At 39.8% G+C, this 103,333-nt stretch overlaps 5 protein-coding genes across 6 annotated transcripts; 1 reads left to right on the plus strand and 4 right to left on the minus strand.

Moving 5' to 3' along the window:
• Positions 1 to 2,178: 2,178 nt before the first annotated feature.
• Positions 2,179 to 20,859, minus strand: xpo1a (exportin 1 (CRM1 homolog, yeast) a). Of its 2 annotated transcripts, XM_063475714.1 has the most exons (25): positions 20,258 to 20,859; positions 19,581 to 19,713; positions 19,304 to 19,405; positions 17,112 to 17,184; positions 16,933 to 16,994; positions 15,953 to 15,997; positions 15,677 to 15,858; positions 13,839 to 13,887; positions 13,625 to 13,744; positions 12,897 to 13,025; positions 11,449 to 11,607; positions 9,903 to 10,085; positions 9,501 to 9,639; positions 8,908 to 9,089; positions 8,619 to 8,775; positions 8,295 to 8,458; positions 7,965 to 8,099; positions 7,670 to 7,853; positions 7,247 to 7,353; positions 5,402 to 5,596; positions 5,128 to 5,296; positions 4,445 to 4,579; positions 4,112 to 4,271; positions 3,378 to 3,474; positions 2,179 to 3,020 (listed from the first exon to the last, which is right to left on the minus strand). In XM_063475714.1, the coding sequence occupies exons 2-25, from the start codon at positions 19,704 to 19,706 to the stop codon at positions 2,874 to 2,876; spliced, it is 3,201 nt and encodes a 1,066-aa protein (XP_063331784.1). In that variant the 5' UTR covers positions 19,707 to 19,713; positions 20,258 to 20,859; the 3' UTR covers positions 2,179 to 2,873. The 2 variants fall into 2 exon arrangements, with proteins under 2 accessions (XP_063331784.1, XP_063331785.1); XM_063475715.1 differs by lacking the exons at positions 19,304 to 19,405; positions 19,581 to 19,713; positions 20,258 to 20,859 and adding an exon at positions 17,288 to 17,381.
• Positions 20,860 to 21,126: 267 nt separating this feature from the next.
• fam161a (FAM161 centrosomal protein A) lies at positions 21,127 to 29,102 on the minus strand. Its single transcript, XM_063475716.1, has 7 exons — positions 28,815 to 29,102; positions 26,853 to 27,121; positions 25,191 to 26,420; positions 24,785 to 24,952; positions 24,483 to 24,582; positions 22,275 to 22,414; positions 21,127 to 22,154 (listed from the first exon to the last, which is right to left on the minus strand). The coding sequence occupies exons 1-7, from the start codon at positions 28,968 to 28,970 to the stop codon at positions 21,872 to 21,874; spliced, it is 2,346 nt and encodes a 781-aa protein (XP_063331786.1). The 5' UTR covers positions 28,971 to 29,102; the 3' UTR covers positions 21,127 to 21,871.
• Positions 29,103 to 29,672: 570 nt separating this feature from the next.
• On the minus strand, positions 29,673 to 34,700 carry cct4 (chaperonin containing TCP1, subunit 4 (delta)). The gene is made up of 13 exons (XM_063475078.1): positions 34,401 to 34,700; positions 33,616 to 33,668; positions 33,437 to 33,526; positions 33,166 to 33,274; positions 32,515 to 32,779; positions 32,283 to 32,415; positions 31,876 to 32,015; positions 31,672 to 31,768; positions 31,331 to 31,441; positions 31,070 to 31,200; positions 30,442 to 30,676; positions 30,001 to 30,114; positions 29,673 to 29,836 (listed from the first exon to the last, which is right to left on the minus strand). Exons 1-13 carry the CDS (start codon positions 34,516 to 34,518, stop codon positions 29,822 to 29,824), a joined length of 1,611 nt encoding a protein of 536 aa, XP_063331148.1. The 5' UTR covers positions 34,519 to 34,700; the 3' UTR covers positions 29,673 to 29,821.
• Positions 34,701 to 34,929: 229 nt separating this feature from the next.
• On the plus strand, positions 34,930 to 44,269 carry pus10 (pseudouridine synthase 10). The gene is made up of 17 exons (XM_063475717.1): positions 34,930 to 35,019; positions 37,695 to 37,822; positions 38,080 to 38,367; positions 38,454 to 38,540; positions 39,836 to 39,870; positions 39,959 to 40,138; positions 40,418 to 40,463; positions 40,791 to 40,855; positions 40,945 to 41,030; positions 41,126 to 41,251; positions 41,529 to 41,585; positions 41,681 to 41,757; positions 42,812 to 42,867; positions 42,983 to 43,100; positions 43,195 to 43,337; positions 43,562 to 43,661; positions 43,810 to 44,269. The coding sequence occupies exons 2-17, from the start codon at positions 37,697 to 37,699 to the stop codon at positions 43,846 to 43,848; spliced, it is 1,629 nt and encodes a 542-aa protein (XP_063331787.1). The 5' UTR covers positions 34,930 to 35,019; positions 37,695 to 37,696; the 3' UTR covers positions 43,849 to 44,269.
• Positions 44,270 to 49,568: 5,299 nt separating this feature from the next.
• Positions 49,569 to 72,177, minus strand: akt3b (v-akt murine thymoma viral oncogene homolog 3b). Its single transcript, XM_063475718.1, has 14 exons — positions 71,826 to 72,177; positions 64,781 to 65,247; positions 58,007 to 58,132; positions 57,814 to 57,925; positions 55,763 to 55,907; positions 54,970 to 55,101; positions 54,631 to 54,696; positions 54,311 to 54,379; positions 53,620 to 53,742; positions 53,372 to 53,500; positions 52,602 to 52,816; positions 51,363 to 51,450; positions 50,404 to 50,506; positions 49,569 to 50,153 (listed from the first exon to the last, which is right to left on the minus strand). Exons 2-14 carry the CDS (start codon positions 64,824 to 64,826, stop codon positions 50,068 to 50,070), a joined length of 1,440 nt encoding a protein of 479 aa, XP_063331788.1. The 5' UTR covers positions 64,827 to 65,247; positions 71,826 to 72,177; the 3' UTR covers positions 49,569 to 50,067.
• Positions 72,178 to 103,333: the final 31,156 nt, after the last annotated feature.

Raw genomic sequence — 103,333 nt, forward strand, 5'->3', positions numbered from 1 at the left:
CAGAAAAGCACGTTTATTGTTGTTTTCTTTATAATGACATTAAATGGATCCGAAATATTCTAAATTATTAATGTAATCATTAATCATCAATCATTCATGACTTGTAATGGAATATATATGTATATATAGGTTTACAAAGAACCATTTTCAGCATCAATGCTGCGTTCCAAAGGCACATTATGTTTATCATGTTAAAAGCTAACTGATCACTGGAAAAAATCTTTTCTGGCATGTCTGCACATGGTCAACTATCCAAAGAAGTGGTGAAAAGGGAAGACCAGGCAGGGTGGAGTGGGTGGAGATGAGTATCGGGGTAATTTGTGACAAAAATATAGCAGCAGGACCTGCTATGATGTATGGTTTCGAGACAGTGGTACCAACAAAAAGACAGGAGGCCGAGTTGGAGGTGGTCGAGTTAAAAATGTACAGATTTTCATTGGGAGCGAACAGGATAGACAGGATTAAAAATTAGTACATCATCCGACTAGGCAAGGCTGAAATGGTTTCAGCATGTGCAGAACTGGGATAGTGGATATTTGGGGGGAAAGATAGTAAATACAGAGCTGTCAGATAGGTGGAAAAGGGGAGGGAGGACCTCACATGTCTTTGTTGGGTTGGTGTGACAGAAGAGGATTATAGGGATAAGCTGAGATGGAAGGAGATTTTAGTTGGTCTCAGCTGTGTCCACCCCAAAAGGAAGCAGCTGGAAAAAGGAAGGTGATAATCTTGCTAACCCAAACCTTGATACTTTTGCAGCACAACTTTTATAGCAGAACCTATTATGCTCATCTCCAGCAATATATTTGTATGTGTGACCCTACTATAGTAGCTTTGCATTGATTCACAGCTAAAAAAAAAAATCCTTATTTATATTGTACTGGGCCTTGGGGCAGCTGTTTTAACTTCCTTCCACCTCCGTTTAATCCAACTTTCTTCAGATTGGTTGACCATCCAAACACCTGCTACAGCCAGAGATGTATATTTTAGATGAACATATAAGGATTTCCCCCTGTATACAAATCCAAAAGTAGAAGAAAAAACAACCTGAAACAGAGAACTTGTTTTTAAAAAAGAACTTGGGTGAGCAAGGCCATGTGGCCAGAATGCAGTAGGCCTGGGTTTGAGTCTGACCCGTGGCCCTTTAATACATGTCTCCCCCCTCTCTTTCCCCAATTTCCTGTCTATCATCACTGTCTCTACCAATAAAAAAAATCTTTTAAAAAAAGAACAAACTTGTACATAGGCTGACCAAATTATTTAACAAGAATATTAGAGCAGCACTTAGCAAACACAGCCAATCTCATTGGAAAATCTTTTATACCTACACTGATATGGAGTGAGTAATGCGCTAAGAACAAAAAAATGCTACATCGTTTGATGAAAATGATCAATCTACAAAGTGCTGCTTCAAAGACACCTACAAAATCAAAGTGAAAAAGTATGTGGGTAGCTGGTCCATTTTGCAGAAATTTCATTGCGGCAACTCAAAGTAATGCTCTGCAGTTTGTATGCCTGCCATGAAAACATTGGAGAATGTGCCCATCTGCTCCCTGAGGAGCTCCTGGACAGTCTTGAGGTGCAGCCTGGTGGCATCATATGTGTGTATGGAAACATAACATCCCACATGTGTTGTATAGAATTTAGATCAGGCGTGTGTGGGGCCCAGTCATGCTAGGATGCCAGAGTTGACTCAGTGTTGCTCCTGCTGTTAATTTCATTAACAGCAAAGCAACTGAAACTGATCATCAACCCCCTCTGCTACCTAACTGACCAGATCAATATTTTAAAAAAAAATGAATTTAGTTAATTTGGTGCTATACTCAATTAAAAAGTGGTCCTTTTTTGCGCAGTGTATATCACAGGAGTCAAGTATAATTTATCCATTTTAAAATGTATAACAAAACTTGTTATTACTCATTCTGTAGTATCAAAGAAGTGCTATATTTGGATAAATGTGCAAGTAGATTTAGTTCAACATCTTCAATGTTTCATCTATGCGTGCTGCAAATAACTGACTGGGGAACCACAGTGGCTTTTTAAGTCTAGTGATTATTCACTTAAAAACTGCATCTCATCTGACATATCAGTAGCACCTCAAGCTTATCTAAACTTTTAGGTCCTTAAGGTTAGGCTTACAGAAAGAAGAGAATCATACAGAATGTTTTGTAAAAATAGCCAACTTTATATTTTCAGAGTACTAAGACAGCTTTACAAACAGGATGATATGCACGCACTCATCCAAAAGCAGAGGAACCGAAGCCCTGAATTTATCAGAAAGCCAAAACAAAAGAAAAAAAGAAACAAAAAACAACCACACTCAAAAACCAAAACAACAAACACAGGAAGCAAAGGAGTACAAATGGACCCCTTGAACATCACATTCGTTCTGCACAGTGCACATGGCACTTGTGAAACTGGAGCAATCTGTCACATAACCATTGCAAGTGTTTCAACATTATATATATATTACATATTAACAAGTGGGAAGGAAGTTGAAATAAGCATGTAGAAGGTTCAAAAATAACCATTACTTCTTACAACTTCATGCAGGTTTAAATGAATGCATGGCCAAACAAAGCTTTGATAGCAAGAAGGTAACAAAAGATGGCATGTTACATAAACAATGTATATAAAAGAAGCTGGTGGTGGGGAGGAATCTGTGCCAGAATTGGGGGTAGTAATAAGGGGCGATTCTCATTTACATATTGACAGAATTTGGTCGACATACAACCGAGTGCCGGGGTCCCCCCCCTCCAATTCTCTTCAACACACACTTGCACACAACCACACTTGGAAGGAAAACAATAGGAAATGTCTTTGCTCCCTGTTGAACTTTCTCCCTTCAGAGTTGGTCCGTAGGGGCTATGGTCACTTTAGTCGCACATCTCCTCTGGCAACTCATGGGGGTTGAGGATGCCGGGCACAGACATCTGGAGCTTGTGTTTTTCTTCCTGGGCTTGGCGCAGAGCTGTCTCTCTCTCCTCCAGGAAGAGGTCTGATGTGTCCTCACCAGCAAACTCCTGCAAGACCACACAAGTAGACGGTTTGGAAATTTGGATTCATTTGGATGTGTTGTGCTCCTTAAACCATACAGTTTGAACACCAATGCTTTTAAATTCAACTCTTCTACTCTTAAATTCTATTCTTCTACTAAGAAGCAGGTGTCTACAGTGTTTTCATTGATGAATAATATCTTTATGCTCATGTAAATTTGAGCACAAAGGTTGGTATACTTTGGATCCAAGCTAAGAATCATTGCTCATTGGCTCAGATGAAACTGTTTTGTGTTGGCAAAGAATATAATCATCTTCATTTTTGCACTTATACCTTTCTTGGTCAGTTTCTAGCTGGCAAGTTTTTTTTGGCCATTTTCTCACCTTGATCTGCACAAGGAAGTCCCTTAGGTGCTCCTTAAAGGCTGGGATATCCTGATTGAGGCTGAATAGACCCGTTACAAACACCTTCACCTGGGCACTGTAGATAAAACATTCAATGAGCCTCAAGTCTTGAAAGTGCAACTTGTAAAACTGTGGTCAAAAATAACATCTGTTGTAATTCTGCAACAGTTTAATTTTTTGGCCTCATAGGGGGGGGGGGGGTAATAAAAAAAAAGCGCCTTTCAAAACACTCAAGGACACTTTACAGAACAAATAAGATAAGCATAAAAACAGGAAATGAACACAATAATAAAACAAAGTTTAAGAGCATGGAGTAGTTATACAGAGTAGGCTATCTTGAACAGGTGGGTTTTGAGGGTGGACAAAAAGGGTGAAAGAACTGATGTTTCTGAGGTCAGGGGGTAAGGAATTCCAAAGTCGAGGGGCAGAGCAACTAAAAGCCCTGCCCCCCATGGTAATAAAACGAAATGAAGGAACAGAAAGAAGAAGAGAAGAGGAGGATCTGAGGCACCGGGATGGGATGGAGATCTGTACCAAGTCAGAGAGATATGGTGGGGGGAGAGAGAATGAATAGCCTTAAATGTGTAGAGGAGTATTTTGAAATTAATACGGAGTTGAACCGGGAGCCAGTGAAGCTGCTTCAGGATAGGGGTGATGGTGAGTAGAGGGAGTCCTAGTAATAATACGGGCAGCAGAGTTCAAAGCTGACTTACTCTTGGAGGTGGGGGAAGGCTGTCTTGAGCAGGTTGGCGATGTACTCCTGGACATGTCCCTGATTGTTGGCTGGGTTTGCAGCACTCAGAGCAACACTAACTTTCCCCTCTTCCACCAGGTTAAACATATAGGCCAAGATGGTGGCATGCATCGTTAATCCTAGACAAAGGGCAGAACAACACGCTGGTTATTTAGTTACTGGCTGGTCTTATAAAAAACTGGCTCCTGACTACACTGAAAATGGAGTGCTGCATCATTATTGTATTTATATAAAGGTCAAACTGAGAAGCCTTTAGAATTGTGTGATGATACATCTTTCATAATCTCTTTACCTGCAGTGTGAGATGTATCCGTGACCACAGAAAAGATGTGCTGCAGAATGTCACAGAAGTACGTCTGGTAGAAGCTCTGCGCTGCTGCTTCCTCTGCAGAAACATTCTGCAGGAGAGTATATAGGATCTGCAAGCCTGCAAAAGAGGATGCGACATCCTTTAGATCAGCAGAGATTTGAGAACAATCTGCACTACATACCTACATGTGATTAAGGTCAGTTTTAAATTTTGCGTATTACTTGATATTGTATTGTGTGGTATATTATTTTTATTTTGAACTGTTGTGCTCCATATTTCTATTCCAGCACTGTACTAGAATAAAAACACTAACTGTGCATCATATCTTCAGCTGTTCAAAATTTTTTATCCCATCCTTATTTATCTTATACATAGCCTCACTTCATTTGTTGAAAAAGTTTAGATTCTCTCTCTTTTAGGCATTTTTATACCTATTGGCTGCCTCTTGTTAAAAAAAAACAAAAAAACAACCCCCCCCCCAAAAAACAAAACAAAACCAGGAACAGCTTGTGAACAGCTTATGGCTCCTATGATCAGTCTCAGAGCTGATCACATTAGGGATACCCAATCTCAACAACATCACATCGAATCAAAAGCAGAAAAAAAAAGCATCTCCCTCTGTGCTGTCTGAACAATCTAACAGGGTTAGTGTTTTCAGTTCAGACCTGTGTCAGCCACATTTCTCATCGTATGCTTAAAAGCCCAGATGATGGAGTCCAGGATCAGTTTGAACTGAGCTGGGGCAATAGATAGGAAGGCTGGGAAGCACTGGGAGGTGGCAGCCTGAAGGAGGTAGAAGAAATGGGTTCTGTGTTCTGGAAATTCTTCAAAATCCTGAAGGCATAAATGGAAAATAAGGAGTTAAGAAGGGTTATAAACTGTTCAACTTTAAATTTTTATTCTATTCTATCAGATACAGTTAAATCAACTCAGTTAAACCTTGTTTATCATGTTCAGAGTGCACTCGAAGACAGCATCAAAGATCATGGGAATTTCTCCGGTGATATGGACTCCCAACTTGTTCACAATGGTTGCCATGGTGCTGAGGACCTCAGGCTCCCGGGCAGCTGGAACATTCCTCTGGTAGTCTATGAGCACAGCTTCCAGCAGGGGAGGCACAAAGTTCTCTGCCACCTGAACCAAAGGAACAGCAGCAATTATGATGGGTGTTTCACACCTTCATATTAAAAGATCTTGAATAACTCTTTAGTATAACACATCATTAACTACTGGAGCCTTAAAAATATAATTAGAAGATAAAAACTGACAACTCCTTTTACAATAATTTACTACATTTAAGCATTTCTCAGCCCAGACATTTGACTTTAACCATGACAGATTTTAGTTAAGCGTTTCATTAACACCATTTTAACATTATTAATTTGCACTCTAGCTTCAAAATAATAATAGTGCCCTAGAGCTGGGCGATAGAATGATAACGATATATATTGCGAAATAACTTTTTCTCGATAGAAAAATTAAACTATTGCGATAGGCCTCATCTCTCTTGTCCTCTTAAAAAAAAAAAAAAAGAAAGAAAAAAAAAAGAACAGCCAATCCAAATTAAGTAGCGCAGAGCCAAACCAATCACAGCCGCAGCGTCACGTCACGTGACTTGTTACGTACAGCACAAGTGCCAAGGCGCACATGTGTATTTGTTTTTGCAGCCGGGCCGCCCGGGTAATGAAGGAAATGAGTTTGCCAACTAGAGAAAAATCAACCGAGAGCGTGAGCGAAGGTTACCGAAGAAAAAACCGATGATGGTTCCAATGCCGGAGAGATTGTTGAACGGAAGGGCCATAGAAGTTCCGTAGTGTGAAGGTATTTCGGCTATTTCAAGTCTGACAAAAAACAGAGTAGCGCGCACTGTAAATTGTGCCGAAAGCAAGTCTGGAAATACAATAAACCGGTGCATGCTCAATCTCTGGCTGAAAGCGCTAATTCGTCATTCGGCTTTTGTCAGACTAAAGTCACTGTTAAAACTGTTTGAAAAGCTAAGCTGTACAACAAGGAGAGATTGAGAATTTCCTTTTAGTTCTCAGTTTATTTGATATTGACAAAAGTTAGTCAATTTTGTCTGTTCTTCTGTAAAACAAACTAAGATTTATTTTTAGAATTAATATTTTGTTTCTAAGTGGAATTGACAATTTAGTAGTCTGTTTTGTTTGTTCTATTTTGAAACTTAAACGCTTTAGCGGCTGCCTTTTGTGTAGTTTGCAATATTTGCCTTTATTTATCTGAAACTGAAGTCTCATGTTCCTTAAGTACATCTACCCTGTTAAACTTATTATGGGAAATAAATATTTAAATTAAAACAAGCTGCTAATTATTTCACATTTTACTTGTGTGCAACGGCACATTTAAATCTTACAAATATAGTTATTTGGCTTATATCGTGATATATATCGTTATCGCCTGAAATGAAAAAAACATATCGTGATATGAAAAAATCTTATATCGCCCAGCTCTATAGTGCCCATTTTCCAGAGACAGTGAAGGTTTGAAAGAACATGCTTTGGTCATACTTAGGGTTATAGCAGGAAAAAAAAAAATCTAATTTAAGCTTTTCATTGTTTCTGAGGGGAAAAGAAACCCATGCTTACATGCAAAGCAGTTATTACAATTTTCAGTTTGTTACCTGCACCATTTATTTCTTCATTGCTAAATAAATGCAGGAGGGGTTTTATATGAATCACTGCTCGAAACAGAAGTCTCCATAAACACAGATTTGAATCTGTTTCATTAGAGAACAGACTAGAGGAAACAAAACAAGGCCAGGCTCACCATCTGAGGGTCATTGGAGCGACTGACCCAGCCAGATATCAATTTTAGCGTCTCTCTCTTTACGGTCCTCATACTCCTAATCAGAGGCTGCTTAGTCACCATCTCACCTGTACAATGAGAAAAACCAACAAGTTTAAGTGGCTGACGTCTCCAACGAGCACATACTCAGGATGAAAAAACATTCAAGGGTTTCATCAAAAAACTTTGCAATAAGTTTTTGCACATTATTTTTTTGGTCTTAAAGGACAATTATTACTGTGATTTACTGGTTATATTGTCACAACAGTGATGCTGTGTGCTTGAATTCCCATTTCTTTACTACTGTAGGTTTAATATGGTAAGCAGTCTAACAGTACTTTATTGATAAGGCTCAAACATTAGTCTGGTTAATAAGATAAATTGAGGGAGAGGCCATAAACTTACCATTGCTTTGGACGGCTGAGGAGATGTTTTCACTTAGACATTTGTAGACGTTGAGCATGTCCAGGTAGATGCGTCCTAGCTGGACAACAAAGGGATGGCCAACAGCTTTGCAGGCTCTGACGTTTGTCTTGAGGATGCTGCCCAGCTGACGCACCGTCTCTGCATCCTTCAGGATATCCACATTCTGTAGCACAAGTCCATGTTAAAGATTAAGCACACACCAACAAAACAGAAGTGGGCTGCAGGCTGCCTTATTGACAATGTAACAGCACTGGGACATTACAAGGTTCCTCACCTTAGTGGCTTGCTGGATGATGCTGTCCCACACCTGATTAGGCAGCAGCATGTATTTCTCTATCAGAAGTTCTTGAACAGCCTGGTCTGTCTGAGCTCCAATCATGTACCCCACTGCCTCATAAAATGTATGAACCTGCAGGAATGGGACTGGGCTTAATTCTAACATAGACCTTTGTCAACATGTAGGTTTGGAACTTAGCAAACGAAAAGTTCTACTGCAAAACACAATTTCCATCCCGTGAAAGTCTGACAGACGCACTTAAACCTATTTAACAGCAGAACTATAACAAAACCACGTGAATAAGTCCAGACACTGGGCAGGGCTCACCTGCTGAGGCTGCAGGTCACAAATGATGGTGTTGATGTTGTTCAGAATCTCATCTATAAAGGGCATCACCTCTCCCACCTGAACCTGCACAAAATGACGGCGGCACTTTTGGGCTATCTTGATGAAAGTATCACATGCCATGTCCTGAACGCCATCATGTGTCTCTGTGCAAGGAAAAAGAGAATAAGCCAAACAAAATCACAATAAGCCTTATTCATTGACAGCAGCCAATGAGATTTAGTGTAACAATGGTTTGCATCGTTTCAACATTCTCCTAACACCAAGCATCAGAAATACACAAACATTCAGCACAAAATATCTCACCATGCATAAACTCAAACAGCTTGTTGACGACCGTCTTGAGGAACTTCCAGTGGGCTCGCAGGAAACGAGGATACTGACCCACAATATACATGATGTTTGATGCTATTATGGCCTTGTTGTCTTTGCCTCTTTTCTGCTCACACAAGCCAAGCAGGTCCTGCGAATGTAACACACCTAATCAATTTATATTGTTTGGTGTTACAGAGACTGACAAAATCTAAACATATTTTTCAGCCATACTGATGCCATACTGTGTTAATGACATGTGCTACAACAATGTATGTTTCACCTTGATGACAGTCACAAGGAACCTCTTTTCATCCTCCTCATGCATCGCTCCGCTGATGGAACCAATGGCCCAGCACAGCATGTTCAGGTTTCTCCACGACCACTCGGTGCCATTCACCTGGTTGTGAAGCTTCTCTGTCATGATGCGTTCAGTATCAGCATAGTCCAGATGAGTCAGATACACTGTGCACAAACAGAGAGTTATGTGAGCTAATTAATACAAAGTGCCAACATAACCAGTAGCCAGTAAGTGCTGCTGACCATACCATTTTAATAGCAAGATGCCAGATCTTTTAATAAACCCATTTTTGGTTTTCATAAATTTGAAGAAAAAAAATCTAATCCTCTTTGAGACCCTGCAGGAGCAGCATACATTACTGAAAGCTAAAATTACAACTGAAAGGTCTTAAATGTTGAATAACAGCCTGGTACATACAGGACATAACTTGACAGTGAGAAAACCCCCTGAAAACTGCACAATTAAAACATTTTATAAATATAAATAAGTAATGTTATAAATAAAATATTTTATAAATAAATAATATTATAAATATAATATTTTATAGTTAGTCACAAGGACCGTTAACAACTTACCAAGAGTCTCTCTCATGTTCTTGTAAAGGTTGATTGCATCTGTGTCCTTCATAAACTCCCTGACCACTTCGCCCTGATCATTCTCCACCACAAGCACTTCCTCTGGTTTGGCCATACGGCTCACCATCAGTAGACGCACCTGAAAGAAGACAGGGATATAGAGTCAGTTAGACACATCAGTTTTGTAAGAACAGTGTAAAAAATGAAAGAATTTTGTTTTAGATGTTTGCAAGCATTTTATGCCATTAAAAAAAAATATGACCAATAAATAATCATAAGAATATGATTGTAATGCTGTTTAATATAATCATAAGTTGCATTTGGGACAAGAGTGTGACCTCTTAATCCATTGACATTTTGAGGATACAATCTCTGTGTGTGCGTGCGTAATAGCAGCCCAACCTGGGAGAGCACAGGTAGGTAAAGGTGTCTGCGTGGTGGGACATCAGAAAGCAGTGGAGTGCTGGAAGTGGAGAAGGGACTCTCTCTGTAGAGTTCAGCTGCCAGGTGGTTCCAGTATTCCAAACAGATCTTAAAGATCTCCGTCTCCTCCACTTCTGACACCAGCAGCATGTAGTGCAGCGCCTGCAGACAGGACAAAGTGTGGTGAGGTTGGACAACTTTAAATGTTTCAAGTTAACTGATGAAACAAAGGGATGTATGTCATTATTCAAACTTCTATTCTTTTTTTAACGTGGGGGTTATTATGTCATGACTCTTCTGGTCAGTCACAGACTAGTTAAACGATCCTGTTGTAGGCAAAACTGAAAGTATTAAGCAGAATATAAACTAATATGCGGTTTCTGTGGATTATGTTTGAGAATGTGGTGGTCATCCAAAATTACATAACACTGTAAATGGGTTCTCCAACATCAGACGAAAATAAAGAACCAGCCAGTCAAGAATCACAGCTCTCACAGATGAGAAGCTCAAAAGAAGCTGAAAGAAGAAAATCAGCTGTCAAAGAAAAGATTCTGGCATCTTCATGGACTCACTGGAAAAAGTCTGACTGAAACAAAACACTTTACAGTGGTTTTATAAATTTTGATTTCTTGTGTGTAAAAGTGATAAGGATTCCATTTCTTGGAATCAACATAATCTCAGGCGCATTTATAAAGATGTTTCCTATCCTTAAAATCTTTGTGCTTCAGAACAGATATAGGAAAACTAGGTCTTCTCAGGTCAGTTATTCGTTCAGTATGGATGTACTCAGTGCTTTAGTACTGACATTTGCAAGACAGAAAACTTTTATAACATGATCAGATGCAATACACTTCTATATAGTGAGCTTTTTAAAGTCAAAAGATCTCAGGATATTCCTCACTTTCTTTAACCAAATGTGTGACATAGTATGCCCTGAATTTGTTGGTTTCAAGCATAATCAAGTAGTCTTCATTGGCTGTCCTATAAATATAGAATGAAGATAATATAATGGTACAGTTTGTAATTTAAATAATCTCCCTTTTACTTTTTAAGCAACTTTTTGATTTCCTGGTCCACTTGTCCTTAGCGTTTTATATTTCATAAAACAAACAGACAAGTTATGTTTACATAATCAAAATTAATAAGCCTTTTTGTGGTTAAATTGCAGTACAGATTACTGATATTTCCTGTGCTACTCTCATTCTTCACAGTTCCCAGAACAATTAACTATCTATACTTATTTAAGTGGAAAAGAGAAAGGTCGACCACCCCAGTGTAATAGCTCCAAAATGTATACCATTGCAAAAGTGTAATAAGGACAAAATTCATGAGGAGAAAAAGAAAATCTGGCAGTCACCTGATACAGAAAGGGATGCTAATACAGACAAAATGACTGTAAGCCACAACATGAGAGTTCAGGGTCCACATGATGTAAAACAAACAAACAAACAAAAAAAAAAAAAAAAAAAAAAAAAAGGTAAACAGTGAAAATGTTCTCGTTTGTGTTGCTGTGTTGTCCACCTACCTCCATGAGTGTCTCGCGTAGGTTGGGCCTTTTCTCAATGAGCTGGCCATGTTCTTTGAGGAAAGTGCAGAGGAACAAGCTCAGGTTCTGAATAAAGTTTTGTTCGTCATCCTTCCCATTGGCGTAGGCCACTCTGATGTTTGTGTTTAAAGGCAGCATCTAGCCAAACAGCAAAAAAAATAAAATACAATTTTTTTACTGCAAAGCCTCATAATTATTAATTTATCTTCAAACTTGCTTTCATTGAATCCATTTGGGGTTTTGTTTGTGGACATTGCATTTTCTGTAATCAAGTTTTATCTTATACTCAACTATGAGACCACTCAAGATTCGAGCTTAATCTAAAACTAGAATATAAACCACAAAGTTATACCAGAAACATTGCCTGTTAAGGAATACTGGGAGATAACGTTTAGTAAAGTTTCATTTAAGGAAAGTTTTAATGAATATCATGTAAAGTAAGGACCAGGTTTACTTATAACTTTAGAAATGTAAAATTTTCTGGTAACTAAAGACACCCTGATCTTATATTCATTACATTTTATAATCTTCTGTTCAGATAATTTGTCAGGCCTCACTCACAGCTACGCAGAAAACTTCTCCATCTCATGCACCAGCATCATTTTGTTCTTAGATAGTCAGAGTGGAGCCTAAAGTACTAAAGTACATAGTAAAGTACTTAGTACAGAGACTCTGGAGAGAATAAACGATGACTTATCAAGTAAGAGTTTAAATGTTTGATAAAGTACAGTTTACCTATTGATAGACACTGATGTACAACATAAAATGGGATACAACGAAACAGTTCTACAGTACAAATAAAGCCTATGACCTGACTTGCTATAGCACCATATGTCAGTCTGCTCAATGTTACAGACGACATAATATTCTTGTGTGTGAAACACAGCTGTGATTATTACATGATTCATTCAGAAAAGCCTGAGCTCATGCAATGGTCTTAGAAAGGATTAAACTCTTCACTTTAGCCTAAGGCACTCTGTACAAGCACATTCACAATATACAGCACAGTGAAAGTAGTTGGTTTTAAGGTGACTAAAAACTTTGTTTGTATTTTAATCTGTGAACAGAAAGTACTAAACTATCCACTGGTTCCTCTCATGCTTTATGTATTTGGGCAGTTTTTGAAACTTATCTGCTGCTGTAAACAGAGCAACTCAGCAAAACTGTTGAAATCGCACATACACACAGTGAAAAACATTTATGCCCATTTCTGAATGGACTAAGGAAAATTTCTTACTTAATCTACATTTATTTTGGGTCTTTCTTTTACTGAGAGATTGACAGCCTGTGCTGCCTGTTGACCTTTTGTTGAGGTGGAAGGTTGGAGATTTGTGTGTAATAACTCAAACGGTATTTGTAAGCACGTTGTAACACTGAGTGCAATTAATGCAAGAGGCACTCAATACTAATTCGGTCTGAGTGCATACCTGTTTGAGCTGGGACATGGTGAGGGTAAAGAGGTTGACAAACTGCTCCTCATACTGGTTGACGCTCACACCAGCAATCTCAGTCAGACATTTCAGAGTCACATTGCGAAACATGGGTACGTTCAAGAACTGCAAAAGAAAACACAGCAGGTCAGTGCTGACATGCCTATTTTTTATTGCTCCTATAATTTGTGATGAAGGAATGCATTTCTTACATGCATACAAGTTAGCTGGTTAACAGCCTTGACTCAACAACTATGATAGTGACAGAGACTCACATTTAGTCAGCTGTAACCAGTTCAGATCAATTTGATGATTTTATGATCATTATCTAGCACCAACTGCTTTATATGCATGTAATAGATGTGACCGATTCCTGACCAAACCAACGACACAACGAGTTCTGGATTAATGGCAATATTTCCACAAAATTGTTATGCATCTTTAGGATGAACCACCATAGTTCAGACGGTGGGATCCCTTTGAACTGATTAAGTTGTTAAAATTTAAGGTTAAAACCTTTTCGAAGTTTCTACTTGTAATTGATTCCATGTGCAAATCTGAGCATTTGTTCTTAGACACTTTGCGTGACAACATTAATTTAACTGGCCTTACCATGCCATGTCAGTGTTTTTCAGTATAACCAGACCCACAGACATACTGTATCCCGCTGTATTAGAGTTAATTATTTCAAGTTTTATTTAATGAAAGAGTATCATCTGGTTTACCTTGTAGACCAACGTGCTGATGAGTTTCGTCTCAAAGATGTAACCTAAAGGAATCCAATTCAAGAAGCGGAGTAAAGTCTCCAGGGTAGCGTGGACCAGTGGGGCATTTTGGGAATTTTCCTATGGAGAAGAATTATACACATCAGTTTTTGAGGTATTGAGACTTGCACAAAATGTTTTGAAAACAACTGTGAAAAAAAATTGTTTGTCTTACCATTACAAACTGGCACAGCTGGAATATTTGGGAGAACTCGTTGCACATGCTGACAGGGAAAAGAGAGCGGAGTGTAAGTACTCATCATCTTGATTTTTTTTTTTTTAGCTCTCACCCTTTTCCCCAAGTCTAGCGGAGTCTACCGTGGCACCCAATGAGCCAAATGACCAACAATCTGGCTTTGCGTTGGGATCCCTAGTAAATTTTACATGCTGCTGCTAAAACCAATTAAAGTGGAGTCTCACTCAGGATGTCAGACTTCACGATCTTCCCAGCCTTCTTCTGGGATAATTGCTACATTTTGTTAACAAAAGGTGCAATCTTACATCTATACAACTTTTTTTGGGGAATCATCAGTATACAAATGCATACAAATTACAATATAACCTGCAGGTTTTGGAATGCAGTATGATTGATCGAAATATGCAATGGAAACGCAAGAATGGACAACATCAAAAAAATATGATATCTCTAACTAGAGCTGGGCGATATAAGATGTATTTCATATCACGATATGTTTTTTTCATTTCAGGCGATAACGATATATATCACGATATAAGCCAAATAACTATATTTGTAAGATTTAAATGTGCCGTTGCTCACAAGTAAAATGTGAAATAATCAGCAGCTTGTCTTGATTTTAATATTTATTTCCCATAATAAGTTCAACAGGGTAGATGTACTTAAGGAACATGAGACTTTTTCAGATAAATAAAGGCAAATATTGCAAACTACACAAAAGGCAGCCGCTAAAGTGTTTAAGTTTCAAAATAGAACAAACAAAACAGACTACTAAATTGCCAATTCCACTTAGAAACAAAATATTAATTCTAAAAATAAATCTTAGTTTGTTTTACAGAAGAACAGACAAAATTGACTAACTTTTGTCAATATCAAATAAACTGAGAACTAAAAGGAAATTCTCAATCTCTCCTTGTTGTATAGCTTTCTGAACTTTCTGAATCCTTTATCATCTGCAACTGAAAATAGTTGTGGATGATTACTATACCTTTCTAATGTGACGTTGTTGTCCCTGGCTCTCTTTCTCTCCCTCCCGCTCTGTTCCTGTGCTACTGCGAGTGTAACTACCGCCCCTCCCCCCTCTTCCCAGCGCAAAGCACAAGGCTCGCGTGCAGAGTGAAGCGGAAAAAAAGTCCGAGAGAGAGGGTGAGAGGAAGAAAAAAAAACCCACGGCTCGCAATAAGGAGCCGGCTCGCGTCGTTCACGTCAAAAATCCGGCTCTAAGAGCCATTTCGTTCGCGACCGACACATCACTACGAAATACCTTTGCACTATGGAACTTCTATGGCCCTTCCGTTCGACAATCTCTCCGGAATTGGAACCATCATCTCTTTTCTCTTCGGTAACCTGGTCACCCACGCTCTCGGTTGATTTTTCTCTAGTCGGCACACTCATTTCCTCCATTACCTGGGCAGCCCGGCTGGCTGCTTCCCAAACAACTACACATGTGCGGCTTGGCACTTGTGCTGTACGTAACAAGTCACGTGACGTGACGGTGCGGCTGTGATTGGTTCGGCTCTGCGCTACTTAATTTGGATTGGCTGTTCTTTTCTTTTTTTTCTTTTTTTTTAAAGAGAGCAAGGTCTATCGCAATAGTTTATTTTTTCTATCGAGAAAAAGTTATTTCGCAATACATATCGTTATCGTTTTATCGCCCAGCTCTAGTCTCTAACTGTACCTGATTAGACTGAAAATAAAAGACTCAAAATCAACAATGAACCAATATTTCTCCTTCTTTCAGTATTCAGTACTCAAATGTAAGACCTGACGTCCACTATTTGCTCGACATAAGTTATACAGTATATCAGATCAGTTACCTGTCTTTGAGATGCTTGGCCTTCACCTGGGTCATCTGGCCACTGGAGAAGTCAAACACCTCTTCACTGAGCAGTTTGAGGATGATCATGTTGTTCTGACAGAGGCTCTCACTGGTCCGACTTGCACCCACAATATCACTTATAAAAGTGGGCCAGTGTTTGGGCCATTCCTGCTTCAGGATCTAAAAGTCCAGAAATAGAGCTCATCATCAGCATCATTGCTTTATGTCAAACAATAATAATGTACACTATGTCAAACATTAAATGCCTATTTACCTGTACAAGGATCATGTTGAGTTTTGAAATGTATACCCCCTCTTTCTGCAAATAAACATAAAAATGGTTACATGTTATGTTAGCTGTTAACTATTAGCAACTACCCAATCGCCACATTAGCCATTTTTAATCAGTCACGTAACAGCTAGCAGACTATAGATAGAAAAAAGATTAATAAATGGTGCAGGGCTGACTGGGTCATGGATAGAATATTGAGCAGTAACAGACTGGATTACGGACACATGGGAAACTAGATGGATTGCTGGCTGTGCAGAGCAGCAGGGGAACAGTAGCTGAACAGTAGAGAGTGCAGTGACAAACTACTCTGAGCAATTTTTGGAGGTGAAGTGAAGAGCTGCAGAGTGAGGCAGGACAGAGTGAACACTGGATGAGTAAGAGGTTGCAGATCCGGTGAAGAGAAGGCAGATGTGTACAAGATGATATACTTTTCTACTTTTGGAATAATTTATCCATGTGTTAATTATGCATTTCTTATTTTGTTGTTGCCAGCCATAACTTCAGTTTTAAAGTGCAACCAATCAGTGAGTGATTAGTTCAATCTGCTTCACAGTGAACACTCTTGGTTTTTTATCGGCTTTATATTAGCATAAATACATTATTATTTGTAGTTTTTCTATAATCCTCTTTGTCTTCAATGATTAAAAAATATATCTTGATATGTTAGGTATTCTGCAGATGTACCCTTTATCTATTGATATGTTTTAAAATATATTTTAACTTCAGTCTATAATGAAATCTAAATCATTTGTAAAATTAACACGTCAAGTTTTTCAAGAAATGATGTCTTTGCCATTACTTCTGTTGTTGCACAATGTGGTCAAACTTCCCTGTGGTATCAAAAATTGTGTCAAGTATTCTCCTGAATATCAGAACAGAGTTTGAAATTCTAATATCGGGACAACCCAATACAATGACACGAATACTCGTTTAAGTGCACCATATCACACAGGACACCTTACCTCCATGTTTGCAGGATCAGAAGAAGTCTTGATAATCAGTCCAACAACATACTTCTTGATTCCTGAAAACACAGACATGTGTTGTTCAGAGAAAACTGATAACACCTTTCAGACAAATAACATATCTGAGGAAGAAAACACACAGATATCCTGATTAATGTCATTAGGGTGATTTTTACCTTCACACTGATTTCTTGGAAGAATCTTCCAGCGTGTTTTGATGACTGTCTCCAGAATCTGAAGAGCATAATACTATTTGGGAGGGGAAAAAAGAAAAAAAAGAAAAGATGAGTTAGAGCTCTGAAAAAGACTCAATCCTTTCATCAAGATTTAACAAGCAAAAACAAGAGCTAACCTCAGTAGAGTCTTTGCACTGTCATGTCTCCACGGTGACCCCATGTGGACAGCTTTGTGCAGCCCAAAATTGATGACCCATGGTCTTTAGACATAGATATTACTGGGGCTGTCAACGAATATTCTAAATTCAATTATGTAATGGAATTCACAAAGTAATTAGACATTTAATTGTGCAAATTATTTGACTGTGGAAGGAGAACCCAGCAATGGCTGCGAAGGTGCAGCTCTGGCTGCGTCAGTTTAGATACACAGCTACTGGTGCGAGTGAGAAGTGACCTAATGTAATTAGTAAACGTAAGTGGATAAATATCAGATACCAAAGATAAACACTATTAAGTCATAATATGCTTAATAGAAAAACCTTTAGCTTAAATGAATCTTTCAAGATATTTATACAGGTGTATTAACATAGTTATCAGTAGCAGGCTAAGGCCTAATTTAGACTTTTTCGGTGCATCCTACAACATAACCTACGTAAGTGGCCAATTGTGCATGGTATAATATGTGTTAATTATCATATGGTTATATCCTGCTGTTTTATATATGGTGCTAGTAGATAAAAACAAAAAGCTGGGATTTCCCCCCTCATCATTTTAAAGTCCTTATTGATGCTTTGATCATTAATCCTTATATTGAGATGATGACTGCTCTCTCACTGATAAACTCAAAAACTGCAGTGAAGAAGTTCAAAGGAATTCACATGATGAATCAATGGTACTGAACAGGCCTTTCACAATAGCTGTGGGCTGCATTAATGCAACTTGTAGTTACATCTTTAGGGAGATGCATTTCAGGTTACATTGTAATGTTTAAGAGATATTTGTGCTCATGACAGACTTCCCACTTAAGCTTTAATCCCCAGTTAGTTTAGATGTAGTAGTTCGTTTTTAAAATACACAAAGTTAGCTCAAACTTGGTTTTACCTTTAATTTTTTGAAAAGCACCACGTGGTAATGACTGCAGAGAATTCACAAGCTAATTCTGCAGCAGAGTGACTTTACACCCACACTCTTCGGGGAAATTTCTGATTTTGGTCAACTGATTGCAAAACAGTGGAACCTTAAATTTGCTGACTGAATCCTGATTTGGCTATTGAGAAAGCTTCAGGCAGCACCGGTCCCTGATGGTTTGATTATGTCCTGTTATATGTTCAAAAAGATCATCGCTGTTCAGCACATTGAATGTTTATTCTATATAACTTATAACTAATAATTTTATTTGGTTATTTTGTAATGTGCATTTATGTAACTTTCTGTTTAAATACATATACCAGAATGTATGTCTCTCACTGTACTACTTTGCCTTTTTCTGAGTGTGCAATATTCAAATAGTTGGAACGTGTGTGTCTCTCTCTTTTTTCTTTTAAAACAATAATCATACATGACATTTGGTCAGTGTTGACAGGTAAAAAACTAATTGTAGACTTCAGCCGCATCTTTAGTCACTGTTCTTACACAAAATATATACAAGTGTGGAATTGGCATTGTTATAATAATTGAACTGTTATAAATGGACACATTAACCTTCAATACTTGCACCTCTCAAGCCCTACGAGTTAAGCATTTAACTCTCTTGCAACAGCAGCTGTGTGTACCTTAGACCAAAGACAAATAAGTGTGCATACTAAGCACAGTCTCAGAGCCATTATATGCACAAATGGAGACAGTAGCAATGCCAAAAGAAGCCCAAAACAAACATTCTGACAGCACTGACAACTGAAGATAGCATCACAAGAGTCTTTAAATCTGTGATCTAGCAAAAAAGGCACAGCATGTAAGGCTGTCGAAAACTACTTATTTAAAGACAGTGAATGACCCATTGACTGCACAAGATATCCAGTAAACACTAGGTCAATCATAATGATTTCTCACACCTCACCTCCCTTAAAGCCTAAGTCTTATGTGGATAAAGCAATAAGCTTCAGCTTACATTAATACACTGGTCCTCAACAGTGTAATAATGTAGCTCGTCTAAGGCCCTAGCATTCCTTAATACATGCTTGTTATGCTCACACCTTAGTTTTCATGTTCTGAGAGAACTCCAGGATGGTGTCGACTCTCGTCCATGCATCAGGGTGGTCCTTCAAGTTTGTGAGCACTTCCTGGGCTACTCGTTGCTAGAAAAGAGCAACATAGTAGCAGTGGGTTTAGAGCAACTTAAAGTATACTTCAATTTAACATACACTTAAATTGTAATTACACAACTGTATTTGCTACAAGACAAGCTCCCAAACCCATTAGGGACTTGATAGTAGCACTGCTTTGACTGAAGGTGAAACACATAAAACACACCTGGGATCCAATGTCATGATACATGGAGTTGACAACATTGTCCAACAGATTTATGTCCAATTTCTGGCTGAAGTCCAGCAGCTGTCTGGCTGGGTGATCTGCCAACATTGTCATTTCTGCTGGCATAGAGATTCTGACAGGGGAAACGAAGAAACAGAAACCTTAACCCCAACAGCATCCCTTGGGGGAAAAGTAACAAAAGAACTACCAAACACAAAAGAACTGCATCTGTGATTAAAATCTGCAGTACAAGTGCTAAAAACTAAGCCTTTTAGTGTTGAAAATTTACACTGTAAATACTAACACATACTAGATAAGTGGAACGTAAAAAAACATGGAATCGACAACCTATATTCTGGAGAAAAAATAAGTCAGAAACAGGTTATTCCGGTTTTGCCAGCCCCTCGTGGTAAAGTTATGACAGTCACTGAAACAAACCATAAACTGGCGAAACACGAAACAGCGCCGCCAACACGCAAATACTGCATTCAACACACGTCCACTCAGATCCGTTTGCTACTATTTGGCGCAATTAAAGGTACCAGTTCACCAAGTACAATAACTTGTATGACGTCTGAGTTCTATAACCGGTTATTATTACCAATGGTGGTTAGTTTCAAAACCGATAAACCCTGACGTTAGCCTTAATAACTTAATGGTGATCAGACGCGACTTACCTGATAGTTGGTGTCCGCTCGTCGAAAACTAGTGATGGTTTTAATAATGTGAGCTGTAACAGAAGACCTAAATATGAAACCGCTAAATACGCTACAAACTAATTCGCAGCGTTATCTCATGGCACACGTTTACGTTACGCTGCCCTTAAAAGTCGTTAGCCAAAAGCTAATAGTAGCTTTCCTCGATTACACCAACAGTCGTAATTTAAAAATGCTGTTAAGCTGGATATTCATCGATTTATTTAGCGATATATTAAAGAATATCCGACGTTTCTTATCTTTAGCCACTCTGAAACATAATTGGTAGGCTACCAGTTACATCCGACCAGGCTAATAGCAACTTAGCGTGCTAATGGAAAAGTCAATGATTTAGGTCCGCTGGCTAATGTAACATCAAGCTAAGCTAACACCAGAGTTTCACGTAGTCAGACTTGGAGTCGTATTCCGGGTCACAAAGTAAAATAATCTCGTTTTATTTCTGGTTCTGTTCGCACACACTGTTGGGAAGCAAAGATGTTTAAGTGCGTGCAAGTGTGCTCTTCCTCTAAGCTCACGCTTCCAACCACGGACCGGTTAAAACCGGTTGAGACCGGGATATTCATTCTCGGTGTTTCGACCCGCCGAGCGCCGCGTAAAATTTGGACTAAGCACCCGCCTACTGAGCATCTAATTGGTTCAGCCATTGATTTCGTCATGCTTTATCATGGGCTATTTGAAGCTGTCAATCTGGCTCATCTCCCGCCCCCTGTTTATCTTCCACTCTGACCTCTGCCGAAGGCCCAAAGCAACAAATACTGAATTACTTAAATGCTTAACCAAATTACACCATTTTTAGTTCTTTAATGAGTGGCTTTTTTTTCTACACGAGTCGTCATGATATAACCGAGGCCATGTGTCCAGGAATGCCAGTCAATGAAATATTTCACATAACTAGAAATCTTTTATTCTAAGCCAATACAAAAAAGGACAGCTATTGATTAAGATTTTTTATATAACACATTTTGACGTGCTAAAAGAAAACATGCACATTTAATAATTAAATAATATAACTATCTGAGAATATACTCCAAACATTCAAGTTACATTTTGCTGTTTCTTTATTAAGTTTATTTTCAGTGATAGTTTGATTTAGTTGAATTTAGACACTGCTTAAAAAGTGGGAAAATGTTAAGAACTAAAGCAGTACATCACAACAACAAATATGAACTATTAGTACTAATTCAGGACGCATTCTGATCATGGAGTGCTAGAAAAGACCAGTGAAACACAAGGTTCTCCTAACAGGGCAAGTCAAAGTGTGTGTTGTGACAATGGCTTGTGGCTGTGTCTGAAGTTACTTCCTCAAGCATGAAATTTCTGTTAGTGTTATGCTTTCTAGTAAGTAAAATAAAGTCGTTATCTTAAATGTATGGTAATGAAATCACATAATGCAATCATTCACATCTGTCACAGCCATGACACAAAAATGATAGAAAACTAGAAAAAATAGTGAGTTGGTAAACAACAGCCAGCCTGTTTCATCCCTTGAAAGTCCTATAATAAAGAAACATTAACCTTTCACAATTTGGTCAGGTTTGTCGCTCAGAGAAAGAACACATGATGATATTTAAAATATCAGTCCTCTGCCTCCTGCTCCTTAGTGTCAGCAGCATGTTCACTGTCTTCTGAGTAATTCTCGTGATCGTCTGAGTATTGGTAACTTTCATCAGAATAATGGCAATCATCCCCAAGACAATCCTTCTCTGTGTGGTGACTGTCTTGGTAATTTGACGAGACCTCATCGCTCTCCTCGTCTGCTCTTCCTCCCTCCTTCTCGGCTGGATCATCCACATCATCATCCAGGAAGACTTTCCTATAGTGAACTGGTTCATAACCCAGGTCTGCTTCCTCAAGGTCACTAATTATTAAAAGAACATAATGAGTAGTGTACCAACCACTTATTAACAGAGATATTTTCACAATTAGGCAAAAATATAGAATACTGAGTTTAGTAAGTTTGTAAGCGTCACAGATTTACCTCTGCTTGCTCTCGCTGGATGGAGACGATTTGGGTGAAGATCCTAATTTGCCTGCTTTACTGCTGATAAACTCCTCTGTCACATCACATCCATGCAGGGTGTTGGTGTAGTGTTTATCTGCAGCCTGTTTGGCATTCCTCTGTTACAGCAGGATAAATTCAAACTATTAGAATAATTAAAGATGTACTGCAAAGAAGGAATACGTTCTACTTAAAGAACATATTACATTTAATTACTTAAGAAGTAATAAAGAAAGTAATATAAGTTAATGGCAGTCACAATTTTCATAAATATCATAAAATCATGATAAATTATGATATTTATGATATAACTCGGTAATAAGCAATAGTCATATGAACAAAAAATATATGATCATGAAAATATGGTGATGGAATAGGATGATGAATAAGTTGTTTGAGATAGAAATTCAAACTGTGGAATAATTCATATTTTTGTGCTGCTGTCATTTTAAGCAAAAAGTTTACTTTTTTGACAAAAAAATGCCACCTTGGCAGGACCCTGTTTTTGGGTACCTATGTATGTGTGTGTGTTAAAATGTGTTAAACCAGGCCGGGTTTAACCTGATTGCTGTGAAACAGCTGTTTCACCCTCGTTCAACCCCAGTGACTTTGAGTGACCAGAAGTTCTCGCCTGCCTGACTTTCACCTACCGGAAATAGCCCCCTGACTGTAACCCCTAGCCATGATCTTGAACTCCTCCCAGACCCATCAATAAAGTCATTTCAGAGAGCCAGGCTCTCGCTTCAGCCACTAAGAGACCGTGGGACGGTTTTGATCTGACTAATGAGCTGAATTTATGGCCTTCTGACGAGTTAAGTATGCAGAGTTTTTGAAATCAACCAAGACAGCTTTGCAGAAATACACAAGTCCTTACCAGCTGTTCCACAACTCAGTGTTGCTGGTCCCCTCACCACATTCAGGCGTATTCCCACTTACAACATTGCTCTTTCAGATTTTTTTTTAATGAAATGCCAAAGAGCCATTTTTAACCTCCAGTAAAGAAGACTTTGCATTTATTTGGTCCCCCAAATAAGGGTCCAAGGTGGCATTTTTTGTCAAAAAAGTAAACCTTTTGGTTTAAAATGATAGCAGCACAAAAATATAAATTATTCCACAGTTTGAATTTCTATTCTAACCTCCTAAGACCCGAACTCTTCCACGGCATGCATTTTTGATTTCTCTTTGATATTTGGGCATATTGGGACCCAATGAATGTAAAAACAAAGAATGACCAGATTTTTTTTCCTGATTTTTGTTTCTAAGAAAAAATGAGAGCCACATATGAGGATATTTGTTTAAAATTTTAATAGAACAGTAGCAGTATAATGTCCTCGTAAGTGGATATCAGGCCCTTGTAGAGCAAAATTGAGTATTTTGGTCTAAATAACCCAAAATGTGATGTCCACATATGTGGACGCCAGGTCCTAGGAGGTTAAACAGCCTATTCATCATCCTATTCCATCACCATATTTTCATGATCATACATTTTTTGTTCATATGATTATTCATTATTACCGAGTTATGAAATATCATAATTTTATTATAGTCATAAAAATTATGACTGCCATTAACTTTTATTACTTCTTTTATTACTTCCTAACTCATAAATCGTGGACATAAATCACTGATTTGACATAAAGTACCAAAACCAGCAAAGAGAGAGAGAAAGTATCATAGTGATTGTCATAGTGTGATATTATTTTGTTGTTGGATACAATGTTTGTGTGTGATTATCAGTAGAATGAAGGAGTGAGGAGAATAGTGGGAGGGAGAGAGAGAGCGAGAGGACACACGGATTGTACAAGAGTGTGATGAGATAAGATAAGATAAAGACTTCATTTATCCAAAGGGAAATTCTTTTGTGAAGTTAGCTGGAAAAACAATAGTTATATTTCACCAAAAAAGTTGAAATGCATTTAATGGATGCTTTGTGTGCTTTCCAGCATGAAAAGATTTCTGCTAACATTTTGCATATGAATATATACTGCTTGGCTTTTTTGTAATTGTTGTTTCATCAAATTTAAAGCTATTTCTAAAAGTCATTTCCCTCACATTTTTAAATCTTTAGAGGCACATATATCGTCATGTTAAAACCCAAATGGTGTAGTAAAAGATGAAAGACAGCAGGTTTGTCATGCAGGTGATGATGTGATATATGATGTGGCTATGTAGTGGTTACACAATCACCTGTGCAACTTGCTCCAACAACAGTGGCCTTCCCTTCACTCTCTCCTGCATTTCTTTGATCTCCTGCTTGTATTCCTTCCTGCGCTGAAGATCCTGTTTCCTATAAACATAAGAGTGCAGTGGATCATCTTTCTCATTAAAGAACATGGAAAAAGAAAAAAAAAGTGCATTTCCTTACTTAAAGACAAATATAAAACTCAACTTGAATGTACTGCATGACCATAGGAACTTGCAACCAAGTGTTTCTTGCAAAAACATGCTCATCAAAGCTTAGAGTGAAAGTAGCGCTGTTTTCAGCATACCTGAACTCTTTGAGCTTGTTTGGATGGGTCTGTGAAAGAGCTAGGTGGGGGTCATTGGCCTGGGCACGTTTCAGAACTAGCCCCTGCAGCCTCTTCTCCCTTTGCCTCTGCCTTTCCCTCCACCGCTCCTCCTCCTCCTCAGCCTTCTTCCTCTGCTGCAGCACCTTCCTATTCAGGTAGAAAATTTGGTCATGGATGTAGGAATGTTTACAGGTAGTGCAGGTAATTAAGCTTATGGGTGCCAAAACAAGCTATATAAGTGTATTTGGTTATAAGGGTTGCAGGGGAAGCTGGGAGGAGCCCTTCTTTTTAATCACGGAAGACAACTGGTGAGGTCTTTGTCTAAATGGGACAATTCACTGTCTCTACTAAAATGATGGAAGCTTTTGGTGCCCTAAGATGGTACCTCACGGCCTCATGGCGCTTTTTTGTGGCATCTGTGACTTTGGCAGGGAGGACCTCCAGGCTACCTGAGAGGGATGAACAGAGGCTTGAGTTTGGCGTCCGGGTTGGCCCAGGGCTGATATATGGCCAGCGCAGTGTTCGAGGGCTACTCTGCTCCTTCTCGATATCAGTCAGGATCCGTTCCCGGTGTGAGGAAATCTGTGATGTCCTCAGCTCAAATGGTTCACACGCAGTCGTAGGCTTTATCTCTTTTCGTTTCTCCAGATGCTTCTGGAAGCGCCTATAACTGGCATTGAAATCTGGTACCTCTTTGTTTATCTGCGGCCTGTGTGAAAAGCCGTCACCCCCCCCGACTCCAGCTTTGATATCTTTGCAATTCTTCCGTTCACTGAGCCGTCGTGTGAGCATGCTCGGAGGCATGGAAGCATTGTGAAGCATCTCCTGAGCCCTCATCTGTATCTTGATAGACCGATACAGCTGCTCCTCTTTCATCTGCTCCCCTGATGCTGCTATGTAGACAGACTTTGGCACAGGCTTGGCCTTGAAGGGTTTCACTTTCTCCTGATCAGATGGTTGCAGGTGACGTAGTTGTCTCTCCTCCTTCTTCAGCCGCTCCCGCTCTAGGAAGCTGAATGGCTTCTGTATGGTCCGGAGATGCTGCTCTTCTCGCTCTCGCATGGCTCGCCGTCGTTCCTCGTTGCGCTCTTGTAGCTCATCATAAAGTGGGAGGTGAATGTGTGCAGGTACGGGGCTGGCACGGAACTTCCTCTGACACTCTGTCAGTTCTTCCAGTTGCCGTCGCAGCTCTATGTTTTCCAGTTCAATCTCTGAGCGTGTCTTTATGCCTCGCTTTCGCTGCTCAGCCTCACGTAGCGTCATCTGGAAAGGTTTTGGGACGGTTACTCTATCTCTCCGGTGCTCCCGCTCTCTATCTTTATTCCTCTGTTTCTTGTGTCCTGTTCTCTTTTGTGGTTTATTTTGGTCACTTGTTAGACTGCGCAGCGAAGCAGAGGACAGGTGGGCATGATAAGGGGACAGATTAAAGTCCTTCCACATATTCTTGATGTGCTCTTTGGGGGAAAACAGTAGGCCTTTCTCGACATTGTTGCTGGCAGTTTGATCTTCATCTGAGGAGTCTGAATGCCCAGAGACCCATCTGAGTTCAACAGCAGAGTGAGACTTCCTCAAATGACAGTGTGAAGCTGTAGCAGTAGCATTAACCCACGGCAGTCTAAAAAAAAAAAAATAGAAGAAGAAAAAACAAACTTGAATAAAAGTCATCAATAAAAATACCAATTATTCAATTTATTAGTTTTGTTTATGAAAATGCTGTGAAAAATGTCAATCACAATTTCTCAAAGCTTATTTTGTCCAGTCAGCAGCCTAGAATCTAAACAAATAAATTACAACTATATAAAAGCCTCATAAAGTTCTTAAAATTGTCAAAAGTGTCAATATCACTGGTTTATTGTTGGGTACAAAAGTTGTGTGCTTTTCTCTAATCAGAAAAGGACTATGGTCACAGGTTCACATTTGCATAGCTTCACTATATGTTTTGTGGGTTTTTTTGTCTGTTTAGTGCTGTTCCAAAAATTCTTTACATATAGAAAGACAATGAACAAGTGTTTAGTTCCTTACATAATATTGAACAAAATCCACCCACCTCTGCCTTCCATCCATCACTGTCATATCTAATGGCTCCATGGACTTGAGCTGCAGCTTTTGGCGATACATGCTCTCCAGCTCTGCCATGGTGTGCAGGTGGGCCTTCTTTAGTTCCTCCAGCTTGCTGTAGTACTCCTCATTGGAGAAGAAGATTTGACTGAGGTCGAGACGATCTCCTGCTGCTCTATAGCTGTTTATCATGAAAGGGCCTCCTGTCCCAGTGCAGTCCTCATCACAGTAATCAGAGCCTGAGTCCTCATACTCCATCTGAAATAGTCACAACAATCTCATACTGCAATCAGCAGCCATTTTATATCTAAATATAATAAGTGACCGAAATACACTGCACTTATACACTGCCCTGCGACAGACTGGTGACCTGTCCAGGGTGTACCACGCCTCTCGCCCTATGGCAACATGGATAGGCTCCAGCCTCCCTGCAACCTTGCATAGGTGGAGGAAGATGGATGGATATGCTGTTCCAGTGTTGGATGCTTATATTAAATATGATCAAAGTTAATAATGAGTCATAATAACAATAATGAGGTCAGGTAATGTACAAGTAACCTCTGTGAGCCACATGAGATGTTTCCATTCTCGTTTTGTTTTTGGCTCTGTATGATGTCAGTGATAGGGGATATCCTTATCTTACCAACACTTTTACTGTGGGTTCAGATGCTTCTTCCAGCTGCTGTTTATCTCTTCAATTTGCAAACGGCAGCAAATCATGAGAAAGTTTGCTGGCTTATTAGGGAGAGGAGATAAAACAGCTTGTTTCAGACAGAGGATGGACTGAGGGGCTATATCAAGTCCCAGTATAAGATGAATAGGTAATATCTGAGTGTGAATCATGCAAAGCTATTCTAGAAGAGTCCAAGAGGCAAAATACAGAGGTGGAAATGACCAGAATAGGTCATCATTAGATAACTTTTGTGAACAATATATGTTTGGATTCAGTATATTAAATGTAGCATGGAATAAATATACTAATTGTGAAGCTGTCACGTTGATCCATTTCATGTTCCTACATCTTCAAACATAATGGCTTAACCACCACTCATTGAACACTCCTCCAGGACTAAGCCTATTATGCTGTCACAGCAGCGACACTGACCATATGTTGAGGCACGACAGGCAGACACACAATCTACATCAGGTGTCTGCCTTCACAGCTTTTTACTAAATTATCAAGGGCTTTACTAAAACAACTGCAACAAGATCCTTGATGGAAGAACAGCAGAAGATGAGTGATTTTAGGATTATACACTAAATGTGACATCTGATAATGTAGCTGAGATGGAAGTCCACAAATAGTATGCTAAACAAATTAAACAGATCAAATCCCTTCCACCACACAGGCTGACCTTAAACTGTCAACAGCCTGTTGGAACCAGATCAGAAACAGTGTGTGGCTTACTTCACAAAGTAAAGTCTGGATAATAATGGAGAAAAAAAACCTTTAAATACAAACAGCCGATTCTACTCTGTTCAGACAGACAGTTTAAACTTAATATTTAAAATACAATGTCTCAAATTGTAATATGTCAAAGATCCCAGTAACAATAAATGTAAAGGTCTGTATAGAATGACCGGGGGTCTATCTATGTTAAATTACTATTACTAAATTATTATTATTATTATTATTATTAAAAATAAATTTTAACAATTGTCGGAACAATAAATTACTTTTTTTTTGCAGGATTAAAGTATTTACAGTGACTTAGTCTGCAATTTTTTCTCCAGCATGTAAGTAATTCACTTTCTGTGTGGATTTTCCTCCACCATTGAGGAAAAGGAAACATCTAAATTAACTAACTGTAAATTAACCAGAAAGCTACGGTTCATGTGTCAGTAAAAGGGGGCTGGCAGGCTGATTATTAGGGGATTTTTAAACAAAAGGCAGGTGTTGTAATTGATATTCGGAATCTGTACACCACCATTAAAACTCAGTAAAAATTACCTCTTTCTCGTAGTCCCGGTTGTCGACGTGACCTGTAACCGTGCACGGCAGGACTCTCTCGCGTTCATACGAAGCTAACGGCGCTTTGGTGTGCGGGTCTACCGGCGTTTTCAAACATGAAGTAACCAAAACGTTTTTCCGGTGGGCATTTGCCATGTTTTTGTAAATGTTGCTTTTTTAAAAAAAATTTTAAGTTGAGTCACAAAATCACTTGTAGTAAGAGTACTCAGTCGAGATGACAAGCTCGCTCTCTATCCACATCCAGGCAGCAAGTGAAGTCCTTAGCAACAGAGAAGCTTGGTTGGGAGGGAAGTGACGGAGAGTGGCAGGAAATGAAAAGCCTTGGGCTCCATACAAATTAAAAGCACCAGAATTTGTGAAACGAATAGTTGAACAAAAAAATAATGTTGTAATTGCCTTAATGTATTGATTAATACTATGACATAAGTTATGGATGTGGAAAAATGAATCCTCCATTTTACTCACACAATTGCAGTACCCCAAAATAAATTTTAAGTCTAAAGATATGGTTAAATCTTAAGTACTTTGCATCTGTGATGCAGATTACTTATACAAATCAGCTAGAACACTACATGATTATTTTTGAGACTTATATGTTCTTGTCTGCTTTGCGTGATGGATATTTAAAAATAATGCCTTTTATTTGATTCAGTGGTGAAATTTAGCAGTTATTGTTATTCTTAACTGTAATCTTCAGTGTGCAAGTTTGCTACTTAGACATATGACAGGTACAGGTATCTTGCATGCTCTGATTATACAGATTAACAGACACAAGACAAAAGGCCAAGATGTAAAGGTTCAACTTGCTTTAAAAGATATAATCACACAGACAGGGAATGAATGTCAACAAAAAAAAACAAGTTTTTTTTTTTATTAAATTATGCAACGTAACAACTACAGTGGAAACCTGAACAGAATGGTGTTAACAGAGTCCTCTGATCCCTTGCAGTGTGAGCAGGCTTAGTGACAAAACTCAATGGACAGACCTATCGGGTGTTCACCTGCAACAAGAAAACACATTTCCACTGATTTGAACTGTAATCTAATATACTCAGATTTTGCAAAAAGCCAAAGGTAGTGTACAAGAAATGATCTTAAAATAATTTCACTTTAAATGTTTTTTTAAAAAAAAAAGGAAAAAAAAAAAAAAAAGATTAAGTCTTACCACATCATCAATCTTCAGGATGCTACGGACCGTCTCAGTGGCCAGTGTCAGTGCACTGATGGAGACCAGTAAAGGCTGCACCACCAGCTCCTCAAGGATGTTGGAGATTCCTCCCTGTTGCACATACAACAAATTGTTTGGTGTGTAAATTAAATGTTCTTAGAGTAAAATTAAGTGTCTTTTGTGTCTAATTGTTCACATTTCAAAATTCATTTTACACTGACATTCAACAGGAAAAAGAAAATTAATGTACTAAAAAACAAAACAAAAAACCCCACAAAAAACAAACAAACAAGACAATAGTTTTATTGGAGAGCAACTAGAGAACATTTTTATTGGATAAGTAGCTTAAATATCTACTTCTGTTAGCAGTACCTTCTCCACAAAGTCAGGCTATGCTAACTCTAAAAAATAAATTAATTAATAAATTAAAAGATCAACCTTGCGAACATTGATGCCAGCCATCTTGTCTCCCTGTGCGTGTCTGTTACGGAGCTCCGTCACAGTGGAGATGGGGTTCAGGCCAGCATTCTCGGCAAGCGTCGATGGGATCACCTCCAGGGCATCAGCGTATGCCCGCACACAATAAGCCTCCATGCCAGCCAGTGTACGTGAGTACTCTGCCAGACGCACAGCCAGCTCAATCTCTGGAGCACCACCTCCAGCAATGAGAGCCCTGAGAGACAGAGAAGGCAAAATTGCAAAAGCCATTGGATCTGATCCTATTACTGAGAGAAATTAGGATCAAAATAAAATAATAACATCAAAAATACGTTTTCAAAAAAAGAATACATCTGTTTGAATGCTCTCCATCAAAGTTGCTGAAGCAACCCATTGCGAAAATAATGACGAGCTTTCCTAAATACTGTTCCTCTGTTTGTTACGCTCCTGCAGGATGAGTCAGTGCAAAAGCGCCTTTGTCAGAGGGCAATCGTACCTGTAACCGTATCTAAAGGTGTTCTTGAACAGTCCAACTTTGCCATGTGAGCCAGCATGGAGGGGTATGTTTTCAGCTTCGTTAAGAATTTTTTTAACAATGAAATTTACTCTTCAGAAATAACTGACTGACCTCTTCTTGACCAGGCAGCGGATGACACACAGAGCATCATGGATGGAGCGCTCTGCCTCCTCAATCACAAGCTTGTTGGAGCCGCGCACCACAATGCTCACCGTCTTCCCAGGGCTCGTGCAGCCTGTGATCTGCAAAAAGTGGCAAGCGAGGCACAGAGTTGTTTCAGCTCATTTTTTCCTCAGCTGCAAGTGAGACATTCTGTGTCCTTTAACTCAAAAATAATCAACTGAGTTTCTCTGAGCAAAGACTCAACTGTACCTTGACTAGTTTGCCGGACCCATCCAGATTGACTTCCTCTGCTAGCTCTGCAGTTCCAAGCATCTCTGGAGTGAAGTGGTCGATGTGGGCGATGGGCTTGGTGCCAATAGTCTAAAGAAGGGGTGGGGGCTTCAGTTACATGGTGTGCAATGCTAAACACAGCTGTCAAAACTAAATACTTGCTCACGAGTTAAAAGTGTTCAAATCTTGTTAACTGATGATTAGTTTACTATAAAAAAATTTTAAGTATAAAGTGCTGCCAAATGTGATGTAGATCTATATATGTCCATTAAATACTGTGTGAAAAACAGAGAAGCCGTGGTTCATTTGACAATACTAACCTTGCAAATGAACTCAATATCCTCTCTCTCAATCTCCTTCACCACCATGATCTTCATTTTGTTGAGGAAGTGCAGGGCGAGGTCACTAAGAGCATCTCTGTTACATGACAGTTAGTTGTTAGTGTGACAGCTGTTTCGTGTATCAGAAGAAGACTGAAATGCATAGCAGAGTGTGTTTTCTCATGTCCTTCGCTCCCTGCATACCTGAGGATGGATTTCTGGATGAGCAGCACGTTGCAGCCAGCCTTCTTAATCTGTTTTACCAAGTTGAGGATGTAAGCACGCTCCTCCCGCAACACACGGTCCATTTGGGCGTAGTCTGACACCACGATCTGGTTGTCCATCTACATGCCCCACAAAAACCCAACAGAAGGTCAGAAAAAGAAGGCTTTTCCTGAAGGAATACATAATGGTTCACAAGAACAGCACTGACAGTGTTTTATATATACTGAAAACAATGTCTTCTCTTCTATATGACTGGAAAAGGAGCAACGATAGCAGTTGAAGCAGTCAAAACTGTAGCAGCAGTTCACTGTTAAAATCTGAAGCTGAGCATAAAAAATAAGGCAGAAAGGGTTTTCTTGTCAGCAGATATTCATCAAGCGACTCACATCAGTCTTGGGAGGGGACAGACAGAACTGAATAAGGCCAATTTTGGCCTTTTCCACTCGGGTCACACCAGTGTTGGCAACTCTCTGGGTCAGCACAAGGCCGTCTACCAGCTCACAGTCATCAATGGTGCCTCTAAACACACAACACACACATGTGATTAAGCCTACCAAAAATCAGAAGAAACTGCTTAAATAAGAGTAGAAAAACAAACAAACAAACAAAAACACTCACCCAAGCTTCTTGATGATTTTGATGTCCTGTAGGTCGACACTAGTGGCTGTGGCTGGGTCAATGACTCGCATAACAGCATCCACACTCATGGGTGCCAGCAAATTTGAATACTGTGACACCACCTTGGAGCACAGTGACGTGGTGGCACTGTTGAGCAGCGTCTCACGGTCACTCAGCTGCACTGGCTGGCTCATGCCCGTTAGCACCTCCACGCCCTTATCGACTGCCTTTTGGAACGACTCCGAAATGATGGTGGGGTGGATACCTGGCAGGTGAGACAAGTAATTAAACGGGCTCAATTGTGCTCAATTAAAGGTTCATATTGTTATTCTTCAACTTTTCCAGATACACAGCTCAAAATGACCCTTATTTATCTTGTATTGGGCTTTAGTGCCATCTTAAGTTCATCTACTGTGCAAAATAAGCCTTGCAAAGTAAAGGGAGTCAACATTTCTACACTCCATGTCCAGCGCGTGAATTCAAAATGCACATAAAAACAAACTACAAGATACAAAAAAGATGGAAATAATTCTACTATAAGTTACTAATAAATATGCTAACTTTCAAATTTTTTTTACTCTCAAAAAAAGCAGAAAAAAAATTAAGCTGTAGCATCACTTTTTTGATTTTTCAATCCCCTGAAGCACTCACCTTTCTGCAGCAGCTTGGAGCAGGCATCCAGCAGTGCTCCAGCTATCACCACCACAGAGGTGGTGCCATCACCAGCCTCAATGTCTTGGGCTTTGGACAGTTCCACCAGCTGAAACACATTTGATTCAGGCCATATGAGTTAATCGCCGAATTAACAACAGTGTTTGGTGTAAACTGTTGAAGGAAAATTTTAACGAAGCTTAAAATTATACTTAGAAAGGGAGCACTCAGTTTTAGTTGCAAAGCTTCTGTGCAGGCTGCTGTAACGTACCATTTTGGCAGCGGGGTGGAGCACCTGCATCTGCTTCAGGATGGTGGCCCCATCATTGGTAATGGTTACATCACCCTTCTCATCCTGGATCTGAAACCAAAAACAACAGCCATCGCTTAGATACAGGTGTGATGAGGGACGTGGGTAAAGTCAGCCAAAAGTCAAATCTGTTCACTGACCATCTTGTCCATGCCTTTGGGGCCCAGGCTTGTTCTGATGGCATCTGCAACAGCTAACAAACAACAAAGGGATGGATGAGAACACAGGTAATAACCAAGTCAACCAAATTCCACTCATCTTGTCTTGCATTTTAAAAAACAGGAGTGAGGACTAATATTGAAGCTTCTTCTTGGTAAGCACAGCATATTCATGTTTATGAACTAATGAAAACATTTCAGTAGCAATATCATTGATATAGCAGGAACCTCTATGTTGTACATTACCTATTAAAATCAAAGGGATCTTACTGAAAACTACAAAAATGTGTAATCTAGTTCAGCTGACAGCTCAGCAGCATTACAACCCAACAATGAAGAGATTGTGCTGAATCATTAGCATCCTGTAGCAAATGCTCAGCAGTGCTCTTTTTTTGTTTTTTAATTAAACCCTCAAATTATTATTATTATTATTATTCATGCATTATTTTGCTTCTTTTAACTAATCTGGAAAAAGTAATACAAGCACCCATAATGGTTTATTCAACATTAGATAAAGATGTTGGGTTCTTGTAAACTATTAACTGACCATTATCTGTTATGGCCGCTGTATTGTATTTATATAGCAAAGAAACGCCGTCAACCTGAGTATAACTATAATGAATGAGATTTGGACTAGGCGGAAGGTACCGTCTATAGGACCAGGAATAACGGTGCCCAGCCAACAGCAAACAAGCAGAGCAGGTTGCTGTACAAACCCCGAGTCCCATATTAGCTGCTTGTATATAACTATGATTATATCAAAATACCTTTGGCAGCAGAAATGTTACTATAGCGAATCTGGGCCGGTTTGTCGCGGTCCACATACGCCCCTCCTTTGTTTTTGCCTCCGTTGGAAGCCTTCGGTGCCGCCATCGCTTCAGGCATCTTGACTTTATAATCGATGGGAAATGTTAAGGGGAGTCTTCAGAGTCAGACTAATGAACTCCGGTGCTGAAACACCACAGTTCGGCTTCGGATGGACTCAGATTAAGGACCCGATACCAGCTTCCTAGTTAGAAGCTTCCAGAGCGCCGGGTGCTGCAGAAGAAGAAAGGACCCGGCTGTCAAATTACCCGGCGCTTGGAGATGACGTTTGCAGACAGTAAAGATTGAGTATAGAGAACCCAGAAATTATTCATTAGGGTTTTCTGCAATTTATTAAAACAACATTTTTATCCATGTCATATCAATAGCATTTGCTATCACCTATGAACTTAAGTTTAACCCTTGTCTTGTTGCGAGAGGCAAAGTTTTATCCTGAAGCTTCTCCTCTTTTGATTAGTTTTGTCTGGTAGGGCTCAGACTACAGGAAAGGGACCCTCTATTGACGAATGTGCCTTACGAATAACTGATCATCACTGTTCATAAAAAACACTGCTCTGTCAGGTAAGTTTAATTCTGCTGTCACCCATAAGAGATTGTGTAGATTGTCTGTAGATTATTAAAACTTGTTAGCTAGCTTAGAGTATCAGAAAATTGAAGTGAGCCGTGCTGGAGCTGCAGTTGTTGGATTGCACGGGCGTGTTTAAGATGATTAGCTGCAACAGTCGTTTTTTTTGTTTTTTATTTTTTATTTTTTACACAATCTCAGTCTTCCGATGGCACAAAATTCTTATAATTAATAGTTTATGGTTATTTTAAGATGTAAAACTTTTTATTGTTGGTTTAGATTTTTGTTTTGTTGTTTGTTATGTGTAGACATAGCACTGGTTCACCCGTTGAGTTGGGAATATTTAATAGATCCGTGTTAAGTAGCTTAGCAAATAAACATTGTGTGAACATGGTTAGGTTCAAAGGCTGGACTGAAAATGCGAGAAAAAGCAGCCACTGCCCAAAGAAACACCTTGAAAGCCCTTCAGAAAATAACTGAATAACTATTTCTCGAGATCATTTAAAAAATTACAAAAAGTTCTTGCGCCTTGGGTACAAAATATACAGAGATTTAGGAGTGGCTCAAGACTTTTGGGCAGCACATTACAAAGCTAGGGTCAGTGCACTCTGGGAAGATGGTTAACGCTTCCTTAAACATATTTGCTGTGGGATCTGGTGAGATGGAAGCTGCTGGTTTGAGTATCTGTTCAGACGCTCACGCGTGCTCTCTCTGAGATTTGGGTGGGGGGGGGGGGGGGGGGGACGGGGGGGCGTTTAATGTGTCTTTTTTTTTTTTTTTTTTTTTTTTTACACTATCTCTGACAAAAAGAAGTATAACAAACAGGAACATGACTTGCCAAATATTTAGAGCACTAGGTCTGAGAACAGCTGTGTAATGGCTCTCTACAGACTGAACAACAGTCACAGATCTGCACGTTTATTCTCTGTAAGAGGAGCGCTGTTAATGAACCCAGGCAGTGACAGACAGCCGTTCTCCCAGTTCCTGGACCAAAAGCTGTGTTGCCTTTTTGTGTGTCAAAATATGCCAGACAAAATACTTCTCTAAAACAAAATATGAAAATGTCCAAATGGTGGGGAAAAAACCTCATAGTACTTACAGTAAAAGTAAAATTAATCAGTTTATTATCTAATTGGAAACTGTGTGTTTTAACCATAACCAGGAGTTTCGATGTTCTCCCCTTGTTTGCGTGGCTTCTCTCTGGGTACTCCAGCTTTTTCCCACAGTCCACAGACATCCAGCTGTAGGTGTGAATGTGGGGGTGTTAATGGTTGTCTGTGTCTCTGTTAAACCTGCGTCAGGCTGGTGACCTGTCCAGAGTGTACCCAGCCTCTCGCCCTATGGTAGCTCAGATGGGCTCCAGCCTGGATGGATGGTGTTTTAACCACAGTTAGATATATGCATGCTTATTAAATAAGATTATTTCCATGTGGTTTTTCATGCAGTTTTTTTCTGTCTTTCTTTCTTTCTTTCTTTCTTTCTTTCTTTCTTTCTTTCTTTCTTTCTTTCTTTCTTTCTTTCTTTTTTTAATACACCTTATAATAAATATCTTGACACATGCTCAATCATCCAGGTGAGTAAATCCCAAAAGTTGATTCTGTTCATCTGGACGTAACGTTTTCAGTGGGAGAAACAGAAGAACATCATATCAAGAAGGCCCTGAGTAAATTTGGTTATCCCAGCTGGACATTTGTCAAAACTGGGATGGCATCTAAAGAAAGCTCTAGCCGATCCAGGATAGAAGGACAACTGCTGCCTAAGCAAAAACCCTTAGTGATCCCTTATGTGTCAGGGAGTATCGGAACGGCCCAAATTTCCCCTTGTGGGACAATTAAAGGATTATTCTATTCTATTCTAACAGGTGAGATGCATTTTTTCTAAGCACTGCATCTCTGTGGCTTTTAAACCCCCAAAACACACAGTGCCAAAAATTGGTCCACCCCAAGGATCGTGTCCCCCGACACAAACAGAGTAACGTAGTGTACGCTGTTAAGTGCCAGGAGGATTCCTGTGATTTATACATCGGGGAAACCAAACAACCTCTGGCTAAGAGGATGGCACAACACAGAAAAGCCACGTCGTCAGGCCAGGACTCTGCAGTCTATTTACACCTACAGGCCAGTGGACACTCTTTCAATGATGAGGATGTACACATCCTGGACAGGGAGGAACGCTGGTTTGAGCGCGGAGTCAAGGAGGCCATTTACGTGAAAAGGGAAATCGCTGAATTGAGGAGGGGGCCTAAGGGTACATCTTTGGCCATCTTACAATGCTGTGATTGCAGCCATTCCCCAACTCTCTGTGAATGGTACTCATGGTCTTTGATCAGTGGTTATGACAGTTTGCATAAATAATGATCAAGGAACTGAGCTCCCAGCCCATTGTTCATGCAGTTTTCAGTCATTGTGCAAATGCACTGTTTATAAGGTTGGGGAAACCTGCAGTCAGCTGAGACTGAAGAAGTCACTTGGATGAGTAATGAAACATTTCTGCCACTGAAAACGCTACGTCCAGATGAACACAATCAACTTTTTGGGACTTGTAATAAATAACACACAGTTATTGTAAACACACAGTCTTTACAAAAGGCAGTTAACATCTGTAACATTTTAAGACAGAATAGCCATTTGTCATGCCTAAATGTTCATGGTTCTCCTTTTGCACTCTGCAGTCATGCTGCCCCTGAAGGAGAAGGATAAACCAATCATCCAGAAGTTGCTGTCAGCTGGCTGCTGCGCTCGCTGTGTCCTCAGATTCTGCTGCGTGAGTGTGCAGGCGGCCTACCGGAAGCCACCAGAGGTGAGGCTCATGCTGCAGACGGCTCTTTTATACCTGCTATATTCTTTAATCGTCATTTTGTTTAGAAATTATTTGTTGGTTTGTTTGTATCGTAGCTTATGCAGACAGTTACAAGGAAAAAAAGATTGTGAACACTTATCTTCTTGTTTGGGGAATGTATGCTCTCGTTGTCGTATGCTACAGATTTCGTCAGTTACATTAGTAAATATGTCAAAATACATGAAAGTTCTAATTGCATTTTCTTCAACCTTACACAGGAAACACTTAAAGAACTTCAAATTTTCATCAATGATACAGAAAATGATAAATGTCAAGATTCAGTAGCTCTAGACTCCACAGATGATTGCAAGTCCAAAGATGCTGCAGAATCAGAAACATCTGAAGACCCTCCCAATAAAAGAGCAAAACTGGAGGCCAGTATAACTGATGTTCAGTCAGAAGAAGAGGCAGCCGCTGTGGTCAAATTAAAGGATGGGGACTCGCGTGTATGTGTGGTGTGTTTGGGAATCCTGCAGGAACTATGTGGTACAACCCAGGCGGTAAAGGTGTGTGCGCTCGACAATATTCACTGTTTCCATTTACACTGCCGTCAGTGTTGGATTAAACTGCTGTTTCTGGTGTGTGTTCGCAGATAGCAGAGGCAGTGAAGGCAGGAAACTACGAGTTTGACACACTGGTGCTGTCTGTGTCTCTGCCCGCTCAGCTCTGTGTCCGCGAGGTCAGTATGGTCATGTGTGTGTGTATGAACCATGCTTACATATTTTGTGAGGACCAAAAATTGGAATGGTACTATACTTGTGGGGACCAACAGTCAATTATGAGGATAAAATGCTCGTCCCCACGAGTTTGAAGGCATTTTTTTAGACTTAAAATGTGGTTTTAGTGTCAGGGTTACAATTAGGTTATGGTTAGAGTTAGGCTAAGGGTTAGGTGTAGTAATAATAAAAAAATAACAATAATAATAATGATAACACATTTTATTTAAATGCGCTGTTCAAGACACCCAAGGACACTTAACAGTAGAGTAAAAACACATAATAGAACAAAGACAGAACAAAGAACAATAAGAACAATATAAAATACACAATAAGTTCACAGTGAATATGCAAACTTGAACAGAGGTTTTGAGCTGAGATTCAAACTGGGGGAAAGAATCAATGTTTCTTATATCCGGGGTAGAGAGTTCCACAGGCTGGAACCAGAGCAGATGAAGGCTCTGCTTCCCATGGTGCTGAGGCGGAAAGAAGGCACAGCAAGTGCAGAGGAAGATCAAAGTGAGTGGGCAAAAGAGGTCAGAAAGGTAATAGGTCAGAAAGGTAAGCAATGTTATGAAGGGCCTTGAAGGTGAACAGAAGAAGCTTGAATACTATTTGGAATGTCACAGGGAGCCAGTGAAGTTCCTGAAGGACAGGAGTGATGTGCTGGTAGGAGGGGGTTCTGGTAATAATGCAGGCAGCAGAGTTTTAAACCAGTTGAAGCTTATGGAGGGATTTTGGAGGGAGACCATTGTAGAGATAATTACAATAGTCAATGCAGGAGGTAACAAGACTATGAACAAGGATGGACTCTGACTGGATAGAAAAGGGTTAATTTTGCATAGATGGAAATAGGCAGAATGGGTGAGATCATTGATGTGTGATTGACGTAGGAGACGAGGTGAAGAAATGTGACAGTGTTGACTTCCCAGCACAAGTTAATTTGAAAGAACCATTACTTAAGGCATTTTTGATGTAAACATTCTAACCTTTGTGGTTTCATGATTCATAATTAAATGAAATGCATTGGATTACATTGAAATTTTTTTCTGTGTCCTTTGAGTTTTGGGTAATTGAGATGGATGTCCTGGTACTCGCAATATCGTCCATTTGGTACTTCACAGTTTTTCACGTTATAAGTTCATTTTCCAGGCATTCATACATATCTGTAATATTTTCACTGGATGTTCATTAGTATTTATTGCTTATGTAAAAGATCTGCGCACTGTTTATGACAGTTTCTTTTAAAATACTGCAGCACTCCTGTTGGCTCTACGTGAAGAAGGAAGTGAGGTAAAGTATTTGTCGCCTACGTTTTGAACGTCAGTCGATGTACAGTCAAGAGTCACAAGGAATCAGATGTTTAATTTAATATTTTCAGAGAAAAGGGTTTAGTGCTCAACAAGGACGATGTCATCCAGGTCAAGGAGGCCTTCAAGTGGATCATGCAGGGCATGGTTGCCAAGGAGCTGGGGGGCATTGCTGTGGTTACCAAGGTCAGCCCGTTTGAGGTCAGCGTGGAGTTCACTCATTCAGAGACAGATGCTGACTGCCACTTCCTGTGAGTCCTAAACTTTTCAAGATCACATAAAATTTCGGAAACAGCTCTTGGTGAAGAACATAAAGTTGGTGGGGAAAGGAAATATTTCTGAATTGCTAACATAAAAATGACCAGTAATAATTAAGACATATCCATTTAATTTAGAAAATTCCATTAGAAGGATTCACAAATTCCCTAAATTTCAAAAGCTAAACTGATTTTAGATTAAAACAGGAACAAGATGTGCTCTAAGTTTTGAAATGTAATAGATTTATGGGTTGAACAATGTCCTTTTTACAGAGCTGCAACATGTCCTGACTGCTTCAAGCCCACCAAGAACAAACAGGTGAGGAAGCAGAGTTTATCCTTCAAAATAATCAGGATGACTAGTTTGTCTTTATATTTTAATCGAAAGTCCAGTAATAATAATAATAAGGTATACTTTATTGACCCCGTGGGGAAATTCCTCTCTGCATTTAACCCATTCACTCAGTGAAGCAGTGGGCAGCCACTGGGCGCCCGGGGAGCAGTGTGTAGGGACGGTACCTTGCTCAGGGGTACCTCAGGGTAGCCGTTCAGTGGATTTGAACCCCCGACCTTCCTATCATGAGGCCACCACTCTACCTACTGAGCTATCCCTGTCCCTGTGTGAATCTGTATCTTCTCTCTGCAGTCTGTGTTTACTCGGATGGCGGTGGTCAAAGCTCTGGAAAAAATACCCGATGCCAAATTTCTGAAGTAAGGATCCCCTTCATCTTTAACGAGTAAAAAGTTCTATGGAATGATTTTGAAATGACATCTTTTATTCCTTCATTTCCTTTCTCCAGGCACTACCCCTGTCCTCCAAAGCAGCCTACCAGCAGTTGCAGCCCTCAGGAGGTCCAGTGTCTGCACGTGTCTGTGTTTGTGGCAGGTGACGTAGGACATTAAGAACATCTGTTTGAAATTTTGTTGTCTAAAACTGACAGCATAATAAATGGCATAATGATGTTTCCTCGTGATGTTTAGGGAGATACAACAAGTTCTGTCGCAGTCTGCCTCAAACTCCCTGGGTGATCGATGGAGAGAGGAGGATGGAGTCTTCAGTGGAGGAGTTGATCGCGGCGCCTATCCTCTCTGCCTTTAGAGCGGATGGTGAGACCACAATCACAGCTTAAATGAAGACAAGCACAGGTTTTGGGGGGTGTTTTGGTTTAGTTTGGGAGCATGTTCATTTTAAACGTGAGCCAACTTGACTTTTAAAACACCAGAGATTTTGCGACACTTTTTCAGTGAGCAGATTTTAAACTATGTAATAACTACTGTACATTTATTCATGTTTATTTATATTATTACTGGGGGGGGGGGTTTCAGCACATGACATGTGACTTGCCGTAGAATAAAATGATTATCTCTGTTTTCGGGGTTGCAGGTTTTAATTTCTCTTCATCTGGCAGAGAGGATGTGGATGTCAGGACTCTTGGGAATGGTAGGATTTTTGAAACTTTTTTTTGAAAAGATTTTGTCAGTTGCAAAGATTGAAGAACTGTTTATTTCATTGGGTTCATTGGTTCGATTTGGCAGGACGTCCATTTGCGATGGAGCTGCTGAATCCTCACAAATCCAGATTCAGCAAAGAGCAAATGAAGCAGCTACAGGAGGTACAGATGTGTCCTTTCACTCCGTCCATTATTCTGCAGTCACTTAGTTGCTGAACAGAAGGTCTCAGCAGCAATATAAGATTTTCCTTATTAAGCCTGTTTTACATTATGAGAAATGTTGCAGAGTGACTGAAAATATTTTAAATCATTCCCTGGGAATCTGTTCTCCCTCCTCATGACTTAATTATTTTAATTTGTAATATTTTACTTCAGCCAAGAACATCTTAAAACACAGTTATTTTCTTTCGTTGTTTAGCATTTTGTTAAACTGATTTAGTCCCTGCAAATGGAAGGTGTTTCTTTCATGCATTTGATTTGAAATATGTTAAAGTTGTATATAAGTAAGAACTGACTTTATTGCATAGTACTTTTTTCTTTAGACTATAAACTGTAATAAAAGATGGACATGGACACCTTAACATCAGGTATTGGTTTTGGCATTTTGAAGAGTTGACATTAGCTCTGTGGAGGTTGCCATGTTAGGATTTGGAGCAAGAAGTGAGCTTATTTGGATTAGCGTTGTTGCTAGCAAGCTTGATTATTGCTTGCTCATGCGACCCTTTAATTAGCACTATGTAATAGGAAAAATATGGGACTTAAGGTACCAAAACAAAACAGAAGTGCAAACCTCTTGGACAGGCTGTATCACACAGCAAAAACCTAGCAGAGGGGTTCAGTTCAATCAATCAATCAGTGGTGGTAAGACCTATCAGATCAGTTATAGCTACCTGGGTTTACCACACCTGTCAATCTTAGCCACCACACAAGTATAGAAATCAATAATAAATTCAAATGGATTAGATATTAAAGTCATTTGGAATCCATACATTCCATCCATACACAAGGTTATAAAGGGAAAATATGTTTTTTGTACCACAGTGTAAATTTTAGCATTTTAACATGGGAGTTTGTAAATTTGCAGTTTTGGGCAATTGGCAGATCCTTTTTTTCAGCCTCCTAAAAAATGCTTGTTTCAAAGTTAAGCTGACAGAAATGTACGTTCACTGATGCAAAGACTTTAGACCTGCTGATATTATTTTTGTTTTGTTCTTAGACCATTAACCAGTCGTCAGACAAAATCAAAGTGAGAGACCTGCAGATTGTTACCAGGTGAGAAAATCCGAAAATGACTCATTCTTGGGAAAACTGCATTTGTACACTGAAATCTCCAACATATGTGAAGGATTAAGAAAGTAGTCCATGTTTGCTGTGTGTTAAATTGCAGAGAGGCTATGAGTCGCATGAAGGAGGGAGAGGAGGAGAAGACCAAGTCATATACAGCTCTCGTGTGGACCCAGAAACCCATCCAGAGAGAAGACATCTCTTTTATTGATGACATCAAGGTCTAGTTGGTCTAATTCATAACCTGTTGAAATTGGAGTGTTTTAACACTCAAACATAAAGAATCAGCAGTGTGACTCTTGTGTGTCTCATCAGGATCTGACTCTGGACCAGAAGACCCCTTTGAGGGTTCTGCATCGACGGGCGCTGGCTGTCCGACAGCGAGCCATCCACAGCATGAGCACTCGCTTCCTGGACTCTCATCATTTCTACCTAAGATTGAAGACGCAGGCCGGGACGTATCCTCACTTTAAATCGCACATCTGTGCGATGATGAATTATAACATTGCACCAGTCAGTCTGTTGTTAATTGAAAGAACACCGAAATGATAAGCTAATAACAAACAGGGTCACATGTGAAACCGTCACTCTTAAATCATGTCTGTCTGATAAAATACTTTACCCTGTATTTTATCTGAAACCTGCAGTGAGACAAAAAAGCTCCTTAATGCTCCGCCAACAGTTACATCAAAGAGTTTGTCCACGGAGACTTCGGCCGAACGAATCCCAACCTGTGCCAGCTGCTGAAGACCGACACAGACATCCTGGAACTGGATGTGGAGGTGGGAGAAAGTCACATCTGTAAACCAAATAATAAAAAAAAGCAAACATATTGAATATCATATAGAATATAACTGTCACTGTCTTTTCTGGAAATGCTATATTTCCCTAAATTCCTACTTGTTGAATATGACATGTTTCCCGTCTCAGTCTGTGGATGTGGACTGGCCTCCCCCTGTGCCAGAGTGAATGGTGCACTGCCACGCAGACGCTGCTCTTGTCCTGTTTCTGAGAGGATTCGGCTTGGACTGCACTGGTTCCATCTGCTGCTGGATTCCTGTTGGACCACAGTGCTGAACCGTCAGCAAACGGGTTCTGACAGTTGTGGTGAAACCATCACGGTGTTTGGAGGAGAAGAAAACACAAATTATAGCCACACAGTTCTCTCGGTTGGCTAGTCTGCTTTGTCTGGATTTATTTTTCATCTTCACATCATCGACTGTGAATCTTGAGTCTGAAGTAATTTAATAAATAATAGTGCCCTTGTTCTGAGTTTTTTCAGGGCCAAGTAGAAAAAGTAGTTTGTATGTAAAGATGAAAAACATGCTCCTTCCATTTTTGTGTACATACTGGTACTTATTTGCTTTCAATTAAAGTGTATCAAAAACTATCATTTGTTTCTTTGAAGCAGAATGTCAAATAAGACAGGCTAATGTGTAAAATGTAGTTATACTCTTAAAACCTGAAAAAATTGTATTATATTTTTTCTGTATTGATTTTGTTTTATTCTTTTTAAACAGACTTACCAAATTAGTAGTGGATTAAAAATCAGATAAGGGTAGTATGACAGATGTATATTTTTAGTTGGAGTGGCTGATGGAGAGTTCGTTTGGATGCAGATGTGATACTGGTGATCAGTCTGCATCACTTCCTAAATGTTGCTAAAACAAACAAAGGCAGCAGAATTTAAAACATACTTTTAAAGAGTTTGATCTTAAAGAAGAGGTCAGAGGTCCAAATAATGTTACAATTAGAATCTCCATCTCCTATATGTTGTCAGTGCATGCTATGGCAGTAAGAAACATCATTTTAAATCGCTCTGTGTAGCATTATTAGGACTTTGACCTTGAAGGAGAGGTCAGAGCTCAAATGTGACCGTTTCCGTCTTTATGTTACTTTCTATTTGTTGATAATACACAGCATTTACAAGAATTACAGTTACAAGGCTTTGAAGAGCGTGGTGATTGTAGGCCAAATTTTAATGGATCATTAACATGACACCAGTTGATTTTTTTTAATCAGAATTCAATCAAAACTTTTTGAATTATTGTTTACAGACAGAATGACACACATACATATGTACAAAACCTTTGTTATTAACTCCGCCAGGGAGGTTAAGGCACAGATGAAAAACTTTGATTTTGATTTTAAAGAGTTGATGATTTTGGTTTCCACTGACTGTTAAGTAGATTTGGTCTCGGCAAATCACCCAGTATGTGTCAGTCGAGATTTTCAGCTAGAATATTCCACTCATCAAGAGTCCTTAGTTCGTTTTAGTGAGCCCATCATTTCTGGGGCAGCATATTTTAGCTCTTAAGTAATTCACAGACAAAAAACCTGAAGCCACAGATTATCTACTAATCTTTACTGCATTTCATAAGTGATGTTTTTGCAAAAAAATTTTTATTTTGTTTTACATCAAGAAGCTCCTAGGCAGTTACGAGAATATTTTATTTATTTTTATTAAGTTTTTGTACAGCAGATAGTTTGATATTAGAAATGTAATATTTGGCTTTTTTAAAAACTATTTTGTCTTCCATGTTAAAGAACCAAAATATTTTTTTTGTTATATTAATCCAATCCAAGTGTATCTGTAAAAAAAGTTGAACTTATTAGTTTTCTCAGATCTCTTTCTTCATAAAAGGCAGGATCTCATCTAAACAATAAAGAAAATAAATAAGGTCTGAAATCACCTGAAATAAAGAGTCACAACAGCAAAAACCCTGAAATGTATTTCTTTTAATTTAATTCAAAATAAATACTACCACGGCAATGCAAGTCCACTACTGGGTTCTTGCCCTAATGTTTTGGTAAGAAAACAAACAAGCAAATGATCGAAAAAACAAACAAACAAAAAAAATCAGTTATGCATCCATCATTCTTCAGCGACTTTCAAGAGGTGCCTTTTTAACAACATACAAGGTAACACTGTCTAGAATGACAAACATTAATAAAACAAACACTATGGTATAAAAAGGAGGGAAGGAGAAGGAATTGGGACTGAAGAAACCTGATGAAACCAGCACCGCACACACGCACACACACAGGAAAAAAACAAACAAACAAAAAAATGACAGTCCTCCAAGGCTCCTCTTATAGTTTTTTAAGAAGGTGAAGGGAACAGAAGTACAGTGCAGACTCCATGTTACAGATGTCCTCACATTTCTGGAGTCGATCGTTTTCAGGGACCATGGTGACATAAGAAAGGCGGGTTGGGGTTCGTCTCCATGGACACATCCTCATGAATCACAAAAAACCAAACAAACGCAAAACTGAAAAAAAAAGAAAAAACAAAACCCAAACAAAAAACAGTGGAAGGGTCCATTCATTGACACGTGTTTATTTTTTCCTTTTAAATGTTTTTTTTCTTCAAAGCAGTTTTTGAATCGTTTGCGGGTGGTTTGGATTTTTCGGTCACTATTCTCATCAGCAAGCTTAACATACAGTCACACAGAAAACAAATGTTTATGCCTCATAAGTGAAGACAAAAAAAACAAAAAAGACATTGCATATTTACATCAAGAAGTTTGGGGCCACTTTTTTCTCGCAGTCCTCACAGTCTTCATACACGAGTGTCTCACGGCTCAGTTTTCTTGTGATCTGACATGATCAGTAAATTATTGATACTCTTACTTCAATTTAAATATTTGTCTGTGTGTAAATACATTTCTCTCATAATACTGACAAGATTAATTGGGTCAGGACCCCTGCGTCTGGAGCTGGAAGCCTCACTTCTGCTTAGCATCTGTGTGATAAATTACATTTTCTTCACTAAGATTTGTCATGTAAAAACAGTCTTTGTATCTGTGTTTGTGAGTCAATATTTCTCCTCTTAAACTGAAAACAATGTTTCTCTTTTTTTTTTTTTTTTAAATCTTTACAGCAATCTTCTTTTTAGGTTCCTGCACAGCTGCAAAACCCTTTCCCTTCACTTTTTACTCACTACTCGATATGTCTCAGTCGTACTTCTCTACCTGCGTCATTACTTTAACACACAAAGACGTACCAATCCTCAGTTCTTCTTCTTAATCTTTCCAAACAACTGTAAATGTACAAAATACTTTCAAGTCGGCAGTATTCTCCAGCAAATCAGATCTGATGTATGCTCACAGGTGAAAAGGCTGCTTCACAAGGACAGTTTAGCTGACAGTATTTGGGATGATTGGATCTCTTTCCCCAATTCTCCACAGTCAGTTCCACTTCTCATAGGAAGTGTGATGCATCAGTCAGGCCACTTGTGGGCAGAACTCACTAAACATATGCTAATACTGCCAGTGTGGGAGCCAAGCCTGCGAGCTAGTCCAGACGAGCAAACTCCAGCTGCAGTGTCAGTAACACCAACATGCCCCCTCACTTTCACTACACTCCAAACGCACAGTCTGCTGGTGGGTTTAAGCCGCAAAAGTCCCCACACTGACTCTGGCAAGTCAATACTGCTGCTACTTGTAAACATCGCAACATCCACCTGTAGGGTACCAGGCTATGCTTAGAAGCCCATACTTGGACTATCCAATGCTGTAATAAATAAATGCAATAATAAATGCATCACTTTAAGCTGTAGTTGCCCAACTACTGCCTTTAGTTGTAGCTGCACAGTACATCAGAGAAGGATGCACTACTATCTTCTTATCCATATAATTTTTTTGTCGAACTTGCTGTCTGAATGAGTTTGGCAGCTTTCTGATCACTTTCAACAGCAGCTGAGCTAAGAAACAATAAAATATCCACACATTTCTTACTGTTTTCAATGAACAAAACACTTTTTCAGCTACATGTCAGAACACACATTGGAACAGGTGATACCAGAAGATTGTCAATTTTGGTTTCTGGATATAACAGCTAGGTTACTTGTGTTAAGGACTTACTATTTGGAGGCTATTGGAGGGGCCTCCACAAAGCCAGAGGCCAGCAGGAATCAGTTCAGTGACCGAAATAACTAACACATGAAGCTCAGTCTGAACGGTCAACAACTTTCTTGTGACTTGATGCATTGAGTTTTTCCTTTCCAGTCACCTTTCTCACTCACTATGTGTTAATAGACCTCTCTGCATTGAATCATACCTTATAAAGCGCCTTGGGGCGACTGTTGTTGTGATTTGGTGCTATATAAATAAAACTGAATTGAAATTCAAAAAGGAAAATAACAAAAAGTAAAAAGTGGTTGTCCAGTGTATACTTTTGTATTTGGTAACTAACTGCAAGTAACTGCAGTGACCTCTTTAGATCGCAAGGCAGTTCCAAAGGTCGCCTGGTGGGAGGCAATCTGTCAGACAACTGTGGTCTGACTCACAGTGACTGAAATCACTCAGATTTCAAAGGCTTGCACATAACTGCTGGATAATTAGAAATAGACTGACAACATGTTGCTTTCTGAGTCAGTCTGTGCCAAAGAGACCCACTCTTCTGCCTCTGTGCGACAAGACACTTGTCTCAGCTGGTTGGCAACTGGTTGTGTTCTTGTACATGCGCAAAGTTGCTGATGTCATTTTTAAAGTAAAATTGCCATCCCAAGGCAACTGAATTTCTTATTCAAATCTGTTTCTTTAACACAGTTAATTTTTGCAAAAACATTGTATCCAAGTACAAATATGACCCCATTAAACTGCAAACTGAGCGGATACAGCAGACTGACTGCTTGACTCCAATCTTATTGTTAAAGTCTTGATGCACCAAAAGTGCTTTGAAGATGGCAGGTGACACAGTTGCAGTGATTCTGTTCATGCTTTGGACTCCAACCACTGTTTTCACTAGTGTGACTGTAGCAATAGAGGGTTAAATAAGCAACCAGAAGCAGGAACAGGTATCGGAACCAACTACAAAGCAACGCACAGCAAGCAAATTGCTTGGCATGTAGACGTGACCTGAGGCTTGGGGCTTCTGCAAGTTGCGGAGCATTCTCGTGTCCCCATGTTTTGCAAAAACAGAACAAAAGACCATCAAATCTCAGTTTGGAGTAAACTGCCGACTTCACTATGATCATTATAGATAATACTGCGGTTTCCTACATCTGAGAGTAAGTGTGTGTGTGTGTGTGTGTGTGTGTGTGTGTGTGTGTGTGTGTGTGTGTTTCTGTGTGCTATGACAGCATATTCTTGACCCCCATTCAATCGCAAACTGTACATACATACATGAAGCCATGTTTCCCTGTGTAAACATCCATTCCATTCTAGTCCTACAGCTACAATGAAGAAGAAGAAAAAAAAAGGAGAGGTGGATGATGAGGAGAAGAAGCGGCGATGCTGCAGAGAAAGGCCTCGTTCCCCTGCCGGCTGTGGAAAGCTGGAGCGGTTAAGCTGAGTTTGAATGCGGTTGTGCTCTGTGGCGCCTGAGTGAACTGTGCAGTTTCTGGCAGTTTAGTGTTTCTTGTTTCAAAGTAACTTCAAAAAAGCGCAAAAATAAAATAAAATAAGAGGGAAGTTACTGCGACGAATGAAAGGAATGATATAGATTCACCCATTCTCATCTTCCAACTTTTCTTTTCTGTTTGTTTGTTTTTTGTAATCTGTAGGCTCACTGTGATTTTCATCACCATGGATTTGGGAAATGTGCGCTGCCATGGCAAATGTACGAGGAAGATTTTTTTTTTTCCTTTTTCTTTTTTTTTTTTAAATGAGTGAACCATGAGCCATGCACTTCTTCTCAACTATTTATGACCTTTCACATCCCAGAACCCACCCACCCTCTCCCCTGACGAAAAATCCCAATCCCCAAAAACAACAAAAACACCACCCTGTAGGTATGATGCAAAACATCTGCACACATAAGGCAACATTTTTGGTTTTTTGTTCCCTAAAATGGCTCTTCCAAACCAAGTGCAAAAAAGTTAAAAGAAGAACAAAAAATGGGCAGAAACAACAAACAAACAAAAATATTAACGCAACCTGGGTCGACAACTTAATACTGACAGAAAGAAAAAAAATAAATAACAAAAACATTGCCTTCTGCAGTAAATAGCGCTGAAAATGTAGGAGACTTATTTTTTTAGTGTGGGGAGACCGGCTGGAGTCTATCCCACTGTGCAAAAACCTCTTTTAAAGTCCCTAAAAAGACTTCTCCCCCTCTGCAAGGAGGCAGAGAAGAAGAAAAAGAGGGGAGACTGGTGTTTTGTTTTGTTTTTTCCTAAAATGGCTACGCGTTTTCCTCAAAATGGCCACAAATGGGGACGATACTGCCTGGCTGGGCTGGAGCTCACTCTCGGCCGCTGGCCGAGTAGGAGAACTGTGGGAAATGAGGCCTTCGCTCGTTGTCTGCTGCATCCATCCCGTCCTCATCGTCTGTAAAAACACAAACAGGAAAACATAAGAATGTTCCAATTATGGATAGTAAGGTTGTCCTTACAAACTTTAACGGCAGTTATCCTGACTCTCCTCAAATATTCAGTGTGTCCAATACTAATACTGTTTTCATTTGCAGTTTGTGTTTAGAGCCAGTGCCATGCAAACACGCTAAACTCACAATAGCTGCTGGCACTGTCATCTCAGTCAGTTAATACAATGCAATAAATTGCAGTAAATGTGCACTTACATTTTTCAGGTGGAGTGATGGTGATGGTCTGTGCTGTGAACTCTTCATCGAAGTAGCGCGTGTCTGTCTCAGAGGTGACCTGAGGCTGGAAGGGTGGTACCAACTGGGACGGACAGAAAGCAGAGAGTGGCAGTGTTGAATCGCTGAGGTATTCAGTCTTTAAACAGCTTCACATACGCTGTTGTCTTCAACTGAAGGAACACTTTTTTTGTCAAATTACTTTTTCTTTTATCAGTCGTGCTAATATAATACAGATTTTAACAGAGCATTTTACCCTTAGACTGCAGACACCCTCTGTACTTTTAAGATTAGGCTTAAAATTCGCCTTTACTAATCAGGTCATGCATTTTTTGTTCACCTTAAACAGAATTCAAATCAAACATTTAGAGCCTTTTTTCTTTTTACTTTATTAAAATTATTTTGGTGAGTTCTAAACTTTTAGATAGTCTAACATACACTTTGTGCCATCTTAACTGGTCTCAACAATAATACAAAGAAATTATCACCAGACTACATAGTGTGTTATGTTTCTTCATTAGACATACAAAAAAGGCAAATTTCAGGGGAATACAGTTTCCTGGTCCAAATGTGAACACAGAAGAACTGGAGAAAAAAAAATAGTTTAAAACTTCAAACCATATTGTTGTCTGTGTCTCCAATGCGCACATGGAAGGCCTGGGTGGACATGTTATTATTAAAGCTCAAGTTGAGAAAAAACAACAACATAAATATATATGTTAAAACGACCTGGTGGTACTTGTCTGACTGTGTTATAGTTTTCAAATGAAATAAAGATGAGGTAATGTTTTGTCCTTTTCATTCCATTTTGGATTTTACATGTCAGCCAGACTTCTTTTGAAAAATACGGTAACCCTGATACCAGAATACCTCAGAAACACTGTTTGAATCGATTTCGATTGAAGTGACGATGACGTCTAGCAGCTAAATCCTGCTCTCACCTTTTTGTCGTAGACGTCCTGCCAGTCGATTGTGCCAAAGAAACTGTGCCGCATGATCTCCTTAGCGTCATCCGGTCCACCGCCCAACCTGTCAACCAACACACAGAATAAGAAGGAGATGGCGTCAAAGTCATACATCAAATAGCGCTCTTACAAAGTCTCCATCAATGGAACCAGAATATCCACCTGCTACTGATCCCAAAATAACTTGATGGGGTGAACAAGTTCGCTCAGTGAAGCTGCAGTAGCCTCTTTTCACTGGCGTCTTCGTTAGACACAGAAAATGCCTCAGGGATGATAAGAGTGGAAACTTGAACGCAGCCACCAGCTGGTTTTGCCTGAGAACATTTTAGCTGGGCACTCATTAACATAAAGAGAGTTTGCGCTCTCATCAAGTGTGTGCAAGATTATTAATTTAAGCAATTGTATGTAAGAACATGTTATCTGGATATGTAACCACTTTGCCAAAGTCTGGCAGGAGACCCAAATTCCACCTCAAGATGGAATTAGTTAAAATTAGGATGTTGAGGAAGCACAGAGGCTCAAGCCTGCCATTAACTGGAAACTGCTGGAACACAAAATAATAATAAGTTTTACATTGCCAGGGACAGAGAAGGTACTGACCAACAAAGAAGCACCTGCTCCAAAATCGACAGCTTCAAGCAAAACTATAATTTGCTGATTTTCACCCGTACAAGCCAAATGCCTTCTGGAGAAAAATGGCCTGTATGGTAAATCGCCTGTATTTGTATATGGTTTTATGGTCAGAGAAGACAAAGATTAATTTATCTAGCCACAATGACATGAGGTATGTTTAAAAAAGTAAAGCTGAGGCTTTGAAATGCTGCTAGCAGCAAAATGCACCTGGTTGAAGTGCAACTTGCATGCTGCGTTTGCCTGCCTGCCACATTAAGCACATCTCTCATACAGTTTAAAAAAAAAATTGTTGGTTAAAATTTTGTTTTCTTAGTTTTCTTATCCATTTGAAAAGACCTGACAGAAAGGCCTGTTGCACCTGTACATTTTAAGTGTGCTATCAGTGACAGAAAACCGCTGAGTGAATCTCAGGCAGTCAGCAGGTTTTCCATTCGTAGCTAAGTAAAGTCAGTAGTGACGTCAGGACTTGTGGAGAGTCTTTGTGTCAATGAGGGGACTCTGTCTAAACAGGACAGGGCAGTTAGCAATAAAAAGAACTTCACTGCACAGGTAAGCTGATCAAAATTAAATCTGCATGCATACCGTTTGTTGGGGTCCTTAATGAGCAGCCCTGACAGGAGTGACTTGGCGTCAGCTGACAGGGTTCGTGGGAATTTTATCTCTTCCATGAGGATGAGCTCAAACAGCTTCTCGTGGTCCTGGTTGTAGAAGGGCAGGCGTCCGCACATCATCTCATATGTCACCACGCCCAAACCCCACCAGTCCACTGCACGTCCATAATCATTGTCCTCTAGCACCTGAGGATTTACACAAAAACCCTTTTACTGTATTGTTCCCACTAGCCCCATTTGTATTTCATTCAGAAGAAGCCCTACATAAAAGGTTCTCCTCTAGTGACTGTTTATATTAAAAGCCAAGAGGCCACTATCATTATGATTAGCTCAACTGAGAACTTCACAAAAATTCTTTTTTCAACCTTTAACTATGTGATAACCTCTTTCATATCCTCTTTATGAAGCAAACAACTTTCTAGTTCTCCACTGAGAACCACATTAAAAGAAGTGAGATCAGTTACCCACTGGAAAGAAAACACTTCATCAGAGGAACTGCCTCCTAGGGCACTTCCACATTGGACCTGGTAGTTGCTGGGTGGTGACACACAGACAAACAGAGGATCCGAAAAACAGTTTCCTTCCTGAATTTGTTACAGAGGACAAACCGGATAAGTTTGGTTTTGTTTTTTTAATCTTATGCTCTCTTTCTCATTTTTTATAGCCATAGGAAGGTTTGTCAACATCTGAAACCCAAAATTCAGATAATAGTCTTTATGTGTATCTGGTGTGACCGCTGACCTCAGGAGCCAAGTACTCCGGTGTTCCACAGAAGGTTTTCATAGTGGCAGTGTCAGTGATGCCCTCTTTGCAGAGACCAAAGTCAGTGATCTTGATGTGGCCATCTTTGTCCAACATGAGGTTCTCCAGCTGATGAGTAGTTGAGGAGAAGAATAAAACCGATTAACCTTTACTGTATCCTTTTATAAGCAGTAAATTCAGAATAATAACACACTTCTCAGATCTCACACAGAGCAGGTGTATTTTACCTTCAGATCACGGTACACGATCTTGGCAGAATGCAAATAATCTAAAGCAGAGACAATCTCAGCGCCATAGAAACGGGTGCGGTCCTCTGAAAAAACTCTCTCTCTTGACAAGTGGAAAAATAGCTGTGGACAGGGAAACAATATGAATTCATGCAGTTTAGATATGTTTCTCTTATCAAGTGATAATTCACTTGGTGAAATCATGACTCAATAGCTTCAGCAAGCAAACACAACAACTTTGAATTACACACAGTTTTAGTCCAAACAAAAGCAGAATCATTGTTCAGTTTAATAGAATAGAATAGAATAGAATGCCTTTATTGTCACTATACAGTTGTACAATGAGATACAGAGCATCTCCTACTCAGTGCAAACATGCTGGGGGTGGGGGGGCAAAGTCTTGTCACTTTATGGTCATAAAATAAACTAAATAAACCCTGAACTGATTCGTGCTTTAAAATGATGAAACTATTACCACAATGGAACCACAAAAGTTCAGACTTCCCAGTCCAACATGTTTCCCAGTGAAACGTAACACTATCTAGTGAGAGACTGCTTGCTCTAAAAGCACTTTGAATCTCATACCGTCATGTTAATCAACATTATTCAATAATTTTTAAAAATCCTTGTATGTTAAACGAAAACATCTCATCAAAGTGCTATTTAAAAAAATCTCTGAGTGACTTCTTACCTCTCCTCCGTTGACATACTCCATTACAAAGCACAGCCGATCCTTTGTCTGGAATGAATACTTCAGAGACTGTGAAAAATATTAAAATATATTTTAAACCCAGACGCGCCATTTGTTTCAAACGCAACACAAAAGCTCTTTGAATCGAGTGCATCTTTCCAGCTGTTATTCTTCACAACACTTCTTAAGAGTCTCTGCACAGATGCTAGTAGTCATAGCTTGTTTGGATAAAATGCAAATTACAACTTGGTTCACACAACTCCTAGCAGGACAAGTGCCTCTATGTGGTGCAATGATACATGCAATCTAACCATACTTACAGTTAGGAATGGATGCCGAGTATTTTTTAAAACCCTACTTTCTGTGAGAGTGTGAGCAACTTCATCCTGTTCAAAAAGATTAAAGAGCAATGATTAGTGAGGAGTAAAAAGGAGCTCGTCTCTAAAAAGATCAAGCCAATACTGAGCTGAAATCTAAAATTTGAGAGAATGTTTGATATGAATGTGCTTCATCTAACAAATGCAAAACACCAAATATTAGAAGGCAGACATGCTGTAATTAGATTCAGATTAGATTAGTCAAATATGTAACAGTAGATTCAAAAAATACACCTCGTTACTGAATTATTCAACAATAAGGCTGATCATTTAAAAGAGGACCTTGGCAATGATGACTTCTTTTTTGAGGATTTTCATGGCGTAGTAGGTGCCGCTCGCCTTCTCCCTCACCAGAATGACTTTACCAAAAGTGCCTTTGCCCAGAAGCTTCAAATAGTCAAAGTCATTCATTGTCTGTGGAAAGAAATATCAGGAAAAAGTTGTCATAAGCATTTCTCCAGTCTTCAGTACACTTCATCTTCAAAGCAATATGCTTAAAGTAAACCAGTCAGTTCACAAACTGGGACATAGAAGAATGGTCAGATCAACAATACTGATTTTTACTGTATATACCACAAACACTTTGTATTGTGAGTCCTTGATACTGCAAGTCAAAAACAGTGTTTTAACCTCAACTGCTTTATTACAGTTGGACTTTTATGCTTCTTCTTATTTTCTGTCATATTTGTACCAGTACGACAGTGGATGTTCAGGTTTCCGGAAATTAGGTCAGTGTGTGTAGCAGTAATCCAGATGAACCAAAAGCTCAGGTTTCACACTGCTTTAAACACTCGGTTTCACACATTTTTTTCTAGTTAAAGAAACGAGAGCAGACACAGATATCTTGCTGTTCAGATTTTATGTTATTTAGAGGCACTCAATCAGCAGGGACGCTGGCTTAAAGAGATTAAGAAGCAAGCTAAAACAGCTTGTTTCAGGTGAGAGTGGGTGTGCTTCAAGGCCCAGCATATGATACACAAGGATTATTTTGAACTGTAACTCATGAAAAACTACTCTAGGAGAGTTCCAGCAATAAAGGTATGGAGCTGGAAATGAGAATTAAAGCAGTCTCTACCTTTCGTTTGTAGTGGCTAATGGAGGTGTCCATCTCCTCCTCGTTGACGTTTTCAATCTGGGAGGTGGGGCTGCATAAGATGCCCTCCTCCTCCTGCTTGGCTAGTGACTCTGCTACCATCTGGATGGCCTCAGCCCACTCGTCCCTGTAGGAGACACGTGGAAACAACATCATAGATTAAACGTCAAAAGTCTATTTTCTAAATTTCTTAAAAAGATGGTTAAATTAAACTATATGCCTTCCGTATAGGAAAGGTTAAAGTTTTCATAACGTCACACTGTGCAAAGTATTCTTCTTTAGTTCGACAGCTTCTGGCTGCACATTTTTTTGTCAAGTTCTTAAGATTTATTAGGACATGTTAACTCTCCCCATCTGACAACAAGTCAGCTTTCAAAATTACTTTAAGTATTATTATTATTGTTATTATTATTATTATTAGTAGTAGTAGTATAAATTGTTAATTCAAACAGGTAATCTCTTGGAGACTGACACCTCTTTTTCAAGAAAAATCTGTCTACAGAAAAACATAAAAAAAAAACTGAGACAAACAACTACATAATAATACTGTGATTAAATTCAATCAAGGATCAAAGGTAAGCATGCAGTCTTTACAGCAGAGTCTTATAAATAAACATTTGCTGGGGGCCTAAATATGAGATACAATGGTGAGTGAGAAAAGAATCACTGGTGATGAACTGTGAATTCTATCCTGATCTGTATGTTAATAATCCAAGTGGCACTCTGTCAATCTTTATAAATGTGGGCAATTGTTTTAAAATTTTAAAATGCAATGTGAAAAAAATTACGAAACTCCGACTTCTTTTTCTTGCATTGTTAAGAGTCCTCAGTGTTCAGTTTAAGACATTTTCTTAAGATGTTTGTTACATTTTTTTCTTGCCTTTTAAAACTTTTTAAGGAACCTTTTGGATATACTTGGTCAAAACAAACTGTTCTTCAGGGTCTCTCACAGGCGATCCACCATCCTCAAAACCAACCAAATCTGTGACAAAACCACCCCCGCTCATGTGTTTTTAGTTTAATGTTGTTAGTAACAAATCATTTCACATCAGGTATCAGGTCTTCATGCGTACATTTTTTAGTGTTTACTTGCAAAACTTGACTTTCCATCTCAGTCCCACTCACTTCCTGACTGTCTTCTCATTGTGTTGATTGAATCCTGCTGTGTAAAGTAATTAGAATTTAATTCAACCATTTCCATAATCTGACCCACTCCTTTCATATTAGGTAATGACTCTCATATCTTTTTATTAAATATTATTTATTTTTTCTTCATAATAAATACACACAGTCAATGGAAGCCTACAATGAGTGTAAAATGTGTTTCACCGTTGAGTGTCTAATAAATTATTTACATTAAAAGAGACCTGCAATGCATTTCCGTTTTCTCTGTCATACATGCAAACTGTTCTAAACGCTGCATTTTTTTCCTACTACTCTTGGCATTTTATGTCAGTGAGATAGGATATTGCTAATATGATTACTTCATCCCAAGAGCTATTTCTGTGAACACAGAAGCCTTACCGATCTGCCTTCTTAGATCTGCGTTTAATATCAAAGCCAATCAGAAGAAAGTTGACTTAAAGAGAGAGATACTTGTTTCAGAAGGGGGGGGGGGGGGGGGGGGGGGGTTGAACAGTGGTGTGGTGCCTCATAGTAAGAAGGTTCTGGATTCAAGACTCTCAGGTTTTGATTGATTTGTGATTCTAAATTTCCCTGCGAAGAATACAGACAGGGCTGCGCACCCTACATCTTGCCTTTGGTCAGCTAAACTTCAGCTCCGGCCCCACTGGAGGCTTAAGAAGTTAAAAATATGAATGAATGGAATTGAGGGGGCTATATCAAGTATCAAAATTACATTATTTTTAACTAGAAATCAGGCAAAGTTATTTAAACAGAATCTACGTAACTTCTGTAATATTTTTTCTCCTTTTCCTTAAGATGTATACCTTTTTTTTTTTTAGAAGGATCTTCTTCATTATCCAAGGCTGCTGTAATAGTGAAATATAGGAATTTGTAAGATGACAGCTCACCTCTCATCAGGAGTGTCAACATGAAAAGTTCTTTCGATGACTGTCGTCCACTGCAGACAGCGGATGATAAAGGTGTTTGGCTTTGGCCGCTCTGTCTTCATCAGCTGGCATTCTGACAGTCACACAGAGAGATGTGTTGAGTCGTACAAAGTTAGTGATGTTTGAAACGTGCGATGATCCACTCATGGCTTACTTGCTACAGAGAAGTTGTTGAGTGGGTAGGCTAGGTCAGAGTCTTGTGGTTTGTCCTTGTAGCCGATGAAAGAGCCGTCTGTCTTCAGCAGAAAGTAGCGTGGTCGCCAATTCTTGATGTACTCTCCTGCAGGTAGGGAATAAAAGATAAAAATGGCACCAACAGCTCATACCCTGGTACTATCACATCTTTTTAAACCTTTCATAAGTCTGTTCTATGAAATAGAACTAAGTACCAGTGCCAGCTCCTAATCCACACATTACCACTAAGACCACTTTGGACTTTTATTTACTGGTGTTTTAATCATGAAGGCCTCACACTAAACTAACGATTGCTGGGGAATGCTGTTCAAGTTCAGAAAGATCCAGAGATTACTCTTTCAACTAGGATTAAAAACGTCTGCAAAGTCACAAACGAGTCATCACTTTAACCTAGTAATTGTTATTTTGTGTAATTTTTTGTTTTACTCTCATTTTAGCGTCACCCCCAAACTCCATATAACAATTTATGTGTTGCTTCCCTACTATTCTGAGTCATCAATTTGTGACATAAATACAACAAATGCTGTAATTATGCTGTGCTGTATCCATGTTACTTGGGTACATGGATACATCCTGGGGATATCTTGATAAATTAGAGAGTCATACTAGCACCAGAGTTAACAAAGAACTGTGATATCAATGATTAACATCTGAACCGTTTTACGGTCTATTAAACAAGTCAAACCCTGACTTGTATGACTCACAAGGCTTCAGAAAAAAACTGTCTTATGAGAAGGATAAAGGCTTTGGCATGAGACAGACACCAAATACCTCTGTCAGTAAGACAACTGCCGCTGACAGCAGCTCTACTTTAAGGGTAAAGTAAGCAATTTTACCGGGGGTCATTTATTAGAAAAAACAAACTCGACATTGTCGCAATTACTTATTGTCAGCAGATTAAACGGGGAACCCTCCTGGCTCTAAGCAGCTGACACTTAGCTTGCTAAACAATAACAGCTAGTTATAGGCTAACATTATGCCAGCTAATGTTAACACGCGAGCTTCACTGAATCATGAATTGATATCTGAAAGTTTTACAGCCTCATTCAGAGTAAACAAACGTGGTGATGCAGCATATTGTCAGCTGAGGTAAACAGTAGACTGACAGCCTACATTCATTACAGATGAACGGTGGCAAGAACAGCTCTTTGTCCTAGAGTGGCCAGCATAGATATTGAAAATGTGACGTCATTTCCGGGGTAAAACCTCAAAGGATTGTAGGTACAAGTGGCAAGCGGTACTAGCGCACGCAGGCTTTCACATGAAAACAGTCACACAGCGATAAAAAGAAACAAAGAATGGCAAGAAGCTGTTGTATTATTAACTGCAATAGCCGGTCGCATGACAGCCACAGGAAGCCGACGGGTAAAGAGATCGTTTTTTTATTGGATTCCGTCGTGGAAGAGAAAATGTTCAAGCCATGTTTCCGAAGTAACAAAGAGCCGACGGATGGCCTGGATTGCAGCCATTCCAAGACCAAATATAACGTTCCAGAACACTCCAGCTCACATGTTAGTCTGCTCCAAGCATTTCCACAAAGGTAAGTCTTCTGTTGTAGTTATTATGTAATTTATCATAACCTAGTTGTTGATGTAGGTTACAAATAAGTGTTATATTAATTTGAATTTGTTCACTGTGGCTTTCCGGGCTAATATTTGTTGTGTTTTGTAGGAAAACCAGCCTACAAAATGCTGGAATGCGATCCAGACTGGGCACCCTCTATCAACCTGGGTCATACCGAGTTTAAAGCTGCTACCACAGAGAGATTTGATCGGTTAAGAGAGAGAGAGCGATATCAAAACAGCCACGAAAAGTCCCGCATATATGCGCCCAAGTGTTGTATTGAAGCAATCAAGTGATGAATAACTGTTTTCCAGTATGTTGTTTTGCAATGTTTGGGGTTTATTTTTTGCATTGTTGATTTGTTTTTCACCGAAGCAGCTAATAAAGCACAATGGAATACAATTTTGCGTCTTTCTTGTAAGATTCTATAATAGAATGAAACAATAATGCCAGTTATAAATAAAAACAATAAATTGAATTAATTACGAAACACTTATTTTATTTCTATTAGATCTGAAAATGTTGTGTAATACTACAACCTGAAACGACAAATAGATTGCGTTGGCCTGTACAGGAGATAAAGGAAAAAAATGTAACAACAGCTGTGAAATGGAATAGACCAAATCACCAAAGTAAACTGGACCTGGGCTTGTTGCAGGGATCTGAAGTTACTAAACATTTTGTGAGTGTATGCACTCACACTTAGGACCATATAATAATAAATATGTGCGTGATGAAAGTTGGGCAGCACGCTAACGTCCTTACTCCACTCTGTATGCTCGTATGGGTCTACTCCTTTCACTCCTTTGATTTTTTCCTCGTACTTTTTTTTTTTGCCTTTTCGTCAAGTCTGTCTTCGTATGGACCTGCCGTGTTCTCCGTCGTTTTGTACATAACTGTTTTTGGGGCAAATAAAATGCAAGTAGGGATTAAAACCGCAGAATTAATGATTACCGGTGCTGGAAATGCTAGCGCTTGATGCAGTGTTTTGATTTTGTTGCCACTCGTACCCACAATGCAATGCGCGAAAGTCACGTGGTCTGTCAATCTCTATAGCTAGGATTGTGCACTTGAATTGGGAGGGAAAACAGACTGTTGTCGTCAATCTGACATCCAGTGGTGAGATTTTACATACTGCACCTTTAAAGCTGGAGAAAGTTTTTTGAATGTATTTTTTGTCTCAACAGTCCACATCTCTGCTTAACAGAAACATGCTGTATGTCCAGATATTTGTACAGTGGAACAGTAGAACTACATTTTTTATATCAGTTGAGCCATTACTCATATAAATCTCTTCAAAATGTGTACTATGTCTGGTCCTGCCCTACTTGACCTTTCAATCTGAATGATTTCCCATTAAGTTACAGTTTAAATCTATACCTGATCACATTAAACAACTTACAGCTTCAGGTGGTCTTGCTTGGCCTCCCTGTTCCTTCCTCCCAGGAGAGGGAACTTCCAACTCATTTCCAACTTCTTTAGTCCATCCTCTTTAAGCAAGCTATTTAAGGTTCTCATGTTTTAATGTAACCCTATCTGTAAGCCCCCTTCCTTCTGATTAACAAAAAGGTTTAAAGGTTTAAACAACAGGTTGGTGGGACCTCTGTGCCAACACCCAGGGCAATGTGACATCACTGAATCCAAAAGTAGACCCCCCCCCCCCCCCCCCCCCCCGAAAAAAAAAAAAAAACCCAAACAAGAAAAAAAATAAAAACACACACACAGCCTGAAGCCCAAGTCTTTGGCTCACAGGGATACATTGTAGAGACACTAAAGTCTTTTTTGAATCTTCAGCAATGTTTAATATAAACTTCTACCTTTATAACAGCAGATATGACAAAATGAAGGAGAGGATAACAGATCCCTTTTAACATCTGTCAAATTAGATTAGAAAATTTAACTGATATGTGAAACATTTTACTTGCATTCTGTGAAAACTAGCTATAGTGCAAAACTGTACTTCCTCTGCTTTGTTTCAAACCAGCTATATGTAAAAATGTGTGTTCCCCACGCCCACTAATATGTAGTGTGAAAACTGTGTCCAAACTTTCCTGAACTTAATGTGAACTCTTGAGTTTTGATGTTGAAACAACACAGACAGCTTGTGAGGACAGCGTCCCTGAGACGGACATTAAGGCTGAATTATAAGAACACACAGAGGCGCAATAAACAATTCAGGGACTTGTGGGGGCCAGATAGGAAGGAACCAGAGTGTTAGGTCATCCTCTGTATGCTCATAGTGCCACAGAGAAACTTCCCCCTGCCTGCCAGCCAAAAGCCCTGAGCTCATACCAGACAAACACACCTTCAGCAAACACAAACACACACACACTTACACAAACACAAAAACCAGTGTGGGAAATAAAACACACCAGCAAAGTGCAGTTCAGACTGGGCTGCAGCTCTGCAAAGCTTGCCTTCACTGCTCAATGTCTGGCAGGTAAACAACCATTGTTTGGAGGTTCTGTGCTTCAAACTGGCATGGTGGCTTAGGCCATGTCCACACATAGCTGGATAAAAACAAATCTATTATGACTGAAGCCGGTGTGTTGAAAAGCACAAGCGGTGTCTTTTTAAGCCCTCTTAGCAGTGAACTGATCTTAAAAATAAATTAATAAATAATAATAATCATTGGTTTATACGTTTACTAAGTAAAACAGCCAGAAGCAAAGTGAGCAACTAGTCAACGAGACAATTAGGACTTTTTTCAAGTGCAACAACAGTTTCTGTTGGTTCTAAGATCTTACTCTACTTCTACCTTGCCCTACCCACCACAGACAGCAGCACTCTCCATTCCCCTCTCGCTTCTGTGAAAGAAAGTTCTTAACAAATAATGTGAAAAGTAAGACGGATGAGAGCCCCGTGAAACAGTGCAGCTCTAAAATACTCTACAACAGTCAATTCACTGTGCTAGTCATAGGTAGGCTGAGTCAGATTAAAATGGCATAAAGCCACATTCTGCACAGACAACATGAACCTTATCTTGCAACAAGGCTGCAGATCCAAACACCACTACAAGTTAGCTACACTCAACTAATCTAATAATTTATGAATGCAGAGTATACCATTTGAGTGGAGTAATTCAAGTAAGCAGGTTAGGAAATTAATAATATTTCTTATAGATATCCTAGTCCTTTTCACTAGAGGTGTGATATGTGCGATATGAAGATATATATCGGACAACAAAATGAAAACATCTATAGTTTCAAATTATACGCTATTGTTTGTTTCGTGGTGTCGCAAAATACACAGTTTACGGCAATATTTTTTCATCAGGGCACAAAAACAGAACCAGGTAGCTCCAAACAGAAAGACCAGTCAAAACAAATCGAGGACCTTATTCCTAAACAAGGGGCTACCTCTGTAGCATGGACATGGTTTGGTTATGAAACATCCGACAGGGACCAGAAAACTGTACTATGCAAATTATGCCTCAAACCGGTCCCCACCACGGACTCAAACACGACAAATCTCTTCTACCACCTACACAAGAATCATGTGAATGGAGAGATGAGAAGCAAAAAAGAGCTGTCAGGCGCTCAAAATAAACCTTAGACTCAAACGTTAGAACAGGCTTTTCCCCACAGCACCCCATGTAATAAATACTCAAAGTTTCATGCATCGGTCAAAACACTCGACTCCAGGTACATGACGCCCAGCTGGAAACACTTCACACAAGTCGAACTGCCCGAGATTCACAGAATTTACAGAAAAAGCGCTATTTTGTGATATATATCGTTATCGTGATGAGAAACGTCTCATACCAGGATATGAGATTTTGGTCATATCCCACAGCCCTAACTACCGTACAGGTACAAGAAAAATAATCTCATGATCTATTTCTATGATGACATAAATGATTGCATTTTCCCAGTTTTGCAGAATTGCTCAAAGATTGCACTTTGTTGAAGTGAAATACAGTTAGTTATAACAGAACAATATAATAATATATAACAAAAGCTTGAATAAACAGGCATTTAATTACATTTAGTAGTGAACTGTATGTTCTTTGAAACTGACGGTTTTTTCAGTATCACTTCAAACGTATATTGGTCATAACAGAATAACAACCAACTTAAAAAAAACAGTTGGTCTCTAATCAAATTAGCAACGCATCAGCATCCCGGGTGTAACTAAAAGAGAAAAGGCAAAGTTTGTGCCAATAATTGGATAGGACTGTTTTACAAGTGTATTACAAGCCTTGGAGCCTCTTGAGTCTAAGATGACTCCCTCTCAGTTCATCCACCATGATTTTGATTTTTTTGTTTTAAGATAAACTTCAAACATTACTTTTTCCAATGTATATTAGACTGCTATTTCCCTTAACTGTATTTAAACAAGCATGAACAAACAATTAAAAAGCTAGAAAAGACATTACTGAACCAGGCAAATGTTAAGAAACTAATTAAGTTAATAGTATTTCACTTGTACAACTGATGTCCATCCACTTATGTTAACAAATCAGGGTAGGCTAAACTATTGATCACTGTATATAAACAGTGTGTAAACAGTGATCAATATGATTTTCTGCTCTTCTGCTAGAATTTAAGAGCATACCAACTGCTTTCACTTCAAAACAATCCCACGTGTCTCTCCATCTCCTTCATCTTTCCTCCTCGCACAGAGGTGCACATGCATTAACAGTACAGCAGTGAATAGCATTATATTAATTGTGTTTAACTCCTGTGCAGGTGGGTTTCTAACAACTTTTTTGCTGAAAACTCAAACACATTCACACCATGACTTTGTCTGCAAAAAATTAATAAACCTTGCAGTTCTATTTTTAAGATTAATCCACATTTGGTGCTCTAACAGGTATTTGGGATAACAGTTTAGTGTATATGGGAATGACAACTTTGGACAGCAGTGTAACTCTGTGAGACACAACAGAGGAATAACACATCAGGCTCTGGTTACACTGCAGGTCTAATTCTTCACTAGGTCTACAACTTAGCATTGATTAACCTGCCAATTATTTCTTCAATTTACTGCAATGTAGGACAAGCATAACAAATAAATACTACGTTTTTGCTTGAAAATCGAATCCATTATCAAATCACCATTTAATTCATTGCAGCTCTATTTGGAATGCTCAAAACTACAAGGTTGCCAGATGTGTTTTTAAAGACCAGAGTTTAGAATTCCTAATAGAAAAAGAAGGAAAACTTGCCTCTTTTCTGGACCCAGCCTTCCTTGACGACGTTCTGGTCGCTCATGGTGGCTTCTCCTCGTGACCAGTTCTCCCAGCTCTCCCAGTATGGTGACCGTGAAGGGACAGTTGTTGGAGGGTTAGCAGGACAGTGGGTTTGTCTGAAGCTCAGTCAGCTGTCCGTCTGACCGCTTGACTTATTCTCATCAGACTTTAAATTCTTCCACTCACTGCCTAATAGATGAATATTTATACTTCTCTTGTCCACTATCACTTACTCTTTCCTCCTCTTGCCCTTCTGACCCAACCTGAATTTCTCCTGCTGCCTCTCTTCCCGTCTAGTGTTCTTCACCGTCTTTACTTTTTTTGCTCCCTCTTTCCCTCCCTCCTTCCTTCCTTTCTTCTCACTCCCTCTTTTACAGTGTTCGCTTCACTCTCTTGTTCTCTCAGAGTTCTTCAGTTTTCAGGCGGTCCAGTAGTGAGTCAGCCTGGAAGGAAACAACGACAGAGAAAGGAGAAAACGGAGAGAAAAAACAAAAACAAAAAACACAGCAGGTCAGTGGATAGTTTCCTTCTCACAGCAAGCAAACACAGCAGGCAACCACTCATTGTTCAGAACCTTAGCACGCTTCCTGCCTCCTTAACTCCTTCCAAACTTTTCCTTGTTTCCTTTGGTACATCCCTTGCCAGACAATTTGCTATTTCTTTGAAGTCACTGGTTCCCAGCTCTGTAATTTTTTCATCTTCTCTTTCCTTTCTTCACTCACCTTTAAGTGAAGGAAATTCACGTATCTCATTCTCTCCTCTCCCATTTTCTATGCCAACTATCATTTATCCCAAAAGGTTGATTCTGTTCATCCAGGTGTAACGTTTTCAGTGGGAAAAATGCTATGTCCAGATGAGCAGAATCAACCTTTCAGGATTTGCTTGCCTGGATGATTGAGCATGCATCAAGACACCTATCATTTACCTGCTATCAACTTCCTGATGATTCTCATTTTCTTTTACTTCCATTTGTCCTTTCTTGTCATGTTCCTTCTCTTTCTCACAAACTCATTTTCTTCCTCTCTTGTCCCCTCCCCATTCTGTCCCTCTCTTCATCATTTCTTGACTAGCTATACTAGTTTTTTCTCTTTCTCCTGTCCTTCCTTCAGTTTCCCCATCCATCTCTCCCTTGGCTGACTTTTCCTCCTTCCACACAGAATTCCAGGACCTCCCAGTCTCACCCGTTTCCTTCCTTCCCTCCCTCCCCAGTTGTTACTCCTGCTTTCCTCCATCATTCATTCCCTCATTCATTTTAATTCTTTTGCCTCACGTTTTCAACTCCTGTCACCCCCTTCTTCTTCACCAACCCCTACTTTGATTCTTTTTCCTATTTCTATTTCTCTTCTCTCTCCTTTTTCATCCATCCTCACATTTTTCCATCCTACCCCTCATAACCTTCTCTGACTATACCAACAGGCTTCTCTATTCTTAGGTAGGACTTCACAGGTGTGAGATTGTTGCTTGTTTATGTAAATAAGACTTACAGTAAATATGACAAATTAATTGAGAACAATGGGGCATATTTACTGTTTCTAGAACAATCTGCATTGTGTCAAACTTATGTCAAGTTAAAAACAACAAAAAGGCAGCGGCTACTATTTAATTCATTGATTTCCCAAAATAAATTGTTAGTCTTGAGTGTGAAAATGTACAATACCACAACAGCTGTCTCAGTTACATTATTTCATACAACAGCTAAACAATTGGATAAAACTGTTTCTATATAAAATTTAAATACAGTGAAATAGTTTTTCCAGTTTAACTAGAAAAGGAGTTGGGAGTTTGCATATCATGTCAAAATAAATCAGATCCAGTTAGCTGTGGCTAAAGAGACTATTTCTCTCTGGGGATTAAATAGTCCATCCATCCACTGCAATTCGTCTGCAGCTGGGTTGCAGGGGCACCAGTCCAAGCAGAGACGCCCAGACCTGCCGTACCCCAGCCGCCTACTCCAGTTCTTCCGGAGGTTTCCAAATCAGCCAGGGGGTCTTCTCGTGGGGCATGTCTGGAATACATTACCTAGGAGGCACCAAGGAGGCACCCTAGTCAGATGACTGGTTCCTTTTGATGTGGAGGAGTAGCATCTCTATTCTGAGACCTTAATTAACTGAATTCCTCACCCCATCTCTAATAGCCCTTTTCCATTAGTACCTACTCGGGTCAGCTCAGTACAGCTCGACATGGTTTTTAGGGTTTTCCATCAGATGACAGAACCTGGTACCTGGCAACAAGGGAAATGCCCACACAGAAACAACACTGTGGTGCTGAGTCTGACAAAAAGCCACAGACCGAGCAGCAGGTATAACATCGCCTTGACATCCACCTTTGTTCATGTCACATACAAATGACGACACGGGATGTTCAGCCATGTTGCTATAACAACCCCATGCACATTAAGTGGTACTCGATTGTAATGGAAAACAAGTTGTGCCGCCTCGAGTGGCTTTGAGCCAATTCGAGTAGGTAGTAATGGAAAAAGGGCTTAAGGAAGAGCCCAGCCACGCTTTGGAGGAAACTTTCAGCTGTCTATATCCTCAATCTCATTCTTTTGGTCACTACCCAAAGCTTGCAACCACAGCTGAGGATGGGGATGCAGACCAACTGGTAAACTGACAGCTTTGCTTTAATGCTCAGCTCTCAGTTTTCCACAATGAGTGTCTCCATTACTGCAGAAGCAGTACCAATCCATTCATCAATCTCCCACTTCCCTCACCTATGAACAAGACACCAAGTTACTTAAACTACTCCAAAAAGCAGTGATAAGATTTTGAGGCCACCAAAGTGAAGACCTTCTGCCACTTGGCTCCACCAAATTATTCTGTTCATAAAAAATTATGCACAGTGACAAAGAGCAGGTCCAGTGCTATGCAAGTCAGGGTGCAGTTATAGGTGGAGGCCCTAACAGTCTGATTTCTGCCTTTTGAAACTAGATGTTGAGACATGGAACATCAGCTTTCAGCTGGGGAAGAACCATGAGCAAGTTTGGTTGAGAGATACAGACTAGATATATTCGGGCTCACCCCAACATAAAGCATGAGTTTTGGAAGCAGTCTTCCTTAGAGGGGCTGAACTCTGTTTAAATCTGGAGTTACTCACAGTGACAGGTAGAGCTGGGGTGGGTATACTGATATCTCCCTGGATCACTACCAACCCTTTGACTTTTTCCTGGTGGATCAAAGGGTTGTTTCTCTGTGCCTTCAGGTCAGGGAGTGGGCTCTGACAGCCATTTGTGCATTTGTAGCTAATGACTATTCAGTGTACCAAGCCTTTTTGTAGTCACTGGGAGGGGTGCTAGAGAGTGAGCCTCCTACTGGAGGACTTCAATACTCACATATGTAATAACGGTGAAACCTGGAGGTGCGTGAATGGGAGGAATAGCCTGCCCAATCAGAACTCATGAGGTGTTCTGTTTTTAGGCTTCTGTGCTAACCAGAATTCATAACAAACACCATCTTTGAGCATAAGGATATTCATAAGTGCATGTGGCACCAGGATACACTAAGTCATAAGTCAGTGGTCAATATTATAATTATATCAACAGATCTTTAAACATATGTTCATGACACTCGGGTGAAGAAAGGAGCAGAGCTGTTAACTGATCACCACCTGATCGTGGGTCAAGTACAGAGGGATGATTTTGGGCTCAAAAGTCTGTGAGATATTCGCCCTGCCTCCAGGAGAACGTCAAGAGCTTCCCTAAGAAGATTTAGACATTGACTCTTAATGGACTGCATTCCACACCTCCATTGTTGAGGTGTCTGCACAGAGCTGTGGCTGCAAGGTAGCTGATGCCTGTCATCGTGGCAACCTCCTAAGTAGATAGCAGACACCAAATGTGAAAGGAACTGTTGAATTAAAGAAGAAGTCCCATAGGACTTTGTTAGATCGTATATTTCCTGAGATACCTGGCAAGTACCAAAAGGCAAAGTGGACTGAAACTCTGGCAGTGACAAAAGCAAAAACTCAGCTGTGGGAAAAGTTTGGTGAGGCCATGGAACAAAACATTTGGTTGGCCTCCAAACAATTCTGTTGAACCATTATATAACTTAGGAGGGCAATGCTCTCATGGTACTTTATACAGTGAGGAAATGGTCCTGCTGGCTTCAACTGAGAAATTAGTTGGGCAATTGAAGGAATAGTTTGAGGATCTCCTCAATCCTACTGACACAGCTTCCATAAAGGAAGCAGAGCTTGAGGATGACGAGGACAACTTACTAGTCTTCCCTAAAAATGTTACATGCAGGCCACCATCTAAATATGATTTTGAATCAAAATGAAATGTGGACAGCTATAAGTACAGTTACTTAATCCACCCAATTTCAAACCAACTTAACACCTGTGGAAGATTTTAACTAGACATTTTAGACAGTAGTTCTGGTAGATTTTCTGAGACTTTTAGAAATAACACTAAGCAGCAACAGATCCATGGATGTGTAACTGTCAGTTCTTTTTGTTACAATATATAGTGAGACAACTGACATTTTAGTTGAATATCTCTATTGGCAAATATTGGCTCTGTTGATTGATGTTTATATATCTAAATGCACGACAGTATTTTCCAAAGTTATCTTTTTTTCCCCCCCAATTCTAAATTTAAACATATTTTAAAAAAGAGAGGTTAAAACAAGTTGTCCTTTTCCCATGGATCAGAAAGAGAACTTCGAAATCCTTAACAGCTTCAGCTATTGGGACTTTTTTTCTGCGTGCTTGTGAATTTTTTGAACAGTTTGTGCAGCTCTACTAAAAACACAATGAAAAAAACCCCCACCAGCATCAGCTCCTTGACTCACATTCAGAGGCAACATAGGATCTGAGATAACATGTATGGGATAAATATTTGACATTTAATAGTATAACTTTATTGTGCAAAAGCTTGGGTATTTAAAGTGTTTAGATTCTTCTCCATCATGTAAAGATATCAAGAAGGCATCTGATCATCTCAAATTCATGCTGCAGCGAGCTCAAACATCCAGCCAGAGGCATCAAGCAAAAAGAACAAGGAGTCCTGCAACTGATGGCCCCTACAGAGCCCCAATCTCTACATCACTGATACTTAGACTACATTTACAGAACCAACACTATCAAGTGAAATAATGGATGTATGCATGTTAAAATGTTGAACACATGTGTATAGTTTAACACTGCTTCATTACAATAACTATTTCAGCATATTAACTGAAATTACTTTCACAGATGCATATAAAGACATTTTCCATGATGATGTTTTGTAAATGAATGCAAAATCATACAGTTAAAAAATAAACTCATGTTTAGAGCAACTAACTGTGTGCAACTGTAATATAGCTCCTTGGAGCCAAAACTTGTCCCTCAACTTAAGCCTTAATAAGACCCAGCCATTGCTCTTAACCACTTATCCAATTCAGGTTAGCAGAACGTAAGAACTTATTATATCAATTTATTTGTCAAATTATCCACTTTAAACACAGAAAGATAATGATATCTATATGCTAAATCATATCACCCCAGTGACTATAAACAGAGGGACTACAATTAGCTTTAAATGGTTCTGTAATGCAATTCTGTTCCTTAAGAAGATCACACTGAACTGCCTCTGAACAGAGCTATCTGAATGCTCTGACAAATAACCTTAGAGGTAATTGTTTTCCTGATCAGTTTTACAGATGCAGTGATGATGATGATGATTCATAAAGGATTGTCACTCTAATGTCTCACAAGTAACTGAATTTCCTATATGCCAGTACCCAACATGAGATGAGACTAGTAGGTCCATCTCTGCTATCATTTTACAAGTAATTTAACAATAAAACCACAGCGTTTACCCACTGATTCCCACATCAGTGGCTTCTCTTTCATATGAAAAAACGAACACATTGTGGGTAATAATCACATGCCTTATACTGACAATAATCATTCACATTTCAGCATTCAAACAACATACGGTACTGGTTGTGTTCGGATGACCGACTGGTCATGTTGCTTCAATGCAAGGCTCACACAAGCACCATTTGGAAGATCCAGCGCTGGAAAACAAATGCTGAGATCTCCAATGACAACAAAAACAATGGCTGACAGGAGCAGGGGTTGTATATTTCAGAAGCCGGCTCAGAGCTGCGGCCCTCGGTGCGACAAACACTCCCCCCGCCCCTCCTCTGTCTGTGATTTATTGTTCATGATTGTGCCCTGCATCACACACACAAACAAACAAATACTGAAACAACAGCTTTTGTTTCAAGGGCGTGTGGTGTCATTATCTGTTACATAACAACATCCGCTTGGCGTGCTCCATTATATTTTAATGGGCGAGCCATGAATAAATGTCTGGCAACGGCTCTTATGCCGATTACTAACTGTTAGTGGCGATGAAATAGCTGGTGTGAGACGGCAGGATGGGAAGGTGGTTGTGTGGTTGGCCTGTGATGGCTCGGCTGGAGGATGCGGGTTAGCCAGGGATGCTAGCTGGGGAGGGTGAGGGTGAGGGGGGTGATGCTAGTGCTAATGTTAGCCGGTCAGCCAGTTCAATGCTTGGCTAGCATAGCTGGCTAACTGACAGTCCGGCAGTCAAGCTGTTGGAAGTGGTGTTATTTCTCTGATGAAACCACTCCGCTATCTATCATCTGCGATTTTTGTTTGTTCATCCTGAACTGAAATGAGAGTCTGTGGTTTATGAAAGCGGGGGGGGGGGGGCGCAACGAAGAGAGGTGGGAGGGGGAAAACGGGAGGTTGGGGGTGTAGTTCATAAGGACGATGGGCCGAAACCAGACGGCCGGTACAGTTACCATTACTGGCCCTCCCCTCCCTGCTGCTGCAGCAGCAGCGGCAGCATCCCAGCGCCGCATCCTTCCCAGCCCGGCGAATGACGAAGCAGCAGCAGTCCGCTAACTGCAGCTAGCTAGCATGCTAACCTCCGCTCCGGGCTCGAGGCAAACCCGCTGCCCGTGCCCCCCAAACAACGACCCCCACTCCCTCCTCCTTATCACCCTTTTCACACAAACAATTCAAGCGTCCACACCCCACACATTATATCATATAATTATTTCACCTGGCAGTCGAAAAATGATAGGGATACCACCTCCTCCTCCTCCTCTCCTCTGGGCACTGGAGCATCCGACGGAGTAACGTCGCTCAGTGTGGATAACAGGACATCGATGGGTCCATAGCCGTGGATGCCGTCTCCAGACCGTTGAAGCCGTAAAAATGAGTTTTCGAGGGTATACTGTTTTGTTTTTATATCCCAGGCAGACAGCGACTGCGGCGGCGGATAGACACACGAACAGACAGACAGACAGACAAACCCGCTCAACTCCTGCTCCCTCCGCAGCTCCGCCAGGAAACCTCGCTCGGCTCCGAGTCGGCTCGTCACGTTCAGCCAGATCTGACTGGGAGGACTCCTGCTGGCTTCAAGGGCTGTCGGAAATGTGGTCTTTCTAAAAAAACGGTGACAAAAACTCGCAGGCAATCAAATAATTTGGGGTACTTTATCCTCGTCATTTAGTCACAGCCACATTACTTAACTTGAATCAGACAATTATGACATGTTGTTTAAGTGGGGGACCAAAACGCTATTTAAAACATAGATTATATTTCAGGAGCTTGGCTTATTTACTTAATTCAAATAGCTGCAGAAAAATTACATGTGAGGTTCAAAGGTAATTATTTATTTGGCATCAAATAATTTCTTCCTGTACTTTAAAGCTCAAAATGCTGCTTTATTCAATATTTTTCCACATTCCACCTGCCTTGTCTAGTTTATATATATTAAAATGCAGGTAGAAACAAGCTTTTACTCAAGTCCTAAACTTACATTTTAAAGTATTTATCAACAAATGGAGTCTCACTATCCATTTAGTAACCAATTATAGAATTAAACTCATAAGAAAACAGAAAATGAAACGTTTTCTTAAAGTTGTAAGTGGCATCTATTGGCTAAAAAGGGGCCATTCTTGGTGTAATTGAATCTCTTTGCTGGACTCACCCTTGTCACGAAACCGTGGATAAACTCTAAAGGCGCTAAAATGATTTGAATCCTATTCGAATGATGGAGATTACGTTGTGGTTAACATACAAAAACGTTTGTGGACTTCCACTGAGCTATTTCTCGCGCATTCAAAATGAAAAAAAGATTACTTGTAGTGTATTCTTCTCAGTACTCTAACTTTTTCTGCTTTATCTCATCTTTACCCTTTATTTTTATTTTGTGAAAACCCAGGTGTTTCAATTTTTGTTTTTGCACTTGAAAGAGTCTCCTAGCGAGTTTCCGCGTTTGTTTGTTGGCTACATGTGTATGTGGTAAACGAGACTTTACGAAGAACACGTGAATGCAGCATCTGTCTCCTCATGGCATCCTAGGCTTTTGTTGATCCCTGGCTTTTGTTCTCTCTCTCCCCTCTCTCTCTCTCCCTATCTCTCTCGCTGTGTGTGTGTGTGTGTGTGTGTGTGTGTGTGTGTGTGTGTGTGTGTGTGTGTGTGTGTGTGTGTGTGTGTGTGTGAAGGGTTTGTATGTGTCCAGATTCAATTCAGTTATAATTCATTTCCCTGTGATTCACAGCAGATATAAGTGTCTTCTTTGTGTGTATATTTAAGTGTATGTTTTGCCCAACTCAAAATATGTATTTTCGGCAATGTTTTGCTGTTTGTTTGTTTTGTTGTGTTGTGTTTTAAGAAAATGTATAGCAACCCCCCCTCTTTTCCTCCCCAGCCTTCCACTCAATGGCTGCTTTGTTTAAGGATCCGGTCCCAGTCTGGCTGTGGGAGTGATGCTCCTGTTGCTGGTGCTGGTGCTTTGCATTAATCAATTGGTGTCTGAAAAAACAATTCAGTCTCAGTCTCTGGTCTACAACGTCCATGAGGTAGTTTAAGGATATTGTTCAAAAATGAGATTTATTAATAAATGTAAATTCATTGTACATGTTGATTTTTTTTTTAGTATTTTATTGTTAGATCTCAGCACTTGATGCAATTATTATGATTGTGACTATGATGATGATTGTTATTGTATTAGCATATTTGCGAGCATATTTTAAATATTTTTGAAACCTGCTACAGAGCAGGTTAAGATCCAGATTAGAGATCAGCAGGTATGAAATTATCACCTACTGACCAAATAAATCTTCAGAAAATAGCATCAACATTCCTGGAAGGACCTCCAAACACAGAATACACAGCAAGGATACCTGCTCGACCAATAAAAATGATTTACTTTTGATCTGCAACAAGTTGAAGCATCTCCTTTATTAGGCTGTGTGATAGTAAGCTTTAAAGTTTAAATGGATTCAGTCTGAACTGCAGCCATCACCTTACAAATAATAATCAGCAGTGAGAACGCACTTGGTGATAAAACTATTAATTGGAATTAAAATATTTATTGTGTGCACTAAATCGCCAGAATAACTAAAACATTTTCTGCAACATTTATCAGCATCCTTTTAACAACAATATTGTGGTGGATTTTTGTTTGATATGTATAACTATGTAACTATATACACTATATATCTATCTGCACTGAACATATATATTTTAACTTTCATGTAGAGTCTCAAGCACAAGACATTTTTGCTTCACCGAGGTTTATTAAGTTGGTACAGTAACAGGGCAGTTAATGTAAGGGGAGAGTTCTCCTGAATAATTTACTTAATAATTAATTAATTTAACGTCTTTAATGCAGCACAACCAAAACAGTAACATTGTAATAGAGATCCTGAACACATCACGATAAAATATCACACACACACACACACACACACACACACACACACACACACACTTTGAACCCACACTGAAGTGTTTTTAAGCATGTAACCTGTGTATTATATGTTTTAAGATTGTGCCACTTGCTGTATAAGATTTAATAATTAGGATCAATGTGTGACCTTTGACCGTGTCATGACCTATTGTGATAAGCCAGAGCAAGGGGTACTCAGAGTCCTGACTGGCCTTTGGCCAGGACCTTGGGCGCTACCTGACCCCAGCAGCTGTGCTGGGCGTGTGGGAAAGTTACCCAGCAGCAGGGGGCGGGGATACTGGTCCCTATATTAGGGGACCAGAGGACAACCCCAGAGCTCTTTTCCTCCTGCTGCTGCTACCTGTCCGTCTCTGTGTTGCTCTACTGTCTGTGCTTAAGGCTGTACACCCCGGGGTTTTGCTTTGCTTGCTTTCTGCTTTGTAATTCTCTTGCTAAATGTCTGTATGTATTTTTCCTGCTGTTCATATGATTCAGTGTATTAAACTCTGTTCCAAGAATTCTACTCTTTTACAGAGCATCTTTTTGAGTGTCTTGATTTTAATTGGATTTGGATCTCCACATCGTTGGTGGGAGAAGGTTATCAGAATGGCTTCAAAATTTGCGACCACAATATTGTATTTTACTGGTACATTTTTGTGATCTGTAGAGATTTATATCACCATTTGATAATATTTCTGCAGCAGGCGCGACTCATTGGGTTAACTTTTTGTGGAAAACAATTCATATGATCTGTGAAACATGCCTCTGTGACTGGTTAGATGATGTCAACCAATTACTTGGGTAAGTTAGAGTAAGTGAAACCAGATAACACAAAGATACCCTAGGTATGTTGAACTCTTCGTCTGAACAAGTGTCAACTTCTGTGTTTGTACGCTCCAGGTATTATTCCTATTTTGGAGATGTTAATATTAACTAAACTGAGGTCAGTTCAGCTCATTTCTTTTAATGTAGCACCAGCTTACAGCAACATCCATTCAAAGGCTTTATAGGGTAAACAGTGTGATAGCCTGTTGTCAAACTGTAGATAAGAAGGACCAGAAGATATTTTCATGGAACCAACAGATGCTCTGCCATGACTGATTTGAGTAGAAAGAAAACAAACCGAAAAAAAGAAAGAATGAAATAAAAAGTGAGACTAAGGACCAAACAGAAGACAAAAGTTCTGCCATTATAGCAAATAATCAACTGGAGTAGAAGCGCTTAGTGGACTGTGGGAGGTCCCAGCCTGTGTCTATAGCAGCATCTCTGTCACGGGCTGCGACGGCAGACCGTGGAGTTGTATGGAAAGTAGGGCCCAAACGCGAGACTCTAGTGACGGACAGTGGATTTATTGATGGTGAGTGGACAGAAAATGACAACTATATACAATTCAAGCACTGTGACTCCAGTGGCGATTCCTCTGTGAATCCCACACAGTGCACGTGTCCATAGCAGTGAAAAGGTGACAACTCCAACAACCCGATTCCACTCCATGATTACCCCTCGTGACGACTTTCCTGACTCCCGACTCCTGGTGACACAAAAACACACACAGCTCAGCAGGCAGCCTTTGGTAGCGAAGCCGTTCACACACACGAATCTACGGAGGTACTTAACAGGTTAGACTTAGTATAATCCCGCGCCGACTGGAGCTCCGTCACCTTCTTAAATAAGACGCTCCCCATGAAGCCATCAGCTGCAGCTGGTGAGGGCTAATGAGCGTCAGGTGCGGCAGCCTCCAATGCGGGAACACTTCCGGGTCGCGGTCCCCTCAGCGACCCCAAAACATCCGGGAGAACACAGGGAGAAAGGACAAAGGGAGAGAAAACCACCAAAAACACAACATACGGAAAAACATATACAAACAATACATGAGCTCTGGGTCATCAGACCCAGGCCATGACAATCTGATATTCTTTATGATAACCAACCCAGTCCCCATAATGTAAAAAAAAAAAATTCGAACCTCTGAACTGAAGATAGAAACATTGTTTTACAGGAATTTGAAGTTCTGGATGAATGAATGTGTGTATGCAAGATAAGACTTCCCACATATTTCTCTGTGCAAATTACTAGCAGGTCAAATTTGAACTACAGGTGTATGCATGCGTCTGTGTGTGAGCAAGTGAGGGAGTGAGAGTGAGAGAGGCAGAGAGAGAGAGATTAAAGTTGCTAGTATCAGTTTTCTTTGTTGCCAGAGCACTCAGTGTTGGGTTTCTCTGTCAGAGAAGAGAAGAGAAACATAGGATAGGAAAATATTGAGCAGAATCGAGTACATATAAGTATCTGGTCTCGGGTTAATAGGACGAATAGATGTGATGACTCTCTTATGTTAAGGTAAGGCTGCACGTCCTCCGCTGCTTTTTCAATTAACAAGGCTTTTCTTATGTAGGAAACATATTTCAAAGCCGAAAGTATTAAATAAATGAATTCATTATATCGTTCCTATTCTGTGCTTAAACTCACTAATGTGATTGTTTTTTATACGCAGGCTTTGACTGCATTTCTTTTGCCTTCAGCTATACTTGGATTAAATATGCTGTACAAAATATAGTTATAGATAGTAGAATACTATATTTATATATACTAAAAATACGACACTATGAACGTAACTAAAACAGTAACTTCTCACTAGCAACCTCAAGTGGTCAAAATAATCATTACCCATCAAAATATATTAGCACATGACACCAGAATACTGCACACATATATTACTTTAGAGGCTTAAAGATGACTGTATTTCTTAGGGTTGTCATTAGGAATGTTCACAGATTTAAAGGGTTGACTATTGATATAGAAATGCATTATTCAGCAGAGATAATTGTGTCTCCTGTGTTTTCTTCAGGAAACTCTCAAACTTGAACTGTGATATTATTGTGGATTCATTGTTGGCCTTCGCTGGGATCTGTTGCAGACATTAACTTGGACAGTGATGGCAGGATCCGGTGTCGCTGTGAGGCTGCATGAGTTCAGAGAGTCTCACAACTCCAAAGAGCTTGTCTCACCAGCTATGTTAAAGCCAAAGTGAGTGGTCACTCTATCAAACTAAATCTGGATAAAGTGCTCAAAAAACACTCTGATCTTTTGCTTAAGTAAAAGTATTAATGCCATAATGTGTAAATACTTTGTTACAAATAGCCCTCAAATTTACTTATAGTATAAGTAATAATTGTAAATTATACTGCTACAAAATAAAAGAAATAAATAAAAAATCTTGTTAAAAAAAAGTCATGCTTATATCTATACTGAACTGCGTATTGTGTTAGGAACGACAGGATGGCATCGTTTGATGGAAATTAAAATTATCAGCCTACAGAGGGCTGAATTCATACACAACCCCTTAATTCAAAATGAAATTCTGATGTGGCAGGCTGGATCATTTTGCAGAAATTTCATTGCAACAACATAAATAATACCCAGTAGTTTGTCTGACCCTGACATGCTTGTATGACAAGCTAATAAGATGGCAGATGGTGTCCTGGCGATTTCTTCCCAGATCTGAATCAGGGCGTCTCTGAACTACTCGACAGTCTGAGCTACAAACTTGTGGTGTCCGATGGAATAAAACATGATGTTCTAGAGGTGCATCTAGAACATCTTGAATTTCAGTCATTTTAGTCAATGGTATCAATTCCTTCAAGAACTGCCTACATACTCTTACCATATGAGGTCGGGCATTGTCATCCACCAGGAGGAACCCAGGAACTACTGCATCAGCATAGGGTCTGACAGTGGGTCCATTGATTTCATCATGAAACTTAGTCAGGCAGTCGGGGTGCCATTGCCTAGTCTCTAGAAGTATGTGCTTTGCTCCATGGATGTGGCTCCCAAGTCTATCACTGACCCGCCACCAAACCGGTCATGCTGAACCATGTGACAGGGAGCACAACGTTTTCCACAGTTTCTCCAGACCCTGTTACATCTGTCTTAGGTGCGTAGGGTGAGCCTGCGCTTATTTGTGAAAAGCACAGGATGCCAGTGGTGGATCTGCCAATTTTTTATTCATTGTCAAATGCCAATTGGTCTCCACATTGCTGTGGATTGAGCACAAGGCCCCCGAAAGAATGTCAGGCAATTTTTTATGAACAGTGTAAAAGTGTATATATGTAAGTTTCAAAACTGAAAGTAGAAAGACTTCAAAAAACCTTTCACATCTATTCTGCTGCAGTAGTGCAGTATATATTTGGCTAACATCAGATTATTCTTGCCATAAAAGTATTACATTTACAGTAAATCCCAAATATATGTAGAAATCCAAGTAGAAACAAATGCAGTCACTGTACTCCGCAGATAGCTTGGATTTGATTTCTCTATCTTGCTGGAGCAAAACTCTACTAGCCCACTGGAGAAAGAAATAACAACTGGCCTTAAGATAGGCTAATTAGCTTTCAAAAATGTATTAGAAAAGTCTGTAACCTTATTGAATTTCATGAACTTTTATGTGATCAAATGTCATTTTATCATTTTATATTTTTGGATATCTGAGTCATGATTAATGAAGTGTAGCAATGTCAGGAGTAAGAGCAAAAAGTTTTTCACACAGAATTTTGTTTCTTTTTCTCTACAGAAGATCACGTTTGGGGAGGAATGTGCATGGATTATATCCAGGACAGCTGGGCAGAGTACATACTATCCACTCCAAGGCCTGTGGGTAAGAAACTGCTGGTTTTATATGAATCTTTGCTGTGGCGATTACAAGGGATTTTTCCTGTATTTCATCAGTGATTTACCTTGTTACAGCTAAAAGATGAAAAAGAAGGCATAAAAGCGTAAAATGTAAAAACAGATGAAAGACCATTTCTGTGATTTTTTTCCTGTTGTTATTATTTGCAAAATATTTATACTTACATTATTTCTCATTCTTTTTCGTACAGCACTTGTATATAAAACATACATGTTCTCAGTTTCAACAAAAATAGGAAAAATGTCAAGTGCATAAGCAAACATTAGATCCCGGTGGTAGGTTCTAGTTGACAAACACATGGGAAAAACATTTTCAGTGATTCAGCACAAATATCAGAAGATCAAATATTCTTCGGTTGAAAAATCAGTTACACTGTTGGCCTCAGATGGGGGGAAAAGGAAAAACAAAACAAAACAAAAATATTTGAGGTATTTTGAAGATGCTCATTTGTTTCTGACAATAGCTCATTAAAATGATAGCATTTTACTCTTTTTTGACAAAAGTATTTCCTGAATTAGCAGACTATTTCAAATCCCCACATTTTAAAGTTCAAAGCTGTGTGTATTTCTAGAGAATTAGTCCTTGATGGAACCCTGAAATCTTTTTGAGCCATTATATGGTCAATTTTCTTGCATTATGAGCCCTTATTTTTCAGCATTCACACATTTACATTCCATTCAGACAGCTTTTTATACGGAAAGGTTAGGTTTAGTTATCTAGCTGGTCATTGTCTTTATTCAGCTTCAGTCTGTTGTCTTTTAATATTCTTTTTAGAAAGCATCTTTTTTTTCTGGCATGCCTCCCATGAAGGGTCCTGAAATCTATAGATTCGAGACACCTTTTTCCATCAAACAGTCTGCTCTTGAGTTCAATGTGTCTGACATAAACCACTTGGCGATGATCTTGCTTAGAGTGGAATAAATATAGCTGCCTTTTTGAACATAGCATTTTTGGTAATACTGTTTAATACGTTTTAAAAGGCCAACATTTTACATGGGATATACTTACTTTTGCAGATGATTTATTTCATTAATGCAAAAGAAACATGTTCAGTTTTCACTGTTACTGATTAAACTACTTCAGAAATATATACATTTTATACTGAAAAATAAGTAATTTCTGCTACATGTATTTTCTAATGCTTCCATACATGTAGTCTTAGTCAGGTAACTGTTGTGGTAGTTCTCTGTATAATGCAACTTCTCAAGTAACCCCTGCATCTTGAAAATGGACTCTAATTCCACCCTCTTGGACAGCATCAGGTGACAATAGTCGCTCTTTTGCTTTCCGTGAGACTGGAGCTAATGTGTCACTCCAACCAGAACCAAACATGGTGGAGAAAGGGGCCATTAACTCCAGGTACACACCCCACACGTAGGGTGCAAAGAATTGAAAGGACACGCTAAAATTTGCTCAAAATGAGACCACCGTCTCATCTGGCCAGCTGTAGTCCAAGACCGTGGAGTCTGGACATTTCCACCAGAGCGGTCAGCCTTTGAGACAAGCAAAGCTATTAGCAGTGACTTTAAGATATTTATGCTTGTGTTCATGCCATTTTTCACCATGTAACAGCTATGAACACCACAGTGAACAGTCTCAGCACCTCCGTGCGTCTCCAAACCATCAACAGGAAAGCTACCAGCCGAGCTTTGATATTTGCACTCTGAGAGCTTTGAGTGTCCTTCGCCACAATGCTGAAGTCTGGGAGCAGCACCTTCCTTGTTCAGCCTGCCAGGATCATTTTCAGCTGTAGTGTGCCACTTTTAAATGACATCAAGGGATATTTAACTGTATTTTCTGCTCATTCATATTGTAAATGTGATATTCATGAATATGCATTCTTAACTTTACATGTCTGTCTTTGTTTTAATCCTTTTCTCTTGTGGATTACAGTATATTACCATGTTTAACATTTAAAAAAACCTCAAATCATTCCAATAGACTTTTTTGCATTTTTGTAATTGGTGGTAATTGAAGAAGGCCACAGGTTTTGTTTTTCATGAAAGAATAGCTTGTACAGAGAGGATCACAGCATGGAGTATTTCAAGAGCCAAAGCAGGTAACTGGACAGCATTTCACTGGGTGAGTGGAGAGGTAGATTAGTCCAGGTAAGTCTGTCAGAAATTCCGTTAATGTTACTCCGTGATACTGGATTGGGAGGTGAGTGGAACAGCTTAGTTTACATTGCAGAAGAAGAATCCATGTGATGAAGCGGATGACCGAAGAGCGGGAGACCACGCCTCCATCCATAAGCAGAACCTTGCATGCCCAACCCAAACCAGACCACGGAGAGAGTGAAACCACAAAACACAAGAGCAAACCAGAGCCCTATTCCAGAAAGCAGGTTTAGCTAACAACTCTGAATTTGTCAACCTAACCCTGAGATGAGGGAAAATCCAGGCTTTCTGTTCATGAAAGACAATTAACTTCAACTGGGGTTACCGGGGTAACCGATTCATCTTCACTTGCCAGCTGTCTGCTGACCCTCCCTCTAACTTAAAATCAAATTAAAAATAGTTAAAAACTGGGGAACATTCAAGCAGATTATTTGTCAAAATCACATGACAGATTTTTATCCAGTAATAGCAGAAACACTTTGTATTTGTTCAACTAAAGTACATTTTTATTTCAAATACTAAACCAACGTAGTGCAGCAAGTCCTTCTCTAAGCTGCGCATTCTTTCTGATGTGAATCAAAAATGGAAGTACTATGATAACACGTCTGTATTCCCGTCAGGTCATTGGCTCAAAAACCTGTTTTATTTTTTAGCAATCCAGGTATGTGATATGTTCATACATGTACTGTCTGGCATGATCCTTATCATTTCTGGCATTAACTACTTACATAAGCACAATATTTTTTTAGTACAACAAAAGCCCCACATGATCCGTCCATGAGAGAAATATGTGCACTTCTGCATTCATGCTTTAGAAATGGGTTCTATCATAAGAAAACACTGCAGGAAGTTACGTGAATCGCTTGTAAAAAAGCGATACAAATACAAAAAGTATTATATGTTTTACCTCTCAATATGTTGCAACTGAAAATACATTTATTTAGGAACTTTTGAGGCTGTTTGTTGATGGTTTACGATTTGGTAACATTTTCATTTATCTTCCGTCACTCAGTTACATTTCTCAAGAGCAGCCAGATGCCTGCCTCAACGTGAAAGACAAGACAGCTTATTGTGTCTTCTAGTGATCACATGCGTGATTTGGAAGAAATAGCAAAACTGACTTAATTTTCACTGATCTTTGTCCTAACTGTTCACATCAATCAAGCTGTAGCTTCACCTTAATTGATGTGAACAGTTGATTGATCTAATCTAGTCTAATCTAATCTACCAGGATGTTAAAGGAGGGGGAAGTAAAATATTCTTTATGCAAAATATGAGTCAAGTGTTAACTACTGGGTTTAAAAATAAAAGTAAAGACTAAAGTCTGTCTACAGCAACTTCTAGCAAGTCAATCCCAACACACTTGTTTAAAAATTCCCAAATCCAGCTCTGAAACAGGTAGTTCCCCATAATTTCTAGTATCTGTTCAGTTTTTTGAGTCTCTGTTGAATTCTCCTGTCAGGATCATATAGAGGCTTAAATTTAGGGTTGTGGCCACTTTAACAGACAGGTATAGGTGATTCATTTTATTTTATTTGTTTAGTTTTAACAGTGTACACTAATAAACATTGCTGTAAATGTACCAATTAGCCACAGGTCAATCAATGTTAAACTTCACTCCTGCTAAGTGTGGTCACTGTACTGATCTGTTTGTAGTATTGATGCCTTCTGACACATTTTAATGTAATTATCTTACAAATAACATGGTTTGCAGTGAGGAACAACCAAGTAGTTTATGCTTCAATTTTTACTTGTGTAATTGGCTCCACAAGCACTGACAGCAGCCCATTCTTTTCCTTTCTTTTAATCTTGTCATCATTTTGCAGCACTATCTTTCTTTTCCACCCTGCCGTTGGCCACACCACATAAGAAGAAAATGCTGTGCAAATTCAGATCTAACTGCAGTTAGGGGTTTGAAATCGAATGACCAAACCTGCTAAAGCATGCTACCTTACCAGAGAATGTCTTTTTATGCAGTTATTCAAGACAAAATTGTTCAGGTAGGAAAATCTGATTAGTCCAGTCCAAATTGTGTGCATATATATGTCACGGTCCATTTTGTGTTTCTCTATGAGTTACTTTGTGTTTTTGAGGATCTCTTGTGTCTTAGTTTAGTTTTTGTTTTGTTTTTTGTATATTAGCATGGTTGATGTCTTTCTTTGCATTTATTATATCCTCTGTTTGTAGTTTCTGTTTATACTCAAGTTCATCTTCTTGGTTCTGTATTTTGAGTTATCTCCTTTTGTAATTCCATTCTGTTCTTTCTATCTTGTCTTGCCTGTTTCTCTTCTGTCTCTCAGGTTCTCGGGTTCGCATGTCTTAGTCTGGTTCTCAGTATGTGTGTTAGTTTCTGTTTTATTTAGACAATCTTGTGTGCTTCATATTGAGTTTTATGTCTCCAGTAACATTATTCCTGATTTTTTACAGCTGAGTTCCCCGGTGTTTCACATTACCTGGTATTAGCTCGCTCTTCACTCATCCATCTGTGTAGTGTCCATGTTCATATCTATGCCTCTTGTGATTCCTAGTTTTGATTATTTAGCACCAGCTCATCTGACGTCCTTGTTTTGTGTTTTCTTTGAGAGTTTCTTAATAAATCTACCCATTGATTTTACATTCCGTCTCCTGAATCCCACATGGGGGTCCTTTTCCTGTTTTCCATGCTTCTGAACCAAACCAACATATGTATATACAGTACATATTATATAAATGATCAAAGTGTTCCTGTAGGAGGAAGTTGAGAGCAAGAAATCCTCCACTGAGAAAAAAAATCATCTGAAATATCTGATACTTCCTGCATGATAGCAAGAAGCTGAAACTCTAAACCTGATGTGCCTCTGCATGGCATTTTCCACAGTAAGTACGAGCACTTGTTGAGTAGTAGAGACGAATCAGCGAGTTAACATCTCCAATAAATGTGCAGCCCTTCATCATGACATTCTTTAGGTATACATTGCTTCTTCTGAAACCAAAGGTCATTCCATAGGGCGAGAGGTGGGTTGCACTCTGCAGAGGTCACCGGTCTCTCAGAGTGCAGCATATTATTAATTGAACAAGGTAAAAGTTTGAGTATAAATCTCTTTTAGAACAGTGAGATGTTCAAAGTTACTGTTGTTATAACCATTACAGAAGCCATATAAACAGACAAATGTACTGTGATTTGTGGTGTGCTGCCTTTATTACAGTTTTTCTCGATTGCTTAAACACTTTTCTTGAAACTATGACTCGTATTCTCAAAACAGTAAACACAAATCCATAATGTCTCACCCAATTTCCCAAACACTGTATTTTCAGGTCAAAATTAAGCTCTACACTCAAAACCATTCACTCTTGCTGAGAAAACAAACTTTGCCCACAGACATCACACACAAGGCCTCAAAAACACACACACTACAACATAGTCTTACACATTGGTGCAATAAATTTAAAACAATATTTCAAAAACTGGCAAGTTATGTTGCTTGTGGTTCTTCCCCTCAAAAACCTTTTCACATCATGAACACAAAAGATCCAATGTACATACAGTGGCACATTTTTATTCATGTACCATACAGTACAACACACATCAAAAACATTATTCCACCTCAGCATCCTGTCTGTGGTCTGGGTCAGGCCCGGGAATCTCATCCACATCACAGGCTATATTGGCCCTGGCCAGGCAGCGGGGGTAAAATCCTCTTGCATGCCTGATCCACCCCTGGCATGCATCTACTGATATGTATAGGCAGGCTTCTTCCACGACCCGGAGGAGGTGAACACGGACATAAGGTTCTCGGTCATACACTTTCTACCGCCACGCCGAAAATAACTCCTCTATTGGGTTTAGAAAGGGAGAGTATGCAGGCAGAAAGATGTTAGAAAACCTTGGGTTATTGGTAAACCAGTCATGAACCAGAGCAGTGTGATGGAAGCTGACATTACACCAAACAACAGCATAGTGAGGCTGCTCTGGCTGTGCTGGTTCACTGTAGTCCCGCTGGAACATATGTTGTCTTAGACCATCAAGAAAAGCAAGGAGAAGCATAGTGTTATAGGGTCCTAGAATGGCATGGCGGTGGAGTACCCCTCGTTGGCTGATGGCTGCGCACAGAGTGACATTCCCTCCACGCTGACCAGGGACATTTACAATAGCCCAATGGCCAATTATGTTCCTCCACCTCCTCCTTGGTGTCCTAGACCTCCTTTTCCTCCTCAACCTCTTCCTTTGCATCTCTTTGAATCCATTGTTTCAAACCTGAATGAGTTTCTGATTGATGTGTGATAAATTTTGACTCGTAGTGTTTCCACTTGGTTAATTGTGTGCCAATTGAGCTCAAGCTGTGCTGACTTAAGTTAACATTATTGAATGCAAGTGCTTTCTAAATGGCCACATGGTGTAAGCACTGAAAAATGTAGGGATTTGTGTGTAGAGTTTTGCAGTAACAGTTCACCACATCTGACTCATGTGTTAAAGCAGGGGAATAGTGTTTATAGTTCAGGGAAACGGGTGTGGTTTTTGAAAAATAGCATTATGGTTTTGAAATTTTAGTTCAAAAGATTGGTTATAGTGTTTAAGCAATCGAGAAAAACTGTAAGACACAAACACACCTGTCACACACTACAAACAGGTGAACATTTGGGTTTTGTAAAAGAATGTAACCCATAATCAGTGTCTTAACAATTATCACAGCCACCTGTGTGCCTTTCAACATTAGAAATGTCCTTGTTCCTTAAAGGAAATCATGTGGACAACAATGACTGTAGTAAAACAGGTTGTTCCATTGTTCATAGGTATTTATATAAACTCTGTGCAGATACAAAGAGAGACAGTCTTCAAGCAGTTACAGTCAATCAGGTGAACAAACGCGGTAAGGAAGCTTCTCTTAATAATAATTACTTTGCATTTCAGTTTATTATTCCCCCCCCTCTCTTTCTTTTGCTATGATTTCCTTTTAACTAATTACTTTGCATTATGATTAGAGAAAAATGACTGCGGTAAAAAACAAGAATACTGCAAAATGAAAATGTTTAAATTGTATTTGCGATGGATCAGTTTAAAATCAAACACTGTCTCCTAGATTTGAATTGTACTCTTTCTGATTGCACTGTTCATAGTTTGCTGACATTTTGTTTAAATGATCAAAAATATTGAAATTAAGGTACATTTATTTCATCAGTGCAAATCAGTGTTGTGAAACAAGACAAGAAGGACATACCACCTTTTACAAAAGTTAACTTTAGCACTGCTTAACTTTTACTGAATTTAGGGAAAAAGTGTCTCACCTCACTCATGGGGTTTTTACTTAAAAAATCTATAATACATTTAATTAATTATCTAATTAATTAAGTAGACACATTTTTTTCAGTCAAGAGTCTTCTATGTGTAAAAATTTGCAGGACAGATTAATAATTAAATGAACCTACATGAAAGTTTGACTATTTTCTGGCACAGAGTTCTTCTGGGAAGGATAACTTATTTTTGCATAACAGCTGAAGTTTCAGGTGTGACGTTCTGATTTTCTCTCACTGCTTCCTCCTGAAGACTATAACTAAAGGAAAGTGCGAACTAACATATAAAAACATAAAACCTGAAGTTTAAAGCAGCCTCTTATGTTCTATTTTTAATGAAAATTAGTGCCAAACTAAAATTATTTTTAGTAATTTACTGCAGTGTTTTCATTTTCTCTTTTCTGTCCACACAAGCTGCTGATATGAAGCTTGGTTTGCTAGTTCTGCTGGCTGTGGCAGTTCTGCTGCCCAGCTTTTCTTAGAGCCAGACTGTCTCCAAATGTGAGCTCAGAGACAAGCTTGGAGAGGGTCTCAAACTGCCCAGGACACTGGAGAAATACAGAGATGCAATCATGAGAAGAGGTGAGGTTAAATATGACTCCCACGTTTCAAGTCAGTTCATAACCTCCAGGGACATTAATTATTTAACTACTAAGTCAAGACTATGGATAATGGTGGAAAGTAGCCAATTACATTTCTACTCCATTACAGTTTTCAGGCAAATATTAAAATAATATATTTTTAATGTTAATAATTCATGTTGTATTATTTGTCTATAATTTGACTTGTCAACTGCAAAGATGCAGTACTGTGCAATAAGTTGTTGCTATGACTGTAATCCAGAGCTTTGTAGAATCTTCTAATATTGACATTCATCTTTGGTGTTGGGGCTACATATAGATGTGTGGTTGGTGTAAACAGACTGGGGGGCAGACCAGAGGGTCCAGTGTATCATATCTGGTCAGAAATGCAAGTAAGCCGACTATAGAAATGACAAAATGAGAATAAAGCTAAAAGACAACAAAGAAACTGAAAAGGGTTAAATAGACCTTAAAAAGCTAAAAGTCAAAATCAAACAAAAAGAAATGCAAAAATGAAAAAAATCCCTTTTTACCTTTAAGAGACTACAATGAGACAGAGAAGAGCTCCATGTCAAACACACAATAAAACAATCTCTTTTAGTTTGCTGTAATGTTCATTTGGCTTCTGTGGAGGGACGCTGGAGAGCCTAGACCGGTTTGCCTACTCATCTGCCCGTGAACATGAAAGATAATATGGTGTTTTTGTGGCCTCAGTGACTGGAAAAATAAACACTAAATAAAACTAAAAGCGCAATGATTTTGGAGATTGAATAAAAACAATGAATTGTACTGCCTGTCATCCTTTTAATCTTTTTTTTTGTTTGTTTCCTTGTTTGTTTTCTGCTCTTTGCTTGCATGACTGGTTTGCTGCAGTTGTCTGTGAATTGGAGAAGAGGTCTAACCTGAACACTGAGTTGATTAAGGTATATGGCAAGCACACGACACCTGAACCACAAGTGGTCGAAACCCCCTCCACAACAAGAGTCAATGAAATGACAACTGAAGAACCCGCCATTGAAACAACGAACAGCAAATTAGTTACCAGTCCAACAACTACCGTCAACGCAAGATCAACCACGATTCTCCCAGAAACAACTCTGGAATCAACTACCACGGCTGGCAGCAAAAGAAGAAAGCGAGACGCTGATTCAAACAACAATGAGATGTCCATCGCAGAACTGCTCGAGCAGGAGGAAAACATGTTTGATGAGGAGGAGATGGAGCGAGATGATAACCATATCATGGATGACAACAGTGAGAGCAGTGAGGTGGTCAAGATGGCAGGAGAGACAAGTGGGAAACGTAAGAGATGATCAGCCCTTTCGAAGAAACACAAAAGGGCATCCAGTCAAGAGGGTGAAAACAGCAGTGAGGAAAACGCAGAAGCAGAACACACGGTGATCAAGCCTTGGTCCCTGGGCCTTTATGGGCTCTTCCAGCTCTCTGACAGCCATTTCTGTTATTCGGGTTATCGCTGGTCCAGAAATGTGTGCGGAACCAACTGCACAGGTAAGTCCTTGCACCAGAAGCAAACAGAAAAAGCAGGAATCATTGTCACCTATGCACGTTTTTTCTTTTACTTTGCATATTAAAAACAATTTCTTTTTTCCTTAAGCTTTTGCTGATAACGACATAACTGATGACATCGATTGTTTTCTCAAGACTCATTACTTTTGGTAAGTTTCGATTCAACAAAATACTCACAAGTCAAATAAAATACTATAAATATCACGTGATGTGTGATACATTAATTGATTGGTTTATTCACAGTACATATATTATACAGCAGTTGGTAATATAAAGTGTTTAAGTTAAGGTGTTGGGCCACCATTGTGTGTCACCAGTGTAGTTTCATTGTTCTGTGGCATTCAGTGTTCAATTCTTTCCTTTAATTTGCCACACAGCAGATACTTTGGTATAAGATAACAGAACAACAGTCACCTATTGTGTGTTTTGTTGTTGGTTTTAGGCTTACCATTACCAGCAGCCTTAGCTATTCTTCCTGAAGTTCTCTAATCATACATACACATACAATCAATTTCATCAAAGCTGTAAATCTGGGAAGCTTGTAAAGTCCCACATTATGTTAATGAAGTGTTAACTATCACTTGTACTATTTATAGCATAGTCATAGTGACAGGTTTATCAAGTTTTTACAATCATACTGCTACACGGCTTTCTAGTATTTTCCTTTAAATTCATATAAGTATGATGTAAAATCCCACTGACTGCTAACTGGAATACAATATAACACAAACAAGTCTCACATTCATGTCGTCACCAAAAGAATTACTTCCAAGAATGTAACTAAGTTGCTACCACAGGATCATTTGCTTTCACCTCCAGCGAGCTTGAATCTTGGATCTGCACGGTCTCTTGTCAACTCAAAATTATGAAGAACTGTTTTCTTTTTCATTTTAATGATAACAATTTCTTTATTTTAGTTGTTTTATTTCAGTTCATTTGGAGCTGTATTTTCAGACAGAATCGCTAGACCTTGAGGATAGCCTGGGTATGTCTCTCTTGATTTAAACAGTTTGATGATAATATATACGCCTTAATTAGTGATTATATACTAAGCAATCTGCTTTCTGTGATCTTTTAATAAATACTGCTTTGCACTCTGTGTGTATTTGATGGTATGTGTGTAAGCATATTTTCACACCACGTTTCTGACCAGCCTATGATTCCTTTTATTTTATTATATCAAATAAGATGAGCAGCAATAAAGGAAATAAAACCCATTCAGTGCATAGGACACGGAAACAACATCACTGGACTCGTCTCTTCTCTGTTTGAGCAACAGTGGACTAGTGGCAAGTCTGACATCTGCAAAAGTGCCTCCTGTCCAGAGGAGGTCGCTCTTTCTGTCCTAGTCAGGACAGGCCAGTCTGCTTATTACATCAGAATACAATGGAGAAAATTAAACAAACAATAAACACTATATACAGCATATAAGGCAAAACTGGGGCTTGTACAATTCCAACCAACTTGAAAGTCAATATTTGGTATGGCTGCTTTTATTCAGCACATCCTGAATTCTCTTAGGTAAGCTTTGTTGTAAATTTTAATTTCTCGTTTTCACACCTGTGGGTTAGCCAACTCACAATAGGTGCTTCAGAGAGCTGAGGCGCTTACCTAATCCAGCTTAATACATTTCTGTTTATTGAGTCTTTCATTTATTTCACTTATTAATTTGTGAGTTTGCTTACAGTTTACCTGTATTTTTTGTTTGTTTTTCCACTTTCTGGAATAATAGTGAGTATTTAAACATGCTCCAAGCTTCAGGAATCAATGAAATCTACTGAGTGTAAAATTTAGTCACAGCAACCCAGTTGAGCTACACATACCCTCATTACACTGAATCCCATCTCACCTTCCTCATTAAATGCCTGTTCCCACTTCTGTCCTATGTTTGGTAGTGAAAGGGTTTGCAGGGCTGCTCAGAGGCTGGAGCAGACAAACAGTGACTCAGCTAAAAGGGCTGCCTACAGCCATTGTTGACTACAGAGGGGTACACCAGGGAACTGGTCCTGCCTCAAGAGGTTTGCTGTACGTGTGCAATGCAGGACCGCAAGAGTCTCCCCATCACAGACGGCTACTAGAAGTCTTGACTCATGCAGCCAAATTGCTGTCTCTTCAGAGACATGTTGCCCTGGTACCTAACAGTCACCAGGTGCCACTGTTTACTTAGTGGATGCACAGGGCTGTTGGGAGCTGAGTGCAGTGTTGTTCCACGGCACTCTTATTTTACACACTGAGATGTGGAATGTGCACAAAACTGTCTGAAAGGATGACTTCACACAAATGAAATGAGTGCTGCTGTGTAGTTGTTCCTTTGCTCTCAGCTCCAGTTAAGAGCATCTGTATGATCCAAGAGACATACCTGCATGTTTCTTCCAGCCTCAGTGTGTTTGTATCTGTAGATTAGCTCAATGGGTGGGCAGCATGACACAGTTTTACACTGACACTTACTTTGCTTTACTTTTGAATTGCTGGGACAGACACCTGTTTGGGTACGTCACGCCCACCTTTGCCCATAGCTTGAAACTTCTTAGCCAACAACTATTAAGTTTTGCCATCTTCAGGGTAAATTGGAATTCATTAAATATAATCTGACAAGATTGGTTCAGATCTCTAGACTCATGTATTTCTAAATTCCTTTGGAAAGACAAACCCCCACGTATCAGCTTAAAAACATTACAAAGGACCAAGGATAAAGGAGGATTAGATCTGCCTAACTTTAATCACTATTTTTTAGCCAACAGGCTTCAGTTCATCTCTAGATGGTTTAAACACACCTTCTTAGATGAGCCCTGGCTAGATGTAGAACAGGCACTATGTAATAATCTAGAAATTTCAGACCTACTATTTATCAGCTCAAACATCAAAAGACATGAATGTTTTAAAAGCATCAACATCAGCTCTTCTCTGACAGCATGGTGGGAGTTTCTAAAAATGACAGTCCTCATTAATCCCATGCAAATGTACACCTATCTGGAATAACCCTGACATATTACAAAACAATAATATGATTAATTTTCCAGAATGGAGTTGTAAAGGAATTAAATACTTAGAACATATATTAGAGGGAACAGAATTTATTCCATTTGACAGACTAGTTACACAATATGGGATCAACAAGAAAAGATTTTTAGAATATCAACAAATTAAATCCATAGTAAAAAAGAAATTTTACCTCAGTCAAGCTGAATTACAAACACCACCAAGTGCGGTACACTTTCTTACTCTTAAAACCCCCAAATTATTATCTAAAATATACAGAACACTTTCTAAAATAGATGAATCAATATCCCTTCCTATTGCATAGTGGGAAGCAGATTTATCAGTAAGCTTAGACCAAAACTTCTGGTCTCAGGTATGCTTAAAAACCTTTAAATTGATTAAAAATCCCAGTCTGCAATTAATACAATACAAAATACTACATAGAGTGCACTATACTGGTCATCGGATGTTCAAGATGGGCTTTACATCTTCCAACAACTGCTCACACTGTCAAGGCAATACACCAGACAATTACATCCACGCTCTTTGGTTCTGTCCACCAGTGCAGAAGTTTTGGCGTGAGATATGTGAAGACTTATCAAAGTGTCTGAAATGTAACATTCCAGCCTCCCCTTTAGTATGCTTGCTGAGCAACTTGGATGAGGTCACTGCAGAAATAAACACAGCCCACATTGTTTTTACAGCCCTATGCATTGCCAAGAAAACGGTCCTCCTTAACTGGAAAAATAAAAATAATCTTAATTCTAATCAATATAAAAACCATCTAATAGATCACATTAGTCTTGATACAGCCTCTGCCACCACATTTGATCAATCCCTTTGGGCTCCTTTGATCGGCTTCATCACCTAGTGGGGGTGGGTGGTTTGGTCCTGCCTTCGCTATTGTGGTTGATGTGGAGGTTGGGACGGGCTTAGGGCACCAGGAGAACCCCTAGAGACGTTATCCCTGGAGGGCTCAACCCGGGGGGTTGTGGTCATAACCTGGTTAGTGGCTCTGGTCGCTCTTAGAGGGTGTTCTCCTCGTGGCTGCGTGCAGCGGGGCTGGGGGATGGTCTGTACTGGCGGGCGTAGGTTACTGGCCTGGCAGCCTGGCTGCCCCTGAGTGGATCCGGGGCAGGCGTGGGGGCTTGTGGTTCGGGGGTGCTTCGTCTCCGTGATGGGGCTCTGGCTGGGCCTTGGGGGCTTCGGTCCTCGTCGGTGTGTCGCCGAGGTTGTGGGCGGGTGGGTGCACGGGGGCTCAGCCCTGGCGCAGGGGGGCCTCTGGTGCATCGGCCTAACTGGGGGGCTCTTCAACTGGCAGGGAGGTTGTTCCATCCTTGCAGAAGTCCACTCTGCAGGTGGGGGAGAGACATAGGAGAGGTGGAGAATAAACCTAACCTGGGTGTCTGTTGTCTTGTGTAGTCTGGAGATGATTGAATGTTGGGGTGGGTACAGTTTCCTCTGCGGTGGGGTAGGGTGGGCTTCCCCAGGTCCTGTGGGGCTTGGCGGTGCTGCTGCCGTAGGCCCCGGTCTGGATGGGCCTGGGCTCCCTTGCCTTGGTGGGTACCAGAGGACGGGGGTGCCTACTGGGGTCAGCGGGGGAGCTGGCCCTAAGGAGGGGCATCTTGCCCCTCCCTTCTTTTCCTCCCCATCCCCGGCTGCCTCCCTCTTCCCGCTCCACCACACCCACCCACACAGGTAGGGCCTTGGGGTGCGGGTGTGTCACCAGGGTCCAGGGGAGGCATTCCCCCCCCTCTGTCCCCTTCTGGCCACCTGTGCCTCAATTTTATTCCACAACTTAGACATCCACATTATTCACACTCTCATAACACACACATATATATAGGGCCTTGAGGGTGACCACGTTAACGGCGTCCAGTGGATGGTCTGTGTATTCAACCCTACCTCTGGTGCCGGTGCCCACCTCTCAATTTTAAATCCATGTAGACATTGAGGGTTCTCGGGAGGGGCCGTGCTAACACCTGCTGCTCTCTGGCAGCAGCACCATGCCCTCCCTTGTTTTAAATGCACTTTAGAACAACACGCAGCAACACTACACATGAGCGGGAGGAGGGAGGTATGGGGTCTTCACACACCCCCGTTCTCTACTAGCCATCGGGGCGGGGGACTGGGAGGAGGTGTTGGCTGTCCGATTGGCCTCCCTGCTGCTGCGGAGCCTGGGGCGGTCTGCTTGCCTCCACCCCGGGGGAAAGGGTCACATCTCTTGGGTCTGGGTGCCGTTTCCCCCTCTGGGGGTGAGGGTACCTGGACCCGGGGTATAGAGTATGTTTGGGGAGTATGATTGTGTGTACATGTCCATGTATGTCTGTCCCTACGTTGGGTGAGTGCTGAGTGTTTGTATATGTGTGCATGAGGGTGGGAATGCATGTTTGTGTCTGTGTGTGCCTGTTTGTCTGTGTCTATATGTCAGGTCGGGTCTTAGACTCCACCTCCCTGGGAACTCCCAGGCCCTCCAAAGTGTGGAGGCCTATCTCCCCGCACTCCCTGCCGGTAACTGATGCCCTCAGGGGTCAGTGCATTGGTGGTTCTTGGTGTCCGGGGCTGGGCGCTCAGGTATGCACCAGCTCACTCCCGGTGGCTACTTGGCGGGGCCTGGTGCCTGTCGCTCAGTCAGGCCTCTTCCGGGGCAAAGGGGGCCCTCGGGCCTCCGGCCTCGGGGCCTGCGACTCGGTTCACTCTGGCACAGCTGGCTGCCGGCAGAGCCGGCGGGCACGCCGGTGCAGCCCCCTCTGGCTTCTGCTCCGTGGCTACTGGGTGACCCCTCGTCTGGGGATCTCCTCAGCCCTTCCCAGGAGGGTGGCACGGATGCCCCTCCGGTGGTACTCCTTGGGCTCTCGCACTCTGGGGCCTCTGGATGTCTGGAGCCTGGATCTCCTCCATGCCTGCTTCATGCCCTGGGGGACGGGGCTATGACCCTCTACACCCTCTAGCAGACCGTTACATGGAGAAACCTTTTGTATACAAGCGCGCTGATCCACACAGGTGTGCACACGGGTGTTCACTGTTCGTAGACATAAACTACACCTTTCTTAGCTGCTACTTCAAAGCACATTGTGCGCTGTCTGTGCTGCACAACAACATTCAATATTTAGTATTTACTGCTGTTCACACTTAGCTAGATTAACGTGATGGTGTTGTGTTTAGTATGTTGCTTTGTTTTTTTTTGTTGCTTGTTTTCTCTTCTTTTTCTCTCAACAGGTGATCCAGGAGATTTTTTTTCTCTTTGTCTTTGTAAGTGCCCTTTCTCACTGTCCCTTTTCCCTTCTGTTTTTCTTTTCCTTCCTCTCTTTCTTTCTCCCTTTCCTATCCCCCAGTCATGTCTGTCCCATCTGTAACAACTGAAAATAAAATAAATAATAACAACAAAGTTTGATCAAATGGACCAATACGGCAATGCCATGATGATCCATTTGGCAAAATAAATCCATTTGGTATCCTTGTTGGTCTTCAGACAACAATTCTGACGGCTAAAGAACCAAATGGGACAGACAAAAAAAAAAAAAAAAGTATATATATATATATATATATATATATATAATCTGATTTTGTTCTAATAAAAACAGCAGAAAAAATGTAATTAATTCTCAGCTCATCCTCGTCCTTATAATTTCATTATTTCATTATTTCTGCTGGATCATTTTTGTATCTTCCAAAGCAGAATAAAGAGAATAAGCCTATCTTAGCAATTGTTCCAAAACTGTGCTGAAGCGCTTTTCTTTATAAATATCTCACATTATTCAAATTTTTATTTCATGTAAACAAGTAAATATGTCAAATACATCTTGCTAGTATAAATGAGTGAACTGAAGTAGCAAATATATTTTCTGTTGAAAGCAGAAAATTAGAGAACAAATCAAAGTTAGATCTGAAAATGTCTGCTGGTGTATTTTTCTCCTTAAGACAGTTTCTGTTGAAGTCTCTCTCTCTCTCTCTCTCTCTCTCTCTCAAGCAAAAATGTAATGATAGATCAGGTATGGTTTTCTTCTCTTCACTTGTGTGTGCCTGATTATGATAAACAGAAACAACTGGATTAAAATCTTTAATTCAGTAATTACAAGGCCCAGACCAAATGACTGCAGCTGGTCAAAATGGTAACCCTGGTACTTCGCCTGCCTAGGTAAGGGGGTGTTTTGAACCACACTTTAAAGCAGTGTTCCCAAACATCTGCCATTCAAAGGTTCGACACAGGGTCAAAACGTCATAATTGAGGGTGTCATCCCTAACACAGAGATGGTCTTTCCCTTTTCACATAAATGGCCTTCTTGACTCCTCGCTCAAACCAGCGTTCCTCCCTGTCCAGGATGTTAGTCAGAGGTTGTTTGGTTTCCCTGATGTATAAATCCTGGCAATCCTCCTGGCACATCACAGCGTACACTACATTACTCTGTTTGTGTCGGGGGACACGATCCTCGAATACCTTAAATAATGATCCATATTGCACAGGTTTATGGTACACATCAACTTTTAAATTTTCCCCATTACTGATGGAAATCTCACACTCTAAGAAGGCTAACCTGCCATTTTTAATATCCTCTCTGGTGAACTTGATGTGTTGGTACACTGAGTAAATGTGATCAGTGAATTGTTGTACGTCCTGAGATTTGATTTTCATCCAGGTGTCATCCACATACCTGAACCACAATGGGAGAAACTGAGGAACCCATGGCATAGCCATGTTTCTGCTTGCAGTACTGACACTTGTATGTCAAATAGGTGCAATGTAGACACAGTTCCAAGAGCAAACACACTTGGTCGGTGCCGAGAGTGGTCCTGTTGCTAAGGTTGGGGTCATCCTTTATCCTCTTATGAACTACCTCTTCTGCTTCAGTGACTGGAACACAACTGAAGAGAGATGTAACATCGTACGAGACCATTGTTTCATCTGCCTCCATAATGACATCCCAGTTCAGTCGGCGGCCAGGCTGCCCCTATGGGGTGGCCTTAGCTTAGGTGGTAGAGCAGGTCAGCTGCTAACCGGAAGGTTGGTGGTTCAATCCCAGGCTCCTCATGTTTTGAGTGTGAATGTGTATGAATGTTAGTAAGCACTTAACAACTTAAACAAACGTGCTTGTGTGAATGGGTGTGATTGGGTGAATGAATTAGTTGTATAAAGCGCTATATAAGAACCAGTCCATTTACCATAGTTCAGTTTTCTACTTCACCACCTGATTTACAACCTGTAAAGAACTGTTGTTCAACCACTAATTCTAAGCAGAGAGATGCACAAATTAAGACTCTTGTTGTTCCTCAAGACCTGGCCTACTTAGAGACTGTTACTCTCTCCAGGGCCTCCCCAGAATCTGAATTTCAGCCCTCAGTTAACTCTGGACCCCTGGACACGAAGAGGCCAGCGCAACCTGTTTTTCCTGGGAGCTCAACAGGGCTGTCTCAGCCATTGGTCTCTGCTGAGAGCTCAGGCGAGTTAACTCTGCCACCTCCGTCCTCTGCTGGAAGCTCTAGTGAGCTCGTTCGGCCAGCTAAGGTTCCATCCAGCTAAGGCCCATCATGACACCTTCTTAAAAATTACCATAGTGTTCAGAGCTGACTACCAATGGATTGAGGATCAAAGCCAAAAACTTTGAGATGTTATAGGTGACTGAGTTGATCATACAGACAAATGTTCTTAAACGTGCACCCTGTTTATGTAACTTCTGTAAATCATGCACACTTGGTGTAGCTTCCCCTGGGTATAGCCTGTTGTATGAGGTCCAATTATAGCATTGCCATGTTCTAACTGCTTCAAACAATCTGTCAGCCACTTCCTGGGTCTCATTTCAGGGGCTCATAAGTATTTTTGACACTGAACAGTGACGAAAGTTTCTCATGATAGTCTTTCTGGTTTAGCAAAACCGTGTACCTTCCCTTGTCTGCCGGAAGGATGATAATGTTGTCATTACTAAGTGATGTGAGTGCCTTCCTCTTCATACTGATGTTGGATGCTTTGGGCTTTGCATTGCTGACACAGGGTGAAACCTTCATCCGCAGTTGCTCTGCTTCCACATCTGCAATGTTGTTGTTTAGAATTGCTGTTTCTGTGGCTGAGATCAGTTCCACCATTGGGATTTGTCCCAGCATCACAGCAAAGTTCAACCCTTTCACAAGTGTGTTTTTCTCTGCTTGGGTGGGTTGTCTGTCAGCCAGATTTTTCAACCACTTGGTTAAACACCCATCCTTGTTGTGGCATCCTTCTCTCTTCTGCTTGCTGAGGACACTCTCCATATTTTGCTGTGCGTTCCGACGCACAACAGATAAGTTAAACTTTCTTTGTTGCCTGGTGTTAGACTTTTTATGCTGTATTAGACAGGTGAGAGTAGTCTCATCTAGAAGTATTGTAAGACTCTGTCGGATCCACTTTAGATTTTTAGCACATCGATGGTTTGTCTCACCCGTTCATTGAACAGCTGGTTCTGTTTGTTGCTCGGAGGCCCTTAACTCAAGAGCTCATTTACAGACTTTTAGGAGTAATCCTGTTTTGTCTGCATCTGAGGCTGAATTGCAGGTGGTTCCTGTAGTTAGCCATCTTACGTGCTCTTTGCTCATACTCACGTTAGCCTTAGGCAGTCGTTGCCAAAGTGGGTTATAATGTCTTGATGCATGCTCAGTCATGCAAGCAAAGAAATCCTAGATTTCTTTTATGTCTAGACACACCCAATATCTCATTTAAAAACATGAGGACTTGTAAATTTCAAATTTCCAGTTTATCAAATACCACTGAGCAGTCCTTACCTTTAATCTAACCTCTTCTTCTTCTTCTCTGGTCTTATCTTTCTCCATCTGAGTGACCGCACCTGCAGTCTTTCATAGTATCATATGACAAGGAACTTTTTTATATAAAAACAAACCCACTGATTTCCCCTCTTAAATGAGAACATGATAAGAAATACATAATCAGCTGGAGCATGTTGAGAAGTTTAGATGTTGTCATTGCCAGAAGAGGAAACAAAGATGTGCAGACTGAACATTATTTATGTATGTCTTCTGTGGCACAGTAATTTGAGACAGTCTTTCTGTCTTTGTCTGTTTTTGTGCTTATGGTCTACACCCAGAAGTTCCTTTTCCTTTTTTGTTTAGTGACTGATGTTTTTGTAGAAAAAATCTCTTTGCTTTGTAATGAGATTCAAACAGTTTTTACTTTTAAATATATTCTAAAAAGCTGAATTCACAACTAGCCAGGCAAGCACAGACTATCATGTTCGCTCCAGATTTTTGACTTTTGTTTTCTGCTGTAATCGTCTGTCTCACCCAAGCTACCCAGTCGGGATCTTTTACCAAGCAGTAAACAGACTCTCAGGTGGTAATTTAAGTAGTTTTTATATTTCATGCACTTATGATTGTAGAATAAGCCACTGTCAACCTATGTAAACAATAAATTAACTTTACTTTGTGTGCAGAGTAAAGGTGATAAAACTTTCAAAGACATTTAAGCCCTTTAAAACGTCATACACTGACACTTAGGTTGACTTTGTGTAGTTTAAATTTATCTATCAGATCATTGTTGCTGTTTCTTGTGTTTTGTGGAAACATAACTGTGACAAAGGATCTAGCCTAACCCTATCTGCAGTCGGAGTCAGTGCTGCAGAAATACAAGGAGTCAAAAACAATCATCCCACTTTGAAAGGCTATATTTTTAAATAAGTAAGTAAATTTTACAGTTTTCACAGTTGACAGTTTTTTTCCCCCTCACTTGTTTTCTCACGATTATTTTTAACCAATGATTTCCTTGTAGGCTTACAATGATGGCTGGGAAGAAATTATTTAACAGCAAACTGACTGTGTTCATGACAATCTGCTTTAAGGTTTCTTGACAAAAAATATTTCAAATAAGCTTATTTTGAGCAGTGGCGGCAGCGGCGAAAACCTGCCAAGCTTTTGTAAATTAGATTTTGGATGTTGATACATAAAGTACATTTATTTTTGTTTCCTTTAAAGTTTCACTGACCTTAAAATAACTGATATTGTTTGTGTTATTTGGTCTGTTTACTGGAGGTAAGTTCTGCATAGCAAAATACACACAGGTCAGGTACCTGAATAAATATCCAATCTATGTCATGGTCCTGAGACTTTGACCCAGCATTTTGACTTTTGGACTGTGGAATATGAGGTAATGTTACAAGTCAAATTAAGATGAGCACTGCTTGTATAATGTATTGTACTTTTGGTTTCTTCTTTTCAGTCTCCTTCCTGAGCGAAGATGATTTGCTCTTCTTATATTGCTGGACTTGTTATTGTTCTTTTTGTTGGATATAAAATGACAGCTGCACTCAGGAATCAGGTGGCCTTATATTTAATACATTCTGTAGTTACTGTAGTAACACTGTGTGCTCAAACACCTGATCCTCTGAAATTATGAATCCCGATGATGTGATAATTCAGCTTCACCTCGTCTGTCCTTTACTCTCTCAGCCAGGTCTTTTCAGCTACATGAAGGCATGCCCTATAAACGAGAAAAGAGGGTTTCAGGTAGACATATCATTTTCTTCCCACACCCTCTTTTGAGCTCAGTAGCCATGTGATATTGGCTACTGATGGGGATAACTATTGTGCACAATTCAGGGAATGTCATTTATCTAAAGTGAACAAGAGATGGCCTATCGCCAGCGGCTCTGCAGATGATATATTCTAAGTCACGTATGCTCTTTGAGTCAGAGACGGTAGATGAACTCAAGATGAGGGTACACAGAATATTTCTCCTGGTAGTGCTGGGCTGCAGCTGGGCTGATGGACGAATTGTGCCAAAATGTGAACTGAGGGACCAACTTATCTGGGCAACCAGCAACCTTCCACAGAAAGCAAAAGATTCAGGACTGGACAGTGAGAAGTTTGTGACCAAGAGTAAGTGGCAACAATGCACTGAAGTCTGTTTTGAAATGAAATAGATTTAATTTAATGGATTTATTGAAACCAAGGATTGTGACACATTGTATTTTAGGAATTAGATTTTATATTGATACTTGATTTGTTTTAGGTCTCATATAGAGTCTTTGAAAGCTGATGGAATCAAAACATTAGACTTTGGGAGTATGACGAGTCATGCCTGACATCTTTTTTTCTTGTATATCTTTAATATAAACAGTAATTTGGTGTTCACTTTAAATGGCAAGCTAGCCCAACTCACTCTTCTATCTTGCTCTTATGCTTTAGTTTCATTATTAAGGTACTTTAACTGTGGGCTCGACTCTATGTTTCCACTCTGAAATCCCATTTTAATGTGAACAACTAAGATCTGACGATTCATGTGAAATGACAAAGCAAACTCTCAGCAACTTAAGCACCATTGTGATAGCAAAGAAACATGCCAAATGCCAGCTGCTTTGTCATCTTTGAGAAGGATTCATATTGCAACAGGATAATGATCCCAGACACGGATAAATATTCTTCCTCCAGATCAACCAGATTAATGGTAAAAGAAAATTAGGTAAAACTGGTTTGAGTTTGTTTAAGATATGTTAAAAGACATGTTTTGAAGTATTGGTGGTGCTAGGAAAAACTAAGTCATGGAATTATTAGCAACTTCTAGGAGCCATAAATGTCCAGAGGAAATTAAACAGATATATGCCCAGTCGTTTGAAAAATATTTGTCAGTTTGCTTCTCTCTCTTCTCCAGTTGTCTGTTTTGTGGAAAACGTATCAGAATTTAACACCAGTTTGGTCAGTAATGGGCTGAGAGACGATGGCATTTGGCAGAAGAACAATTCTTCTGGGGACTCGGACGACACACTCTATGGCATTTTCCAGCTCTGGGATCAGCTGGTCTGTGGTACCGGCACAAATCCATCACCAAATATTTGTGCGATAAACTGCATGGGTGAGTATCATTCATTGCATGCAAAAAAGTACGTTTGTAGATTTTTAATATCTTTCACTTGTTATTTTCTTGAAATTTGATGGATAGAATATCAGATGTAATTGTAGCATCAAGCCTAGACAATATAAATTTGTCTTAAACTGAGAATCTACATCTGAACTAGAAAAATATTTGTTTCTTTTTCTCCTTCTAGACTTGATTGATGATGACATACAAGACGATGTCCGCTGTCTGATGAAGCTCTTTGTCGATCTGGTGTAGGTCTTTCTGTCTTTTCTGTATAATTTGTCGGTATGATGTCACAGGATGCAACGAACCAGCAAAGATCCACGATGACAACTGAAAGATTTTGCTGTGATCAGATTAGATACTTGAATGTTTTGTTTGCAACTACACCAATTATTAACACAAGGAACCGTGAGTACTCAGTGAAATTCACTTCAGTGCCTATTTTCATTATTTCCACAGTGAAAACGGTTTTGGGGCAGCCCATTGGAAGGAGCTAAAGAAAGAGTGAGTTATGTCTTTATCTGTTTTGAAAACATGACCTTTAAGATGAACTCTTTGCTTTTACTAATGTTCAATATTTAAATATTGAATATATATTTGTGAGATCAGTGCATATGCTATACCTAATAAATTACAATATTTGAATACATAAACTAATGCAAATCTTTGTTCTCTTGCAGGATTAAGCTCATCTTGCAGGATAAGTGCAAAGATAAGCAAGCAGCTGAGTACTTTGCTGAATGCCATTAGTGATGAATCTTATGTTAACAGGAGTAAAATGATTTGTGAAAATAAAATAAAACTAAAGCATGTAAAGTAAAGATATAGAGTTGTCTGGAAGAACTGAACTGAATCTATGAAATGTGGATTAGGATGAGCAGTGTGAAGAGGAGAATACAGAAATGCTAACCAGTGACTTAGATAAGTAGAGATACTAATGACCTATGGCACAGGTACTGCCATGGAGCAGCTCAAAGCACAGACAAAACAGTGAGACCACACAGATAATGGAGTTTTGAATAGCAACAACAACAAAACAATCAAATTCAATTACCATCAAAATATATGTGATAAGTTCATGAATGTGGTGAAGGTGTTAAAAGGAAGAAAGATGCTGTTAGCATCAAGCCATTTTTAAAACGGTCAGCCAGTAGGTGTACTTCCTTTAGGAACTGCCTCTCACACCCTGCCTGTCTCCTACACAGAACCAGAAAGAGGACAGAGCAGGCAGAGTGGGAGCACTCATCACCAGTGTGAGGTTGATTACTAAACTTTAGCATAAGGAGACAAAATACAGATGTAGGATGTACGCTTTACTTTATTGGGAGTGTTCAACAGTGGAAAATTTAGTGATGTTAGTAACTAGGTTCTATGAATGTGTGATTTCTTTTGTTTTGCTGGGTCAATTCCACCTTACTGTACACATAAGCAGAACTTTATTTAAAGTCATAAATATCAGAGATTGAACACTATCTCCATGGGAAGTGGACCTAAATTTTCAAAAACAATGTAAAGCTGTTTATTCAGTTTTATGGTACTTTGTATGTAGTGTATATGATGCCAATCGACAAGTAAAATTCACTTTCAGTTTTGTCAAGTTAACCCCAACAGGTCTAGCAGGATGGTGGAGAGCTATCAAACTTGTTCTTACTCCAAGGTGTCAAATACTGTCAGAGGCTGTTGGCCTCACAGAGACGAACAAGGTGTCCTTTAGTGTCACTGCCCTGACAGCAGCAATACTGATGTAAATAAGAAGAAAAACCCAACCACTCAAGATGGTTATTGGTTTGCTAGTTTTAGGCAACAGATTGTGGTTTGAGTAAAAATTGCCCTATCAA

Source organism: Pelmatolapia mariae, linkage group LG6, assembly GCF_036321145.2.
Source record: "Pelmatolapia mariae isolate MD_Pm_ZW linkage group LG6, Pm_UMD_F_2, whole genome shotgun sequence".
Classification (NCBI taxonomy): Eukaryota; Metazoa; Chordata; class Actinopteri; order Cichliformes; family Cichlidae; genus Pelmatolapia; species Pelmatolapia mariae.

Coding starts and splice junctions, on each gene's coding strand:
- xpo1a (XM_063475714.1), bottom strand. CDS start 19,706: ATGCCAGCAGAAATGACAATGTTGGCAGATCACCCAGCCAGACAGCTG. Junction 15,998..16,932: donor CTGATCCTGCAAACATGGAG/GTAAGGTGTCCT, acceptor GTTTATTTGCAG/AAAGAGGGGGTATACATTTC. Junction 3,475..4,111: donor GCCTTCCCCCACCTCCAAGA/GTAAGTCAGCTT, acceptor TTTTATCTACAG/TGCCCAGGTGAAGGTGTTTG.
- fam161a (XM_063475716.1), bottom strand. CDS start 28,970: ATGGCAAATGCCCACCGGAAAAACGTTTTGGTTACTTCATGTTTGAAA. Junction 24,583..24,784: donor AACAAGCTCAAAGAGTTCAG/GTATGCTGAAAA, acceptor TTATGTTTATAG/GAAACAGGATCTTCAGCGCA. Junction 22,155..22,274: donor TCCAGCGAGAGCAAGCAGAG/GTAAATCTGTGA, acceptor TTTAATAATTAG/TGACCTTGAGGAAGCAGACC.
- cct4 (XM_063475078.1), bottom strand. CDS start 34,518: ATGCCTGAAGCGATGGCGGCACCGAAGGCTTCCAACGGAGGCAAAAAC. Junction 32,416..32,514: donor AAAATCATCAAGAAGCTTGG/GTGAGTGTTTTT, acceptor TTGTGTGTTTAG/AGGCACCATTGATGACTGTG. Junction 32,016..32,282: donor TGTCCCCTCCCAAGACTGAT/GTGAGTCGCTTG, acceptor TGGGGCATGTAG/ATGGACAACCAGATCGTGGT.
- pus10 (XM_063475717.1), top strand. CDS start 37,697: ATGCTGCCCCTGAAGGAGAAGGATAAACCAATCATCCAGAAGTTGCTG. Junction 43,338..43,561: donor TTGAAGACGCAGGCCGGGAC/GTATCCTCACTT, acceptor CTCCGCCAACAG/TTACATCAAAGAGTTTGTCC. Junction 43,662..43,809: donor TCCTGGAACTGGATGTGGAG/GTGGGAGAAAGT, acceptor TTCCCGTCTCAG/TCTGTGGATGTGGACTGGCC.
- akt3b (XM_063475718.1), bottom strand. CDS start 64,826: ATGAGCGACCAGAACGTCGTCAAGGAAGGCTGGGTCCAGAAAAGAG. Junction 57,926..58,006: donor CAACAACTTCTCTGTAGCAA/GTAAGCCATGAG, acceptor TGTGACTGTCAG/AATGCCAGCTGATGAAGACA. Junction 55,908..57,813: donor GTTGACACTCCTGATGAGAG/GTGAGCTGTCAT, acceptor TGTCTCCTACAG/GGACGAGTGGGCTGAGGCCA.